The sequence below is a fragment of the Candoia aspera genome, chromosome 8 (genome assembly GCF_035149785.1).
Source record: "Candoia aspera isolate rCanAsp1 chromosome 8, rCanAsp1.hap2, whole genome shotgun sequence".
Classification (NCBI taxonomy): Eukaryota; Metazoa; Chordata; class Lepidosauria; order Squamata; family Boidae; genus Candoia; species Candoia aspera.
The window spans coordinates 56,493,749-56,637,927 of NC_086160.1; the positions used below are offsets into that span (position 1 = coordinate 56,493,749).

Here is a 144,179-nt window from a genome sequence, read left to right on the forward strand (position 1 = left end):
TCCTCTCCTCCTGAAGGCGGCTTTCCAGAGCCGCCGCTTCTCCTTCCGGGAGGCCCCTGCAAATAGTTGCGCGGGGACCGAGAGGGTGGGGAGGCTAGGAGCGAGGCGAAGAGGGCGCTCGCAGCAAGCATCCTTCACGGGGAGCTAGGACCTCCCCGCTCCCTGGGGTCGGCGGCTCCCGCCTCTCCCGCCCAAGTCTTCCCTCGGCAGCCACCCAGCTGCCGACGTGAACACACCCTTTCTCCTCCCCTCCCCGGCTTCCCTTGCGCTCTCCGCACGCACGCACGCACAGAGGCAAGTGAATGGGGAATCAAGGGGCTGGAGTGCACAGCAAGTGGCTGCTCCTTACAAATGAGCCTCCAGGCAGCTTTATCTCCCCACCCCACCCCGGCCGAAAGAGGAGGGGCAGCGCAATGTGGCCGCTCGCTGCGTCGGAGGAGGAAAGGCGCAAGCGGGGAGGGGAAGGGATTTGTGGGGAAAAGAGGAGCAGCGGCCCGTGCGCGCCTCTTGTTCCTGGTGTAATTTGCAGCCAATCAACAGTAGGTGTCCACATCCCCGCATCCTCCTCGGCGCTGCGCAGCCTTCTCACTCCTCGCCCCCCTTCACCTCCGCCTTCTCGCTTCCTTCCCCTCCTCCCGTAACCACACACACGCAGGCACGCACAAGCAGCGAGGGGGAGAGCGAGCGAGTCCCCCGGCTGCCTCCCTCCCTCTATCGCACACAGCGACAGGAGAGACGGACGGAGCGCAACGCGCAGGGAGAGACCACCGAGCACCGCCGCCGCCAAGCGCTCTCACACATTCATGCGCGCACACACACGCACACACACATTCAGCGCCTGCTCTTTCCTCTCCCCCCTCCCTTCCCTCCTCCTTTCTCTGCAACCAGAAAAAAAGAGGCACTTTCAGGTATTTGCTCAGTGGATCGGAGTCTTTATTTCTTTCCCACCAAGCCTCCCCACCCCCAACCCGCATCACCGCCCTGTACAGTTTGTTTACAAGTATCAAAGTTGTAATTGAGGAGCGGCCAAAGAAAGACACATCGGGATATTTTTCTTTTCTGGTTTTTTTTACCCTCTCCTTTGTGTTAGGGAGTGATGTGCAACTAAATAAAGACAAACAGGCGGGTTAAACGTCTGCAAATCCAAGCCCCCAGTCCCCCCCCCCAAATACAGAGACTGGTAAGTGATTGTTTTTGGATCTTTCTTTCTTCCTTCCTTTCTCTCTTCTCCCTTCCCCCCCCCCTCATGCGCGCTCTTTCGCTCCCTCTCTTTTCCGCCTCTTGGACCGCTGGGATTGTTAAAGTAGATAAATGTTAGGCTTCAGCAATAAAAGGCGCTGCTCTATTAATTTATTAATTAATCTGCACCAGCCCCTCCTCCTGAATGTTAAATATGACCTTTGATCTCTCTGTCTCTAGCAGAGCAGAAATGCAGTATTGAACATGAACAGTCACACTCACTTCAACAGTGAGAAAATCGTGGATCCTGAGCTGCTTTTAATTTTCTTTTTAATCGGGCTATAGTTTTAATATTGGGGAAAAAAATCAATAGCTGCGCTTTAGCCTTCTCTCGTGCTCCAGAGATAACATCGATTAAACAATAATGACATGGTTGGTGGCACCATTATTTTTTTCTCATTTCTGGTAGCCATAAACCTTGCAAGGGGATTTGGCGGTGACGGGGACCGGGGAGGGGGCGGCGGGGGGGAGGGAAGAGGTTGGAATGGTAGGGAAGAGGGTTTGTGCAGCAAAGCCACTTTAAGGCTGCGAAAAACAGGGCAGGAACGTGCACCCTCTACAGCTTGCCCCCCACTTTACACTCAACATTAGCACTATCTTTTCCCATATCAGTGCTTTACCTACCCAAAACCAGGAAAACGACTTATATTAAGTAGTTGCTATAGTTTCCTTTAAAACAGTTTTTTTTTTAAAGTATCCTTTTATGCATGGTGACCAGCAATCGGGTTTGTGTGTGGGAATAGCAGGATTTGCCACCAAATCCCTTCAGGGAGCAATGGTTTCTCTTCTTTTCCTGATGTGAAAATGCAAAGGTGGCTCTGTTCCAATTAAAGCCTTTCAGTGGTTGAAGGATGCTGGCTGATGCCTGCTCTAGCAAGACTGAGGTGTGTTTTCTTAAATTTGCTTTCCCTTCGTCTTGATTAGTTTCCCTCGCCATACTTTTTAGTATACCCCTTCAGTTAGGTTTTGTGTGTTTTTGTAGCTGGTAGGTTGGGCTAGAAATAGTTCATTGGTCTAATTATGATTGTAATTAGTATAATTGATAAGTAGTTTTCACCTGTAGGAATGGTGTGAAAACTGTTCCTAGGCCCTCCAGACTGTCTCTGGAGAAGACTGCATTTAATTTACAATAAAAACATGCTGCTAAATATATATATTTGTGTGTGTATACACAAACACCCACACACAAAACAACACTTAAAGCAACCATCATACTGTTTGATTATAGGCTGGATTTGTTACATGTATTCAACTGGGTTAATGCTTTGTTTTACTTTCCAAATATTGCAAGTCTCTCTGATTTGCAAACTAAAATCCCCCCCCAGCAATTATTGTAAGTATGACTTGGGAGCAATAAACTCCAACCATCAAAGGGAAAAGAAGCTTATAGACTGTTGTATTATACTGAACAGGTAATAATTTACCTTCAAAATCCTTAGAAACAGCACTTCCAATCTCTATGAGGTGGTATATGCATATTTTATATGTACATATGCCTGGGTTCAAATGATATGCTTAACTTGGTTGATAAATTAACCTATACATTATTCAAGTGGATTGGGTTCACACAACACACAGTGCCACAAAAAACTAAGGTTAAAACTAACAAAACTTAGCCTGCTTTGCTGACCCAGTTAAGTGTGCCATATACATACAAATTGATTTCTCACCCACAGGTATGGACCTGTGTAGTGAAGAGAAAGCCTGCCTGTCTGCAGCCTTCCTTGCTGGAGATTAAACCTGCTTAGAACCCCTAAGGGTTTAGTTGGAAAATGAGAGATTGGTCCCTGGGAAATTGCTTTCCTATCTATTTACCTGGCCCCATTTTCTAATTTCTGGCTCCGGAGGACACCACCTTCACCAAAAGCTCTGGCCTCGAGACCTGTTAACAGCACCAGTTCTGCTGCGATCCAGACCCAGAGACCCCAAAGGATAAAGTGTTAGCTAACAAATCTCTCCAGCTTCCAATAAATCAAGATTTGCAGTTATTTTGTGGAGCTGTACCCCACTGAGGAGGGTAGGCTCTGTGGGGCACCGTGCAGCCTTACGATTATACTTTCGTTATTTTTAGCACCTTGAGAATACTCTTTTCCCCTCCCGTACTCCATTTGATAGTTTTCTCCGCCTTTTCTCCCCGGCAATCCGGCTTGTTCCCACCTTCCCTAACGTTCAGATGCCCTCTGGTTAGAGGATTTGGAGCCTCTTGCTACCCATCATTTGCATGTGTTTAGCCCTCCAATTGCCCTTTCTCCCTTGGCATTTGTCGGCCCTTCCCCTCCCCTCCCCGCCCGCCATTCTCAGCTATTAAAGCGTTTACGGAGGGAGGGCAAGCGAGGGTAGCCCGCGGGGGGGGGGAGGGAGGAGAGGAGGCGGCTGCGGTGGCCGGATCATGTCTTTATTGATTGTTATGCAAATGAGTTGCCTTGACTGATGTACGCCTCTTCTCTGCGTGTCTTGTGGATCTTTTTTTAACCGAACCAAAACAAAAGCACACAAACGCAGCGGGTTCCCCGCCCCCTCCCCAGTCCGCCGCCGCCGCCTCCTCCTCCCCCCCCTTTGGCGTAGACTTTTTCCGAAATGACTCTCTTTATTTCAGTGGCGACGGTGCCCGGGCTTGAGAATGCCAAGGAAGAGCCGGCTGCCTGAGACTTCGCCGTCTGGAGAGATGCCCCCACAAGAGGATTAGAGGATATCGTTTTCCCCCCTTCCCTTCCCCTCCCCTCGACCCCTCCGGCCACCCAGCCCCCGTCTCCGCCCCCCCGACGGCTCCAGTGGCCCTCCTCCCGGCCCTGCCCTTCCCTCCCCTGGCCCTCCCCGGACCCCCCTTCCTCTCTTCCTCCTCCTCCTCCTTCCCCCCCGCCCTGTTGCCCCAAGCCCACCCGCACCCCTTGGGCACCATGAACACCAACGTGTGCGTGGAGACGGGGCCCAACCCCGAGGCGCCGGGGCTGCCCAAGGAGAACCATCTGCCCGACGGCGCCCTCAACAGCCTTGTGGATTACAACTCGGAGATGGAGCGCTACCGCTCCTTCGCCACCTTCTACAAGACCAACGGCGGGGCCTTCCCGCAGGCGGCCAAGATCGCGCGGATCACCACCCCTATCTTCCCTAGCGCCGCCGCCGCCGCCGCCGCCCGCATCGGCATGTCCCCGTGGAACTGCGACACGGCCACGGCGGCCGCCGCCACCGCCATGCTGTGGGGCAGCGGCGCAGGAGGCGGGGGCGCGGGCGTCGGTGGCCCCAACCCGGCGGCAGCCGCGGCTGGCGGCGTGGCCCGGAAAGCGGCCGCCGCCGCCGCCTCGTCCGTAGCAGCGCCTCCGCCGCCGTCTGCTTCTTCGCCCGCCTCCTCTCTGCACGCCGCCGGCAGGAGCGGCGGCGGTGGGAGTTTGCACCATCGGAACGAGTCCCAGCGGCTCGGCAAGCCTGGCTGCGCCCCAGCCGAGCAGCCCTCGTTGCAAATGGCCAATAATAATTTCCTCTCCACCTTAGCCCCGGAACACTGCAGACCTTTGGCTGGGGACTGCATGAACAAGCTCAAATGCGGCGCTGCTGAAGCAGAGATAATGAATCTCCCCGAGCGCGTGGGGACTTTTTCCGCTATCCCGGCTTTAGGGGGCATCTCATTACCTCCCGGGGTCATCGTCATGACAGCCCTGCACTCCCCCGCAGCAGCCTCAGCAGCCGTCACAGACAGCGCGTTTCAAATTGCCAATCTGGCAGACTGCCCGCAGAGCCATTCCTCCGCCTCCTCGTCGTCCTCCCTGGGAGCCGCCGGAGGAGGGGGAGGAGGAGCCGGAGGAGGAGGAGGAGGGGGCGGCGGCGGCGGCGCGGGAGGAGGAGGAGGAGGGGGCGGCGGCAACCCGGCCAAGAAGAAGAGGAAAAGGTGTGGGGTCTGCGTGCCCTGCAAGAGGCTCATCAACTGTGGAGTCTGCAGCAGTTGCAGGAACCGCAAAACGGGACACCAGATCTGCAAATTTAGGAAATGTGAAGAGCTAAAGAAAAAACCTGGCACTTCGCTAGAGGTCAGAGGAGATGATTTCTTTCTTCCCAGCCTCCCGCCGTCCCTCGTGAACCCCCTTCCCCCACCTCTCCAGTGCTTCTTGTCTAGTTTCAAGATGCAGCATCCCTTTTCCGAAGCCTCCTTCAGGTTGTGAGGGGGAAGCCCCCCTCCTTCCCCCCACACTTTTTGCCTCTCCGTAGTACTGTACACAAAACATAGCCACATGTCCGTAGCCTCGGGGGGTTCGGGCTCCCCTGGAGCCAATTTGGAGGAGGGGGAGCGGGGAGGTCGGCCCTCTGGAATAAAAACCTGGCTGGGGCCTTGGGCATTTTGTTTTTTGTTCGCTTGGGTCTTTTCGATAGGAAAGAAAACGTGAAAAGTTTGTGTTCGTGTGATTTGGAAAGGAAAAGTCCCACGAAATCACTCAACTCCCGAGGGGATTTTTTTTCCCACCCTTTAAAATCATTATACAAAGATTTCTTCTGCTTTTTTTTTTTTAATAACACATACCCAAGTTGAGTTTATTACACGTAAATTAATCGGAACCAATTCTCTGTTACTGCAAGGTGGTGTTTGGTGACATGTAAACTATTTTTTACTTATGTGAAACTAATGGTGAAGGGCATTTTTTAAAAAGAATCTGAACTCTTTAATACCCATGAAACTTTTAATTTCTAAAATAATTTTGGCCATTTTAAGGGATCCTTTCCTTCCTTATCTGCTGTGTAGATTTGCTTTGTTTGAAAATTAAATCAGGGAACTTTCTTCCTAAAGCTGATCCCAGATATTACAATTGTCCTATGTTCAACTAAAATGAACAGCTAGGTAATTTGGGGGTTATTTTGATAATTTATTGCAAGAAAACAATTGGTGGTGAAGAGGTTAGTGAAGCATACCAAAAGTAATACTTTGGATCATAATACTGTACATCCTTACCAAAAATAGCCCTTTGTAGTATATTTTACAATCGGATAAAGAATATCTATGATTATGTGTGATTGAAATGTATATGCATTTATTTTTTAAAAAAACTCAGAATTGACAATGTATTGAGTATCACAGAACTGAAAAGAGTGGTCTTCAAGTTTAGTAGACTTTAAAAACTCAAAGTAAAAGGGATACTGTGAATTTTCAGTTCATGTATTTAGTTTAGCAGACAAAAGAAAAAAATGTAAAATGACTAATAGCCTTATTTTTAGATGGAAGAAAAAAGAGGAAAGACTTGTAAACCCCTGTCATTATTAAAACTAGTATTACCAGGTAGATGAACCTATCAGATGAGTGTGTTTGGCTGGAGAGAGCATGTTCTTTATGGAACTTTAAGATGTAAAGTGGCTGAAATTAGCAACTCAGAATTGCAACTGTGATTAAAAGGAGTTAATTTATAAGTTGATATTTTTATTAGCATTAAAGTTACCACTAAGTTTAACATACCTTTTAAAAAAGGGGGGGGGAAGGAAAACAGCACTTGGGTGATACTAATTTTTCTTCTGCCCTTGCAAAAATTGAGCTATCCTTTTGGAAGTTTAATAACTTACTCTTTCTATATTTCCCATAGCTGTTTATTGTGCATATATGATAATCCATATCACTTCAATGCAACTGCCTCTATGGACTACATTTCAGCTGGTAAAAATCAGTTGTATATAAATGTACCTGTTATTTTTGGTTGCAAACACACTCCTGTTTATTTCATAGAACATTTCAGAGAATGTATATTGTGATTTTTACAATAAACAGTAAATGCTGAATTTGAACACTAAACCATAATTTAAAATGATACCTTTTTTCTGTTCCTGGATGCATTAAGTGTACTCTCCTGTACAGTTTTCCAGTATTCCTCCTTAAATACCATTATCTTAATTTTGCTAACTAGTTAGGAGCAAGGTAAGACTGCAATTCTCTGCATATTTACTAGGCATATGTCCCCTAAAAATGCTGAGATATATTTGAAAATTAATTGGAGAGGGTAAGGCTGAATGCCCTGTTCAGTCTGACAAAACAGTATCTTGTATTGCTTTAAATGGACATGCCACCTAATCCTATGCATGTTTGCACAGAAGTAAGCTACCTTAGGACTGTTTTCATAACTGCCAAGCATATTTTAGGTTAGCTGCATGTGTGAACCCAGGCTATGTGGTTAGTTTAGAGTTCAGTTTATTACATAAATGCAGACAATGAGATTAATGTCATTAAACCACAACTCAGTTTATTGCGGGTTAGAGTCTTATGCAGAGGTCCGTACTTTCTAGTGAGTTGGTGTCAGATTGCAACCGTACCAGTTAACTGGATAATTTCTTAGCAAATGGCACGTTTCTAAGCTTGTATTTGCTGAGAATCTGTAAATGCAGGACAGAAGAAAATATTTAATATACCAAAGAAAACTTCCTGCATCAACATCTTGCAAATGCCACCATCCTCTCCATTTAAGGGAAAACTAGCATTAGCAGGCAAAGCAAGGACAAAAAGTTAAACATTCCCATAGTTCTCTGCATGTGCTCCTTTGATTCCTGTTGCACGGCATCACAAAGGAAACACGTGGCTGAGATGCCATGTTACCCGAACAACATTTCTTTCCATCCTCCACTGCTGCCCATAGATTGATGGACTAGATAAGCTTTTGTCTGACCCAGAAGGGCTCATATGTCCTTAAGAACTTTGTCTGGATGGAGGTCAAAGCTCATTTTAATCAGCATGGCAATCTTTCGCAAAATGTCTTAACATTTACAGCCCCATCTTAAACAAATACTCTTAGAATCCTGCTGACTTCAACTCTGTCCCTAGAAAAGGAAGTTAGAATCATAGCTGCAAAGTATGGGAATCAAACAATTTTTGAGAATGAACATAGAGACACTGCCCTGTCAGTGAAATAATGTGGAGGAGTGGGAAGGAGATGGACTGAAAGAGGAAATACGATTCATGAATGAACAGTTGGTAGGTGTCCCTAAGCACTACTTTTCCTGACAAAGGAATCTTGTATCTTTAAAAGTTGCCTGGGCATGCTATGTGAGGTAATTGCATACTAACTTTGCATCACAGTTGTGGCTAGCAAAATGCATAGCCCTACATTTGGAAGCATCCCCACTTTTTAATTACTTGTTTCTTTGCTGTATACAAGCACATGTGCGGGTATACATAGGTTATTCGTGTGACATGTAGCACCACAAAATAGCAAATCCCATTTTAGCATACAGTACTATGTTGCATAAACACAATCTTTAGCTGCAATTTCCCAGTGTTAAAAAGAAGCAAATCTCTGTAGGTTGCAGCCCATCTCAGTAAATAATGGCAGGGGCTAATATCCTTGCCAACACATTGTTCAAGTTAGAAGTCCAAATTTAGCCATTGTCTGTTGAAACTAGAATTTTCTCTTTACTGCTTCATTTCTTTTTCTCCCACCATCCTTTTTCTTTTAGTTGGACAGTAAAGAGTGAGAGCACAGTTGCCCAAAGCACACAAAGAACTACACATCCAGCTTTAAGGCAATCAATTGAAAGCATGTCAAAGATTGACGGCATATATGACTGAACTGATGCTTCTCCTGTTATTGCAGGCAGGAGAAGAACGTTTTCCCCATTGAATGGCTTCTCAGGATGGGACTGGCTTGGTGTCTCTGTCCATGGGTAGCCTGGTGGCAAGTCGTCACAATCTAGAGGGGCTCCTGAATTGAACAAATTCAGGACCAGAACCAGCTCTCTTTACATTCACAAATATGAACATTTTCCTGACATGTGAAAGCAATTCTTAACCAGTCACAAGCAAACAGAAGTGTTGCTGCCTAAAAATCAGCTATTTCACGCCTAAACTACTTTTGAATGAAATGTTGCCTGCATCCTAGCTTTTTTTATAGAGTATGTTCCATTTTTCTTAGGCGAATCTCACCCAAATATCTATCTAATGATTTTTCCCCCTAAAAAACGGTATCCTATAACAATATAAAAAGTCTATGCATGCAAGCAATAGTAAATATACAAACTAAGATTGATGCCACACAGAGTTCTATGTATTCACACCCATCCACAGCATTCATTTAGATTTATGGTATGTTTGAAAAGGCATAATCATTATTTATCCAGGGAGAGTACTTATTTGCCTCCAGTTAGTGTACATTAATATAATTCCTTCTGTAAATTATAGACTGAGGGGCATGGCTGACCATTGCCCCTTTCTTGCAGTGAAAAACCAAAGGGAATTTTGCATGACATGAACTTAAGGGACATGACATCCTTCTTCATGCTTGTTGCTTCCCAAACCAGATCCTATGGAACAGAGTCAGCAGTCTAGGCCTGGTTTTTAACATTTCAAAACTGATCTCTGGAACTAAAACCTTAACACGGTCTTCATATTGAGCCTCTATATTAAACATAGCTTAACTGTCCTACATTCCAGTTTCCCTTTCATTGGACCTCATTACTGTTATTAATGTGTTTACTATGACCAGATAATTATATAAAACTATTATTCATTCTGATCATGCTGAGAAATAGTTTCATGTTATGCTCCATATATCTTCTAGTGAATTCAGTGTTCCTTAACTTTCAAGTCTGAATAGAAACTCATTTGGGTGTGTGTGTGTTGCAAGAGTGTTATAGTTGTAAATTATGCTTAAAACTTTCAGCTTACACTTGAATAACTGATAACTAAAATTCAGCTTATTAAGAGAGACGGAAACAGCAGCAGAATCTGATCCTTAAAATATAGCATCAGAAGAGGTAATGTAGTTGGCAGTGAACTGTTTGATCTTTTATTTTCCTGGGAAAAGGAATGTTGTTAATGTAAGGCTGCTGAGCTGTGTGGGTAGTGATCAGTTATAGATCAGTTATAGAGCCATTTTCCTCTTTCCTCTTTTCTGTAGTTGTGGATTACATTCTTCCATGATACTCAGCTATATAGGGAGATTGTTTTATAAATAATAAAATTGAATAGGCAGCTAATACAATTAAAATAACTACTGGAAAGTCAGCAGAAAAAAACTGGTCTGCTCTCTGGCTCCTACAGTGTTGCATGCTGAGAAAAATAATCACCCATCATACCCAAATTTGTTAGGTTTTTTTTTCTCATATTGCACTACATACAATATGTAATTGTTAAGTTACTAACCTATATCCATAACCTTATGATTAGAGTCATATTCCACTTTTTTAACCCATTCCAATTGATGAAAGCCTCATTAGGGGAAAGTACTTCTATTATTTCTTGGTTCTGATTTGTTTGGAAGGAGTTCAGGTTTTCATTATTGGAGATTAATGACTGTCATTAAAATTAGTTTTTATTGTTACTGTTGTTATTTGTTAGTCACAAAGCAAACCTATGTTTTCTGTTGTGCATTTGTAACTGCAAAGTTTACTATGAGTTGAGGTAAGAGGTTCTTTACCAATATGCACTGTATATTATAACAATATGTGACTTCTTAAGTAACAAGTAGATGGTATCATTTCAGATCTTACCAAAGCTATGCACATCTTCTACTTCAGTATATATTCTTCCAAAAAAAATGAACCAATGGATTCACCCTAAACTTTGACTTCTTTGGCAAATTCATCCAAATCATTATTCAGATGTTTCTCATGGAACCATGAGATTTTCATTTTATGAGTTTGAATGTTCTGGAGTGTGGGGATAATTGAAGATTGCTGAGTGAGTCACTAAGCAGCTGGTAATGTCAGACCAAATGGATTAAGTGACAGGAACAGATCTATAGGCTCTATGCTGATCAGCTGTTGCAATGGCTCCTTGATCTTATAACATATTTAGAGAACTTGATACCCATTTAAAGAGAGCTGAAATTTGATCTCCAGTCAGTTTTTAACTGCAGCAATGCAGTGTTTATTGTTTATTTATCTTCATAAATTATTGTAGGCCTCTTATGAAAGCCATGCATTACAAGTAATAATCAATTTAAAGTAATTAATGTAGTTTCAAAACCATTCTATAATCAGCCTATTCTAACACATCTACAGGACATCACATTCAGGAAGGCTGATAAAAGAGTGAAACAGTTAAAACCAAGCCCAAAATCTCCCTAGCTAAATCACCTCAAGGCATTTCGGATAAATGCCATAGTTTGAAAACAGGTACAAGTAGAGAAAGAAAAGGCAACCCAAAATTCTTGCAATGAAGAGTCATATATTCAAGTTTTTTAAAAAGGATTTTCCAAAATGGGAGTTACAGCCCTCATATCAGATTTCTGCAACTCAGAAATAGAGCAGTCCATTTGATAACCTGGCCCCCAATTTGGTTAAGTTAGCACTGCTACTTTGAATTGGGCATAGAAATGCAATAACAACTGATGCAGTGGTGAATAATGTCAGGGGATCTGACTGACTTCCCCAAACAACACCTGAGCAGCTGCATTTGGTGCTAGCCGAAGTTTCCAAATCATCTTCAGAACCAATCCGGTGGAGAGCGCATTATAATATCTTAGTTTATGCATGACACCATCAAACAAAAGCAATTAAACCATAGACTGCGTGTACAGTACTGATGCATGTGTTACATATATGTTAATAATGTAAGATTGCAGCTATACAAGAGACAATGTTCCAGAAAGTTATCCCAAATAAATGTCACTGGAATATAAAAACTTGCATAACATCATTGTTTTCTTCCATTGTTCAGTTTCTTTTAAAGGGGCACAGTGAGGATTGTGCTAAAAAAAATGCCAGGCTTTTTTTTTGTATCCCTAGGAATAAATGTGCAAATCACTCTTAAATCTAATGGGATTTAATAAGGGATGTTTTTCCTTTATAAGAAATAATCAAAATTAATAAATCAATTTAATAGATAAGTCCCAGAAAAGTTAATGGTGCATACAATATTTACTAGTTTGTCTACTGGCACATCTCTGATAGTCATTTGTAATGTATAAATATCCTGAAAAAAGAACTCCTAACTTAGATACTGAATATGTTGAAATGACATTTCTTTAGTATCCTATGAAGGGCCATGTCTCCTTGCAGTAAAATGTAGATAGCTGAACTGCTCCAAATTCTCATGATTTGCTTGAAAATGCATGATGTCCTGCCACAGATGAGATGGTTTAATTTCACAAAGGATGCTGGTGGACCTTGGAATTTAGATTTCTAAATTTAAAATGTCTCAAATAGTCTGCTTCTTTGTCAGTCATCTTTTGATACTTAGACAGTTAAACCAATGACTGCCCGAGTGGTCATGGCAACCTGTGAACAAAAGTGCACTTAGATATCTGAGCAGGTCAACAGTAGTTAAAAAGGAAAGCAAAAGGGAGAGAGGGAGAGGAGAAGAAAATCTTAAAGAGTACTTTGAAAGAGAACAGCATCAGCCTGTCCAAAACCATCAGGATGTCATGCTATATAAAATATTGTATAGCATACCAACAAAACTGGATGTTTAAAAAGGACATCTTAATGAGCCATGCAGATAAATATTATTATAAATCTGTTAGGCACAATCTGTTCTTGCAGTTTCCACATGATACAGTGATGTGTCTTGAAACCCTGTTAGTACCCACAGTTTAGATATCTCCCTATATAACCAATATTAAGATTAGCTTCAGATTAATCTGCTAGTTTTATAGCAACTTTGTGAATCATTTTCATTGACTATCTTAGTGGGTTTTTTCATTAAAATTTCATAGATTTAATGTTTCATTCCAGTTTATTATGAAATCAGCTCTGAAATGCATTGTACTTTTCAAAATTTAAGTTCAGTTTTCCATGCCAATGGTAGATACATTAGGAATGTCTTCTGAATTCCAGTAAAATTTACCAACACATTTTGCCAGGGGTGACAGTGACTGTTTGCATAATCCCAGGAAATTATGTGTAGCTATATGGAACTGAGTGTAGAATGTGTAGTTTTTAATCTAGCTGATTTTGTACACCCGTTGCTTATATGTTATGCGGCCTGTTTTTATGTAGGCTTATGTTAAAATAAATTTTACTGAATTCAGTGATGCTTGCTGTCAAGTAAATATAAATAAAATTACAGCCTTAGAGGGGGGAAGACGTGCTTGATTTGAATGTTAGCGGTAAATTTCTTAGCTTCATGTGATTTTTGTCATATTTATTTATTTATTCGATTTCTATAGCCACCCATCTCAGCAAGTGAATCTGGGCGGCTGCAGAAAGTGGGTTAATATTAGTAAACAGCCCTTTGCCTTTTTATGTGTAAAAAATAAATATGATATTGTGGATGTAAAGTTGGTATGCCACTGTGGATAAGTCCTTTCCATTCACAGAAGTGTTGTTTCTAGAGTGCTGAAAGAGCATGGTATCAGAAAATAACCTGAGATACAGATGCATAAGCTGTTGTTGAGATCATTTGAATCATTAGAATGTATTTTCTATAGCCTGTATCTTCCTTATACATCAAGTTTCATAGTTGTAATACAGCTCCATGATCTGCAGGTTGAGAAATTTCCTTCTAGAATGTATAAGAATTGTAAATACCATTAGCTCAGTTTTTTTCACTCATACTTCTATGAATCTGGCTAATGGTATCCTTAAGAGTACTTTGATTAGAAAAACCAAGGTGTACATGTTGAACTAAAACCTGTTTGTTACGCCCCCGTGAGCAACCTAAGCCAGTTAATTAATTTTTTTAAGTCAATCCTATTTTCTTCAGTTGGACATGACTGTTTCTTATGAGTCTTCTATTTTTTTTTAGATTTTTATCCTGCCTTTATTATTTTTATAAATAACTCAAGGTGAGGAACATACCTAATACTCCTTCCTCCTCCTATTTTCCCCACAACAACAATCCTGTGAGGTGAATTGGGCTGACAGTGACTGGCCCAAACTCACCTTCTATTACTTCAAAGTACAATTTCCAAGTTTCATTTAAGTATGGCAGAACTCCATGGCTCCGTTTTTATTTATTAAGAGCCTAAAGCTGCACACTGTTTTATAGGTACCATTCCTACTGATATTTTTATGGGATATTAGGCTAGGCTGAAGCTGATAGTTCAAGGGATACATGCACTGATCAAACTTGATTTCCCTTTCATTAAAATAGACTTCCGTAAGAGAAGAACTTGATGTAGGAGTATTCCGATTTATTGAGTTGCCCAAAAATCAACGGACAAAAAAAGAGAGCTATGTTCTACTTGTCATATAATGACATGAGAAGCTTTTCATAGTCCTAATTAATATATTTGGCTTATAACAGAGATCTAACTCAGAGCTGTGCATAGCACTAATATATCTGTGCTGCAAAAAATTCTGATGACCACTAAATACTGTAGTAAGTTGGAGTTTTCTCTCTTTGCTTCCATCTGGTGGTCGTCTACATGTTTGCAGCCCAGATTTGATATCAGTCATGTAACATATCAGAAATAAGGACCAAGGAAGAAAGTGGAACGTTCTTCCAATTAATCATTAAATGGCAATCTAAGTGTATATTCCATGCATCCTAAAGTTGGCCTTGAAATCCAAAGGGTAATTATAGGCTGAAGTTAATGTGTTATAAAAATCTAATATTATGCAAGTAGAATAGGCTTTTCAGAAAGACAAATCTTGTAGGGAGAGTGGCAGAGAGAGAAAAGGTTAATGTTCGTTTGCCAACATTCATTGGTCTTAGGTTTCCCCATGGTTGCTGTTTACCTAACAAAAATTATGCACGTTAATTGCATTCATGCAATTAATATCACATCCAATCTGATCCTGTGACATCTTGGGAGATCTAATAAGCAATAATTCATAGTAGTTGGTTGATGGTGAGGAAAGATAGTTGGTTATTTTTAAAAATTTAATATATTTCTATACTGGTTCCAATACAATTACAATGTAAAGTGATTTACAGTGCAAATTATTAGAATAAAATAATTAAAACAAAAATTAAACAATGTAAAACATTCATTTGAAAGGTGGTATAAAAACTATTCAGACTTCAGCAGATGCCTAACAGATGTAACCATAGATGCCTCACACATTTTACTGGAAAGAGCATTTTAAAGTACGAGGCCCTCAACATAGGGTTCACTCAACATCTGTTTCTTCCCCATTGTCTTCTTGGTGTAAGAACAGCCATAAGAAGTTCTCTGTCATACTTCTCTCCCTCCCTCCCCCCTCCCTCCCCCCCATAAGAATAAATACTCCCTCAAACTACAGAGTTGAGTAAGGCAGAGATGGTATCCCTCTATGAATGAAAGTTAGTGTAAAAGTAATTAATCCAGTCTTAAACAACCGACTGTCTTGCAAATGTATGTGGTTTTCAGCTCTTAAGAATTCAGACTGACTAATGGCAATGCCAGTAGGGAATTCTGGTAGTGAAATATGTATGGAGGCCACCAGGTTGGGGAAGAGTAGATTTTAAATAGTTATGAAACTATTAACAATATTGTGAATAGTTCCCCAGCTTTTATGTAGAATTGAGGCCTTTTATACTTGCTTGTGCTCAGTTGCTATTTGCACCAGTCCAGATATGAATCAAGATTTTACACAAGTAATTTGTCTTTTTTTCTTTTCTAAACTAAAGGAAAAGATAACAACAACAACAACATGAAAAAAAGTAAATAGTTTATCTTGACAGTGTGCTTATACACAGAAGATGCATCACTTGTACATTGTATAATGCATTACCAGGATAACTGCACAGTTTTTATATACACCTGGATGAATTTGGAAGTTACCATACCCCCAACAACTTTGCTTTTGGTGCAGATTACTAATTGGATAATTTTAAGATTCTGGAGGCCCCTAGTCTGTACACAGCTGCTTGAATCTGAGTTGAACTTGCAATAATGATATTCTGGTAGGCCTCAGCTTTTACCTTCCAATTTCGTTATGTCAGCAGAAACTTCTCCAGAAGGATTATAAGCACTGTTGTTTGAATGAGGATATGGTGTCTTCTGTAGTAGAGGACCGTGATAATGCAGGGTTCTGATTTTGGAGAGAAGCATGTTAGGTGAATATGCTTAGAATTGCCTGTAGATTCCAGCTCAGAATGAGGCTGGAGGTGGTGGTGAGTGGGTTCATATATCCTTTGCTTATACATTTGAAGGTAAATTAAAAGTCCTTTAATGATAGGTTTTGACATTATAATCATTGATTGGCTGCTAGCTCGAGTTTAATTATTTGCTAGGCCTATATTTCAGGAAATAGCAGACAAATTTCATACATTGTATTGCATTTATTCGTACAAAGTCTTCCTGCAGTTTCCACAGATAGCTCTTAATTTCTCATTGCTTTGAAACAATTTCCTCTTGTTCTAGAGTGAAATAGAGACAAATTGTCTCTGCATCATGTTGAGTTGGGTTATAGCTTTTCATTCATTTAATTGAACAGTTATTTTTCCAGAACAGTTTATCTTACATTAGGAATGTTGCATTTTGTTTCAGAGAATGAAAGTAACTAGTTTGTGTGAAGGATTAGCAAGGCAGCTGACTCAGGCTATAATCCCTTGCCCGCTTGCCATGGATCAGGATAATTAGAAAGCTAGGTGAACAGTTCTGCCTAGGTCTCCTGGCATGATGGTTTTCCACCTGCAGAATTTTCCCTGTGAGGAAGCAGTGACCAATGCATTGGTCATTTAAAGTGGTACAGACAACAAGCAATTTCAGCAATGATGAGGTCTTCAGTTAGAGAGGTGGACAGGGGAGAAAGAGAAAGAATGCTCCTGTGATAATACTTTAATCAGGTAGAAAATGTTCTCTAATAAACGGTTATTAAATGCAAAAACTACAATAACTGAAGAGAACTTCCAGCAGTTCCCTTCTTTATACTAGTAAATACAGTAATGTAAAGATAACAATTTTACACTATTATCTTTAATTGTTACTAAAGATAACAATTTCATTTAAGAGATCTTGCTTCCTTTATTCTTATGAAATGGACATGGTCAGAGTCAGGCAAATGCTTTACATTTATGGGAGTCTTTTTACATAGCAGGCAGGTACAGCAAATGTAGAGAGCCAGTTTGGTGTAGTGGTTAAGGCATCAGGCTAGAAACTGGGAGACTGTGAATTCTAGTCCTGCCTTAGACACAAAGGGTGACCTTGGGCCAGTCACTTTCTCTCAGCCCTAGGAAGGAGGCAGTGGCAAACCACTTCTGAAAACCTTGCCAAGAAAACTGTAGGGATTTGTTCAGACAGTCTCCAAGAACTGGACACGATTGAATGGGTTAAAAATAAAAGCAAATGTATCTTATCCCCATAAACTGTAGTCACAGCTATTGCCACAGTATATATGGCATATCATATTTTGTTTAGATAAGCAGTTTCACCTTATAAACATATATTTCATGAAAAGAGTAACCTCTTTTTTGAGGCAGTAGTACTGAAGTCAGTTTCCACCCAAGAAGGTTTCATTATTTTTTAAAGCTTTGCCATGCTAAGGACTTACTTTAGCTAGAATGTACATTCAGATGAAAAATATTTATTTTATAGTGTCAATTGTGCAACTATATACCCTTATTACATGGGGCTATAATACAAAATGTAGGATATTCTCTAACAAGTGCTTATAGAAGAATATTATGTAATAAATTAGGCAAAGGATGCAACTAGATTTAATGTATAAAATCTGTGATTACGATGTCTCTCAGTATAAAATAATTCTAAATTTTTTCTTGCACAATTTTTGTAGCTAAATCATTCTCAGAAATGATTTGCTCCATGGAGAGCATGTTACAGGAACATTGAATACTTTGCATTAGAACATTAGTTATCTAAGTCAATATTTTCTGCACCGTTTTTCCAAAGCAACATCCAGAATTCTAAGCTAGGCTGGTTAAGACTAGGTTGGGCAAGGTTGGCCTGTATGGACTGGGAGTGGTTCTCCAGGATTTCAGACAGAGGTTGTTTCCAAGTTTGTCTGCAATACTAAACCCTGAACTTGTTGCACCACCACCGAGCTATAAGAAGGTGGTTAAACATTTGCCAACAAGGCAAAAGCACCTTTAGGATGGCTGTTATTATAGAAGAAAACTTATTGGATAGGGATTCTTTCAAGACATTATTTTTTGATCTGATTCCCACTCAACTACATATTGTATATATTATGTACAGTATATGAGAAATTAATATGATTAGATCCATCTCTGTCTTCTTGGGCTTGAGTGTTGGAAATAACTTTGATTCAACAGGGAGATTTGAACCAAGGCCAATAGCCACAGTGACAGAAAAATGATAACAAGCACAGATAATGTCACGGTGCAGCCCTTGATCTTTCATATTTGCATCCTGACATGTCAGATGCAAGTATGTAAGTTGCAGGGTTTGTGTTGTGACATCATGACACTGGTTCATCACATGTCATCCTTGTTCCCCTCATGGATGCTTCTGATGCCCACATCCTTTGACACTCATTCACCTAAACAGCTCAGAGTGGCTAAAATACTCATATAGAATCATGTGTCTGGGAGCAGCATTACAAATGTAAGGTAGCTGTAAGTACCATAGTTTTCTCCTTGGAATTCTGGATACTCCAACTCCTTTATAAGCCAGAGGTATTATTGTTTCCAGGATTTATTTGGGAAACAATAAGAGTAGATACAGTAAAAATGTTGCAGTACAGATGCGGTCAACTTCCTCTTGCTCATGATTTGGACAGTGACTGCTGTCCTCCATTGGGTTCAAGCTGTGTTTTGGCTGTGCAATATAGCTCATGTGATAATGAAGCTATATAGAAGTATTTTGAAGTCTAGTTGTTGGGAAGATTTAATTTATTATTTGCCTCCTAGGGATTCTTAGAATATCCTATGAGGATGCTTTCATTTGTACCAATCAGCTGAATCAGATTTCATTTCAGTTGGACACAGCAGTGAGGGTTGTTTTTTGGTCTGTGACATCTTACTCATTACTTCTGCTTTATTCTTATATTAGTGCAAAGAAGCACATGCAAAAATATGTGTATTAGCATCTGGATGTAAGTTTGCAAGAGCATGTGACTTGAGTTTTTTCAGATGTGCATCCCCCAAACTTGCACCCTTGAGTTATGTTGGAGAGCTGGGAATGCTAGCTAGGAATTATGGGAGATGATGTCCTATATTAGAAGGTGTAAGCTCAGGATTGCTAACACAGAATATTGTGTTTAGCTACAGTGATTACTGGACCAATATCCCATTAAAGTTGTGTGCTGCTTAGAAGACATACTTATTTTTCATGTAGTTATGAAAATACATATACATTTTAAAATGCTGTATGTGTTGACAGCTGTATAAGTCTTCTACAACCTATTTTTCTATAGACAAATAGCACTGTACCTATTATTATCTCAAATCATTCTCAGCTGATTTGGAGAGCATCAAGTAGGGGAAGTCTGATTTATAGAATCAAACAATAATAATAAAGTTGAGCCCCTAGTCCTATAAACATAATTTGGATTTTTTAAGATATCTCAGCACTTCATATAATAAAATTTTCTTTTCCTGTCTCTTTTAAGTAATCAAGATTGCTTGTTCAGAGAATATCATCCAGAGAGGTTCTTCAGGATGTTAACTCATTTAAAAATATGCAATGAGAAGGAAATTTCAACAGAAATGTGGAAACAATTTTCGGCATTTATTAAAATGCAGGTCATTGATTTAGTCGTCATTTTTAAAGAATTTGAAAGAGTCTGTGTGTTCTCTATTTTCAGTAAAAGACTGTAAGATTATTCAGCTGATCTGTAGAAGTGAGGTGACACATGGATGTAAGTGTATAGAAGTCTTTGGAAGAAATAAATAACAGCATTTTAACTGATGCTAAATTTGACAGAGGATCATGTTCTAAATTTTCTGTGGTGTTTTTGAACTTACTTACCCTGCTCAAGAAACTGTCTCTCCATTCTGTGGCATTAGAGCAGTTGAGCCAATGATATTCAGAGGGACAATGATGTGTAAGGACTTTCATCAAGTCCTTGATGTCACAGACTTGCAAGCATAGGGCCAAGCAGCTGATTCACTTAGTAACAGGGCCAATCTTGGTCATATTTCCAGCCCATTACATTCTCTCTTCAACAGTGCAGCATATAGGACTTTCTGAAATACCCTCATTTTAGAGAAAACATTTGTCCCTTTAGCATTCTGGTTTATAATATTTGTAAGCATAGGTGTTACCTTTTCTAAAAAAAAAAAAAACCCTAATGGTCTCTATGCTGTTTTGAAGTATGCATGTTTATGTGGTAGCATTTTGTTGTTTTTATTTTATATTTTCCTCATATTGCTATTTTGTGTTCTGTTTCATGCAAACACCTGTCCTGAAAGTAAACTATTATGCAGGGTAATCTGATGCTCCCCCTTCTGTATCATATGTTTTCTCTTGTTTATTGAGTTATGTTCCACCATACTTCAGATATGACAGCCATTTAATAATCTTGAAGCTGTAGCTCTGCAGGGGCTAAACAGATCCCAGCAGGCTTGTTAACTTCTGCTCTGAAACATTATGGGAAATATTTTCTTGTCCTTGAAATCCATGGGCTTCTGATTAATTTATTTTAAGGCTGTAAAAATCCATAACCAGGTATGTGGGAAGCACATTGAATTGCTCTTCCCACCCAGTTTTTTTAAGTTCTCTTCCCCCACCCCCCAGCTTTTACCTAGCCAGTTAACTGCTTGCCATGTTATAAAAAAAACATTGATCGGTATGATTGCATCTCACAAATCTCTCATTGAAAAGTCCACAACAAATATTTAATTGTGTTTTACAAAAGTTTTAGATACCATTCTTGTCTCAGGAGAAAACTACAATTTAGACATTTTTATAAATATTTAACTTTGCTAAGGTTGTCTTTGTTCAGATAGAATAAAGAGGATTCAACTAAAAGAAGCTATACCAAATGGGATATGAATAAAATTCCAGATGCAATGGATAGAAAAATAAACCTAGTCAATTTTTAAGGGGAAAGAAAGTTCAAATAAAAAGAAACTGTTCAGTAGTAATCCTTTTTTTTTTTTTTTTTTGAGAAAAAGCTGAAGGAGAAGTGTGTGGATTCAGCATTTCTGATAATACCCACTGCTGTGGGTAAGAAGTAATGGGAAACAGGAGAAACTGTTAATATGTTATATCAAGCCATTACAGTATACTGTTTGTCTAAAAACTCATCTCAAATGAAAATTTACTTGAGAATAAATTCTAAGGGTTAATTAAATGGTCTAGTGGTTAAGGTACTGGGCTAGAAACCAGGAGACTATGAGTCTTAGTCTTTTCTTAGGCATGAAAGCCGGCTGGGTGACCTTGGGCCAGTCACACTCTCTCAGCCCAACTCACCTCACAGGGTTGTTGTTGTGGGGAAAAAAGGAGGAGGAAGGAGTATTAGGTATGTTCGCTGCCTTGAGTTATTAATAAAAATAATAAAGATGGGATGGATGGATGGATGGATGGATGGATGGATGGATAGATAAATGTCAAGCAGCTTGTTTTGCACATGCTGGTCAATTAGCCAACCTTATTATCAATTCAATATTTCACTTTTTAATAGATTTTGGGAGCCTGGTTCACACATGAATGTATCATTCTCAGTACTTGATGGGTACATGAATGTCAATCTACTTTACTGCAGTCAGTTAATGAATCCATCCATTATATATTTTTTTAAAAATCTCATTAGAAATGATGTGAACATTTATTCTGGGTATTATAATAGTGGTCATATTCATGATGCATCATTCTACACATGCAAGTCATTCGTAAACATGCTCAAATCATCAAGTGATGAACATGCATTTGTGAATTAGATCAAACTGTACAAGTAAGTGATAAAATAATTGAACAGGGTCACACTGTAAGGGCCACTGCTGTGCAGGATACAGCATTTGCCCCCTATATCAATTTTGCAAAACTTCCTTTTGCATCTTCAACCAAGATAACTAGCTACTTGCTTTAGAAAGAATGAAACTGAGGTAATGAAATGTTTTGTCAGATACTGGTATTCCACGAACTGAAGAACATTTGGCTCTGGTGAACCTGAAAGCTTGCTCACCATTTTGTGTTATTTGAATGATTCTACTCAAGGCTTTACTGTAACTTGGATTTTGGAATTTTTCTTAAGGCCCAACATTTCTGCCTTTCTTTTTACATATTTTGGGCATATTCATACTGCTGGAGGAAAAAATAGCACTAGATTTATATGGGATAAGCTGATGATGTTGCCACCACCATTTGAAGCAAAATTACTTCTATTCAAAACTGAAAGGACGTCTGAGGGAAGAAGGGGATATGGGATTTCATCCCATGTTACTTTTTGAAGGGCAGTGAAAATAACCTCTGGATTACGTTCTTATGCGTAGTCTATAATATGGTCTGACTAATGCTTGCTCTAAGATTTGTGTCTGTGTGTATATATAGATAATGTAATGGTTAGGGTGTTGAACTAGGAGTAGGGAAATACAGGTTCTAGTCCTTCCTTGGGCATAGATGACTTTGGGGTGGCTGACTTTGAGCCAGTTGGTTTGTCTTAGACTGGGAAGTCAAAAAACATCTAGTTATCAGTGCATGCTGGACAAGCATGGTAGCTTATGAAGAGAGCTTCATCCTGCAGTGGATTGATTTGGGGTAGTGGTGGTGGTGGTGGTGGTGGTAATGATGATGAATGTACACACATACATATATACCCCCCACACACAAACATATTATTGTAGGGACAACAGAAGGTAGGAAACAATACACTAAAGTGTTAAATAAATTAAAAGAGGGCTGGATTGCAGAGGGGAGCTGTGATAGCAGTTGTAAAGACTTCAGTAGATGCTGTCTCATGAATTTTGGAAAGCATGCAGGAGAACTGAAGGATAATCAAAAATCCACGGGCAAAATGCTTGGAGCACAACTTTATTGCCAAAGACTTTGATCTTTGCAGCAAAATTGAGGCTTGAGCTGCTGAGGATAACTGTGGAATCAAAACATGAGCCTGTGGGATTTAACCGGGAAATAGACTTCTGCCACACATAGATTTCCATAGAGGCAAGTTATGGTACACCAAAAGCTGAAATAGCATGGGGAGAATAAGAAACAGTCAGGAAAGGGGGCAGCCTGGTACAAGAATGCAATCTGTTTATCAGGAAAGGTAGGGAAAAAGATATTGAGAACAAACAGAAAAGAAGTAATTTGCTCATAAACCAGACATGCAGCCATTATTAACTGTTATATACTACCTGGAGAGGGTAGAGACATAGAAGATTAAAAAAAAAACCCTAAAATAAGTATTTGGCTTACGAGTGACCTTAAACAACAGGATCTGTTTTGTGTGGCTTTCAAATAAATTAAGGCACACTGTTTTATGATGGGGAATATTAAAGTTTAAGAAGTACTAGGTGGCATAGTAAAGGTAAAGGTTTCCCTTGACATTAAGTCCAGTCGTGTCTGACTCTAGGGGGCGGTGCTCATCTCCGTTTCAAAGCCGAAGAGCCGGCGTTTGTCCGTAGACACTTCCGTGGTCATGTGGCCGGCATGACTACACGGAACGCCATTACCTGCCCGCCGAAGCGGTACCTATTAATCTACTCACATTTGCATGTTTTCGAACTGCTAGGTTGTCAGGAGCTGGGACTAGCAACGGGAGCTCACCCCGTCACGCGGATTCGAACTGCCGACCTTCCCATCGGCAAGCTCAGCAGCTCAGCGGTTTAACCCGCATACATACATTTAAATAAATAAATAGGCAAGCAAGCAAATTTAGTACTGGTGTTACAAATATGAGCCAAGATCAAAAGCTTAGGCTTACACAAGGATTTGGAGTGTGCTTCTCCAAACAGTAAATCCCAGTAACTTTTCACAAATTACTTTTGAAACTCAGGTGTGGTTTCAAAAGAGTCAGGACTGTTCCTTGAGGGAAAAAAAAGATCAAGCTGCCCTGGGCTCTTAGTAGGCCATTTTTCCAGAAAAGCAGTCAGGCCCACACATTCAACAGTAGCATCCCTTGCCCTCTCTTTCCCCACCTCTGCTTTGCTTGTGATATTTTAAACTGCTGTATGATGTACGAGTGAGAAGCAAAGGTAGGAAACTATTCATAGCCATAGAATAAGGTGATACCTGTTTCAAAAGAAGTAAAAGGTGGTAGAAACTGCAGAGGTAAAAATACACCTCCTTTCAAGGACATGGAGTGGGAAATTAGAAGCCTTTCCTCAGGATTATCATCAGCTGTATTGGAGAAAAAGTCACAGAGATGGTAGACTTATTAAATACAGGTAGTCCTTGCTTAGTGACTGCCTCATTTAATGACCATTCAAAGTTAACGATGGTGATGAAAAGGTAACTTTACAACCAGTCCTCGCATTTATGACTTCGCAGGTCTGTAAAGCAAAGGAAAGCTGAGGTAAGATTGTAAGCACAGTCACAGTTTCACTGAGAAACCACTTCGCTTAATGACCAAGTTGCTGGTCCCAACTGTGGTCACTAAACAAGGACCACCTGTACTGTGATGTGGTTACATCACCGAACTGACTCATTGACAGCAGAACTAGTAAGTATTGAACTCTTTAGGAAGGTTGTTCAACTTTGGGTCAAACTAGATACGATATTGAAGTATTAGTAAAAAACAGAAGGGTGCTCCTTTAACATTAATCCAGATGCAGGGAGAAGATAGATTTTTAATAGAACCACTGCATGTAAGAAATGAAAGTTTAATTTTTCCTTACCCAGCCAGGAGCCTTAGGAAAATCCTATCCCAAGCCTTACTGTTAAACTGTTTACTATTTCCATCTAAAAATTGTCTTTTATCTCTGTTAACTTCAGAGATCCATTGTCACCTACTGAATCTAGTTATGTTGTTACCTAGTTTGCTTAGGATCATCTGAAACTGCTGATTCATATCTCTTCTGTTGAGATTAAAATATTTATTTGCTGCTAACTGGTACTCCTGGGGGCAATGTGAACAAAGATTATTTGTCTATGTGCACGTGGCCAGCTGCTGTATACCTGAATACAGAGTAAACAGGTGGCCTCTCAGGTATGAGCAGCACGTGTATCATGGCCCAGTTGCCACATCATGTCTTTTAAGGTGAAAGAGGATAAAATGCATGTAGGTGCGTTCACTTGTTTTTATTATTTCTGTATTCAGTACTCTTGGGTATTCATGCTGGAGATTCACATATTTCATAGGAACTCTCTCTAATAAGGAGATAATAGTTAAAGTATATCCAGGCCTCTTAGTTTAAGAGATTGGATGCTCTTGTGACCAATACATCTGATTTAGAGAATTTGGACAACTGTAAATTCCATGTACCTGGATTTTTGCAATGAATGAAAGATGGTTCAATGAAGAGAATGTTCTCCTGTGTGATTATAGTGCTTTAAAAATGTCACTGAGAGGCAGAATAATTACTGTTAAAAATCCCATCCTGGCCCTAACCCTTGCAAAGAAAAGCTTGGGGATAACCTGATGGTGCTGGAGGCGGCGGCGGCGGCACTCTGAGTGTGCGATAGGTTTGCTTTTAGTGGTGCAAGACATAAAAGCAGTTGGAATTAAAAAATGCAAATATTTATTATTGTGTTTCTACCCCCCCCCCTTCTATTTATATAAACACTTAAGACTCAATATATGATGGAGGAAAAAATAAAGCCAGCCTTTATGGAGCAATACCATTTTTAAAAAAAAATTCTGAGTTTTGGTTATACCTGAATCAAACAGAGGAAGTTGCTTCTAAATGACTAGTTGCTTTTAAAATCCTAGACATAACTTTTTCAGGAGCATTAACCTTCAGACAATAGTTACAGGGGGACCTACTGTATTGGGCTGGGCCTTTACTCAAGACAAAGCAGGCTTCACCAAATCAGTTTCCTAAGGGGGTGGGAATGGTTTCTGGGAGGGAAATTCAGAATGAGCAGTCAGTATCTTTGATGTCCTGGTCAGACATTTTCCAGCTGATTTATTACAATAACTGTTTAACATGAGGCTGCCCTCGAGGATCAGCCAGGACAGACAGATTCATGTAGATGTGGCACTGGTTGTGTCTGGCTAAGTCTTTTGTTTAAGAAAATGGTCTAGCAGAAGAGACAGGAGGCTAGCTTTGTTAGTTTTTAAGATGCCAACAACAGTGCTTCTTTCTGATAAAGAAATGGGGAAAAAAGATACAGGCCTGGTTCAGTGGTTTTCTTGGTACGTGAACCAGCCATGGACAACCTAAGGGTTCTATGTTCTCTCTCTCTTTTCCTCCTCCTCTGAGATACAACAGATTGGAAGATTCCGCTTTTATATATTATTATTTCTGGTTTATTGTACTTTATATACCAACAACTACCAAAATACAATAAACAAAAAATATTAAGATTTATTTATTTGGCTTAGAATCCACCTTTCTATTCTCATGAGTAAAAACGGATTTTTTAAATTAAATAAAAGCTTCTCTGAAGATGTATATTTAAAAGTCTTTTTTAAAGTGAATAAAGAGGTTAGGATTCTTTAAATTGGAGTTTTAACTCCCTAAGTTTTAACTCAACTTAAAGAACTGTGCTTTGTTTAGGCAATAGGATCAAGTCAGGTTCAAAGCTTGACTGCTGAACTTGAGAGGGTTTGGGAGACTGTTTTACAGTCCTTCCTGTTGGCCCATGTTCAGAAGGTCGTGCCTGATGGGACTAGTATTTAATACCTAAGCTGTTGACCAATGGTGTTTGACAGGGTTCCATCTTGTTCTCTAAGCTGTCCTACATCTATGTGAACTCACTGATGGAGGTCATCCTGAGTTTTGGAATGGGGTGTCATCAGTATGCAACATTACTGATGACAGTCAGTTCCATTGTTGTTCATTATCCAGCTCCAGAGAAGCATTGGTACCCTTGAATGTTGCCTGAATATCTGACGAGTGAGGACAGGCTGAAATTAAATCCAGACAAGATAGAGGTACTGTTAGTAATTAAGAAGTTTGACTCAGAGATTGAGGTCCAGTCTATTTTGGGTGGAATTATCATCCTCCTGGGAGAGCACAGTCACAGTCTAATAGTGTTCCTTGTGAATCAGTGGATTCAAGAGTGGTGGCTGTGGTGAGGAGCACCTATGCACATTGATATCTAATGTACCAACTATTTCTTTCCTCAGCAGGATTCATTTGGCAGTGGTTATCCATGTTTTGGCTGCATTTCATCCTGATTGCTGCAATGTCCTCTACTAGGGGCTACTCTTGAAAATGTCTGAAAGTTTCACTTGTTGCAAGCTAACAGTACAAGCTACAGGATTATACTGAACTATCCGTACTGGTTACTAGTTATTTGGGGCCAATTTAAGGAGCTGGTATTAACCTTGAAGCCTTAAGTAGTTTAGGGCCTGAGTTCTGAAGAACAGAATTGCAATTAGAAACAGTCCAGTTAAGATCTGTAGGAAAGGCTCTTTTGAAGATGCTCCTGCTGTCTGATTCATCTTTCTGGTATGCAGAAGAGTTGTATTTGAAATAGAAATCTGTAAGACTCATTTCTTTCACTGGATTTGAGGTTATATCTATTTTATTGTTAATTTTAATGTGCATTCCTAACTTTTTCTATTCTATTTTTTGTTTTCAGATTACGTTAGCCACTTTAAGTACTTGCTGGAGCAGAAATTTGGTGTAGAAGACAGCTAAGTAAATAAATCTGAATGTGAAATTCATGGGAAGTTCCTATAGTGAAAACTATCCCATTTTCAGGAACTGAGTGTGTGAACCACCAACCCATAATTTAATTTATTTCTGAAATATGCCAACTTTACAGGACAGAGTATACCTTGGAGAATAAGGATTCCTGGGCTGTTGAGGGATTCCGCGTACCCACCCACCTATGCTATTTATCTGCTTCTCTTGGCCAAGGAATAATATAAACGTCCCTTATTCAGGTTGGAAAATTGCCTGGGCAACACAGTAACATAATAGGGCTTTTGCCAACTATCTAGATCTGTTGCCCATTTCTCTTTTACACTTTTTCCCTTTGTTATTTTTGGAGCTGCTTGGGCCTGGTTCACGCATGCCAAGATGTTCCTTGATCTGTCACTGCTTACAGAAAAGTTGATGAGTTACAGCTGTTTATTGGAGTTGAAGTGAAATGATATCAACATAAGCCTCTTGCACTTGATCTCTAATGGCTCATCACACATGTACTCATCAAGAAGTGAACATTTGTGTGTGATTAGGGTCCAGGTGTGATTATGTGTCACGAACCATCCTTTAAATAATCCATTCACTCCCGATGATTTTAATGAGATTGTCTGAACTGAATGTTGGCTCTTCTTTGCTACTGGTATTTCCATAGAAATTTGAACGAAAGCCTATGGAACTCAGTGGATTAGGGATGGAGGACTGATAAAAAATTCTTTGATGTGTGATACTAATCTAATGTTACTCTGAAAATTTTATTCAGTTTTATGCAGCTTGTAAAACTCCTGTTTTCTTTTTGCTTTTTTCTTTCTCCCACCCCCACATATGTTTTAAATAGATAAATAGACAGAATTCGATGGGAACAATTGTTCTGGCTTCTCGTTTGACTATAAGAAGCAATCTTGGGGAAGAAATGCTGTAATTGGCTGGGTGTTTAGGTATGCTAGAACAGCTTCATCCTCCTATATATTGTCTGGCTTTTCCTTTTATCTGCAATACAGAATAGCAAAAGATTCATGTAAGTGTACAGATTTTCCAGTGTAAGTTTTCCTGAAAACCTGGTGTATGTCTGTGTCTGTACAGATGGGTATAAATATATACACATACAACAACATACACAATATGCTTTGGAATGTATACTCTGAATTATTGTCACATGTTCTTCCAACACTTAATTAGCTTGTTGATCAGAGTGTCATGGAGAACTTTCTCAAATACTTTGTGGAGAGCACAGTATGTTACGTCTAAAGCATTCCCCAAATCCACTAAAGATGTTACCTGTTCAAAAAAACAAGATTAGTATCAGACAAATGTGTGCTGATTTCTAGTAATTTCTAGTAATCACTGCATAGCTGTAATAAAAAACAATTTTGTGCTTACAGATCAGTCACTTTATGATAATCTATAGAATTTTCCAGTCCATCCCTTTTCTCACCCTTGAGGCCATTCTTTGTGTGTTTTGCCTGTCATTCTCACCAGATCAAATATTTATCAGGTATTTTTTTTCTTTGCAAATAGTTTTTACACTCTTTCTGTATATGCTGAAAACTGTTCTGGAGAGTTGCTTTGTGACTGATTACTATGTTGGGCCAGTCACAGCTGTACAAACCCAGTTTGTGTCAGGAAGCCAAGAACAGGCTCCTCCTGAGTACAGCATTGGTGCAAGAAGACTGTGTATATGTCAAACAACATCAAGTTTGTTTCCATAGCATGTTCTCTGATAGTATGGTTATTTATAGTAGTAGGAATGTTTCTAATCCACCCAATGTCACAGTTTTCTGCACAGATGACAAAATTATTTAAAACCTTGAATATTACAATCTGTAAAACAATAAAAAGAATTAGTGACACAGGGAAGATTTTATACATACATACATACATACATACATACATACATACATACATACAAATTTCCTTCTCAGCCCTATGGGTGGTATGTGTCTTCTTCAACCTTGGGTCCTCTGCCTGGGAGTTTGAGGGTTCTGCACAGTATCTTAGCTGTCCCTAGCATTGCACTCTTCTGGACAGAGAGCTCTGATGTTGCTCCTGGGATCTGTTGGAGCCACTCTCCCAGCTTAAGAGTCACAGCCCTGAGTGCTCCTACCACCACTGGGACCACTTCGGCCTCCACTTTCCACATCCTCTCTAGTTCCTCCTTCAGGTGCTGGTACTTCTTCAGCTTCTCATACTCCTTCTTCCTAATGTTGCTGTCACTTGGCACTGCTACATCTATCACCACCGCTGTCTTCTGGTCCTTGTCTACTACCGCAATATCTGGTTGATTGACCAGTACCTGCCTGTCTGTCTGGATATGGATCTTAGCCCCTGTCATTCTCCACGACCTTCTGTAGAATCTCCCATCTGGACTTGGGAGGTTCTATCACATACACTGTGCAGATGTTCCTATACCCAATGCCAGCTTCTTGGTTGTGCTGTTCAGTGTATGTTATTCCAGCCTACATCTTACACCCTGCCACTATGTGTTGGACATTACATCACCTTGGTATTTGATGGCCACTTATGCGAGCTGTCTTGAGTTGACTTCCAGTGTTATCTTCCACAGTCCCATTGAATTCTTGAGGAAGGTCCTTAATGTTCTGTTGACTTTGTATAGCACCAGGCATTCACAGATCCATGTGTGTGGCACTGAGCCATAGGCTTTCCTGTAGTCAATCCAGGCTGTGCTCAGATTGATCTGTTTAGACTTTGAGTCTTGGGCGACTGCTTTATCTCTAAGCAACTGGTGTTGTTCCCAATGCCCTTCTGAGCTGTGCTCATGTACTGGCCCATATGGTCCTGCAGCTTGGTGGCTATGATGCCTGATAGGACTTTCCATGTTGTGGGGAGGCAGGTTATTGGCTAGTAGTTGGCTGGTGCTGTTCTCTTGTTCATGATTAATGATCAGCACTGTCCTACCTTGTGTTAACCAGTCTGGGTAGGAGCCTGCTGCTAGCAGCTGGTTCATCTGTGCTGCTAGGTGTTCATGCACTGCTGTTAGTTTCTTTAGCCGGTAGGTGTGGATCATGTCCAGGCCAGGTGCTATCCAGCTGTTCATGTTCTTGACCCGCTGTTGGATGTCTGCTACTGTGGTGGTGACTGGTTCCTGTTCTGAGAGTTTGCTGTGGTCTGCTCTCAGGTCCTGCAACCACTTTGCACTGGTGTTATGTGTCTTCTCTTTCTCCCATATGTTCTTCCAGTACTGTTCAGTGTCTGCTGTTGGTGGCTCTACTGTTACTGGGTTGTTGCACTACAGTTGAGAGTATACCTTGAATGGTTTTTTAGCGAACAGGGCATTTATCTTCTTGGCTCTGCTTCTCTAGTGTATCTCCTTGGCCTGGTAGCTAGTTCTGCAATCCTTTGTTTAGCAGTCTCTAGGGCTTCAGATGGAGTCAGGCCCTTGTATTTTTTCAGTAGCTGAGTCTTATCCTTAATCTCCTCGCCCTTCTGTAGTTCCACCAGCTGACTAACTTCTCTCTAGGTTGCCTTGATCTTAGCCTCCAACCTCATTTTCCGGGGGAGGCATGTACTGCTGTTCTTGATTGTGTAGCCAAGCATCTCCAGGATTACAGCAGCTGTAGCATATACCAATTCATTGGTTTGAGTTATGGTGGTAGTAGAGATTGTTGTGAGGGCTCTGTTGGCATCTTCTAGCATACTGTCTGATGGTACTTCTCCACTGAGCCTTGGTAATCAGTCTCAAGAGTTGACTGTAGCTAATTTATCCATGATCTTTTATCTCATATCAGCTGCTATACTTTGTAATGGAGGGTGTGGCAGTAACGTTCCAGCTTCAGGTGTTGGCTGCACCTCCAGTTGTTCTTCTGGGTCTTCTTGAGTCTGGGATGTAATATGTAGTTGGTCTATCTCAAGTTGTGAGAGCAGCTTCCTCTTCACTGTGTTGAAGTATTGGGTAACTAGCTGTTCCTCAGTTAGTGTGGATGCAGGTCTTCTATCCATCCATAGTTCCCTCATGTGTTTCATATATCCCCTCTCATTAGGTCTGTTATAGTAGCAGAGTCACTTGTTGAGATGGGCGGCTATAGAAATCAATCAATCAATCAATCAATCAATCAAATAAATAAATAAATAAATAAATCTATCAATCTATCTATCTATTCCAGTTCTCTTGACTCGTCCATGTATGGTTTGTCCCAGTAGCCCAGTCATTGTCAGATTGTCCTGGTTCCCCAACATCTGACGCGGCTGTTGTTAATCTGGGCGAAGTCTGAGCCGGCATGACTCTCTTAGGTCATGTCACTTTCATATTTGAGGTAGGCAGGTGAAGCGTTAGGGGGTCTTTGCCCAAGGACCCTTACTGGTAAGGTAGGTACAGCCAGGATTTGAACCCCAGTCTCCTGCTCCAAAGGCGGTGCTCTAACCACTGTGCTATCCAGCTGCCCCATATATATAAAGTCTGGTGAGTGTCAAAGCCACTGTCCTAGATGAAACCTAGAGCATCCAGGAGTACATTAGTAAGATGGCACCCAAAGATGAGCTGCTGAGAGAATGCCTGTGGCAGCAGCGGACATGGGAAGAAGATAAAGCAGAGGAAGTGCCATGGCAAGGCAAGACCCTGCCTGAGATGTACCATCAACAGTTAGCTGAGGTGGCTGACCTTGGGAAATCCTACCAGTGGCTAGAAAGGGCTGGACCAAAAGGCAGCACTGAGGCACTGATCATAGCAGCACAATAATAGGCACTCAGCACCAGATCCATAGAAGCAGGGGTCTACAATACTAGACAGGACCCAAGGTGCAGACTATGCAGAGAGGCCTCAGAGACAGTCCAACACATAGTGGCAGGGTGTAAGATGCAGGCTGAAACAGCATATGCTGAACGGCACAACCAAGTAGCTGGCATTGTGTACAGGAACATCTGCACAATGTATGTGATAGACCCTCCCAAGTCCAGTTGGGAGATTCCACAGAAGGTTGTGGAGAATGACAGGGCTAAGATCCTGTGGGACTTCCATATCCAGACGGACAGGCAGGTACTGACCAATCAACCAGACATTGTGGTAGTAGACAAGGACCAGAAGACAGCGGTGGTGATAGATGTAGCGGTGCCAAGTGACAGCAACATTAGGAAGAAGGAGTATGAGAAGCTAGAGAAGTACCAGCACCTGAAGGAGGAACTAGAGAGGATGTGGAAAGTGGAGGCCGAAGTGGTCCCAGTGGTGGTAGGAGCACTCAGGGCTGTGACTCTTAAGCTGGGAGAGTGGCTCCAACAGATCCCAGGAGCAACCTCAGAGCTCTCTGTCCAGAAGAGTGCAATGCTAGGGACAGTTAAGATACTGTGCAGAACCCTCAAACTCCCAAATCTCTGGTAGAGGACCCAAGGTTGGGGAAGACATACCACCCATAGTGATAAGAAGGGAATTTATATCTATCTCTACATCATCTATACCTATACCTACCTATCTATATCTACATTTACATCTATTGTACATCTATCTATAGTGCAAGCATGCCAGTTTTATGCTATGGGTGTATATTATTTCTTTATACTTATGGTAATAAAACAGTAGAACCAACCGGCTTAGTACTTTGTTAATGGAAGCAGTTAGACCTTTAGACATCGATCTTGAGAAAAGTTAAACTTAAGTTCAAGTCTATGAGGCTTATGCTGGTTACTATTAATTTTGAGCATGAGTACCTTTGTTTTGAACTGAATATTTAATACAATTCTACATGGCACACTTTCACAGTAAATGAAATGTATTGAGGGAGTGGAGCCAACCCTGACCCCAAAATCTGATAGCTTTTGAAAAGGTAGATGCTGATAGTCTTTCACTTCAGTTAGCACTATACCCTATTACTAGGTGCTGCAGAAAACTAGTCACCTGACTTTCTCCATTTCTCCTTGAATTTGAGCTTCTTAAGATGGAAGCTATTTATATTGGTAATGAATATGCTGTGGATTAGTCCAGTTTTCTCCAGCTTGAGATCTATTCTGATGACAAACTATACGTCACAATGCAAATTTCACCCTATTGTGACATCTCATGCAAGTATGAAGGGGAGAGTTTGCATCACAATGCCACATTGTCCCCCCCACAACCCATGTAATAAATACCTCCCAAAATTCTCAGCGGTCCAGCAATTTAGCCATCTATTTAGAAAGTCTGGGAATTGCAGTCTCAACACATTTGGAGGCTCTGTTTGGGAAAGCTGTATTTTCCTCTACTAATGTGATTTGTTTTTAGAGTTACTTGTATTTGGGAAAAAAAGTGAAAGAAGCAGGAAGAGAAGAACAGACAGAAACTTAGCTGTGATTCATCTTTCTTGGGGACAGAGTAGGGAACTCTCTAAAGAAAACAGTGCCTAGTTTGGGACCACAGCACAAGAAAGAAAATACTGATTCTCTTATGCTGTTCATCCAATTGAAGTACCTCCTCCCAAAGCTGCTATTTGTCCTGCAACTTCCTAGGGATGTATGTTTCCTATAAGCTTTCCCCTGTATGGCAGATGTCAATTCCAGGGAATTTATTGTATTGCAAGGAGAAGAGTTGGAGTCTGTTCTAAATTGGGGTGGTTCCCAGTTTAATTACACCCACACCTCTGACACATACAAACAATAGCTGCTGTATAAAGGGAGAGAAGCAAGACAAATTACTTCTGTGCAGGGGCGAGCTACGCACACATTGTACTGATTTCCAAAATAAAACAGGCAGGTATGGAGAGGGTTTGTTTTTTACAGTTTCTATATACTTGCAGAAATAGAGAAAAGTGTGTCCCATTGTTGCATTGATAGACATTGGTTTGTTCATAAAGCAGGTGGAATTCTATTCAGCACTGTTGAATAGAAACTAAAATAAACTGATTTCACAAAATATAACAGGTACCCTGTATTTTGGAATGTCACAGCTCCATTGGGAATTATACAGGACATTAGTTGCAGTTTTGCAAGGGACTTCATTTTTAAAAAGTTGCTCTGATAACACGTGAAGTGTGTTCTGCCCTTCTATGGATGAGGTACTGTTGGTGATATCTTTTGCTCTGTACTGTATTGTCTATAGCGAAGGTACAAGTGGGTGTTTCAGGTGCTCTTTCCATGCAATGTTAAGATGGATTGTTAAAGTGGACTGAATGAAGGTGGTAAAAGATTAGAAAAAATCTAGTAGCAAAAGTAATCCTTTTACAAATTGCTAAAATTATAATTCTTCATAATTAACATTGTTATATCTGTGCTGCAAAAATCAATTCAACCACTCTGTAGCAGCAAAGAGATACCTGGTTCCCCCCAAGCATTGGGATAGGGTGAGGTTGATGAGATGAACTTGTGGGCTGCATGTGAAAGTTTAGCTATGGGGCCAGGTTTTTTGGTTTTAATATTTTTGTTTTTAATATTTTTTTTATTGTAAATAGATGCTGTTTTATCTTTTGCTTATGAGCCACCCAGAATTTGGTACAAGATGGGCAGCTATATAAATGTTGTAAATAGATAAATAAATAAAATACAGAAAACTCTCAACTCACTTCTATGATCTAGTATCTTCTGGAGTTTTACAACTCAGGTATGGCAGCTCAGTTCTGATTTAGTTTCAGTGAGAAGAAAATGTTCAAATAAGTTCATGTTTCTGATGCCAGATGACACTAGCTTACGTTTTAACTAAGAAGGGTACTTGGTGGTAGGCTTCATGCATCATGCTAAGTCAGAATGTTGCTTGTTTGGTGTTGACTTGTCATGTTGTATGAACCATGAACTGTGTTTTTTCTCAGTAAACTATGGTTGAAGGAATTCTGTCTTAGTACAGTGTGTGATCCAGGGTATTGACTTTTCTGTGTCTCCTCTCTTCAATTTCTGGATGATAGTTCTTTTTTGTTCTCTAAGACCAGCCATGGGCAGTCTGGGAAATTAAGGCAATGTGTGGTTCCCAGATCATTTTTTTCAGCTCTTGGAGCCTCCTTCTGTCATATCATTTGGGAATTTGGGAAGTATAGTTGCCAAAGATTGGCAGTGTCTGTTCATGCCCTATCCGAGGATAGATAATTCTAAAGCCAATTTAAGCAATCTGTTGTTACTCCTGTGTTCTGATGGGTTTGTATGATAGCCTGAAGTGTATCCTGCTTCTTTCAGATATCGTTCACAGCCTTCCCCAGTGTGAGGCCTTCCAAAATTCTTATCCAGCATGGCTTTTGGAAGTTGTAGTTGATCACATTTGGGGAGCAGCAGATTGGAGGAGGGCTAGCGTAGCAGGTTTGATAAGGTAGTTACTTTTCAGTACTGTTAGAACTGACTTGAAGAATGAAGTTGATCATACCCATTTTACATCATTAATATCATGGGAATCTCTGCAAACTCTTCCTTTTATGAAAGGAGAAAGTAGGTTATATGTATCGTAACAGCAACATCCATAGCATATGGCAGTGATTCCAAAATGACATTATGCATGACCACATCTTTTTGTGACTTTTCCCAATGTCTGACAGAAATATGCAACTTGCAGTGTTTGCACAATGACATGTCACTCATTTTTTTTTTCATTCTCTCCACGGATGCTCATGTATCTTAACCAAATAAATAAATAAATAATACTATTGTTTGGATTGGAAATCCCAAGATTCTGATATTAAAAATCATCATCATCATCACAGTGTCAATACCATATAGCAATTAAAAATCTGCCCTAGGATTGAGACACCCAAGTTCAATTCTCCCTGAAAATCTTAAAAATAAAAAGGGGTTAAGTAAACGAAGACAGGGAACTAGGTGTCCCTTGGGAGTGTTCATTGTTTTTTCCAGACATCTTTATTTCATGCAGATCTGCAAATAATCCACATTCTTATCTTACCAAGCATTGTACCAATACTGCACCAAATAGAAGAAACCATTTCCTAATAATGCAAATATGCACTGAAGACTATGACACGGAAGAGTAGAGCAGTATAAGCCCATGAGATATTACAGGCCAATTAAAGAAATCCTATTAGAAAATTAACAGCAAACAACTCTCATGAAAGCATTTATGAGAAGTGGACTGTGTGTCTTCTGTTACTTTTATAGCAAGAATTCAAATTTTATATCACAAAAAGCTGAACGTTGTGATTTACTAAAGAATGGAAGTATGCAGATCGAAATTAGTTTATACACATTTGCTTGTTTTCTACAGTGTATTCTGGATATTATGCAGGGCAAAGTGCTGTTGTAAAGTTCACTTTGCTTAGTATTTTCCAGACAGAATCCTGTTTTGGTAATTGCAAGGGTAGAAACTTGTTTCATGACGGAAGGCTTATTTCCTTTTAAAAGCTGGGAGGCCTGGCTAATAGTTTAGAGAAGAAAAAGAAGGCTCAAAAACATCAGTGAGCAATGGGCGAAATAAATAGGATGGAATTTAACAAATGTAAAGTTCTGTATCAAGAGGAAAAACGCACAAGAATACAATGGTGGAGACCTATCATTGGCATTAGCGCCTGCAAAAAAGGATCTGGGTATTCTTGTAGACCACAAGTTAAAAATGAGTCAACATTATGATGCAGCTGCTAAAACAGCAGGTGTTATCTTGAGGTGTTTTAACAGGAGCACAGATTCTGACTTGGTCAGATTCCCCTTGAAATATTGTCATTTCTAGGCACCTCAATTAAAAAAGGATAATGGTGAAATGGAGCAAGTTCAGAGGAGGAAGTTAAACTCCACTACAGTGGAGAGTCTGGAAATAAACTCTGAGGAGCAAGTAAAGGAATTCAGTAAGCTTAGTCTCCAGAAGAGACTACTGAGGGAGAATAAGGTAACAGTCTTCAAATATCTGAAGGGTTTTCAATAGAAGAGGGAGTGGACCTATTCTCTATTGATCTCAGGGCAGGACCAGAAACAGTGAATTAAAACTATAAGGAAGAAGCTTCACAACTCTACCAGCTGTCAGCTATTGGAATATGCTGCCATATGAAGTGTTGAGTTCTCCTTTGGTGGAGATAATCAGAGTCTGGACGGTCACCTGTCAGAAATGCTCAATGTAACCTGCACTGAGCAGGGGGTTGGAGTATATGATCTCTAATATGCATTCCACTCCTATAATTTATGAAGGCAGGCAGGCTAATAATCTTTGGATTCTGTATTAGACAAGTATATAATGCAGCTTCTTATGACTTACAGGCCTTCAGAAGTTAGTGTACAGTAGAAGATTAATTAACCACAAACAGGAATAGATCTGTAGAGGTTTATGTTCACAGTTATTAGTAGAGGTTAGAATAGACTGCTCATTATTAGTTAAAACTCTTCATTAGACTGCATTTTCACATAACATATTAAAGATTGATTGTCCATTAACACAGATTAACTATCCTTCTGTTCTTATCAACCAGGAATTCTAAATATTTTTAAAAATAGGTGGGACTAGTTTGTGCGGATCTCCAAATGACATAACGAAAACTGCTATGTATGGCTGGATGGAATTTCTTACATCCATCCAGATTTGGAATTGTGTGTGCATTGCTCCTCCATTACACATTCACTGCTACACAAATTAAGAACACTTTTAGCTCTGATGGTAGTAATCACTTCAAAGCTTCTCTTATTCCCAACTGAGAGTCCTATTTATGCTTCGTACCCACATGTGATCAACACACTGACCATCTGTCCATTGATGGTGCAGAGGCTACCACCATACAAGGCAGTATACTGTTTTCAGCTTGGATTCTGGTTATTTCTGTATATCTTCTGTACATTGAATGAATGAAAGGATGTTGCTGGCTGATTTGTGTTGTTGTAGCTGATTCCTGGTGACTGTACTATAAAAGCTCTCCAAGCCCTCTTGTCTCACATTCTTGCAGATGTCCCCAGGCTTAAGGTTCTGGGGGACTTCAACCTGCATATCTGGGCCCAGGGTCTGAGGTAGCATGGGAATTCATGGCCATCATGGCAGCTATGGACCTGGTCCAACGTATTCACAGCCCTATTCACACAGGGGGTCACACATTAGATCTGATGCTTGCCTCAAGGCAGTGGTGTCATGATCTGGATTTGGGGGATGTTAACATCATTCCCTTGCCATGGACAGATCACCCTCTCTTGGCCCTAGAGTTCTCCACAGCTGCCCTTTACCGCAGGGAAGTGGACCCTATTTGATCCGTCTACCCCAGGCACTTGATGAACCCAGTGTGGTTACAGAGGGAGCTTGGGGTTTTTCCTGAAGCTCTGGCACATGGTTCAGCTTGTGCCCTTGTCGCTGTTGGAATCAGCAAGTGACAGGGCCCTGGACTAAATTGCACCTGTGGGACATTCTATGTATATGGATCTCGTAGAGTGCCATGGTTTACCAAGCAGCTCCAAGAGGTGAAGCAACACAAGAGATGCCTAGAGCGCCGCTGGAGGAAGACAAAGAGCAAGGCTGACCAAGCACAGGTAAGAGCCTGTATTAGGACTTAGCTTGTGGCAATAAGGGCAGCGAAGCATACTTACTTCTCTCCTCTTATTGCGTCTGCAGATAGCCACACAGCAGCCCTGTTTTGGGTGACAAGTTCCCTCCTGGGTAAGGAGGAACCAGAGGACTTCTTGAAGGACTGCTGTGAGGAATATTCTCAGCATCTGTCAGATAAAGTCGCTCGACTTCGCTTGGAGTTGGACTTTGGCTGGACAGATCCTTTGGAAGTGACTGAGGGACATCTGGGCCCTGTTATCTGGGAGGAGTTTGAGCCTGTTAATCCTGAGGAAGTGGACACTGTCCTCATGGCTGTGAGCTTGGCCATCCGTGTTCTGGACCCATGCCCCTTCTGGTTTCTTAAGGCCTCCTGGGAGGTGACAAGCGGTGGTAGATGCCTCCTTGTGGGAGGAGGTGGTACCTCCTGCCTTGAAGGAGGCAGTAGTGCTCCCCTTCTCAAGAGACTATCCATGGACCCAACAGGATCAGACAACTTTGGTCCAGTCTCCAACCTTCCCTTTTTAGGGAAGGTTGATGAGAGGGTGTTTGGCACTCAGCTGTGAAGGGCTTGGGATGAAGCAGATTATCTGGACCCTTTTGAAGTCTGGGTTCAGGCCAAAGCATAGTACTGAAATGGCACTGATGGTGCTTGTAGATGACCTTTGGAGAGCTCAGGATGGGGGTGTGGCAACCATTCTGGCCCTCCTAGACCTCTCAGTGGCTTTCCATACCATCAGTCAAAGTATCCTTCTGGGGTTCAGGGATTGGGAGTAAGAGGCACTGTCTTACAGTGGTTTTCCTCCTTCCTCCATGGCCAGTTCCAGTCGGTGTTGATCAAGGAAGAGAAGTCGAGTCCTAAGCCCCTGCAATGTGGGGTACCTTAGGGCTTGGGCCTTTCACCACTCCTTTTAACATCTACATGAAACTGTTGGGGGAGGTCATCTACAGGCATGGGCTGTGGTATCATCAGTATGCTGATGATATCCAGCTATACATCTCCATCCCTAGCCGGGCAGGTGATCTGTTGCAGTGCTGGCTGAGTGCCTGGAGACTGTAAGGGTCTGGATGGAGAGAAACTGGCTTCGACTCAACTGTGGCAAGATGGAGTAGTTCTGGGTTTTTTGCCCACCAGGCCTGGGTGATATGTCATCTTTGACTCTGGACAGGGTGGTACTCTCCCAGATTGAGCTGGTGCGCAATTTGGGGGTCCTCCTGGACACACAGCTCCTGCTCAAGGAGCAGGTGGCAGCCATAGCTAGGGGGGACCTTTGCACAGATTTGTCTTGTACACCAGTTGTGCCCTTTTCTGGACCAGAAGGCCTTACTCATCGTCACTCATGCCTTGATCACTTCCCATCTGGATTATTGTAACACGCTCTACATGGGGCTGCTTGAAGACCACCTGGAAGTTACAACTGGCCCAGAATGCGGAGGCACAGTGATTAGTGCCTCTAGGTTCACCCTTGTTACACCCCTGCTGCACGAGCTGCACCTGCCCACCCGGTCCCACAGAAAGGGCATGTTATGGACCCCATTGGCTAAAGAATTTTGACTGACAAGGTCTAGGAGGAGAGCCTTTTTTGCCATTGCCCCCACCCTGTGGAACTTCTAGCCCCCTGAGGTGAGGTTGGCCCCCGCTCTTCTGGCCTTCCAGAAGAGCGTTAAGACCTGGCTCTGCCAACTAGCTTGGGGAGGCAGAGTGGTAGGCAGCCCTGGGGATGGTTGGTGGTTTGAAGACGCTCTCTCCCCCTCTTAGTTCTTCTCTTTTAACCTTCTTGTAATTCTTATACTTTTATAATGGTTTTTATGACCTTTTATTTGTAAGCTGCCCAGAGTCACTTCCATAGTGAGATGGGCAGTGTGTAAATTTAAATAATAACAGCAGCAGCAACAATAATAATAGTAGAAATTTCTCATCAGAAGAACCATTAGCTAGGGTATGCCCATTTATTTGAGAGACTTCCAGAGTCTTGAATGATCAACACTATCAAAAGTGTTGGAGTAGTCTATAAAACAGAAGTAGAGCTCTTTTCAATATTCTTTTGCTATTTCCACCATGCAGCTAATATTATCTATACGATCTCATGTTCCCTGCTGTTTCTGAAAAGTGCTTGTTCAATTGCTACTTCTCTAACTTCAACAGTATCTTGCCAGCATAAAATATTAGGGCTATTGACCTGTCATTAGAACATTCTTTTAAATCTCCCTTTTTAGGTTTGAAATATACATAGACCTTTTCCAGTCTTTGGGCTATATTTTTCATATTTGTTGGCGCATGGCTGTTGTGAACTTTATTGTTTTCATGTCATGCCAGGCTCCTTTAAGAGTTCTATGGGAATTTCATGTATCCCTGAAGCTTTCCTATTTGCCGGTTGTTTTATACAGTAGCTCATCAGGCTTCCTCCTCAAGCATTATTGGTTCCTCCTCATACTCCCTCTTGAATACCATGCCATCTGAGTTGGTATTCTTGTACACGTTTTCCATGTATTCTTTCCATATATTCTATTATTAACTCATTTCTATGCTTGCTTCTTATGGCATTGACATGAGGTTGGAATGTTCCTGTGATTTCTCTGATTTTCTTAAATAGATCCCTTGTTCTACCCATTCCCATTATTTTCTTCTATTTGTCTACACTCTGAGTTAGATATACAGTACCTCTTTATGTCTTCTTACCTCTCATTAGAAGTTTTCATTAAGTTCTGTACTAAATCTGCTCTGTCTTTATCGGTCTTCTTCCCATAGCTATTTCTGTGGCCTTGACAGCCAGTATATTCTTCATTTCATTCTGGCTTTTCTTATGTGTTTTCCAGCTTCCTCTTTTGTAATCATCTTTTCCCACAATTCCTCAGGCCCCCAGTCTGTTAGGACCAGGTCTTTGAATCTATTTGTAACCTCAATCATATTCTGGAATGGGTTCTAGGTTATAACTTTAGGATTGGGTATTTTCTAAGCTTTTCAGTCTGATATCTGTTTCAGTGATTAGTAGCCAGTGGTCTGATCCACAATCAGCACCTGGCAATGTTTTGCAATTCAGCATATAATTTTTCCATCCATCTATATAAAATGTAGTCTGTTTGATTATAGTGCTGTCCATTTGAAGACATCCAGGTGTAGAGCCATCTTTTGTATTGTTGAAATCATGTGTTCGCAACACATTTTGTCACAGAAGGCTACCAGTTGTTCTTTGGCATCATTGCATTTTCTAATGCATCAGTTGAAGTGTGTTAGAAAGATTAAATGTATTAATCTTTTAGTACGTCCTCACAGTTTACCCATTAGATGCGATTTATCCTGACCATCAAACTAATGTTAGTGATGGTCATATTAACAATAGTAAATAGATTGGTGACCTTCCCTTCAGTGGATGTGTTTTAGAGTCTGGATAACCATGTTATCATGGATGCTTCATTTTGGATTGCTTCACTGAAAGAGGATTAGACATCGTGCTAACTAGCCTTTTCCAACCTTGTGGCTGGATTCAGATCACACCGCTACTCAATTTATCACTATTCCCAAGCAGAACGTACTCAACAGAACAGTGGCAGATGATCAGCAAAACATAAAGCAATCACCTTTAACCCCTGTCTCACTCTCCACAAAGGATCATGTTTTCTTTTTGGCCCAATCAGTGTTCAGGTCTGCACAGCGGGTATAGAGGAAGATTTATTTGCCCACCCTTCTCCTTGTTTTACTTGGCAGTGTGTGTGTGCGTGTGCATGCATTGAAATAATGTTAAAAGCAACAAAAAGAGTGTTTAAGAAACTCCAGTTTTGCAGGGCTGCTGTGGGTTTTTGTCTCTGTACCTAGTTAACTGGGGGACAGCAGTTTTATCCAAAATAAATCTGCGACTGTTTTGAAGTAAAACTGATCTTTTCTTGCCTTTACTGGCTGGGATTTCCCATTTGCATGACACATAGCCTCTCCTTTGACCTAGTTAAGAAAGTCATGTGAACAGAACCTATCCTGTGAATCTTTTGCTAATCCAAAAGGCATTATTTAATCCAAATGGGAGAGATGCAAAATGGCATTCTCTCTTTTCAGTGTTAAAAGTAAATGAGTTTTGTCTCACAAGATAACACACTGTTAATCACAGCAACTTAGTAATGGGGATGGCCTGGTAGCTGTAATCTTCTATGTAGAGTGCCCTTTTCACAGTATTGTGAAGTACTTGGCCTCCACTATTCCCTCTGAGGTTCTCCGACAGTCTCATTTTGTTCATATTTATAATGCCATAAGGTTGAATGCAGGAAAATCACACCCCTCTGGAACGTGTTGCCCAAGGCAGTTTCTTTGTATCATGTTGTGGTGTGGCTGCCTATAGGCTGTGAAAATCTACCAGTGTAAAGGGCACTAGGTTCCAGATGTGTTGTCCCACCAGGCCTGTGTAGTCAGGCTCATCAAAATACAATAGAAGAGTTTTTATAAGCTTACCTTACTAAGATTTACTTAATACTGTGTTACAATCTGTCTTCCCATTTCCAGAAAGTTTTCTTCAGCTTCAAGTGAGGATTAGGTTTTCCTATCACGGCAACTAACAACAACAAATCCCGTACTGTTTTCATGTCTCTTTAGAAATAACATAGAACTTCTTTTGAGGAAGAAATCAAAATCTACCTTCTCTCTGTCGGATGAGGAAATTGATTTTTAAAATGCAGAGGATATTTTTTGTTGTGGTGCTAGTTTACTGAAATCTTTGGTTATTTTTCAGGGTGCACAGTCTTCAGTTGAAGGCTTAGATGTTATTGTTTTAAATGTATCAGATTTCCTGTACCTAATTGTTCCATACAAAAGAAAAAAAATGGAAACCATTTTCAGATGCTGCTTGCAACTCAATGAAAAAGATGTAGGTCTGTGTATGTGCGTCTATAATTATTACGTAGGATGACCTGCATACACTTCTATCCTTTTCATATAAGTGAGTGGAAATTACATTTTACAAGATCTGTGAAAAAGGATATATAAAACATATGGTCTAAAACAAGTAATGTGAGACTAAATATGGATTTTTAATGTTTTTAATGCAGGTTATTGAAATAAATTTGCAATCTGCAACTTAGATTTATGGGAAAACAATGATGATCATATAACAATGTAGTGAGTTTCCTCCACTTATTTTTGAGTCTGTAAATCTCATATATTATTATCATTGCATATCTGAAACACAAAACTCTTTTCATGGGTGCTATCATTATTTATTTCTAAAAATGCAATTAGTAGTTTCCACAAACTTAGACAAAACCCTGCCTTTCAGCTATGCTTATCTTTTGTTTGTTTGTTTAGTTATGTATTTGTTTGTTATTAGTTTTATCCTGACTTTATTGTTTTTATAAATAACTCAAGGTGGCAAACATACCTAATACTCCTTCCTCCTCCTATTTTCCCCACAACAACCACCCTGTGAGGTGAGTTGGGCTGAGAGAGAGAGTGACTGGCCCAAGGTCACCCAGCTAGCTTTCATGCCTAAGGCAGGACTACAACTCACAGCCTCCTGGTTTCTAACCCAGCACCTTAACCACTAGACCAATATACAATTCATAGGCAGCCCAATTCCCAGTGGTTCTTGGCAATATCAAATGAGCACTTTAAAAATTCTCCATACTTACAGCAAAATGACCATGCTTATTTTAGTAAAGCCTTTGTGAAAGAATAACAATTATAGCAGATGTTTGTGTTGGTGTGCATGTGTTAGTTGCAGGATAACTTCAGCCATTAGGCATTATTAAATACAACAAAAAGAAGGAAATACTGAAATTTGATTATAGAGTTCCACATCTGAGTTGGCATACTATGATTTCTCTTGGGTCAGTCCAGAAATCCCGTTTCAACTTACTCTATCATCTATACATTTTTCCCAAAAGAGTATCTGTGTATGTATTCTGCTTTGCAGAGATCAATCCTCTCCTTGAAGGATGTTAAAAGAGCAGCTCTCTATTTGAAGGGTGCCCCCACAGCTAAAGGATAAAAAAAGAGATATCAGATGCTTTGAAGTTGCCCATCAACTGTTGCCCGTAAAAAGCTATGATAACCTATGTTTGGCTTCTGAGATTAAAAACAAAAATCTCCAACATTCCTAGTAGGACAATCCTTAGGATTAACTAAAATGGCACATTTTTTTTTTAAATTGAGCTCTTCAGTATGTTCCCAAAAAGAAGGATGGAGAAGAAACAAGACAGTCCCAATATTTGATCAAGCTTTTCACTCATGAGGTCTGCTGTTTGAAGGCATGCTTGAGATGAAGACTGAATGCATTAATCAGTGATAGGTGTTACCAGTATCAGGTTGTTCTTAGAATTTAGAGACAAAGAATAATGGTTGAGCTCTTTCCCCAAGTCCCTAATGCTATACAGATGTGATGGGATCATAACTTAAAGAATTTCTAGCCAACTGCTGGCTGGGAATTCTGGGAGTTATGGCCCTAGCACATTTGGAGGGCAGCAGGTTGGGGAGTGCTGCCTACATACCTGAACAGCAGATTAAGAAGATGGTGCTATGATCTGGTTACAGTCTTCCTCAAGATGGTAGGATGTATATATTTCAATGTAAGTTATAGCAATTATTTCTAATGCAGTCTTTAGAGTTATAAATTAGAATGTGCATATTTTATTCAAAATTGGCTCCCCCTTCTTTTGGTAGTGCGATCTTTTTGGTGTATATGCAGGGCCTCATTATCCCACAAAAAACAAGTGTAGTCTAAAATTATTCCTGGGCACATCAAGTGGCTGCCTTCCTTTGAGGCTGTCCTTTTTAAAAACCAAAATATTACTATTAATAAAACTAATAATTGACTTAGTAAATTGTATTTTATCATGAAGTTTAGGACTTGAAAATGTTGACAGCAAATGTAATTCCCATAGTTCCTGAAAATTTTGAATTCTATGACATTGATGTAGAAACAAGAAAATATTATCTGGTTATTATATTTACTATGGCTGTTACTCTACTGATTCCTGCTTTCCAATGTTCCCCAAAATTTCTTCCCTTAAAAAAAGCTTTTTGTTTTCTACCTCTTTCTCATTTCTTTAGAATATCTTTGTGGGGATGGTACTGTGTTTTTCCTTCGTTTCCATCGGTTTAGCTTATATGGTTGCTCCTGGCTCCTCATCTGAAAAGCCAAATGAAAAGAATTAACTAAATGATGGAAAACCAGAAAGGCTGCAGATTGCTGGAGCGTTGACTCTACCAGGGGCAGAGTTTGTGTCAAAAAAGTCAAAAGGGGGGCTATGGTCAAAACCCTGCCCCTTTTTTTATATGTACCATCTGTCACTGTGGCTGCCATCTGGACTTATTTTTACGTCCCCTGCTGATGCCCCTGGATTGTACAGTGAAAGACAGGTCATTCACATAGACTCTTCAACCCTCTTGTAAGTCAGGTCCGTATAGAACTCATAGGCTCCACCCTTGAGGAGTTCAACATTTTCTTCTTCTTTGAAATAACTTGGGGAAGTATTTTTTTTTCTTTTCCTCATCAGCTTGAATGGAAATGACAAGATGGGGAGGAGAGGTACAGCAGTACTATATATACTTGTGGATAAGCTGAAAATTGTAGGTGCCAAAACGCACCCAAAAAAATCTGGTTTGGCTTATTCGTGGATGTGCTCATCTGTGAGTATATACAGTAATAGTTTTTAAAAGTACCCATATTTCCTGTATATACTCGCAGATAAGCCCGTCTGCAGATCAGCAGACTCTCGAATTTTTAACCAAAATACCGTGAAAAATGTTGGTTGGCTTATCTGCGCATCGCACATTTTTCATGATATTTTGGTTAAAAATACAAGGGTAAGTTTATCCACAGATGGGCTTATTCTCGAGTATTTATGGTAATTATGACATTGTATTGCTACTGCATTTTTTTCTGAGACTCTGACATGTGGAGTAGACTAAGAAAGAAATAAACCCCAAATCACTTTGCCAATACTAGAGCCTATGTTAGAATGTAGTTCTCCTTTGATTTTAAGCTTCAGGGAAGATGCCCTTTTCCATTAAAACTGAAGGAGAAAGAAAAATATAAGAGCAATCTTCCTCAACTTGGCACCCTCTGGATGCCATGGGACTGCAAATTACAGTCCAAGCACATCTGGAGGATTGCAGGCTGGGGAAGACTGACAGAATCAAAGGCTTAAAGGTTATCAAGCTTATGTTGTGCTAAATTTTCTAGGATGCCCAATCTTTGCTGCCTAACCTGTAGCAGAAGCCTGAATGGCAGGATTTTTGAGTTTCCTTTGGGGAACAAGACTCCTGCTTGTCAGTCTTTGCACCTGCAGAACACTGAAGGCTTCCTTAAACGATGCTGATCAATTCCAATTTTATTCCTGGCTTTCCTCCCCCTCACTTCCAGAGGAATCCATCTTTCCTGTCAGGATAATGATCCCGCTGCAAGCATAGCCAAGAATCCAGAAATTAACTGTAATCTCATCAAGAGTTTGATTCCCCAGCAGGAACTGTTGAATTTATACACTCAGGAGTCTGGGACAGCTTCACTTGCCATGTTGGTTTGCTCAGCCACCAATGTGGGTAGATTGCCTTCTCTTTTAAACTTTTAGAGACTGGCCATTTCACTGGGAAAATCAAAGAATTTGATGGCATGAATTGAGTTTAAATGATCTTACTGCTTTCCCCCCCCCCCCCTCTCCTTTGATTCTGGACTTTTACTGTTGCTACTTTTAAACTGAGAACCAGAAAAGAAAGCTATGTCCAATTTTAAGACCAAGGATTTGTTGTTATTAATAATAATTTTTGTAGAATTTTGGAGATGGTACAAGTTTGTTCTACAGTGTGTGTGTGTGTGTGTGTGTGTATGCACATGTTGCTAAAATAAAAGCCTTTGTGCACTTAATTGGGTGCAGGACTTCAGTCTGCAAAATAAACACTCTGATACTAACCTTTTTTCCCGTAGAAGCAAGTCCCCTTTATTCCAGTGAATCTCACAACCTTGTAAAGACCCTTGGGGAATTCAACTTGTTAACTTACTTGTTCTAGTTTCTAGGTGAAAATAAGGAATGGTAACCAAGAAATAATAAACTAGGACAGTCACAGTATGCACCACAGCAACCATTTTAAGCTGTGCTCTGTTGCAGTTATGTGGAAAAGCTGTGTCTGTGCTATATGAAGTTTCAGCCACAATTCCCTAACTTTAGACTAGTTTGAAGTCCCATCCTCTGCGTGTCCCATGTGTCTAGACTGCTCCTGTTTACCAAACATAGTCAAGGAGTTAATGGGTGCCTCCAGAAATCCAAGCACTTTGCATTTCTCAGCTATTTTGACCATCTTTCCCTACACATTGTTCTTCTGGTAAGAAAAATGATGGAAAAAGCAGTGGGAAGGCACAGATGGAACATTTTATCATCTAGATGCTCTGTAAAATTGTACTGTGATTGCACAATAAAAATCTCTGAAGCTTTGTAACTGAATGGGAGGATCTTTGCCTATATCTTTTGGATCATAGTCTAGCTTTCTTTAGTCTGATGCATGGATATTAGATTTGTTAGACTACATCTCTTTTGGCTGGGGTGGCCAAAGTTGATGAAAATACAGACAAACACAGCCTTCCCTAACTTAGTGTTCTGTGTATGTACCAGATTTTTAATCCTATAGTGCCCCAGCAAAATAGAAGGCAATTCTAGGTACTGTACCACAATGTATCTTTCTTTGGGTAGGTGTTATAATGCAGGCTTTTGTAATTTCTCTTGTTGATAATAAGCCTTGACTTCATAAAGCTCTTTCCATAGAGCAGAACACATCAGAGCTTAAGCAGACAACATAGCTGTGAAGTTTCAAGCTGTCACTTGTGATCTCCAAGCCCCTGCTAGGCATGATTGAAGCTGGGAATGAATTACCAAGAGGTAGAATATAAGGTCCTGCTGTGTTCCCACCACTCACTGGATCTATTCTTGTTGGAGAAGAAAGGAAAAAGAGGTGGGAAACTAAGAACTTACCATACAAAGGACTTGGCATAGTGGTCTTTTGGCTTTGCTGTTCCGGGGAGAATCCAATGGAGGAAGCTTGTCTTTTTTTTTTTTTTTTTTAAGAAAGCAAAATGTGAGCAACATTGTTGTTCAGTGGGGTATTTTCATTTTTCATGTTTGGAGCCAGTCTGTTTGACTTTTACTTATGAATTGGTACATATATTTTAGCTAGACAAATTGTAAAAAGGGAGGGAAAAGCGTGTCCTAAATCCTGTTGTTTCAGTGGAAAAATGGATTTTTGTAGCCATTTTCAGTAACTTACTCCAACAGGGGAAACTTCAGTAACGTACACCAACAGTGTCCGTGAGCCCTTCCTTTTAGGCTCCTCTTTAGACACATTAGAGCTGCTTTGCATTGTTTGGAATGCAATCTCCTTTTATACTCTGCTTCCTGATAAATTGTACACCCGTATATCTTGTTTGTTATCAGCAGTCATCTTACAGTTTGTGCAGTGCTGCATGAATGGTCTGGCAGCAAGATATACCATGTTCCAGGTAGCTTTGAAAGGCATCTTTATTTTGCTACCTTGTAATACCAATTTTCATCAGCAAAGAACAGAAGTAGAGAAAATGCATCAGGAGCTTGCCTGGATTGCTCTAGTAACCCCCCCCCCAAAAAAACCCCCCAAACCCCTGAGGTTCGGAATATAATTAAAGAAGGGGAGGGGAAGCAGTGTCTTTGGATAGTCAGTCATTAAGATATTTCCCCCTTCATATTTAACCAGAACAATAAATCTACATTTAACTGCACTAGTTATGAACGGCATCACAGAGGAGTCTGTAAGATCAGTTTGAGTGGCTGAAGAACAAGTAATACTATAACAGTCCTGCCTATCTCTGTGAATGGCTGCTGAAGAAGGGCATTGCTAAGTTCTTATGCAACATTCATTCATTGTAGTGGAGCTTGTGTAATAGAGCTTCTTAATAGATTGTGCCCCATGTTATTACCCTATAATTATTGCTGTCCCCATGAATGAGGAGAGTGAAAAACAAGCCATTCTGCTGACTTGTTGGTATCAGAAATTAAATAGCATGTTCCCAATTAGTCTTCCACATCAAGATCCAGAGAATGGGTGGAAGATTCCCATGGTGGCCCACAGTCTGTAGAGTGGATTCTAATATTGTACTTTCAGCAACTGCATATTCTCTTGAGCTGAGTTTTTTGTTTTTTCTTCCAATTTGCACAGACAGAGAATGTGGACAGGATCCTTTGAAGTCTGACTTCTGTGTAGAGTGCTGGATGGGGGAAGAGAGCATGTGAGTTTTAGTCTTTGGAGCTCAGATATGGAGTTGACCAGTTTCAGTATGCACATGCTATATATCATCTTTCCATCTTGCTCTGTAAAAACTGTCAATGTTTTATATCATTATCAGCTCTTGGGAAATTAATCTAAGTAAGATAGAATTCGTTTGGAAGGTGACAAGCCCAGTGGTAGAATGCAGGCCTATTTTGTGGGAATTAGACTACCCTTGAAAGATCAAATTCTCAGCTTGGGAGTATGTCTGGCAGAATGTTGTATGTTGATTCCAGAAGTTATTTGATTCAACTGCCCAGAGTCCCCCGACGGGAGGAGATGGGCGGGGACAAATTGGATAAATTAATTAATTAAATAAATAAATTTAGACTAACTAGGTCCATTTCTGAGAAGGCTAGAACAATCATAGTCATATATGCTTCAGGTCTTTTAAAACTAAAGTAAAAAATGGCAATGGAAAACCTCTTCTGTACTGCCAAGAAAACTATATGGACATATTTATAAAGTCATCAAGAGTTCGTTTGACCTTTACTATAGCATGCTCTGCAAGAGCTGTCTAAAAGAGACTAGAAACGTAAGTTAGCATAAAATGTACAGTATATTTGAGAGTCTTCACTGATTCCAGAGTTTTGTAACATATTGTCCCATTGTTGGACCAACTACCTTGCCTTTAAGTTCACATTGAGTAAAGGAATTGTCCCCCATTTTCTCTAAGTTACTCTTGTGATATGCAAGGTAATAATAGGAGAAAATGGAACTTCTATTATGGTAGAATATGGAACTTCTTACCATAAGAGATATTTATATTCTTCTGCCAGTGTTCTGTTGTTGGCAGAAGATCATTCTGCATTCAGTAAGTTTTAATTTATCTGTTGTTTCTTTGGCAGTTTTCTTACACATAAATTTATGAATGAATTGCTACATTTCTTAATTTTTTACTAAGCAGGCTAACAACTTAATATTTTTTCTAATTTGGAAGTAGCAAAACAAGAATAAATCCTTTAAGAAACTTAAAAAAACTGTAATTGGTATACTACACATTCAGAAGGGAGTAGACGCTCACGTTTCTCTTAACTTCATGGCTTTATTCAGAAATATATAGACTACTGCAATGCGCTCTACATGGGGCTATGCTTGAAGAGTATCCGGAAGCTTCAGTTGGTCCAAAATGCAGCTGCGCGAACAGTGATGAGTGCTCCAAGATCAGCACATGTAACACCTCTACTGCGTGAGCTGCACTGGGTTCCAGTTTGCTTCCGGGTCCAATTCAAGGTGTTGGTTATCACCTTTAAAGCCCTACATGGCATGGGGCCAAGCTACCTGAGGGACCGTCTCATCCCTATAACATCAACCCATTCCACCCGATCATGCAGAGAGGGCATGTTGCTGACCCTGTCTGTAAGAGAATTTCATCTGGCGGGGTCCAGGAGGCGGGCCTTCTCTGCAGTGGCGCCCGCCCTGTGGAACATTCTACCCCCCAAGGTGAGGCAGGCCCCTTCGCTCCTGACCTTCCGGAGGGGCTTGAAGACCCGGTTTTGCCACCTCACCTGGGATGGGTAGGGCAATAGCTCTTCCTGGGGGTGGCTGGTGAGGTAGAGTTCTCCCGACGGAATGGAAATCTCCCACTTGGATTTTATATTTATATTTTTATTATTTTAATATTGGTGATTTTATGATGTTAGGTTTTAAGGTGAATTTTACTGTAAACAGCCCAGGAGATGGGCGGTGATAGAAATGTGAAAAATAAATAAATAAATAAATAAATAAATAATACATACATACATACATACATACATACATATACTTTTGTGATACAATGTTCCTGAACCTACAGCAAACTTCCCCAACCAGCATACCTTCCAGAAATGTGGACTTTAACTCCCAGGTTTAGTTAGATATGCTAACTGGGGAATCCTTGGAATGGAGATTTGCATATTTGGTGGGTATCTATGTTGCAGAAAGCCGGCTTAAAGAACTTTTGGCTCAAGCACTTCTCCATCCTCTTGTTCTTCATGCTTCTTCATGATTTCCTGCTGCCTAATCCTGGTTTGTCAGTTGAAACTTGTACTTTGAAGAAAGCAGCAGGGAACTGATGCATGGGAAGGAGAAGAAAGTGAAGAAGGGGCACAGAAATCCAAAATTCCTTCACAGTTTTCTAATACATTTGAGTACAGTTGATTTTAAGGAGGAAAATATTACACAAAATGTCAACTTATGAAGTAGAGATTGAGCATGGGAATCTGCTTTATTAAGGCAACTTCCTCTGAAGTCATCTAGTTCCCTGGTGAATCAATGAAACCACAAGGCTTTTGATTTTTGAAACCGCTGTTAAAACTTTGTTAGAGGTACTGTAGATATTAGGAAGACACCCATTGAAGTATTTTCTTGTGGGATGTTTGTGGTCTACTTTTGCAGGCAGGCCTGTCATCCAGATGAACTTTAATAAGCAGTTTAACTAACAGTGCAACCCTGTATGTATTTATTCTGAGATGAGTCCTATTTAATTCAATAGGAATTATTTTGCTAAGGGATGCATCCTAATTGTCTTTATTTGTAAGTTGATACAAAACACCATCAAAGGTTTTTGGTATATGATTGTTACTTTGTTTGCTTGTTTAAGTAATCTGTTGCAAATTATTGTTATGTTCATCACAAAAAGTTCTTCCCCTGGTACTCATCATAGGTACTTTTTTGGCAAGATGACTTAATGTTGCAGTTATGAGAGAGACAAGAAGCTAAGGTTGGAATTTTTCTTCCCATCCCAACCATAAAAGAGATCTAGCAAAGGATTTTAAGGCTGTCCAATGAGAATTTATATAGAACAAAAAACGTACGATCTTCCAAATGTTGCTGACCATGTTGGCATGACCAACTGGGAAGTGTATTTTACCAATATTTGGAAGGCTTCAGGTTCCCCATCCAATTTAGCAATATTATTGGAATTATATTATTGGAATTACCAATTCTGTACTTTGAGAGATCAGAATCTGGCTTACATCTACTGTTTAGTCTCTGGTTCAGATAGAACAAATGCTAGCATACACATTTGGATGCAGAATTCCCAACACAGTCTGCAACTTTTTTTGTGGTCTTTGATTGTGATTGTAATAAGCTTCCTAGTACTGTGGTGGTTGTTCCATTCCATCAGAATTGTCCATCTGGGATCTTGTCCCACTTAATTCAGTACTGATTTGACATTCTATTGCGCCCCCCCCCCCTTCTGGGGCAGTTTCTGGAGGCTGTACTCCAACATATCTGAAACATACTGGGGGAAGTTGGTCTGTACTCAGGTTTTCAGACAGAAATCTATTCTAAGTCTTGCAGACATGAGAGAGAACATGTCTCTCTGAAGGCATGAAAGAGAATATGTCTTCTGTGTATAAAGTGTGTGTTCTATTTATTATCCTTATAATATCACAGTTTGTAGTAAACAAAATAGCTATATTCTTAGGGCTGGAACATGGCCAAGATGGGCCCTGGGGCTAACAGGCTATATAGTAGGATCCTACAGTAGCATCCACAGGGGTGGTCAACAGTGTCAAAATAGGAGCAGGATGATGAAAGCTGTGCCCCGTTTATATCATGCAGTGCATGCGATGCATGTTAAAAATGGTCAGGGCTTCTATCGCCCACACCCACCTGCCATTTTGATGCTGTTGATTGCCCTACTGTGTCCAGCACACTCACAATTTGTGCACTGTATTGTGCATGCACCCAGCAAATACATGTCTAACAACAAGGCAGAAATAATTTTGCTAGAAATTTTAGCTAGAAATTGTCCTCTGTACATTCTTTCCTGGTAACTATTAAAAAAGTAGTTTAGATTAACAGGGAGACTCTTCTGTCTCTACATATAGCAGTTATCTGGTTGTACAGGCAATATTGGCAGTTAAGCCAATCAGGAGGAAACAGAGCTGTACATACTGTAGATATCAGCAAGTGATGGCCTCTCACACTTGGTAACCAGTAGGAGAAAAAGAAGGAATTTGGAAAGCGTTTACTTGATAGACAAAGGGATTTGGAGGGAGTTAGGATAAGGCAAAAGTCATTCTGCCAGCTGAACTCTCTTTCTGGCAGCTAAAGCCACATTTTGCTTGCTGATTCCAAGTGCTGCCAGCAGAGAGATCTGTCAAGAGGACAGAGAGATATGTCCCTCCTTTCCTGATAGAGAAGATAAAGGACAAAGGTGAAACCAAGTTACACCCTATCATTCGCATCAGGAAGACGCCTACAATTCCATACAAAATTACTCCAGGCTATGTATAGTCCTATCAGTTTTCAACAAACTGGATTTAATGGAATCCCAAAAACAACCACCACCATCTTTCTTTGGATTCAGTACAAGTTCAGGCAGCCAAATGACAGCTTTGTTCAAATTAGACTGAGAGAAAGAATGGTATAGTGGTTAAGGTGTTGGACTAGGAGCAGGAGGATCCAGGAGCACCCTCAGCCACGGACTCTCCGTGACTTTGGGCCAGGTGCTCTTTCTCAGCACAATCTATATCTCTGGGTTGTTGTGGGGAAGGATTGGAAGAAAGTTAGAAAAGTTACAAACCCAGCAAATAGACAAGTGCTGTAAAATAGCTGTCCCCCACCTGGCACCTTCAAGATGTGTTGGGACTGTAATATAATCCCCAAATGCTAGTAGTATGGCCCTCAACTGATTGGGAATTATGACATCAATGTACCTGTTTGGGGAAGGCTGCTATAGATCAATGGGGGAAAGTTAGTTTTGTGTACCTCAGAGATGAACTTTTGGGAGGGGGGATCATGGCTTCAGCTTTGCCTCCTTTTTCTTGCAAAGTATTCTACAAGCCAGAAGGAAAATGGACTGGAGATGATTGGTAGATATTTGGGTGATTTTCTGTGGACTGATAAAAAGTAAATTTTCAGTGGTTTAATAATAATAATTCAAACTGCAAGTTTGGGGAAAAAACATCTTTCAAGGGTGGTCTTGTATTGATTGCTTATATGTCATAGCTTTTTATGTTCCTCAGCTATAAATTATTATTCATTATTTACTGTTGGCAAGGTATTTGTGCCATTTTCTTTTTGTGTTCAAAACTCTTACCTCATTCTGATGTAGATTTGTGCCTGAATATTCAGGTCAACCTAGCCTGTCTCTCATGGACTGCTGTAAATAACTGGTGCACCACTTGAGCCATCACACCATTGGCGGCCTCCAATTGGTAAACTTTGGATTTATAGCTAAAACATACAACTCTGCTCCATGCACATTTACCACTTAGGTGGTAGGTTGGTTCCATAAGTGGACCTTGCTGTAATTGCCAATATTTCACCCAGTTGCTGTTTTAAAATACAAGAAAGTCATATATTGCTAAAATGGCTGTTTCTTTAAATTATTAATCACCATGAAGTGCTGCATACAAGTGAGATAATTAAAAGCACAATTGACATGTAAAGGAGGACCAAAAACAAAACAGATTAATAAAAATAGAAGAGCACATTTTGCAATGCAATGGAAAGAAAGCTTAACTTGTTTTCTTGCTTTTTTTTGTAGAGAACACCTGTTCCCAGCGCTGAAGCATTCCGATGGTTCTTTTAAGCAGTAGCATATCTTATTTTCAAGGCAGCCTGAAGTGAAAGGCAAGCTAAAGTCTTGTTTTAAGAAATCGCTTAGTCTACCACTGAAGAATATTATTTTCATTTATGTATAGGGGTTTCCTCAAAAAAAAAAAAAAAGAAAATCCAAAAAATCATGACATAGAGTGGTCTCCAGGTAAGAGGGAAGAAGGTACATTTGGAGAGGCGGTCTCTGATAAAGCAGAATGTCCCCCACTGAAATGCCTGAACATAAGATAGTACTGTTTTAATTTCTGTCCCATCATGTTCACCGTCTGACAGCATGCCCTCTCTGTGCATCACAGCTCACCGTCTTGTGTTTTCATCTTGTTTAGATGACGCTTCTGCCATTTCTTAGCAGCTGCATTCTGTGCGATAGTTCCTCCAGTCTTAAGTGTCACTCAGTTTCCTCTTGAAAGGCCATCTGAGTAAGACAACACTCCATATAAGAGAGCATTAACCAGCTTTTGAGGGCTACTCTCTTATCCGGAGACCACCATACCTGGGACCCTGGAGAATTGGCCAGTTTGCTCACATTCAGTACACCAATTCTTTTGTTGATGTAATTTAGCTATAACTAGTGAACTTGTTGTCTATTTTTAAAGTGGCTGTTAAATATATATATATATAAAAGTTTGGGTAAACCCCTGCTATAAAATAATGTATCTTGACAAAGTACCATATCTCTACTTCATTTTTCCAATATGTGTTTTGGTACTGTAAACTGTACAGATAGCCGCTTGTATTTTGTGTGTTTAGACACAAGGAGACAATCACATCTGACCAACTATGGAGATTAACCATTTGTTCACAACAGTGTGGTTCTGCAAATTAAATCTGGAGCAATAAATTCAAGCATTCAGTATCTTCCTCTTCTATTCCCCCCCCTTTTGTTTTGCCAGCTGTCCAATATCATCAGCAACAGTAGTGTTCTTACCATGCATCCTGCTATTAGTACCTGCAGCAAAGTTGTTAAAAAGAAAATACAACAGTGTCTCTTTCAGATACTTTCAGGATATAGTATTGTATGACAGGAAAGATATAGACTGTAAAAGTTAATCTTTAGAAGCGCTATCTTACAGGAGCAATTACGCTCTTCCATAGATTCAAAAAAGTTTAACAAAAGCTTGTAGTCAATGAGCTGCACTGCCCATAAAATAGGTTTTAAATATAGGCAGACATGCAGTATCAGTGTTGCAGAGCTATAGCAAAATGGTTTATTACACAAAATGAAATGTATCATATGTTGAGAGGGACAGGGAATCTCTCCGTTAATGTATTTACTTTCCTCTAGAGATTGCTTTATAGATCTTTTAATGGGGGAAAAAGATATCTGAAATTATTTTTTTCTCAGTTTACAGTATTTAGCTCTTAGACTAGTTTGTAAATGTAGATGGGGTTACATCTTTTCTTAAATCTGCAGGACATGAAACCCAGAATCTTTTAAGGTGTTCTCAAATGTTAGCACTTTTAATAGAACTGAAAATTGAAAATTGATTGTGATTTTTTTCCTTTTACCCTAATCAGACATTTAATTTATCATTACACTATTTAGAAATAACCCAAGAATGTGGGACAGTTAAAAAAAAATCCTCTATCCAGATCACTTCATGGCTATAGCCATCTTGTCAAAATTTAGGCGTGCAAAGCTATATAGAGTAGTTGATTGGCAGAAAAAAAATGATAGGAGGTGAGCAGTGTTTAGGGAAATGCATGGCTTCAATTGATCTAAAATGGATTTTGTGAAGATAGCTTTTTCAGGATTCTGCAATTTGCAGGCAAATATTTGTGTTTAGATTTTATTTTATTTTTTAAAAAGGCTGTATAGCCTTCCTGATTACCAGTAAGGTGGGGTTGAAAACAGACTGGCAGTTTACCAGAGCTTTAGAACAGAGAACTTGCTGAGAATACACATTTATAATTTTTATATTCTTTACCACTAACATTAACTTTCAAGGATGCATCTAAGAAATAGAAGGGCGACTCCCTACCATACTTTTGACTATTCCATTTGTTCATAATTGCCCTGTCATACTTAAAAATTGTAGATTTTTCTCCCTTGCAACACATAATTGGTGGGTGAAGATTTCTTTTTAATCCTTTAGTTGTAAGTACAGAAACAGAGAATGGTCAATCTTCTCTTGGCCAATAATTTTACATTCATTAGGCAGCAGTGTGATTTTGGACATCTGTTCTCTCTATGTGCAGTTTTCATTATTTGACTTTTCCTCCTCAAAAACAGAAACTATATTCCAACATTTTCCATTAGAAAACTACATGATTCAACTATATGCAAAGCTTAGTATTATTCCAGTTGTGGAATATCTTGTCACAGAATATGAAATTTTCAGTGCATAATTGTAATGTACACAGGCATAATAATAAGACGAAATATCTGCATAGCATTTTTCTTTCAGCAATTTGTTACTTTTCATTTTATTTTGTCATAGAGCAAATGCACAAGCTTGAATATTAGGTGCTTCAGATAGTAGCAAAGAGTTAACAATTTAAAAGGAGCAGAAAAGGCCATTACTATGAATCATTTCCCCCTCTCTGACTTGTTTTCAACAATAAGCTTTTGTATCATTTTTATGACTGTTTAACAGACAGAAATATCTCTGATGTAACACCAAGAGAATAACTGATTCTTTCCCACCATACAGAAAGCACATGATTATAATCCGGAGAAAGTGACACCTATTGAAATCCCATTGAAATTGCAGAATTTAGATGTTCAAAAGGTGCTCTTCAAATGCACAGATTTTTATGAGATACACAGGCTTAACTTCATGTAGATGAAGACTGCAGTTCCATATTCTTTTCATTTCTCTAATTTTTACATTTTTTTGGAACAACAGCTGTGTTTTCTATTGTTTGAATGAAGGAATACAGCATTTCTGTGAAGAGCTATAACTATATGAAAGAAAGGGTTATTTATAATACAAGGAAATTGGTTGAGAGAATGCTTTCAGTGGAGGTATTTAACTTTCAGAAGGGCTTTACCTTGGGTTTTTTTGGTTTTTTTACAAGCACACACATGCACATACATATGTACACACTGATTTGTGAAGGATTGGTGGAATGACCAAGAAGTGTTAAACAAGCAGGCAGGGATTATTAGCAGAATAAAAAACTGAACCAAGCTTGAGTGATATAGAAGGGATGATACTTTGCAAATCCGTTTAGGTGATAGATAGTTCTAACCATATGTACATCTATAACTGCAGAAAATAATCCATTTTTACTATGAGATAATTAATTATACAACTATTTTACTCCTGATGTTATTTTCTTTGATATGTTCTGGTCACCGCTCTTCAGAAAGCTTTTAAGATACAGCCTAGAAGCTCTTGACCCCTAGAATTTGCATCTGAGGGCTATTTTGACCCATGCCTAGATTTCAGGAGACAAGATTTGGCTCTTCAGATTGGCTGCAGCACATGAACCAAGAGGTGTGCTCCAGCATCTTTTACTTTTGCACAGCAGTGGCTCTTGGGCTACATGTAGCATCTGCTTGCTCTTGTATTTGTAGTTAGCATGAGGTTGATACAGAATATCCTGTACAGTAGATAGCCTTTCCAAAATACTCATGGGGATGTCCCTATGGGAAAAATAGTCCCCTTCCTCGGGGACCTTCCATTCTCTTACTTGTAAATCATCCTGGATGAATTTTTTTCCATTCCAGAACATTAGGATAATACCTTCTCTATGCAACCTCATGACCTCAAATAGTATATAGAGGGGTTGAATCAACATGATGGTTGTCCTTCCCTTTTTGTAAGTCATTTGAGGATTCTCTGTGCAATTGAGTTATATGAGGCCATTTTTCCCCACTCCCCCCCAAAATAAAAACGAAAGTAAATATGATACAGTAAATGCTGGAAGCCTTATTTGCCCACCTCAGTGTTAAGCTTGCTTTCTTTGGAATGACTTTTATGACTGCTGTTAAGAAAGAGAGGGACAAAAATATTCAGTTTAGGCTCCTTTTGGTGTACAATGATTCATAGCAATGTACTTACTGTCTAATACCGAGATGTTGCATGTATCAGGGTGTTTTTTTTCTGGATTTTTTCAGTTTGTTTTTTTTTAAAGCTGATGAATTTGTGTATTGTAATTGTGATGTTTTACATGTCAAATCTGAATTGTTAAAAATATCAAGCCTGCTAACGGCATAAAATTATGAATATATTTACTTTGATTCCCACAAATTTCATTTAATTGTAGTAGAATTCTACAGCGTTATTAATATTTTTTTCATTTGACTCTAACAGCATTTGTATGATATTGTGCATTAAAGTATTTTGGTTGCAAGTGTTCTGAAGAAGGAAATATGTTTTCAGGTTTTTCCTCTTCTCTGTGTAATAACAAATTATTTGCAATGTTGATTATGGTTAAAGTTCTGAGACTTATTTGTGTTTACCACACAACGTCCTTAAGGCTGCAATCCTGAACACAATTACTTGATGGTAAAATGTATTGAAATCAATGGAACTTCTATGTAGATCTTGATAGGATTATGCTGTAAATAATTTTAAAAAATATATGATATGAACTGCAGTACCTTGTGGTAGAAAAGCAGGGTAAAATATTTTAAATAATAAATAAATTTCGTATTTTTTGCAAGAGTACTCCTTTACTTTTGAAAAAGGGACAACTCTGCATGAACCAGTGATGAAAATGCCAAGATCTTTGTTCTACTGAAGTGAGAAGGGAAGCATAACATACCTTGTGCAGGATTCTGTGTCTGCCTCAATATTGACATGCTCAGGATGAAGTCAACAGAATATACCTGAGTATCAGTTATGCTAAACTGAACACAGTAATTTTACCATAGCCCAGAGAAACCAGTACAATTATACATGGACATTACAAGAATGAATTATAGTCAGTTCTATAACAGAAATAAAATGTTTCTTTTTGTGTTCCCTCCATTCCCTCCATTCCACTCCTTTAGGTACATCATAGAATTAACTGTAAAAAAAGGTATCTTTAAATTGGCTATATCTATAATGAAACAATAAGAAGAAAAATAATTAAATGAACATACATCCAGCAAGGCCAACAGTGGGCCTTTGGCCATAGCTAGATACATAGTGATAATCAAATGGTTGGTTATATGTAAACAGCTAAATGTTTCAGATATTGTTTTTATTAAATTTGGCAGTTTCACACTGAGATCTGCTGATTCCTGGTGAATAAGAGACACCTCAAATGTGAGAAAGTATTCCATATTCACAGTTACAGGGAAATAGGTTTACTTTTTTTCTCTTTCTCGCAGAAACAGACCACAAAAATGTTCACCTTTCACACTGTTCTCCTATTTCTGAACTGTGCAGTAATCTATTAAATTTTCTAATAGATCTTGTGTAAAGTGTATGTATGCTTGTGCAATTATGAAAAAGCAGTTTTGGAAAATGGTGTATTTATTTCAAATCACTTATGGGGCATGTACAAAACTGTATAAAAACATTCAATTTGCCCAGTAAAATTGTTTTTGTGATATTTCTGTGTTGTTAAATAAAGGAATTTAGTACTCTAAAAATCTCTCTTTTTCACTGGACAGATTTTGTTTTAAGGATCTTAAATAATCAAGTTTATATTTTTTGAGGACGACCACAATAAGATAACCAAAAAGTTCGTATTTAATTCAATAAATGCAGGAAAGCTGTGGTACAATATTTGTATAATGTTTTTGCTCTTTATTGGCCGTGGGTGCATGTGTAACGATTGCCTAAACCCAAATACTCAGTCTCACAAGCTCGGGCTTAAAGATAACTGATTTATTAAAGGAATAGTATGCAAATACAGAGAAAGCTGAGAATGAGCAAAAGCGCGCCAAATACAAACTTAAAAGCCTTGCTTGTGGGCAGGTCCCGCCCCGTCACCCGTCAGGACGCTCCCCCTCCCAGGTGCTGAATGCCGTTAGACGCGCCTGGGAAAGTAACCTTGAACAGGAGCGCAAACCCAAACATGCATTCCAAGCCCTCAAAACAAGGGAGGGCAACAGAATGGAAAAACCCCGGGTGAAGGGATACGGAACAGAGAATGACATGTGAAACGTTACAATGTTAACCAGACATTAGAATGAGAACATGACATATTGCCCCCCCAAAAGAAATCAGGGAGCCGGTTTGTCAGGATAGGCAGAGTGAAATTGGGCTACGAGACGAGGAGAATGGACGTCTGGAGCAGCAACCCATTCAGGATGAGGGAAATGTTTCCAGCGGACGAGGTATTGTAGAGTAGAGCGCTGGCGTCTGGAATCGAGAATAGATGCCACCTCGAAGTGCTGCTGGTTGTCAATCATGAGGGGAGGTGGAGGAGTGGGTTGCGGATGCCAACGGTCCGATGACAGGCAGGGTTTGAGTAAGCTACAATGGAAAACAGGATGTAAACGTTTAAGGTTGTGAGGTAAATCAAGTTTAAACGTAACAGGGTTGAGCTGAGCAACAATTGGAAAAGGACCGACAAATTTAGGACCAAGTTTTTTAGAGGGTTGTGGGGACTTGATAAACTTAGTTGATAAGTAGACTTTATCCCCGACTGCAAAGGATGGTTCTGGGGAACGCTTTGCATCAGCATGGCGTTTATAGGTGGCTTGGGCATGGTGGAGAGCGAGTAGAATATTAGACCATGAATCTTTGAGAGAGTCTGCCCAGCCAGCGAGGGTGGCTGGGAGTGGTTGAGGATGAGGAAGTTCAGGAATAGGAACAAATTGACGTCCAAAAACTGTTTTAAAGGGAACTTGACCAGTGGTTTGATGAATGGAATTGTTGTAAGCGACCTCAGCAAATGGGAGTAGATCGACCCAGTTGTCTTGCTGGTAGTTGACAAAAGCTCTGAGGTATTGTTCTAATGTAGAATTAACCGCCTCTGTAGATCCGTCCGTTTCCGGATGCCAAGCAGTAGAAAGTGATTGTTTCGTACCCAAAAGTTTCAAAAATGCCCGCCAAAATTGTGACGTAAATTGTGTGCCTCTGTCACTCACCAAACGGGCGGGGATACCGTGGAGGCGGTACACGTGGATGAGGAAGAGGCGTGCCAGCTGTTGTGCGGTGGGGATAGAAGCGCATGGGATAAAGTGGGCTTGTTTGGAGAAAAAGTCTTTGACGACCCAAATGACAGTTTTTCGTTGACTAGGGGGTAGATCAACGATAAAATCCATGGAGATATCTTGCCAAGGGACAGACGGAGTGGCCACGGGTTGAAGGAGACCCTGGGGCTTACCCGGTTTGCGCTTTATCGCCGCACATACAGGGCACGCAGTGACATATTCCTTTAAGTCTTTGAGTAAAGTGGGCCACCAAAATTGGCGGCGAACGAGGTGCAAAGTTTTCACGTAGCCGAAATGCCCCGCTAGCTTGTCATCGTGGCAGCGCTGGAGTATGGTTTTTCGCATTGCGTCGGGTACATAGAGACGATCGTTGCGCCAGGCAAGATCATCGGTGAAAGTTAACATGTGTCTGTTGGCTTGTAACCAAGTATCTGTTTTAAGGTGGGAGTGCAACTGTTGTTGCAAATCGGAGGGAATTGACAAGGGAGGCGGGCCGCTGGAAGGCTGAGCGGCTGGAGGCGGAGTCGATTGTGCTCGGGTCTGGCTGCGAGTCACCGCTGCCAGACTTAATTGTTTGTCGGTCCAGACGGTGCCTTGGACCGTTGGCCCTGGGCCAGCATCTTGGGGTCTGCGCGAGAGTGCATCAGCCAAAAAGTTTTTCTTGCCTGGTATAAATTTAAGAGTGAAGTCAAAGCGGCTGAAGAACTCAGCCCAGCGCAGCTGTTTGGGACTGAGTTTTCGGCTGGTGCTTAGAGCTTCTAGGTTTTTATGGTCAGTCCAGACCTCAAAAGGGTTGGAAGTACCTTCCAATAGGTGTCGCCACGTTTCTAAAGCCGTTTTTACAGCAAAAGCCTCCTTTTCCCAAACGTGCCATCGTCTCTCTGTTTCAGTGAATTTGCGAGAGAGGTAGGCACAGGGTTTTAAAGCGCCAGATTGGTCAGATTGTAACAAAATTGCGCCTATGGAAAAATCAGAAGCATCGACTTGTACCACGAAGGGTTTAGAGGGGTTTGGATGCTGTAAAATTGGTTCTGTGATAAAAAGTTGTTTGAGCGTTTCGAACGCTTGCTGACAGGCTGGAGTCCATTTAAGGAGCGCGCCTGGGTTCTTCGAACGTCGCGTATCCCCCTGTCCTTTGGTTTTTAACAGTTCAGTAAGGGGGAGGGCGATTTCTGCAAAGTTTTGGGCGAATGCCCGATAGAAATTAGAGAATCCAAGGAAACTTTGTAATTGTCTCCTGGTACGGGGAGGCTCCCATGCCACAATAGCTTCTACTTTTGCAGGGTCCATTTCAATGCCCTGAGCTGAAATTCGGTAACCTAGGTAATCAATTCGCGACTGATGAAACGCACATTTTGACAGTTTTGCGTACAACTCTGCTTTTTCCAATTTAGCCAATACCTGACGCACCAAGTGGATATGTTCTGACATGGTTTCAGTATAAATCAATACATCATCCAAATATACCAGTACCCCCTTAAATAGGTGGTCATGCAAGACCTCATTGATTAACTGCATAAAAACCCCGGGTGCCCCAGATAAACCGAAAGGTAAGACTTTATATTGGAAAGCCCCAAGAGGACAGTTAAATGCTGTTTTCCACTCATCCCCTTTCCTTATGCGAATGCGAAAATAAGCTTCTCTCAAATCCAGTTTTGAGAAGATTTTGCCGCTGGCCAGATGTGATAACATATCTTTGATCAGGGGCAAAGGATATTTATTTAATATTGAGACCGCATTGAGCCCGCGGAAATCGGTACAAAGTCTTAATGACCCATCCTTTTTTGGCCGAAATAGGACAGGAGCTCCTACCGGGGAATTTGCCGGCTCAATGAAACCCCTAGCCAGGTTTTTGTCAATGAACTCCCTTAGCGTGGTAAGCTCTTTGGGAGACATGGGATATATTTTCGGGTGAGGCAATTTTACATTTGGTAAAAACTCAATGGCACAGTCCGTTTTTCGGTGGGGTGGCAAGCGATCCGCTTCTTTTTCCCCAAATACTTCAGCAAAATCCTGATACTGCTTGGGTAGTCCTTCAAGAGGTTGAAGCGTTTGCACAGTAGTATACGCTACCCCTCCACCCTCCATGTCCTCCAGTAGGTCCTTTTCGGGTACTTTGTAAAATCCATCTGCAAACGTTACAGTTCTATGGAGCCAGTTGATAAAAGGGTTTTGTTGCACAAACCAAGGCATTCCCAGGATTACCAGAGGACCCCCTACTGGAGCTACCACAAATGGCAGCTTTTCTTGATGGGAGCCCATCTGCAAAGCAACCAGTCCCGTGGAAAGATTGACTGCTTTCCCTCCCGCCATAGTTCCATCCAATTGGGTGAAAATCATGGGTCTTGCCAAAGGGAACGTGGGCAGTTCGAGAGCTGCTACCACGTCAGGGTGCATTAGGGAACGGGAGCAACCCGAGTCTAGCATGGCCCACACTTCCACAGTTTTGGTTTTTGAGCTCAGTTTAACTTTAACAGTCAGTGTGGGGAAGTTTCCACTCACCGAATCATGGTTACGCCCGGTTTCTTCCACCTGCCCTAGGGCGCCCTTCAGGGCAGGTGGTAGGCTTTTCCCGCCGGCTGCTGGAATTGCAACTCTTCCTCCTCTTCTCCGAAGGGTAGGTCGGGGGGGTCCAGTTCTGCGAGGGCCGCCTTCAGTTTTCGCGGTGGAGCAGGAGCAGGCGTCTTTACCGTGGGTTTCGTCTGTCGTTCCTCAGGACGGCGTCTCGGGCACGACGTGGCTCGATGCCCTTCTTTCCCACATCTGAGGCACTGACCCTTGGAGAACCGTTGCTCCCTCTCCTCTTCCCAGGTTTTCGGTTTGGGGCGGCCGGCAAGTCCAGATGTGCGCGCTCCTCTAGCAAGACGTGTTTGTCTAAGCTCTTTGGTATGGGCGTAGGTTCGTAGGGCATTTTCTGCGCTTCCCGCCAACTGAATCCACCCATATAGCGTTTTGGGATCGTCTCTACCTAGCGCCCATCGAAGGATTTCGGGTTCTAGCCCCTGCTTGAACAATTCGATGATTGTTGGCTCAGACCAGTCTTCCACTTTTCCTGCTAAAGCTTTAAACTCCAACGCATATTTAGCAACTGAGAGGGACCCTTGGTAGAGTTTGCGCAGGTCATTTTTGGCCGTTTCTTGAGCTAGGGGGTCTTCGAAATGCTCCTTGAGTGCCCACAAAAATTCATCAAAGTCCTCTAACTCAGTTGCCTCAGCTTGGCATAGTTGCACATACCAATCTGCTGCCCTTCCTCTCAGCTTGTTGGCAATGAAATTGACCTTGCCGTGTTCAGACCGAAAGTTCCGACCCCAATCTTCTATATAATGCTTGGCATTCGTAATAAAGAAGGAGAGCGTTGCGGGATCCCCATCAAACTTCACTCCAAATGGTGGGAAGGTTCTTGCCGGCTCAGCTGGCTGTGGCGGTGCCGCGAATGACAGCGTACGCCGAGCCCCCACAGGTGGTCGATCCCTAGGAGGTCTTGCCTCTCGCTCTCCCCTTTGATGGGCTGATCGAGTCTTACTTCTCCCCCGGGTCGACAGGGTGCTGTGCCTGGGGTACTGTGACGGCTCTTCCTCCCAATCCTCCGGGGTGGGCTCTGCCTCTCTGGGCTGATCCTCTCTGGGTAGATCCTTGAGGATCGTCACTATTAAATCCATTTTATCTTCCAATGCCCTCATACGGGCCGGAGTGACCGGCTCCTCCGGGGGTTGGTTGGTTATCACCACCTTCGGTGACAAGGGGACTTCGTGCTCCCAGGACAATTGGGGAGACCCCCTCCCCGTGGTTCTTTCCATAACAGATCTCTGTTCACTCCTAAGACTCTCCTGTATGGATGTCAGCAGCTCGTCCAATTGGGTATCTCGCAACTCCCGACGTGCTGCTCTTTGCGCTCTCGAGGTTAGCGCTGGCCGGCTTTTGGCCACCTCCCGCTCTTCTTCGCCTCCCTCACTTACGCGAAGTTGAGGTTCTGTCATCGCTAGCGTTCCCTCTTATCCAAGGATTGGATGGGGCCAGCGGAAAATGGAAAAAAAATGATTCTCAGCTTTATGTAACGATTGCCTAAACCCAAATACTCAGTCTCACAAGCTCGGGCTTAAAGATAACTGATTTATTAAAGGAATAGTATGCAAATACAGAGAAAGCTGAGAATGAGCAAAAGCGCGCCAAATACAAACTTAAAAGCCTTGCTTGTGGGCAGGTCCCGCCCCGTCACCCGTCAGGACGCTCCCCCTCCCAGGTGCTGAATGCCGTTAGACGCGCCTGGGAAAGTAACCTTGAACAGGAGCGCAAACCCAAACATGCATTCCAAGCCCTCAAAACAAGGGAGGGCAACAGAATGGAAAAACCCCGGGTGAAGGGATACGGAACAGAGAATGACATGTGAAACGTTACAATGTTAACCAGACATTAGAATGAGAACATGACAGCATGTTTACATCATCAAAAGTTTTTTTCTTTTTAAAGACTGCATAAAGTTTAATAAATCTTTGGATTATAATGAATTTATTGAACTGGAATCATGAGGACAGAAAGAACTGACATATAATTTATATGTCATATAATTTATATAACTGACATATAAAAAAACCAAAAGTTGGTTTTCTTTCTTTTTGTTAATGCTATTTAGACACAAAGGGAGAAACATATTTATTCTCTTAAATACTTTTGGTTAATGGTGACACCATTTCAATAACAGTGGTAGCACTTTGCATCTGTTTTCCTGCTTTCTAGTACAAAGTCCTATTCACTTGCTGGTTTGTAAACTTCAAGAAGTAGAAAAAACAGGTTCTTCCCCTCATAAATCCATATTGTGGTTATTACCAACACATGGAACAACTTAAGGTTTTCAGCCACACAGTCCTTGATGTCAATGAAGGGTCAGTTTTGGGTATATCCTTGAGGCTGCTGACATCCCATGACAGCTTGCTTGCTTGCTTATGCATGCATGCATGCCTTCAGACAGTTTTTGACTCCTGGCAACTCCCTGGACAAGTCCCCACTGTTTTCTTGGCAAGGTTTTTCAGAAATGGTTTGCCATTGCCTCCTTCCTAGGGCAGAAGGCAGGACTAGAACTCACGGTCTCCCAGTTTCTAGCCTAGTGCCTTAACCACTACACCAAACTGTTACTATTGTTTTAATTGGAGTTAGGATCCCATCAAACAATAACTGAATAAAAGCAGAAACTGCTTGTTGTTAAAGGTCTAAAAGAAGATAAGTGATTGCAGTTTTTTTTCTTTGATTCTCAGTAACTTTGAACTTATCGTTCAGTAAAGATTAAGGCATATTTATTTATTTATTTGAAAATGTTATATGGCCACCCATTGTACAAAATAACCATAATCAGATAACAATCAGGGACACAAATAAAATACACAAAGTTAAAAACCCTTACGCACCACCAAATGCCATAACAGTATCCTCTCAAAAACACAAATGCTGGACTCACCTCCCAGGATCTTCCAATTTTAATTCTTTAGTCTTTGAGATCAATGATATGGTGGATTTTATGATTAAGCAGAGGTCTGGCACTAATTTTAAAAACCCTAATACAGCCTTCCAGAATCTAGTGCTTTCTAGATGTATTCAGTTTCAGCTCTTGTAATCTTCCCAACCCTGTGGTCCAATCCCAACATGTCTAGAAGACACCAAATTGGATGAGACTACAATAAGAAAACTGTAGGATGCTTGAAATATGGATGGTTTTAAGAGTCTTGTTTTTATTGCAGAGGTTAGTGCAAGGCAGGAACATTTCTTTACACCTAAGCCTAACTTTCTTCCTGTTTCAACTAGACAAAATATCAATGCTAATAAAGAGTCTCCATTTCATGTTATGGGGGAAGGGCACAATGCCAAATGCAATGATATACTTAAAACTTACCCCAAAGTCACCCTGGAACAGCTACCACAAGCAATACCCCTTAAAATGAGTCTGGGTTCCCAAATATGCTAAACATCTGCTCTGCCATACCCTACAGGAGGATGGACAACTTCCTTGTGGCCAGGGGTCACACTTTTTTTTTTGCCTTGTAGCAACTGCTCATGATGTCACAACAGCCAAAATTGAACTTACTGTTCAGTAAAGATTAAGGCATATTTATTTATTTATTTGAAAATGTTATATGGCCGCCCATTGTACAAAATAACCATAGTCAGATAACAATCAGGGACACAAATAAATGGATTTGGGGATTTGGGTTAAAACAGCCATTTTGCATCTTAAATTCCCTCAAAATAGGAAAAATCACCCCAAATCTGCAGTGTGAAGGGGTGAAATATAAACTGAAATTACCTACCAGGTTATATGTTGAGTGTTGCAAACCTATGTGGCAACTGAGATACGCAATGCCTTGTAGACTTTTGGCCATCTGCATTTTTAAACTATATTTTCCAAGCACAACTACAATGAGAACGCCTGCAGCAGACAGGGCTGTTATCACTGGCAAATGTTGCAGACTTGCCAGAGGTTTTGCAGGTATGTCTTCTGGCATTGCTAGTTGCATTGGATATTGTTTCCACTGCTGTGCTGCTGACTGAGCAAAAAATCTAACCTACTTTACACTGGCTGGGTAGGCAACCAGCAGGCCTCTGGCAGTCTGCATGCACATATCCATATCCATATCCATAGAAAGAAGGGAGGACTGTGACCGTAACAAATCAGTTTCCCAGACCAAAGAGACTAAGAATACATTAAGCACACACAGGAAGTTCAAGACATACCAGGGAAGCAAAGCTACCATGCAGACCTTTACCAGGAGACTCCCAATGACTGATGTTAATGGATAACAAGAGAAGAAAATAAGCCCAGAAATCTATTGGGACTGGCTGTAGGAGTTCCCTGAAACTCAGTGGGAAAAAAAAATGCTGCAATGAGAAATAGAAGATGGCTCTTAATACTGAGGTTACCATAGGAAGGGGAAATCTTATCTACTAAAATGGTAGGTGTGTGTGTGTTTGGACAACGGGGAGGACAGAGCAACAAAACTAAACTCCTGCTTTGCATTGCGTGTTAATATGCTTTTACAGGAGCAAACTGCTAGATCATTGTAAACGCCCTGGAATTCAACCCATGAAACATTTCTTCAGCTTTGCTTCCCTTTCCTGTCCGCAGGACACCAAAGAAACACGCTTTACAAAAGTGCCACTGCATGTACATGGCCCAGGGAAATAGCTCAGGCTTGGTCATTAAGAAAAGCTTCCTATTTTTAATCCTTGGCCATCTTTCCAGCTCTTACACAGGATATAACCACTTAGTAGTAGTTCATGGGCTAATGACTTCATCTAGATCATGTTCTGACCTGTCTTCAGATAATCCCTTGACTTCGATACCTTTCCTTTATATTGGCCATTTCTCTTCCTCCTATCCAGCTGTGTCTCCCCCAATTATTTTTCTTTGATTTACCAATGCCAACTTCTCCGTTCGTCATCATGGCAGCAGTGCTGTTTGGTTTACATCAGCTGTTTGGTTACCAAGGAGGAGTCATTCTCAGGGGCACTGGGATGCCAGGACCTCCCACTTCCTTTCAAGCTCTAAATGTCAAAGCGCTTCCTGTGATGCTTACATTTAGTCCTGCTGAGGTTTTGTGCTGGAGAACTGTGTGTGGCTGGGTTACTACGCCAGAATAATCAGAAGGACTCTGGCAGCACCTTTTTCAACTAACAAATTGTGTTAATAGGCAGAAGCTTTCATGAGCTGCAGCTCACTTCATCAGATGCATAAAATGGCTACACTGATTAGATTTTAAATTGGGGTGAGGTGGGAAGGAAGGGGAGGAAAGATAGGTTGGTTATGCAGGTGCAGGTTACATGTGAAACAGTGTACAAATACCTGAACAATTAACAAGTGTAATGTGTTAAGTGTTTGAGACCTTCTGGGATTACCTGAAATCTTTTGATGTATGTGAGTTAGTTAGTCCCATTTTTTTCCCAAAGCAGTCACTTTGAAATCCGCCCTAGAGTGTCTTGGGAGGATGAAATGCCCTGATACTACTTTGTCCTTGTTTTGGGTCCTTTTGTCAAACTTGTGTTCATTAATTCTTTTGCACAAAGTTTGTCCCCCTTGTCCCACATAGAATTCAGAGGGACATTGCTGGCAGATGATGCCACATGTCACATTAGGGGAAGAGCATATGAATGTCCCTCTATTCTTGCACGTGTACTTGATGGGCCCTGTGATGGTGCTGTTGGTGTAGATGGGAGCGAAGGAGATATCTGGGTTTGTTGTAGGGACTGGTTCCCATATAAACATAATCGTCCTGATGTTTCTTCTTGTTTGTGAGAATCTGCTTCTGACTGGGTGAGAATCCCCTGCCCACGGGCTCACCCAATTTAAATCCTACTTTAATCTAGCCACTCTATGCATCTGATGAAGAATTACAGTTCACAAAAGCATATGCATTTTAATAAAATTTGTTAGACGGAAGAGGTGCTACCATAGTCCTGATTTATTGCCACCATAGACTAACAGTGTTCTCCTCCTACAATCTCTACAACAAAAAGCATAATCTCTCCCGATGTTTGTGACCATCTATAGTGTTAGTAAGTAACAAGGTGGGCACTCTTCATATATCATGTAAAGCAGCACTATGTGTTCAATATGACTGAAACTGTTGGCCAAGCATCCTACAAGGCAGCAAAATCCGAGGCTGAACTCCGCAGAGGTTCATAGTTTGTCACTCCTTGCACCTGCTCTTTAGGCACTGCCTAGAAGGCCAGTGGGAAACTTCATTGCCTCTGTTAGCACTGGAAGGGTGACTGAATACCAACAGAAACAAGAAAGACATGTGGAGCATAACCAGGCATCTGGACCAAAATAGCTGCCTTCAATTCACTATCTCAATGATAAATAAATTCACCAGTGTGAATATATGGTTCAACTTCTACAATAGTTTTAAGAAGACGGGGGTTACCAGAACAGAGTAGAAGGAGGGATGGTTGTTCAATTTTTTAGATAACCAGTTTTCGCATGTGCTAAACAACTGGGCACTGTTGGCAAAATTCAAACAGGTGTTACACATAATATGCTTCCTAAACCCACCCACCCCACTCCAATGTGTGTAGATTGCTACTCCTAGTCAATATTACTGTTGGTCATGCTGTCTGCAAATTCTGGGACCTGTAACCCCAACACATCTGAAAGGAAGGCTGCTGTAAGTTACACATGGGAAAATGATGCCATTGACAGTAGGATTTTTGTGCACCAAAGATTCTTTGGAAATATACCATTATTGAACATCAGAAAATATTTTCACCCTAAAGATACAATCACATTTGTATTTCCTCCTGAGACATCCTAATATTCATATGAGGTATGGCTTTGAAAAATCATTTGCTGTTTGGACCTGTAGAGCTCTGTTTCAAGAACCAAAGGCTCCAATGTTCTCTAGGGCAGCACTTTTCAACCTTGGCAACTTTAACATGTGTGGGCTTCAGCTCTCAGAATTCCGCAGCCAGCCTGGGTGGGGAATTCTGGGAGCTGAAGTCCAGACATCTTAAAGTTGCCAAGCTTGAGAAACACTGCTCTAGGGGCACAATTTTAACTGTATAGCGCTTTCTCTCTTATCTATAATTTAGAAGGCTTTCTCGGCTCTGGTGTGCTGAGTCCTTTGTAACCTTTGGTGAGGCGCTCTCTATAACTGTATGGGTAGATCTGCTTCATTCCCATTCAGCAGAAGGGAAATTGGGATAGCCAGATGGTGAATTGCTCAAGGCCACCCAAGTAGCTTCACTGTGATTTGAACTAATGTTCCTGGAGTGCTACATGCTGTTCATCAGATCAGATTGGCTATCAGTGTAATCTCATGTTTTCTCGGAAAGGGAATATCATTCTTGAGCTGCACATCAGGAAAAACTCTGTGGATTCACACAGACTCAGTGTGGCTGCCCAGACAGATTTACTGTAAGAAAAACTGAGCTGCTGCAATGTTATTTAACTAGTAGCCAGTTTCTTCTAAAAAGCATTTCTCCAAGGAACTTCACAGCAATTATTAATGGTGTGATCCTGCACAGTTCCACATGCTTGCTCAGAGATAGTGATCATCATTAAATTCTCACTTGGAAACTAATCAAGTTTTAATTAGATGCATAACTCTTCCTTAAAAGACAATTATTACTATAATTATTTGGGTAAGGAGGAAGAAAGGACTGGAATGAACTGTAGGAAAATTGGGCCCTATGGAGGTCATCCATGTGATAAAAACCCTGTTGTTAAAAAGAGAAAGGAAAGGAAAGGAAAGGAAAGGAAAGGAAAGGAAGGATAAACAGCATTTGGAGGGAGGGATAGGCCACCAGGTGATAACTTTCCATTGATAGTCTTTTAATCCTATCAATTAAAAGATGTTGCACGAGCATTCCATGGTTTGAACTTAAAACAGGTGTGTGTATGTGAATGTTTGTACGTTCAGTAAAAAGAGACAATGACAGAACAATTGCATAATAAGCGTTTTATCTGGAAACATCCAGAAAAGCAGTCCAGGTCTTCCAACTCTTTCAATGATACTTGTCAATGATCGAACTGACTTGCTTCATAATGACTTCACTTGCAGGTACAATAACTCCTGCAAAGCAAAATACAAAACTCCTGAAAATACGTTATATATAAAGATGGTTGTGTTTTTGTAAGATGTCCTTAGCCACACAGATAGCAGATTTATAGGTCTTTTTGCTACATGGACTCCATAACACACTCTATATAGGATAAACCAATATTGATATCCTAGTATTGCAGACTGATGTTGAAAAATCATGGCTCTCCATAGCAGTTACTAAAAACATGGTTACTGAATCTGGTTTATATTATAGTAGATCTTATTGGCAGATTTCAATCCATAAGAAAATATTCAGAGCTCATGTGGAACTTATTAGCAACTGCTAGTATAATTCTGCAAAATGATGAGCTCCTGAATCATCAACAATTAATTAAAATTTACAAAAACTTAGGATCTTGCTTTAAATGCTAATTCCACTGAATCTGTCCATCTGCAAGAAAGAAAAATAAGAAGATGAGTGTCCAGGTTTCATTTCTTAGCTATACAGCTAGTGCTATAAGATGGTTATAGTGCTATAGGACATTGTCCCTGCCATTTTGGGGTTAATCTTTCATAGTATTAATCCAAGCTTTAGTTTATGCTTCTAGTGCTGCTGCTTTATTCTAAACACAGGGCTATTCCAATTCAAGTCACAGAATCAAAACAGGGGAAGACTGCACAAACTCCCATGTCACAAGAAATAAGCAGTGCTTCTTGCCTTTCCCAAGGAATGCTAACGCAATCAAAGCAGCGGTGCATGAAGATTTTGGGATATTTTGCAAAAGTTACAAACACATCCTAGGTCCCCATGGCTATAATAATAAAACATATTTCTTACTGGAATCAAATCAGTAAGATTTTGCTGTGCATCATTATGATGCCTGACATCTATACATAGCTAGCTGAGGAGGTGAATGGGAAGGAACATAATTATACACATTTTCATGAGTTACTTTCGGTATCAGGTTCTGTTCCTGCATATCACACATTATGTGCTTGCTGTCAGTGAATATGGCTTTCCATTGTGTTTACAAAAGATAAAATAAAAATGAATGTGCTCTTAGAGAACTAGTGGGGCATACCCAACTTGAATGTACATGCATGGAACACAGCATGATATAAACTGAAGGATGCTGAAGGAAGTGGTAGAATTGGAGTGGCTGAAGTGCTACATAGATTTAGATAAGAGAAATCGAATTTCCATGTATTATGGAATCAGTGGGCAGTTTGGGATTAGTCATTATCATTCCGCCTAATATACATTACAAAGATGTGGCACTAGAATGAAGCAATCCTCAGAGAAAGGATGATGTACATATTTGCAATGTCAATAGTCTTTACACATGCCATTGTAGGCATGCTTTTCCTAGTTGAACTATATCTCTATTACAATGTTTGGTATGTACAAAACAATGCATTTTGGTTCTTCAGAAGTCCTAATGTGAATGCAGTTATACTCACAACTCTGTACAATAGGATAACATGACAGAATAGGGGTAAAGTGAGAAGCTTTGGCCTTAGTAACAGAGGATGTGAGAACTCAGTCCTTTGTGTGCTTACTTGAAAGTTAGTCCCATGGTGCCTTCCCCTTGCTGTCGTGGCTACTGTTCTGTACCAAATCTTCAGCTAAAATGTGATGTCTGTGTGTCATGCGCTGCCTACCTCTGAATAACGTTCAGACACTGGGTTGCAAAGCAGGCTCTGGTTTATTTCAGGATAGGTACAACGTTGTTAGAAAAAGCTGAGAGTGACAGGAGCGCGCCGGTGCGGGGTTTAAATACCCCGCGCCGGTCAGCGCCCCCTCGCTCTCGGTCACGTCACCCCCCTTTGTCCCATGCGTTGCCCTGCCATTGGTTGAGGGTTTCTAGGATCGCCCATCCTCAGATTTTCATTCTTCTGCTGATTGCTTTCAGCTGGGCGATCCCCGTGGTATTGCTGCTGATGGCTTGGGTGGCTCCGTGATCCGTTTATCTATTGTTTGTTAGCCGTTAGTCGTTGTGGGTTGATGGCTACTTAACTTGTACCCCTTCACCTATTTCCTTGTCATTGTCATGAGTGCCATTGCGCTGATTACTTTAGCTCAACGGCACTCATGACATACTGCCCCCTTTCCGAATAGTGTTCTCCCCCGGGTTTCTGGGTTTTCCCCCATGGAGCTGTCAAAACGCCATTTTTTTTTTTTTTTTTTTTTTTTTTTTCAAAGTTCCCGCCGGAGTAGTTGTCGCCCCTCCCTTTGCTCCTCCCTCTACCACGTGCCTTCCCAGGGTGTGTCCATGGTGCGCATGCTCGGGTTCTGACCTGGCGTGCGCATGCTCCAACCACACCCTGTTTGTTTGGCTCAGTTCGGCGAGGCGAGAGGCGTGGCTGGTCGGGTGCTGCTCCGCTCCAGGTAGGGCCCTTTTTTGCTTATTTGGAGTGCGTCGCCTTTGTTGTGTCTCCTGGGCGTTGCCCCCAGGTTGCCCTGTTGACTTGCTTGCCACTCCCCCGCGGCCAAGGGGCGGGGGGAGGGTGCTGGCGATCGTTTGTCACCACCCCGTGGGCCCGGGGCGGGGGGAGTGAGTCCCGGGGGGGGGAAGGTCCACCCAAGTCGCGGGCTTGGGGGGGGCCCTTTCCCTTGGGGCACGGGAGGCGGGGGGAGGCCTGCGGGGGGGGGGGTTGGTTTTGCTGACCTTGATTGCGGTTTGTCGGGGTATGCCCGGTGGAATGCTCTGGTCAGGTCAGGCGCTTTAACGTTGTGCGCCGCCACCCATTCCGGGTGGGGGAAGTGTTTCCACCTGACCAGATAGTGTAGGGTTCCTCGTTGCTTGCGTGAGTCGAGGATGTCCCTTATCTCGAAGTGGTGTTGCCCGTCGATCATAAGCGGTGCGGGCTGAGGCGTGCTTGGGTGCCATCGGGAGGTGGTTGCCGGTTTTAGGAGGCTGGTGTGGAACACCGGGTGGAGCCTCCGGAGGTTGTGTGGCAGGTCCAGGCGTATTGCTACCGGGTTCACTATTTGCGTGACTCGGAACGGCCCGATGTACTTAGGCCCCAGTTTTTTCGAGGGTTGGGTTGACTTTAGGAACTTGGTGGAGAGATAGGCCATGTCCCCCGCCTGGAACGTCGGTTGTTGGCGCCGGTGCTTGTCGGCCTGCTCTTTGTAAGCAGCCTGTGCCTCCTTCAGTGCCGCCGTGATTACTGGCCATGCTTCCGCGATCTTCCGTCCCCAGTCGCTGGCGTCCACCTGGGGTTCCGGGGGTTGAGGTAGCTCCGGTATGGGGACGAAGTCGCGCCCCGAGACTACTTCGAACGGGGTTTTTCCCGTGCTCGTGTGGACGGCGTTGTTGTATGCGACTTCGGCGAACGGGAGCAGTTCAGCCCAGTCGTCCTGGTGGTAGTTCGTATAGGATCGTATAAATTGCTCTAAGGTGGCATTAAGAACCTCAGTGGCTCCGTCCGTCTGCGGATGCCAAGCCGTAGACAGGGCCTGTTGGGTCCCCGTCAGCTTCAAGAAGGCCCGCCAGAATTTGGAGGTGAACTGTGTGCCCCTGTCGGTCACCACACGTGCGGGACATCCGTGTAGCCTGTACACGTGGATGAGGAAGAGTTTGGCTAGTTGTTGTGAGGATGGGACTGACGTGCAGGGGATGAAGTGGGCCTGCTTTGAGAAGTAGTCCTTCACCACCCAAATGGCCGTTTTCTTCTGGCTGGGTGGGAGGTCCACTATAAAATCCATAGAGATTTCCTCCCATGGGCGGGAGGGTTCTGCCACCCGTTGCAATAGCCCCGCGGGTTTGCCTGGTGCCCGTTTGGCCCGAGCGCACGTTGGGCAGGACGCCACGTAGGTTTTTACGTCTCGCCTGAGCGCGGGCCACCAGAATTGCCGCCGTGTTAGGTGTAGGGTCTTGAGGAACCCAAAGTGTCCCGCTTGCTTGGCGTCGTGTGACCTATGCAAGATCGCCTGGCGTTGCGAGTCCGGGACGTAGATTCTGCCTTCCCCCCATGCTAGGTCTTGCGCCATCGTTACCTTGTCGGGGTTTGCCAGGAACCAGGGGTCGGTTTTGAGGGCGGCGGCGAGGTCCGTGCGCATTCCCCCTGGTAGTTGCGGTTGCCTTCTTTCCGTCGCCGGTTGTCCCGCCGTCGGCTGCGCCGTAGCGTCGAGCTGCCTCCGTGCGCCGCTTCGGGTGGTCACGGCCATCCCCAGTTGCGAGGCGGATAGGACCGTCCCAATGGTGTCTGGGGCGGGCTCTTCGTCTTGGGGCAGCCGGGAGAGGGCGTCGGCCAGGAAGTTCTTCTTGCCCGGCATGAACTTCAACTGGAAATCAAAGCGGCTGAAGAATTGTGCCCATCGGACCTGTTTTGGGCTAAGGCGTCTAGGCGTTCGTAGGGCCTCGAGGTTCCGGTGGTCCGTCCAGACCTCGAATGGTTGGGTGGCTCCCTCGAGTAGGTGACGCCATGTTTCTAGTGCCGATTTCACCGCAAAGGCTTCTTTCTCCCAGACGTGCCATCGCCTCTCTGTCTCGGAGAACTTCCTTGACAGGTAGGCGCATGGTTTCAGGAGCCCCGTGGAGTCTTTTTGTAGGAGGATGGCTCCCAGGGAGAAGTCTGAGGCGTCGGCTTGGACCACGAACGGCCGTTCTGGGTCCGGGTGCGCGAGGATTGGCTCCGTCGTGAACAGCGCTTTCAGCTTGTCGAATGCGGTCTGGCACGCGGGAGTCCAATTCAGCACTGTGCCTGGGTTCTTGGCGCGTCTGGTGTCCCCCACCCCTTTGGTTTTGAGGAGGTCCGTTAAGGGTAGGGCTATCTCAGCGAACCCCCGGGCGAAGGACCTGTAGAAATTCGCGAATCCCAGGAAGCTCTGTAGTTGCCGTCTGTTGCGGGGCCGCTCCCAGTTTAGTACCGCTTCGACTTTTGCGGGGTCCATCTCGATGCCGTCCCCGGAGATTCGATACCCCAAATAGTCTAGGCGGTCTTTGTGAAACTCGCACTTTGTGGGCTTTGCATAGAGCTGCGCCCTTCTGAGCTTGTCGAGGACTTGCCTGACTAAGGTTACGTGTTCCTCGTATGTTTTTGTGTAAATAAGGACGTCGTCGATGTAGACCAGGACCCCTTTAAACAGATGTTCATGCAGTACCTCATTGATGAGCTGCATGAACACCCCAGGGGCCCCCGCGAGTCCGAAGGGCAGTACCTTGTACTGGAAAGCGCCTAGGGGGCAGTTGAACGCCGTCTTCCATTCGTCCCCCTCCCTGATTCGGATGCGATAGTACGCCTCGCGCAGGTCCAATTTGGAAAAGACTTTGCCCGTGGACAGGTGGGCGAGCATGTCCTTCACCAGGGGTAAGGGGTATTTGTTGGACAGGGAAGCCGCGTTTAGGCCCCGGTAGTCGGTACAGAGCCGTAGGGTCCCGTCTTTCTTCTCCCGGAATAGGACGGGGGCTCCGACCGGTGAGCATGCTGGCTCTATAAATCCCCTGTCTAGGTTTTTATCGATGAACTCCCGGAGGGTTGCCATCTCCTTCGGGGTCATCGAATAGATCTTTGGTCTAGGTAGGGGGACGTCGGGCAGTAGGTCGATTCGGCAATCCGTCTTGCGGTGGGGGGGTAGTTGGTCTGCCTCTGCTTCTCCGAAGACCTCGGAGAAGTCGGCATATTGTTCCGGTAGGTCTGCAGTGGTAGCGGCGTTGTCTTGTGTGGTCGCCTCCGCTCGTCCTACCGTGGGGTTGCTTTTGCCAGCTGGTACTGGTGCTCGATACTCGCCGTCGCCGAATGTGAAGGTGCGGGTCGCCCAGTTGATCCGCGGGTTGTTTTTCGCGAGCCATGGCATCCCCAGGACTGCAATGGGCCGTCCGATGGGCGTGACTACGAACGATGTGCGCTCGGTGTGAGTGCCCATTTGCAGGGTGACCGGCTCGGTTTGTAGCGTGGCTGGTTTCCCCCCCGCTGTGGAGCCGTCCAGCTGGTGGAATGCCAGCGGCGTGGGGAGGGGGAAGCAGCGGAGTTCGAGTTTGGCGACTAGGTCGGGGTGGATAAGGTTTTTTGAGCACCCCGAGTCCACTAGTGCCGCGGCCGTGGTGGCTCCGTTGCCGGCAGAGAGTTGAATTGCTGCCAATATTACGGAGCTTTTGTCGTTTCGTTGAGGTGGTTCGCGTTGCTGTCCCGCCGCCTGCCTCGCCACGCGTTTCAGGGCAAGCGGGGAGCATTTCCCGCCGGCTGGTCGGGGTCGGTATTGTCCTCTTCTCCCCAGTAAGCGTCCCAGCCCTCTTCCGGTGTCGCTGTGGCCACGGTCATTCGGCGGTGAGGGGGCGGCCCCGGGTTGGGTGGTTTGGGGCTAATTTTCGGGGCGGGCTTGGGCGCGCTGGTCGGCGGTCGGTTGGCGAAGCAGTCCGCCGTCTTGTGCCCTAATTTGCCACACCTCCCGCAGGGCTCCCGGTTGAACTTCTTTTTAGGGTATATGGGGCCGGCCATCCCCCCGTGTGGTGCGGGTACCTTTTTCCCGACGTAGTTTGTGTCTTCCGTGGTTGTCATAAGGAAGGTGCGGTGCGCGTGTTCGGCTTTCCCCGCGAGGTGGATCCACCCGTGTAACGTTTCTGGGTCGTCGCGGTAGAGGGCCCATTGGAGAACGTCGCGGTTGAGCCCCTTTTTGAAGATTTCCAGCAGGGTGGTCTCAGACCAGTCGCAGACCTTTCCCGCGAGGGCTTTGAACTCCAGGGCGTAGTCAGGGACCGTGCGTGCGCCCTGTTTAAGTCTCTGGAGTGCGCTTTTCGCCCGTACTTTGGCTAGGGGGTCTTCGAAATAGTTTTTCATCTCGTTGATGAAAGCAGGGAAGGTGGCGAGGGCGGGGGAGCTGGACTCGTACAGTTGGACGTACCAGTCCGCCGCCCTGTCTTGGAGTTTGATTGCCACGGCGCCGATCTTGTCGGCCTCGGAGTCATAGGAGTGTCCGTGCCTCCCCATGAACTCCCTAGCGTTGGTGACGAAAAACGAGAGTTTTGAGGGGGTCCCATCGAAGAAGATGGGAAAGTCCTTTGGGGCCCGGGCGTTTTGCGCGGCCCCGCCTCTCGCTTCCCGGGATGTGGTGTCGGCCGCCTGTGCCGTCTGCTGGCTTTCCGCTGGCTCGTGTGGGTTCGGTGCTTCGCTCGGGGTGTGGGCTTGTGCGGGGACGTCATTGGGTGGCGCGGGGGGCATAAGCGCCTGGAGCATGGTCCGGAGTTCCGTCAGCTGAGCCCGCATGGCCGCGAGTTCAGCTCGTGCCTCCTCGTCCACAGCCCGCACCGCCGCTGGGGCCGGTTCCGTTGGCGCGTCCTCGGGGGGGGGGGGTTCATCGTCCCTCCGCCGCGGGTCCGCTTCCTCCTCCGTCTGATGGGTGTCTCCGTCGTCCTCCTCCGTGTCGAGCACCGTGGGGCTGTCGCTCCACGCCCGTTGCTGGGGTGCGATGTGGGGCGCGGGGTCCTCCGCTGGTTTCGGAAGTCGTGCTGCTCCCTCCCGCGGTCGGGTTGCCTCCGTCGCCATCTCCCCTTGGGGTTGGAGCTGAGGCTCGGGTCGGGTGGGGCGGGCGTCCATGGCTCCGGGAGTCCGCGGTGCCTCTGGCCTCGGTCGGTCCTCCTCTGTCTCTTGCCGCGCGGCTCGCCCTCCTTGCCCGCGCCGTTCCGGCCTCATCTTGCTGGTCTTCTCGCCGTCTACTCCTCCCGCGGCTCGTTGTCGTCCGGTGGGGCTCGGCGAGGCTGAGTTTATGACTCTCAGCTTTATGTCATGCGCTGCCTACCTCTGAATAACGTTCAGACACTGGGTTGCAAAGCAGGCTCTGGTTTATTTCAGGATAGGTACAACGTTGTTAGAAAAAGCTGAGAGTGACAGGAGCGCGCCGGTGCGGGGTTTAAATACCCCGCGCCGGTCAGCGCCCCCTCGCTCTCGGTCACGTCACCCCCCTTTGTCCCATGCGTTGCCCTGCCATTGGTTGAGGGTTTCTAGGATCGCCCATCCTCAGATTTTCATTCTTCTGCTGATTGCTTTCAGCTGGGCGATCCCCGTGGTATTGCTGCTGATGGCTTGGGTGGCTCCGTGATCCGTTTATCTATTGTTTGTTAGCCGTTAGTCGTTGTGGGTTGATGGCTACTTAACTTGTACCCCTTCACCTATTTCCTTGTCATTGTCATGAGTGCCATTGCGCTGATTACTTTAGCTCAACGGCACTCATGACACTGTGGCAGTTTTGATAGCATGCACTAGTCTCCTTTTCATGGGGATATGTTCTCCAAGCCAGCTAGATTTCTATAGCAGGCATCATGAGCCTCATTACAATCCTATTATATACACTGGACTGTCAAGGTAATCTGTAAATCTTCATACCAAAATCATACAACTTTCCTAGTCTTTCGATTTCCCTGTTCTCCAGTTGGCACACATGTGGTAAATATATTAGATACTGGACCATCAAGCAAGTACTTTGAGCAGATACTATGTTTCTGTTTAACCTCTCTGTGAAGATATTAATGCTGCTTAATGTATGATATTGGGGACATGAAGAAACCTGTGGAAAGCTTCCAGAACTAAGTTAACATTTCTGAAATAGTTTCATAGTTTTAGAACTATGGTATTCTTTGTCCTGATAATGTCAAACAACAATCAAGACAAAAGCAACTTTCTTTTCCATTTCTGCTTAAAAGAGTGACTGTATTACTAGCCATCTTCTTCAATCTGCCTCCAGTTCCTCAAAATGCAGGCCATAAGCCTACTAAACAGTGAGTCCCACATTATTTTATTTTATTTTTTATTTTATTATAATTTTTATTTGCAGATTTGCTCAGCCTGTCAAAAATCAAGGATCTTTCAGCAGAATGGAATTTCAAACAATTTCACTGTAAAATTGTGCAGATGTGTGAGGTTAAACAAAGCTATGATTAATTATTCAGTCTGGGCCTGCCTGGTTTAGTTTGTGAAATATAAACATTCAAAGGAGAAGAGAATTTTGGCTTCTATGCTCTTCTCCCCCACTCCTTTTTCCACCCCTTTTCCTTGAAAGCCACTTTTAGTCATCTTATTAAACACTCCTCTCCCAGAAATGGCAACAGGAAGAAACACAACTGCTCTGCTATTAGAAACATTTTACAATGAATGAAGACAAAAATAATTTCTTTACAAGCCTGGGAGCTCTGCTCTTCATCCAAACCAGCTAACATTAATCCTTATGAATGTTCTAGGTTGTTCATCCTTTACTACCAGGTGCACCTAACAGACCTGAAAAATGAGAAATTAGAAAGCAAGCCAGAATAACCTACTTTGAAAGAGAAAATCCATATTGAAAAAAATATAAAAACCACACATAGGTTGCTATGAGGGATGATCTGTCACTTTTTCTATGCATACACAGTGATGCCATCAGGTTACAACTTTAGGGAAGATACCAAGGACCTGCTCAATTGAAATGAACAGTAGAACCTTAAACAAAACAGGGTGGCTTACCTCATTTTGAACTCAAGGGAACTTGAATCTCAAGGATGAGAAGCAAAGATCATTTGCAAAGATACAAAAGCTATGGAGATAGCAAATGGTACTTGTGTAAACTAGATTTAGTTTTTTTAAAAATCTCTTACTGGCCTTTAATTTATTTTGCCCCCTAATTCTCACTTTTCCTACAATTTGCATAATGTTATTTGCCTTGAAAGGGAATAGTGTGATGGATATGTAAAAGTAAAGGCTCAAGTGAAGGTGAAGTGACTACATGGAAACTTCCATAAAGTTTTCATAGCATAATATAAAAGTGCTTTGCCATTGCCTTCTGGAATGTTTTCAGACTTCCTAATCTAGCCACAGTCTGGAATGTCTTGCAGGTCTCCCATCCCAGCACGAAGCAGGTCAAGCTCTGCTTGGTTTTTTCAATCAACCAAGGCTAGCTATGTGTTGCAACTGCTGTGGTGTTCTAGCTGCTAGGACTGTGCAAAGCTTCAATTTGAAGCTGTGTCAAACAAATCATTCCTTCAGGATGAATTTTCTAATTATATCACTGAATCAATTTGCAGCTTCACAATGGATTAGGAGCTTTCAAATATTTTCAAAGATCAGATGGATTTTTGCACATACAAGCACACACTTATTGAATCAGATAAATACTTTGAATTGAATCATATCATTGAATTGAACCCTTGAATCATTTTGAATTGATTTAGCTCTTTTAAAATGAATTGCAAACTTGAGTTTAATCACAAATTTGAATCAGATCTTGCCCTTGAATTTGAATTTGACCTTGCCCAATGAATTTGAATCAGATCTTTGCACATTCCGACTAACTATATATACAATGGGAAGCTAATCCAATAAACATAGAAGTTGCTTGATGATGGATCACAGTTCTCTATCTAATCCAGCCTTGTCTACTCCAATCACATACAACCTCTGGGCTGCACATGGTCTTCCAATCACTTTTGAAAGACCTACCATGCCCTTTCCAATCACAACTGATCCCCCCGCCCCCAAAAAAGCATTTTTAGGTAACATACCTCAAAAACTGAAAACTGATCAGGATGCCCTAAAATAGTCTATTCATTTAAACAAAGAAATCCATGCAAATTCCTGCACACTAACTAGGGAACAAAACCGACCACATTTACATAATGCCCCCAACTACCAAGATCCTTGGTCTCCCCAAAACATGTTGTGGTTCCAAGCCATCAAAACATTGCTCAAGCCTGTTTTGTTCTTCCTGGCAATTAGGTTGTCAAGTTGGTGTCTATGCTATAATTTGCTAATTTGACCATCTACTGGAGATGCCAGGGATTTAATTGAGAAGACCTATTAAATGGTAGGGAATGTACTCTACCATTTAGCAAGATCATTTCTCTCTAAAGAGCTTAAATATGGGAACATTGAAGAAAAAAATAGGATTGTATTGAAATATAGGACCTTGGGTTCATTGAATGAAAGTTGGAACAAAATATAAAAAAGAGCATTTTAAAAATGCTGTATGCAGAAAGGAAGGTAGACATCTGTTTAATTCCTTCCTCCCCACCCCAAAGCATGGCATTCAGGGGATTTGGGTGTCAAAAAAATGTCAAGTCATACATGGGGGATAGTTCTTTGTCACCCAGTGATCAGGCAATGGACGTTGAACTGAGAATGCTCATAGCCACTGAACAAAGTATACAGTATATCTGAAAATGATAAATGCATAGAGCAGGTTAGATCTACAGGATTTGTCCTTTGGCTTTATTCTTTTTACTTTCCATTGTTTGATTATACAACACTTAAGATTTCTGCTTAATCCAAAAAGGTATTCATATGGAATCATTGATCCATATCAATATCATTAGGGGACTTTTTGTAAAAATTCAATTGAGAGATCTGTGATTAGGGTCTGGATGGGGAGGAACTGACTCCAACTCAGTCCTACCAAGCCCAAGTCAATGTTGTTGGGACAGCCTAGTTTCAGGGATCTTCCATCTTCACTCTTGGATGGAGTTACTCTTCCCCCATTCAGGTAGTCTTGCCAGGAGGCAAAATGCTATGGAGTCGCAATAGCAATGCGCTGGCCATTCTTCATAAGGGCCCAGTTCTTTCCCTTTGTGGCAGAACAGAGTTATGAAGCCCATATAGCCTGCCCTGAATCCAGACTAGCTTCTGGCTCTCAGGGATTATGAAGCATGCCATTTCATCACCACTATTAAAATAAGAATCTGTTGATGCTTGAAAATTCTGCTGTCTGAATGATGACACATGAGGGAATTTTTGTTAGTATGTTCATGTTATTGATTTTCTGTGTTTTAATGTTATATTGTTATTTATAAACCACTTAACATCTATGGAAAAGAAGCAGCATATAAGGGGAAGGAAAGAAGGGGATTCAGTTGAGAGTCTAGCTAGTTTCTACATGAGCAATGAGGGAAATACATCTTCCTGTTCATTTCAGACAGCAAAATGACTCAAGAAAGCCCCTGGATTAATTGCTATTAGGTTACTTCTTCCCTGTTTTTTATAGATTCATATGGTTTATTAATTTTGGTTGAGAATTGTTAAGGTCAAACAATAATAAACATACATTAAATAAACCAATAGTTGGTGAGAACATCCAGGAAATCAAGACTTAGATACAGGAAACTGGTCAGAGGTGCTGAACTACAACTTCCTACATTCTATGAAATATGACCAGTAGTGAGGGATACTGGGGGTTGTCATACAGCAACCTATGACATACTGATGGTTGTTTCCCTCATCAAACTCCATAATGTAGATGCTCACCATTACTTAGGTATGGAAGTGAAACTCTGACCTTTTATTTACAGAACCTTAGAGGGAATAGTGGAGGCCAATACCTCACAATATTGTGTGAAAAGTGCACTCTACATAGAAGATTACAGCTACCAGGCCATTCCCATTACTAAGTTGCTGTGATTATAGTGTGTTATCTTGTGAGACAGAACTTATTTACTTTTAACTCTGGAGAGAGATAATGCCATTTTGCACCTCTCCCATTTGGATTAAATAATGCCTTTTGGATTAACAAAAGATTCACAGGATAGGTTCTGTTCACATGACTTTCTTAACTAGGTCAAAGGAGAAGCTATGTGTCATGCAAATGGGAAATCCCAGCCAGTAAAGGCAAGAAAAGATCAGTTTTACTTCAAAACAGTCGCAGATTTATTTTGGATAAAACTGCTGTCCCCCAGTTAACTAGGTACAGAGACAAAAACCCACAGCAGCCCTGCAAAACTGGAGTTTCTTAAACACTCTTTTTGTTGCTTTTAACATTATTTTCAGTTCCTAGAAAACAATTTCTTAGATCATGTGAAGTTCATATGGTTTGCATGCTACTGAATAATCATCCACAGATTCACTTAGAACTGAAATTGAAGGATAGAAGTCCCAATTGAAGGCCAAAGGCAAAGGATATTAGGCCATCTGAACATTCATTCCCAAGATTCTTTTCACTAAGAGATTGGTGACTTGAACATCACAAATCTTATGCTTAGGATATAACACGCCAACCATGCAAAAACTCACAGTCATTTAAAATGGCCAAACACTTGTACAGAAGTTTAGGATTCAAAAGCCAGTCTCCTGTCATCTCAACATCTTTTGATGATGAAATGAATTGCTCTCACATTATTGCCCTTGAGCATGGCAATAAAGTAGCACTGTTTTTCCTTAGTCATCTGGAAGCAGAATCCAAGATGGTTCCACACAGTCAAGAGTATGACAGTTTCTAAATGAATAAACTAGTGACTTGTGCCCAAATTTGGTACTGGAATTTGCTGTAAGAATATCTACAGACACTGAGTGCATTTCTGCTTAGTTCCAACCATAGATATGGAGAAAAGAACTATGAAAAATATCTGTTTTATAGAAACACAAGAACATAAGATGAGCAAAGTCCTCTTGGTCTGTGCTGGATGTGAGGAAGGTTTATGTCCAGTTGGAGCATTACCTCAACAGGCTCCACTGTCTTTCATCTTCTCCTATTTCTCTGCTTATTTGTTACCACGCTAAGAGATTATTGTCTATCTGTCTTGGCTTTCACCAGGATCAGATTTCTCTTTCAGGAACTTAGCAAGTAAGCGTCTGCTTCCAAATACTCCTCAGGAAAAATCCAGCTTTTTCACCAATGAAGAACTGGGTCGAAACATGAGGGAGAGAAGAAAAATTGACAGATCTAGACTTTCATAGAAAAATACTTCTAGTGGCTGAAAAGGAAACCACATTTTTAATCCTGGGGAGAGGGAGAGGGGAATCTTTTAGAAGCAGATGTGAAGTTAGAGACAAAGTTGTTTGCTTCTATACAGGATGTTGAGATCCTTTTTTTGTTGTTTATTCATTCAGTCGCTTCCGACTCTTCATGACTTCATGGACCAGCCCACGCCAGAGCTTCCTGTCGGTCGTCCACACCCCCAGCTCCCCCAATTGAGATCCTAGAAAACCTAATTTCTCATTACTCCATAGGTTGGTTGTGGATGGCGTTGTTCCCTCCCCCACCCCCACCCCAAAGGAAGAAATTCAACACCCAGGAAGAGGACAAAGGACACAGATTGGCATATATTTTGTGTATGCTAATTTATTTAAGTAAATAATTTGATATAACTCTTATAATTTCAACAGACACACTTTTTATAGTAAGGATGCTCTGATCAAATGAGCCTATTCCTGCTGTTTGTTGCCTAGATATTAGATCTTGAAGGCCAGTTTCCAAAGCCTGGTACTTAAAAGGACTTTATCTTTAAACCAAACTTGGACCATCTGACTCCCTATAAATGCTGGATTTATTATATTTTTTATTTGTGAGTTCACTGAGAATAAGGGGCTATACTAAATAACGTTCATGGATATATTTACAACAATCTGGATAGGCAGAAATCTATTTTACATTCTGAACCAGAAAAGAACCATTACAAAGCAATTACAAAGCAAGAAACTACATATTTTCCAGACACAGTGGGTAGTAAGTGGATGGATTTTAGTTTGTCTTAATTTCTCATTTTTCCAATCTTAAACTCAGTTTTTCCCATTTCTGCATCACTTTGAAATCCCTCTTCCAGCCTTGCTAATTTCAAGTGAAAACAAAAAGTATACTGGTGAAACAAGAAAAGGTTTTTATCTGACTTGGTCAGTTTATCCAGAATTCTTGAAAGCTAGATGGTGATGAAAAGTCTATCTGCAGATACCAAGGTTTTAGAAGATAAAATAGGAATCAGAACAAGGTTCACAGTTTATCTATCAATAGGAGCCAAAATAGAAAACTTACATACAAATATGTGCAGTTCCCTGGAGGGTGGGAAGGAAGATATACAGACTATAACACAGATTTCAGAGCAGTACCTGGCTGACGAAAAATAATCTAAAATGCAAGTTTAAGTCTACATCCCTTCATGAACAATGGCTGCCTAACTCTACCTCTTCTCACAGATGTTTGGTTAACATGTATTGCTGTTTTCCATATATCTACCCACACAAGCCGCTGAGCTGTCGATCGGAAGGTCGGCGGTTCGAAACCGTGCGGCGGGGTGAGCTCCCGTTGTTAATCCCAGCTCCTGCTCACCTAGCAGTTCGAAAACATGCAAATGTGAGTAGATCAATAGGTACCGCTTTGGCGGGAAGGTAACGGCGTTCCGTGTCGTCATGCTGGCCACATGACCCGGAAGTGTCCTATGGACAACGCCGGCTCCAAGGCTTAGAAACGGAGATGAGCACCGCCCCCTAGAGTCGGACTCGACTGGACTTTACGTCAAGGGAAACCTTTACCTTTTTACCCACACAAGAGAGGAATTCAGATGGAATTTAAATATCATATATATGAAATCATTTCTTTTTAAAAAAATAAATAAATATAATTTTATTATTTAAAATACTAATTACAAAACACACAACCAATAACAACAAAAAACATAAAATAATTCAAACAACCAAAACATAACACATATAACTTTATAACTTAACCTCTACATGTACCCATCACCCATGGGACCTATAACTCTCATCTCTTTACTTTTTATTATCACACATTTTTATTATTAATAATTCTTAATAAGCCCTCTTCTCCAAAAAGATAATATATATTGATCTGGTTTTACTCCCTTCCCTTTAACAAAAACATATTCCAGAAATTCACCCCGTACAACATCAAAATCGTTCCTTTTCACCAAACGCTTCTTATATTTTAGTTCACATGTCAATTTATCATTAATAGCAATATTCAATACTTCTTCTAAAATCATTTCTAATGCTGACAGCATTCTAAATGGAGAGCATACATGAAACTGAAACTTGGCCTTCAAAAAAAGGGAAACACGAAGAAGAGCATAAACTTGGACATCCCAGGTCTTAATCAGGTAGTGGGTTGATTCCTAGCCAAGCAGTAACATCCTACCAAGCAGTAACACCCAACTCCAGAATCATGAGAAAAGCCAACATGTGAGTCTATGCACACTTATTCTGGCATAGTGAGTTCAGGGAAGTAGATGGATCTTATCCCCCAAGGGAAGATATTTGGGATTGAGAAGTGAAATAGGAAAGCTGCCTGGAAGCTAACAAACATCACTCTGATGAGACTGGATTTTGAAGGGCAAGGCATTCTGTTTCTAAAACTTTCCAGTTTGTTTCATTCTATGTATGTTCAGCTCTTCCTCACCTCAAGCCCTTTTGTCCTGAGCTTGCCACATCCTAACTAATAGTGTGCGCACACCGAGACTAAATAAGGCCAGACAAGCAGGCAAGGGATTTTCTGAGAGTTGTCAGGTGGATTGTGATGTGCTAAGTGGAGTGTGTAGAGAGAAGAGATGGGGAGGGAGGGGAAAGGAGGAGGGAAGAGGAAATCTGTAGGGCGGGGTGCCAAATCAACCTTTGGTCGGGTGACAGCCTCACAAGGACATGCAAGCCAAACGTGACTGAGTGAAAAGTCATTCCGAAGCGGGGCGCCATCTCTCTCTCTCTCCCCCGTGTCATCTCTAGCAAGGATTTTCAACTCAGCTGCTGAGTTGCTGCTTATCAAAAGCCAGATAAAAATATGCGCGGATTAGTGATTGCCTCCCTCCCTTCCTCCCAATAACGGGGGTGTAGGGAGAGAGATTCTCTCTCTGCCTCCAACTTATTGCTTTTATACGCTGCACCTCTGTGCATTCAACTGGAACAGCTTCCTCTACGCATTGAACTGAAAAGAAAGAGGGAGGAGGAGGAGGGAGCGAGCGAGGGAGGAAGAGAAGAGAAGAAAAGAGCACCAAGCGCCGCTCCCCTTTCCCCCTCCAGCCTTTCAGGCCTCAAATAGTTCCGGGCTTAAAGGTGGGGAGGGGGAGCAAGGATCGGATTCTTGTGTGTGTGTGTGTGTGTGTGTGGACTGCGGGAGGGGGTAGTTGGAGTATTATTGATGATTCTGGCTTCCTTCCAGGAAGCCCAGGCAGATAGGAGGTTATAAGGGATGAGGTGAAATAACTGTATCATAATGACAAAAAATAAATTAATTTGGATGGCTCTCCAGCCCTCCTCCGCTCCGTATTCCAGACAGAATGGGGCAGGCAGGTGTCATCCCTGCCATTATTTTAACGGGCACAAACAGGACATTTAAACAATAGTAATAAAGGAACCGCCTCTCCGAACAGCAGGCGACCCTCCCACAGGCCGGATGGATGGATTCTCCAGTTTCACCGGGCAGTTTTCTTGACACCCAGGGACTGGGACGCCTTCCCCCATCGTTTTCCCACCCCAGAGTTTGACATTCCCTTTTATGAAGTTTCCTCCTTCATTAAAACACGAATTTCTCCTCCCCAACAACCCCACAACACAGCTCCCTCGGGTGGGGGACAGCGAGAGAGAGAGGAACTTTTCAGGGAGCCAAATCATACAATGCTGCTGCCCTTAATATCTTTTAACCCTAATTGCTTTTAACACCATCAATCGATCGATTACTTTATTGATCGATCGGGGATTAATAACCCGGGCTGCACCCAAGGTGACCCATCCCAGGCGAGCCGTCTTTATAACTGCTGAGGGGCTGCTCTGCCTGTCCATGGGCGCGTGAGAGAGAGGGAGAGATAATTGAAACAGGTACATTTAGGTTCCACCTTAACAGCGCACCTTAAAAGATTATCTCGGTTATTTCACAGGCACCGAGCCGGCACTAATAGTGCAAGGCAGATATTGAAAAGCAGCGCAGGGCCAGGCAGATCTATTAGAAATTCCCATCCACGCGCCTCATACATATTGATTTCTGACACCAAGCAGCAGTGAAAGCCCCCATGGGAATAATATATTTAGCAGGGTTCGCTGCGAGAAGGTCACAGGGTGCATACAGATTAGCTACAGAGGACCAAGGCACTAGTGTTGGAGCCAAATGGTAGATTTTATATCATTTTAATCTAAACTTTTATAATCCTTTTAGCTCTTCCTTCTCCGGGTGGCAGAAGGAAGAGTCCTCTCTCAGCTACCATGCATCTTCCCTCCTCTTTGCTTTTAACTCCACAGCTCAATGTGTAAATACTGATGGGGAAGGAAAGGGCCCTTGTTCTAAAGCAGGAAAGTCACCTCAAGAGGGGGTCCTTTTTCTTCTTTTTAAGTGGGAGGGGAGTGGGGGTGTCACCATCTGAAATGAAGATATTCCAGCTGAAAGATTTCCTGGCATTGGGGGAGATTAAGATGATGGGGCTGGGTGGAGAGAAAATGTACCAATCTATTTAATGCTTAGAAATTCAAATCCCATTTACTTTGTTTGGCCCTGTTCCCACCTCAAACCACAAGGCTTTCAGATTGCTTAAAGCTTTAATGTAGCCAGAATTGCATGGTGAATATGGGGTAGAGAAAAACAAGAGAAACACCAAACAAATGATCTCTCAGGCTTGCTTTTTCTTGAAAACTATTTTATCATACAAAAAGGAGTTGTGACTCTATCCGCTGAAAGAGCTAGATATATCTATCTATCTATCTATCTTATTTGTGTGTGTGTGTGTGTGTGTGTGTATTATATCCACACAAACCCTCAGTATTTAAGTTGGATACACACACACATTCTAAGAATCTTGACCTTGGAGAGGTTAAATTTAACAGGCTAAACAAATGAGCAAAATAAAAAAGTAAGAACTGTATGATTTTCAAGAAGAGAAATCCCATTTAAGCCTTATAAACAACTCCCTCCTTCCACCTCCCTCCAGTTCTTATTTATTTATGTCAATTAAAATACTCAGTTTGAGTCTGGAGGTCTTTACTTTCCCTGCATTAGGAATGTCAGACACTGTGTTTTCAGAGATATCTCTTCCTGGGGAAAGTGCAAGAAGGAGCTCTACATTTCAAAGTTAGAGAGGAGAAAAATCTGCTTTCAGTAATTCCAAACATCTGGCATTTAATTCATTGATTAAGTGGCTACATGGAGACAAGAAGTAGACAGGTATGGATTTTGATATATTGATTTTTAAAATTATTTCTCATGGTGTATTCATCTGCAAAAAGATAGGATAACATGTCCTAAATGATAGAATATCTGAGAAGATCACTTCTTAGGAGGAAGTAATTAGGAAGTATTGACCAAAAAAAAAAAAAGGGAATCTATCTATCTATCTATCTATCTATCTATCTATCTATCTATCTATCTATCTATCTATCTATCTATCTATCTATCTATCTCTATCATCAACTCATAAATTCATCGATCTATCATCCATCCATCCATCTATCTATCATCTATTTCTATCACCAACTCATAAATTCATCAATCTATCTATCTATATCTTCATCTATCTCAAAATACATGAAGGAGGGAAACTGCAGGCTATCTCCTCTTGTCACCAGTCATAAACTTCAATAAGAAATAACAGAATATCAGGAATAATTTCTGTTCCTGCCTATTAGAAAGAAATATTAATATATGAGAAGTTGGGAGGAAAGCAAAAGAGAAGACAGACAATGCCATTGCTCTGTTAAAAAGGGGGGGGAGGGGAAAATTAAATTCTTAATGAGAACTATCAATAACAGTAAAATCTACAGCAAATCTTTATAGTAACAACTGAGCTGCTACCTAATTCCACAGAATATTCCAGCTGCAAAAGTGTACTTTGATTTATAAAAAACTGAGATGCTTTTAGAGGTTAGGGATGGAGAAATAAGATCGTTTTGTATTGCATTGTTTTGATGTAGATGCTCATTTTGATATAACTACAGCCTTTTTAAATTGTTCCCATCTTCTGTTTCCTGTTCCCATTATCACATGAAATCTCAAAATAATTCTATCATTTGCTTTGTATTTAGTTAATTCCATGATAATAAGATGATGATAAGATAAGATGATGATGATGATGATGATGATGATGATGATAATGATGATGATAATTCCATGATAATTTCTATATTCTGAAAAAGAATGGAAAAAAATTCTAAAGTTTAGGAGAATAAATAGTGTTTTTGGAGTAGAAAATACAGTTTACTTCTACAATGGGGAGGAACTTCAATAAACAGGGTCACCATAACTAACAAGGCCATCTTTCGAGCTGCCACCTGATTAAGAAGATTCATTTATGGAAGCTTCTATAAAAAGTTTCCATAAATGAATGAGGGACATGGTGGCGCTGCGGGTTAAACTGCTGAGCTGCTGAGCTTGCCGATCGGAAGGTCGGAGGTTCAAATCTGCGTGACGGGGTGAGCTCCGGTTGCTAGTCCCAGCTCCTGCCAACCTAGCAGTTCGAAAACATGCAAATGTGAGTAGATTAATAGGTACTGCTTTGGCAGGCATGTAATGGCCGTTCCGTTTAGTCATGCTGGCCACATGACCACGGAAGTGTCTACGGACAAACGCCGGCTCTTTGGCTTTGAAACGGAGATGAGCACCGCTCCCTAGAGTTGGACATGACTGGACTTAATGTCAAGGGAAACCTTTACCTTTACCTTTTATTCCTCTTCATAACTTTTAATTCCATTATTCTTGGTCTTTGTCTTGTTCTCTCTACCATTTAGATGCATACTCAACATTATTGTCACACTCTGATCCTGCTTTTGGCTGATTATCACATTATTTGAAAAGTACACATAAATCAGTGTGGACGTGAAATATGTCTTTGCCAATCATACAGTGAAGAATTGCAATTTGACAGCATCTTCCTATTGACAAGGCCACCCCTATGATGAGTTTGTGTCTTAGGTAGTTCATCTCACCAATATCATACTGCCGTGACTGCGTCTAAATTCCCACAGCTGCTGTTTTTGTTGGTGCAGCCATAAATCTTTAATGTTAAAGTGATGGAGGTGAAGTTGGCCCCATCGCTCCTGGCCTTCCAGAGGAGTCTGAAGACCTGGCTCTGCCGCCTCGCTTGGGGTGGAGAGGGGAATAGATCTACGTGGGGATGGCTCCCACATATGGACCTTTTTAGATTCTCCTGCCACTTGGACTTTTTTACTTTTTACTCCTATTTATATTTATTTATTAGAATAATTTTATATTTGTATATTTTATTTTATTATATGGTTGTTGTTTTAATTGATTATTGTAAACTTCCCAGAGTCCCCCGATAGGAGGAGATGGGCGGGGACAAATTGAATAAATAAATAAATTTGCTGTTGTAAGAAGGTGTCCTCAGTTGTTACTAGTTGGATCTCCAAAATGCTTACCTCCATTGCCTTCTCTCTATCTGTGCAAGGAACATGGCATAGTGGGTATCATAGACTCCAAGGGTGCTTGTGCCTGGCTTTGCTGCAATGCAGCAAATAAATATTTGAAGTATGACTTAAAGTAACTTAAAATGTAGCTTATGTTTTAATCACTCTTTGCCCTTGTTGTAGCAAAATAGTTACAGTACTGGACACAGCACTCACTTTGAGGGGGAAAATAGCCATGGAAATCTAGAGACTGTCTCGCTGCTGATACTAAGGCTAGTTGAAAAATCAAGAAATGTGCCAACAAACAAATCAGAGACAAGCCAAGTGGAGGAGGAGGCCACAGAACAAAAATATAATTGAAATGGAGGAGAGGAAGACAAGGAGGTGATGTATGTATGTATGTCAGAAATGGGCAACATTTTTCAGACTGAGACATTTTTCCTCCAAGGTAGGGGGGATGTTCAATGTGACATCAGTAGAGTGGAAGTGGCTCAACTTGGGAGAAAGTTTCCTTTTAATGTTTTATTGGGATTAAGAGCCAAAATGCCACCTTTGGCACCTCAAGTTCATGAAGGGGTCCAAAGAAAATCTATCCATCCTTTTCCTGAACAGTTGCCAACTCTATTCTAGAAATTAAAATGGGGTCTCAAAATACTTCCTCTGTTTAGATCAAAAGTCAGCAGGAGAAAAATCTAGAAACAATACTGTAGTAGGTTTGCAGTAGATAACAAGGATTTGCATCTAGCAGAAGTTTAACAAAAGCAACAAATATTTTCTGAGGGATGGAAAAATTGAGGTAAACTATGTTAGATTATTGTGTTGGAAAAGTTTGGAAACATCATTTAGTTCCAGTACTCAAAATTATTTAGTCAGCTCACAAGCCTTCACTTCATTGTCTTTTCCATTGAGCTACTGTATAGTTGTTGTTTAAAAGCCTGAAAATTGCCTGTCCCTGGTCCAGAACAGCTTTAGCAGCACACAAACATTAAAGAATAAGGAGACCTTGCCTGGAATAGGATTTGAACTTGTAGTCCTCTGGACAACACAAGACTTGGGCCTTTATAATGACCTCCATTTGTTTACTGACCGGTAAGGTCAGGTTAACCGTTGGTAAACAAAACAAAACTTTTGGTGATACCAACCAGCTTTAACAAATCTCCAGTTCAGGATAGTAGAGAAATAAAACTAAAGAGCATTATGCATTGATGGTGTAACAAAGATCCACATTTTTTCCTGAACTTGGCCACCAAGGAGGACTCCTGTGTTCACAGCAGTCTTGAATGACTTTTTATGGATAAAATGAAAGCTATTGAGCTGACCATTTAATAAGAAGTCACATGAAACCTCCATATCCTGATGTGGGTGGGGAGAGGCAATCCATTATGCCCATTTAATACTCCATCTTTAGATAGCTGCCTTAAAAAAGAATTTAATTTTCACAGCATATTATGATTTCTAATACTATCGTTGCTACTATTACTTCTCTTCTTATGATACTGTAGAGTTCAGTGTTTCAGGGAATAAAATGCAAGAGCAGAAATAACTGGGTGGGCATTTATATTTGCATGTTATGTGTGTGGTCTGCAGATCCAGAGGCTGCCAGTGTCTACCACTAAAAGACTACAGAGGTGCTTTTGTAAAGAAAAGCAAGGAAGGGGAAATTGTGCTGGTGGGGAAGGCTGGGGGTGGGGGACATTGCCCAACACACATGCATTTGCTTTCAGCAGAAGTAGACCCACTTCACTTCCAGCTGAGCAGGAGGGAGAGCCTGTCTGCACTGTCTAAAAAGACATCTCTCCCTCCTATTATACATAAATATATCTCACACTCCAAATCACCACTCTGCATCGCAAGTTGCAGCTCAATAGCTTTTTCGCAGGGAGAAGAAAAGCATCAGGGCTGTTAAGAAAAGGCTTAATGCAGTCTCATTAAAGCAGGTGGGGGAGTACAACTCAACCTTTCTGGGAAGCACAACAATCTTGTGCCTTCCTGGAGTCCAACTCCCTCAATCCCTCGGCTTTACATGGCCCTTTTTGCAGGCAGTTCAGAAAAATACCTCCCAAGCTTCATGTAAAGAGAGAAGGGCTGAGCTGAGAGATGCTTATGGCATTAACAGTTTGTTTGCTTGGACCTTTTGGAGAATGGCCCCCTCCCTTTCCCCTCTTGGTATTTCCTTGACAAGGCTCTATATTCATTCATTCATTCATTCATTCATTCAAGTTTACCAGGCAGACGGAAGAGAAAGGAGAGGGTTAGTAGGAGAGGGAGGGGGATGGAAAGCACTGGGGACAAAATAAATGGCACTAAATCCTTTTGATATGTGGAAGTGAAGAGAGCTTCAAATCCATCTGCAAGTGAAAAAGGAGGCTGATCTCAGGGCTGGCAAGATTTGGGGTTCCCTGTGGCAGTATTGCCTTTGCTCAAACATCCAGGCGACCCCAAATATTTCATATTGTCATGGAGAGAAGGAATGTGAGAAGGAGTTGGACTGTACCGTGGCTGTGATGTGGGTGATCATATAGGCAACAGGATGTGAAAATCATTTTCTGGAGACACAAAGGACAATTAGGATATGGTGGTGAGAGGAGGAGGGACGGGGGATGGCAAACAGATCCTCCATTGAGTCTTTAGCTAGTTCCTCAGAAAGAGCTATCTTGAGGATTGCTGCCAACTAGATCTCAGACTTCGGTTGCTTCTGTCTGGATTCATTATTTATATCATGCTTCAGGGTGCACAGTGCTTTGCAAAGTGCAAGAAGACAGACTCCAACCCAAGGATTGGAAATTCAGCACAAAGGAAGGGAAGCAAAAAGTGTAATGGTGTGTGGGAATGACCTTGGGAGACAGGAGGGAGAGCTGCAGACTGGACAACCATCATGTAAAAAATCACTCAGCAGAGAAATTCCACAGAAGGAGAGGGGACGTGGAAACCATTTCAGAAGGGACCCTCCCTAGTTTTCCAGAGAGTAAAAGGAAAGGAAGGGAGAAATACTTTTGGTCTTGCAAGATTCTGTTAAGCTAGTACTCCTGGTTGTGCTTCTTGTCTGGACTACCTCGAAGGACTAGCAAAAAGAGACAGAGGTACAAGAAAGCAATATGAGGTCATTTCAGGGCAAAATTAAACAATACACAAATTGCATGTCATACTGCTCCATTTTGTTATTTTCTGTACTTAATTGTAAGTACATGGTAGCCCAGTCCAGTTCTGGACTACTGTGGCATTTAGTTTCTATGGCATTTAGTCCATACCTCTACTTTTGTGCATGTGTGTGTTTTAAATCATGATTCCATGCGGGTAAAGGATTTTAATGCCTCCCCTCTACCTTCATTTGTGCCAGTGGAATTCTTAGTTTAGTTTAACTTTCAAATGTATTTAGATGAAGTTCTAGTTTAATTACAGTAGGGCATTGGAAACCTTGAGAAACTGAAGGAGAGTGGAAAAGCTGGGTTTGAGGAAGGATTTGAAGAACAATGGTCTTATCATACAAATATTTTAGGAAAGAGTTCAAAGTTTAAGGGGCAGCCATATAATATTGTGTGGTTGATTAAGGAAATTAAAATTACAGGTGTGGATGGACCAGATTATATGATGAATTTGTAGATAAGATTAGGAGTTTGTGTTTGTGCCCTCATATATCTAGAGGGCAACGGATTGGGGAAAACTAATCTAACACAAACTGTAAGGATTACAGTACTGAGAATTCCTAGTGATGAGATAGGAGAACTACTTTATTTCTTACCTCTGTCCAGTGGAGTTCCCTTTTCTTTCTTTTTTTAGAATTTGGCCTCTGGACAATATTCCAAGAATTGTTTCATGAACCTGAGAAAAGCATGCTAGTTATTACAGACTTTGTAGAGGAGAGTCATGTAAAGAGATTGGACACACATACTCAAAGGAAGAAACCAAGAAAAAAAGGAGGATTTATTTTCTATAGTCTGGAGAACACAAAAGGATTTCTGACCCATATACCTTTCTGCTGAAGTCTACAGCTAGTTTATTTAGTACTGAATTTTATATAATTAATATTATTTCTTTTGGCAGGATGGCCATCACTAAGGCTTCATGTAAAGTTATTCACTATTATTGCAACTCAGCTTGTTGGCACAATCAGATACTCTGGGATGGGTAAACCTCTGGAGGGGCTTGCTTCACCAGGGAGGGTCTGAGCATACATGATTGGTTGAAACTAAGGAGGTCTGAGCTTCTCAGAAGCTGAATGGGAAACCACCTGCACATTCCTACCTTGTTGCATTCTGTGATAAAAGGCACTGCACCTAACAACACAGAAACTTGCTATATGTTTTTACAATCTCAGAGGACCTCAGTGCTTGGAACAAGCTGGAAAAGAATCAATAATCTAAGGTAATCTTATGACCTCCATTATTCCAGTAAAGTTGATTATGCAGACAACTTCCAATCACCTTTAATGGATGTTGTTCAGTTGTTGAGAAGAAAGACAACCAGTTAAAAGCACAAAATGTCTAACAAAAGTCAGTGACTGAGATACCCTGGGATTGCCCTCTGTGTGTATCCTGGTGTTGACAAGTAAAAACAGCAAACTAGTAAAACAGCTTTTGAATTTTTATTGTATGAAGGAACCTACTGATAGGGGGCATGTATTTCCCTTGTTTTTAATAGAGCTTTAAAAAAGAATCCAGAGAAGCTTCTTATCTTTGACCTTGTGGATTCATGTATCATCAGTAAATATCTCCCATACACTAGAGTTCAATCTTCTGCCTCTTCTCCTCAGATTCAAATGGCATGTTATTCTAGGTTATTTCTGATTATTCTCCAGAGTCTAAATGCCCTGCAGCCATTGATAAAAGCTGCTGATTTGCATGGGGAAAGGTTCAGGAGTGGAAGTATCTTTAACTCTTTCCCCCAAACCATTGCTCCCTATTTAAAACAAACTTTTCCTAGTCTCCCTGATACCCACTTCATCTGCTCTTTGTTTCTTGGGATGCAAAATATAGGTGCCCAAGTCATGCAGTGTTGGGTGAAATCTAGACTAACAAGCAATGTGAATAAAGATCTGTACCTTGTGCACTCTTGAATGAATGAAGCAACTATGTCTAGTTCCATAATTGCTTTTAGTTCAAACAAAGAAACAAATAACCTTTGGAAGACAGTCACAGATTTCCCAGCATAGCATAAAGTTTGGTCCTCGTTTAATTATCTGTGTAGAGTTATGGGGTAGGGGGGGAATGAATAGGATAGAATTGAAAGTGAAAATAAGAACAGGAAAAAAGAAGGTGGCATTCAGATGGTTCAATTATTACTGAGAAATGTTGTTCTGATATTTTTTATTTCTAAAGGAGAGGGGGGTACCATGGGATCTACGTGATACCTTTTAACATACTTATGTGACTGATCATACAGCTGCAGCTCCTAAGGCAAACACATTGGTCCGATGTTGAAAAAGAATTTTAAGAAGTTTGAAGGTGGAGCCTTGATGACCTAGGACTAGGCCCATATATTGAAGCAGGGTTGTAAACCTGAGGCTCAGGTATCATAGGTCACCCGAGAATGCCTTGGATTTGGCCCTTGGAGCCCCTACAAAAGCTATCACTATATTCTGATTTTTTATTTAAAAGGAAAACGTATGTGAAACAATGATACATTAAATGAATTTAATTTTAATTTCTTTTCATTGCAAACAAATTAAAGAAAATGTATTTTTGTGCCATTTTCCCTCCTTTTATTTTGCCTCACCTTACCTATTTCTGGCATGCAATCTCTAATATGTCACTCAAAATTCAAGAGTGGCCTCCACCTCAGAAAAGCTGGGTACATTGAAGGGAATGACAAATGAGTGTCAGGAGGATTTTGCAAAATTAAAGAAAAACAATATATGAACTTAATATTGCTTCTATGGCCATTATTTGGTGAGCACAATAGCATTATTAGGCACTTTGATTTCAACTGAATACAGCAAGAGCTGCCATAGTTTAGCTGGACTTGCATGATTTTCCATATCAGTACAATCCAATGAACTCAATGAACTTGATCCCAGTTTACCAACTTTCTGTACTGAATTGGTTTATTTCTGCCATATATTGTAGCACATGAGTTGAGTAGATTATCTGTTCCCTCTCCGCCAATTCCCCCCCCCCCCCCATACACACATTGCTGAATTACAAATCCCAGCTTCTCTCAGCATGGCTTTTCCATTTGAGGCTGCTTAGAGTTGTTGGTCAACAGCATCTGGAGGGCTACAGGTTCTCTACCTCTTATGTGCTGAAGGATTGAGTTTTGTCAAATGCTAAGACATTCATCACATGAACTTCTTATTGCACAATTTAGGATCAGACTAAAGAGATTAGGGAACACCCACAGATCAGCTAGATATGAGCTCACTAATATTCCTAAGGAATATGCAGTGGAGGTGAAGAATAGATTTAAGGGACTGGACTTAGTAGATAGGGTCCCGGAAGAACTCTGGACAGAAGTTGGCAGCATTGTTCAGGAGGCGGCAACAAAATACATCCCAAAGAAAGAGAAAACCAAGAAGGCAAAATGGCTGTCTGCTGAGACACTAGAAGTAGCCCAAGAAAGAAGGAAAGCAAAAGGCAACAGTGATAGGGGGAGATATGCCCTATTAAATGCAAAATTCCAGAGGTTAGCCAGAAGAGATAAGGAATTATTTTTAAACAAGCAATGCGCAGAAGTGGAAGAAGACAATAGAATAGGAAGGACAAGAGACCTCTTCCAGAAAATTAGAAACACTGGAGGTAAATTCCAGGCAAAAATGGGTATGATCAAAAACAAAGCTGGCAAGGACCTAACAGAGGAAGAAGAGATCAAGAAAAGGTGGCAAGAATATACGGAAGACCTGTATAGGAAGGATAACAATATCAGGGATAGCTTTGACGGTGTGGTCAGTGAGCTAGAGCCAGACATCCTGAAGAGTGAGGTTGAATGGGCCTTAAGAAGCATTGCTAATAACAAGGCAGCAGGAGATGACGGCATCCCAGCTGAACTGTTCAAAATCTTGCAAGATGATACTGTCAGGGTAATGCATGCTATATGCCAGCAAATTTGGAAAACACAAGAATGGCCATCAGACTGGAAAAAATCAACTTATATCCCCATACCAAAAAAGGGGAACACTAAAGAATGTTCAAACTATCGAACAGTGGTGCTCATTTCACATGCCAGTAAGGTAATGCTCAAGATCCTGCAAGGTAGACTTCAGCAGTTCATGGAGCGAGAATTGCCAGATGTACAAGCTGGGTTTAGAAAAGGCAGAGGAACTAGAGACCAAATTGCCAATATCCGCTGGATAATGGAAAAAGCCAGGGAGTTTCAGAAAAACATCTATTTCTGTTTTATTGACTATTCTAAAGCCTTTGATGGTGTGGACCATAACAAATTGTGGCAAGTTCTTAGCAGTATGGGGATACCAAGTCAACTTGTATGCCTCCTGAAGAATCTGTATAACGACCAAGTAGCAACAGTAAGAACAGACCACGGAACAACAGACTGGTTTAAGATTGGGAAAGGAGTACGGCAGGGCTGTATACTCTCACCCTACCTATTCAACTTGTATGCAGAACACATCATGCGACAAGCTGGGCTTGAGGAATTCAAGGCTGGAGTTAAAATCTCTGGAAGAAACATTAACAATCTCAGATATGCAGATGATACCACTTTGATGGCTGAAAGTGAAGAGGAACTGAGGAGCCTTATGATGAAGGTGAAAGAAGAAAGTGCAAAAGCTGGCTTGCAGCTAAACCTCAAAAAAACCAAGATTATGGCAACCAGCTTGATTGATAACTGGCAAATAGAGGGAGAAAATGTAGAAGCAGTGAAAGACTTTGTATTCCTAGGTGCAAAGATGACTGCAGATGCTGACTGCAGTCAGGAAATCAGAAGACGCTTAATCCTTGGGAGAAGAGCAATGACAAATCTCGATAAAATAGTTAAGAGCAGAGACATCACACTGACAACAAAGGCCCGCATAGTTAAAGCAATGGTGTTCCCTGTAGTAACATATGGCTGCGAGAGTTGGACCATAAGGAAGGCTGAGAGAAGGAAGATAGATGCTTTTGAACTGTGGTGTTGGAGGAAAATTCTGAGAGTGCCTTGTACTGCAAGAAGATCAAACCAGTCCATCCTCCAGGAAATCAAGCCAGACTGCTCACTTGAGGGAATGATATTAAAGGCAAAACTGAAATACTTTGGCCACATAATGAGAAGACAGGACACCCTGGAGAAGATGCTGATGCTAGGGAGAGTGGAAGGCAAAAGGAAGAGGGGCCGACCAAGGGCAAGATGGATGGATGATATTCTAGAGGTGACGGACTTGTCCCTGGGGGAGCTGGGGGTGTTGACGACTGACAGGAAGCTCTGGCGTGGGCTGGTCCATGAAGTCATGAAGAGTCAGAAGCGACTAAATGAATAAACAACAACAAAAAGACATTAGTCAACATGGGATTTTAGCAAATGGCTTCAGTGGACTGAACCATGCAATGTTTTCCTGATGCAAATGATTAGTTCTTAACTAATTGAGATGCGGGAATTAATTGTACATTAACCATTAATCAACAAATCATAGGCAAGCTACTTTTTTTGCCCAGGTAAATGAGTGACTAAGACTCCCACATAGATACAGAGAGTATTTATAGTTTTAATAAATATATTTATTGATCTATTCTGGCATGTTTCAAAATATATGTTAAAAATAATTCTTATTCAGAAATATCACTGAAAAAACTTTCTCATGAAAGTTTCCAGTAGACCAAAAAGGATGTTTAAATATTTCTGTCCACTCAATAAAGCTACAGTGCATCAGTAAGGTTGCAATGATAGTTGCAAGAAACAAAAATTGGGCAATCATTCATTTTAGGGATATTCTTCCTCCTCCTCTTCCTCCTTAAGAATGTTTACGTGGGATTTTTAATTCAGAAACAGAGCAGGTTTTTGTTTTTTTGTTTTTTGCAAAAATGTGATATTCATTCATAATCATTTCATAATTCTACAGCGTCCATTTCATCCAGTGCTTGACAGATGTTACACTAATCATATTTGAGCTAATAGTAAGAAGTCCAACCCCCAAGCAACTCTGTGGTGAAATGTGGTGAAATTCTTTGTCCACAAGCTTAATAGATAATTTTGGTGGGCTGTTTGCTCACTGCACTAAATCTGATTCCTTGCCCAGGTTTGGGGAAAAATAAGGAGTTGCTCAACCAGCAATTTCAAATTTCTACTTCCAGCTGCACAAAAAACACAAGATCCATAGAACCTGAAACATTTTCTTAATAGGGATGCTACTTGCTATAAGCAGGAAGGAAAAGATGAGTGGGAAGAATCACAACAGATCAGTGGTGTGAGGAAATGGATGCGGAAGCATTTTTCCTCCAGTTCTCCCATTAAAATAACTAGCAGATCTTTCCCATGTCTGCTATTTCACTACAAGCTGTTCATTTTAGTCAAATGGCTATGTTGCCTCTCCTTTTGTATTTATTTACCAGTTATTTTAGATATTGTTCCAAAATTGTGCAGTAATCAGCCTGGCGCTAAATGGCCTGATGGGGATGTAATTAATTATTCTCAGTGCCTTTTCAATGAATGTGTTAAAAAGGAGGGAGTCAAAGCTCCCTCTCCCTCCCCATGTAATCGTATACCTCAGCTGGCTTTATTGGCTCAAAGGGAGGGGGGAAGAAAGAGGCACATTTGCTTCCCTGCTGATAGCATGTTAAGCATGCTCACTTCACAGGCAGTGCAGATGAAAGTGTAATTGCATGGAAGGTGAATTGATTGCAATTAACCTCAGAACTTGGCCCCAGGCTGGGTTCTCTCACCTTCTTCCCAGGAAAGGTGTCATCAGAGGTGTAATACAAATGCACATATTGCAGCAGAGAAGATACATTTTGGGTGAAAGTACATAAATCACATGGGGGGGGGGGATGCATTTATAACCAAATGCTCAAATTTAGAAATGAAGCACATAAATCAGAAACTGATGTTGTTGAATTATATCAGGAAACATAAATTATAGAGTGGGATCCAAGGGTCAACAAAAGGTTCACTGAATAATGAAATGAGCTTCCGTGAAAGGAAAGGGCTACATTTCTCTGAAACCCAAAGGTATTGCAACACAACCTTCAGAAAGAAAGGATGAGGCTGGAGGTATTTACATGCATTCTCTCCAAATTTACTAAGGATCCAATCACTGTATGTGGACTGAGATAAAAAGCTATTCCCTTTACTAACTAAAAAGTCCTTTGCAGGTAAGGAAGAGGATGTGGACAAGACTTGCACATCTTCCCAAGCTGTAGAGCAACCTTCCCCAATCCGAGTGCTTTCCAGATGCTTGGTCTTCAATTCTGAGAATGGGCATGGTTTGAGAAATTCTGCAGAGGGAGTTGAAGTTTCCTCAACTGTGCTGATGAGGAACTGTTTTGGGGAGAAACTGCTATAGGAAAGTACGTGATATTCTCAAAAGTCCTTATGTTTTCAGCTTCCAGACCCAGATGTTTGCTCTCTGCATCATTGGGGCAGCTTATTAGAAAAAGTAATTGCTGGCCTGTTTTCAGGGGTACTCAAGCATCACTAATACTGCACACAAGAGATGGTACAATGGCTTCTAGCTCAGCAGCTGAGATTAGGGATAGGAGAGACATTTGTTAGGTTCATATCACCAAATGCTCACTTTTCAAACCAGCAGGCAAACTGAAATGTAATTCAGGATTCATACTGCTAGAGGTTTGTTATGCAGTTCTCTCAATTAAAAAGAAGAACAGATGCAGCAGCTAGGTGTATGTTAGAAGAAAGGGTAGTTGTGAAAATAGTATACAAAAAATGTGCTATATCAGGAAAAATATTTGCACTAAATGTGGGGATTAGGAAACAGGGTTACAATAATGCACATTAAAAGAGGTGCAGAAAACTGTATGTACATTTTCAATTGGCTTCTTTAAAAAAAACTAGTACACTGATGCAGAAATGGGATGAAATTAATTTCAGGCTGGAAGAATTGAAAACTGAGTAAAGATAAAGTGGTAATACATGTACTTGGTCCTTAAGTTTTCAGTTGCTCTGAAGCCTGAACTTAGGTCTATGTCTGGAAAGCTCTCCATCTGAGCTACAAAAACTTCTGTTTCATAACACAATGATTAATTTCTTTTTAAGAAATTTATTTATTAATCTTTTAAAAAAAAAATAGAGTGAACAAGCAAGAAAAAGGAGAAAAGAAGAAAAAGAAAAAATTAATTGGTACAGAAATATAATATCTGTAAGTGGACAAAGGAATTATGAAGATTGTACAGTTAGTGCTCAGTATAACATTGATTAGAAATTAATCATTAATCATAAAAACATTAAACTATATTGAAGTACATTAATTTTTTTTAACAATGTAAGAATTTAAATTGAGGAGGAAGAGGAGGAATTACTAAAAACATTAGAGATAAATATTAGTTACAGTGGTTAGTTTCTAATTGTAGTTACTTTTTCCATCAGAACTTTCTTTGTGTATACAGCAGCCTTTCTCAACCTTTTGGCCCTGGAGGAACCCTTGAAATATTTTTTCAGGCCTCGGGGAACCCCTGCACATTCAGGCTCGAATATAGGCCAGAAGTTACAAAATTATTGTATTTCTTTCATGTGTAGGCCTATATTACAGGCATTAACAGCATTCTTAAACTAAAAATAAAGAATGAAACTTACCTCTTTAATGTGAAGATGCCCGAATTTGAAATAATTTTTTAAATAAATCATGATCTCCTAGGGAACCCCTAGTGACCTCTTGCGGAACCCTGGTTGAGAAACCCTGCTATAGAGTAACAGCTCTGATTTTACTTTCCAATTTTACTTTCCCATTAAGATTAGGCTGAGAAAGTGTGCATTTTTCTTTTCTTTTTTCCCTATCACCAGCTAAGAAGATGCCCAGAATTCTCTTCAAGTTTTTCCTCCTTTTACAATTTACCATCATCTGTTAACATATAATTGGGATCCCCTGTGTGGTATATGAGACTATGTATGAGTCATTCAACACCCACTTCAGTGAGCACCAAGTTTCCTGCCCATTCTATCTTTTTACTTTTAAAAAAGATGGTTTTAATTTGAAAATAAAAACAAAACCAACCTCCAGTGTCATTTTTATTTCCATGAATTCCTATGGGCACCAAATATACAATATACAAATGACAAGTACTGCAGTGCAGTGTTGAGTCTGGAAAGGTGTGGACCTACCCAAATAAAATAATTGATCAAGGTAATATGGAGAATTTTGTGGAAGAACAGGAGGCTAGAAGAGATCACAGATAGCATTCTCATAAATCAGTACTTTATCACAGTTAATTCTCCACAATGGAGCCATTTTGTGAATGGCCAATTTCTCCCCAGCATCCATTTTGTGAGAGGGTCTGCTATTTGATCTCCACATTCCAAATGGGCCCACCAGCTGAAAAAAGTTAAGGACCCCATATCTATACAGTGGTGGTACCAATGTAGGACTTTGAATCCATGCAGATTTTCTTCTATGATATCTGGGTGCTGCTGAATATCTAGGAAGGCATATTGATGCAGCGATATGGTTCATACAAACTCCTTTTTCATTCCCCATTATTCATTGCAATTATTTCTTAGGATCTGACTCTGTATCTGGACAGGCAAAGAGGTACTGGAGGTTATAAGATTCTGAAGAAAAATGACATATAATTCAGGGATTCAGAGTAAGGTTGAATTGACAAAGAGAGATTAGAGACTAGAGCCAGAAGGTAGAAGTCATGAGTCTGGGACGATTTGGCAGAATAGAAATTTAAAAAGGAACAGGATGAGGAAAAAGAGATATGCCAAATCAGAGATGAGGCTTAGTGGATCATAGGCAAGCTAGATAGAATGGAGAAAGCATGGAAATGTGTTTATGTCATGTTGTACTGAAAACTGTATTAATGACTGCTGCATAATTCTTAAGACTAGATCCCTCCCCCTAGTATTAAAGAATTATAAATCAAAACGTTATAAATCAAAATGTTGAACCAAGAATTTCAGAAGCATTCCTTGTCATTTCATAAACTGCACTCAATTTCCTTTTCCCTGATCAGTGCAGTTAGATTGGATTACACTAAGCACAGTGAAAGATGGTGTTGATGCTTGCTGATCTCAGCAGTCTGTTGTGCATGGGGAGCACATTGTTGGATGTGCATCTTTTAAAAAAAAATAATTAATTTTATGCATACACAATTAACAAAACATCTTTAATCTTAATTTTTTTTAAAAATTTAAAAACAAACTAAAAATGCAAACTAAGAAATAAAGGAAAGTACAGAAAAAAAAACCTACCCTATATTTTATACTTATCAATAGTGACTGGTTTACTAATGAATTCACTAATATGAATAATACAAAATATTATTGTAAATAATAAATCTTGCAAATCTTTGGTTTGGGGCCATTGTGAAAATCTATATACAGCAATCCCCAAAGCTTTCAGCAATCTAAAGCTGACCTGAGTTCTCAGTATAATGGGTCAAAGTCAAATGACGTACACTATAAATTTATTCCTGCCTGGATGCCTGGATGCATGAATTATGTTGATGTTAAAATTCACATTTTAAATGCACATACATGCTTGGTAATATCATGGGTTTTGCTTAGTGAATCAGGAGGTCTTTAGTTATAAACAGAATATATGATTCCTTTTTTTCCTTTATCCAAGAAGACATACTGTATACCAACCTCAGTCTGTACACTGTGCAAATTAGAGGAATGTCTACTCTGCCCTCTGCCTGACCCTGGCACATAAGTTTATCATCACTGAGGAGCAGTGGTTAAATCTTATTGTTAAAGAGTATCCCTAAAACAAAAAGTTAAAAGCAAAAGGAAAAAGTCCTCAAGGTAAGAGGTGGGTTTTGTTTTTGTTTTTTTGGTGCCTTTGAATCAGTGTTGACTGCCTGGACTAGCCCCTGCAGTTTTCTGGGCAAGGTTTTTTGGAAGTGGTTTGCCATTGCTTCCTTCTTAGGGCTGTGAGAAAGTGACTGGCCCAAGGTCATGCAGCTGGCTTTGTGCCTAAGGCGGGACTAGAACTCATGGTCCCCCAGTTTCTAGCCTGGTACCTTAACCACTACACCCAAGTGGTGCCTATGTTGCAGTTACACACTGCAAACAAACCTATATCTATAAACTGCATACTTAGGGCATAGCTGCACTTGCTGTTTAAGCGGCTCCTATCCTGTGCTCATATTAGCTTGACACATAGCCGATTTAAAATAATCCTGCCCAGACTAAAAAATTAGCAACATCTTGCAAGATATTCAGGCCAGACTGCAAGCTATCATATTTGCCCACTGGACAATTCCCCTGCTGCTGTCTATTCCAGGAAAGAAATTGCCAGTCGATTTCCTTCCTGTAGGTGTGTCTTTCTGGACGTGTTTAGGTATATGCGTATTACATTTGTAGATAGATAACTAGATAGACAGACAGCTTTCCACAGAGAATACTGTGGAAAGCCAAGAAAACAAACAAACAGATCATTGAACAAATCAACCCAGAGTTCTCACTCAAGGCACAAATGATCTGGCTCAAATTATCCTATTTCGGACACATTAGGTGAAGACCAACCCTCTGGAAAAGGCTGTAATGCTATGAAAGGCAGAAGGAAAGAGGAGACAAGGATAACCAGCAGTAAGGTGGATGGACTCAATGACAGTGGCAATGGGTACACTGTTGAAAGACCTGAAAGACCAGGTTAGGGATAATTGTCTTAGAGAAAATCTATCTATGTGGTCACTAGAAGTCAAAAATGACTTGATGGCACTTAATCATTCAATTAGATAGGTAAACCACATGCATACACATAAACACACAATGTCAAATTGTATTTATATATGCAATGTTAAAGCATCCAAATGTACATATATGCAGGCACAACACACAGGCTTTTCTTTTAAAATCCTTTCTTACTGCTCTGCATGTTTCTAATGCCTTTTAGAGCTACCCTTAACAATGAGTACTATAATAATACACTGGCTGTAACTTTTGCCTTGTAAATAGAAGGTTGCTAGTCCAAAAGCAAGCAGAAACATTTTAATTTTACATTACTATTTCTCTTTTCCTTAGCTTCTTACTTTATCCTGTGCTTTTTTAAAAAGTCCCTTGGTTTGCTGTTTCATTGTTCTTTCAGTCACCTGTGTCAGAAAGGTTTCAACCTTAGCTCGGGTAACCTTGACAGTGAATAGGGGATTAATAGAGGGCAATGTCATCTGTTTATGCCCTCCAGTTGCAGCCAAAAGATGTTGCCTCATCTTTAGCAAAAAAGAGTGCCTGGCTTTGTCTGCTTTCTCCATATATTGCAGTATCTAGCGTAGCTGGGTTTGCTGCTTACCTTATTTTAAAAAACCCAAGAACTGCCTATTGGAGTGTATCTATAGTATATGCATAATTATTTTACAAGATGATGTATCGGTTTCATTAGATGAGGTACACATTTTGCCATAATGAATGTGCTCCAGCAAATGATCTATGCATCATTCTGGAATGCATGCATTTTCCTAAAAAAGGTAGGCATTTATCAATGGTGAATAATGTTCCTATAACAGCAGCATGTTATAACACTTGACTGAGACCAGCATAGCAGTGGAAGCCCTTATATTAGGAAAACTGGGAAAAAAAGATACAAATCTGAATTTGTCATGATAGTTAACACTGAGGACTGCATCTCCCAGGAAACACCTGACAATAGAAGGATGGATTAGGTCAATTTAATTGATCAGCGTAAATGATTTTTTGATTTGTACTTAATGAGACGGCTGCAGAAGAATCTTCCTTCTATTTGTACATAGAATATGTTTGTGTACAATGCCACCATAAAATTGTATTAAGGTAGAGGTTGTATCTCTTTGGAAACTTATTTCATGTTTTTGTAGCCTTGCTTTTCCCAGAGGTTGAGAAAACAACTCAGTGTAAGATGTGACTGTATTAGCCTTGCTGGCTGAACCAGAACCAAGTTCTGCCCAATTATCATGTAAGATTAAACTGTACATATTTTTCTGGGAGTGTGAAAGAAATCTGAACCTGCAAACCTATGAGGTAGAACTACCCCACTTTCAATGTATATTTCAAAGCTGAATATGCTTCCACCACTCATGTGATTTATAACAGTTAATAAACTCCAACCTAAACACATGAGAATCAAGGCCCAGGTTGCATGTTTACAGAAAGACAGACCACTTTACCAGAGATGTTCTTTAATCTTCCTAAGTTTCCCCAGATGGGGATTTATGGGGGAGGATAGTATAGCTTCCAAGGAGGGAAATACAAACAGGCTAATTAAACTGACTTTGAATGAACTGATCAGGTGCCTTCAAGGCGATTCTTTCTGTGTTTATTCAACGAGTCATCAAGGAATTAAGCACAGGATGCGGATTCACATAGATTTTGACCCGTCTGTGGCTATGTTCCTTTCTTCAAAAAAAAAAAAAGCCTACAAAATGCAGCAGACCCCGTCAGTAAGAGAATTCCATCTGGTGGGGTCCAGGAGGTGGGCCTTCTCTGCAGTAGCTCCCACCCTCTGGAACATCCTGCCCCCAGAGGTGAGGTTAGCCCCATCGCTCCTAGCCTTCCGGAGGAATCTGAAGACCTGGCTCTGCCACCTGGCTTGGGGCGGGGAGGGGAATGGCCATGCCTGGGGATGGCTAGTGCCCTACAGTTCTTGTCCCATGCAAGGACTGAATTACATGACTGCCGTCTGGACTTCATTTTTATCTATATTTATTAATTATTTGTAATTGTATTTTATATAGTGTATTTTTGATAATGGTAATTATATATTTATTGTTTGATTATTTTGTTGTAAACCACCCAGAGTCTCCCTGGTGGGAGAAGATGGACAGTGATGAATTTGATAGATAGATAGATAGATAGATAGATAGATAGATAGATAGATAGATAGATAGATAGATAGACAGACTCAGCATTTTGTATACCTGAATTATGAACTGTTTATGTTGTGGAAAGAACAAAACTAAGGGTGACTTTTCAATGAATTCTAGTGGTGTGGGAAAAGTAGACTTATCTCAAGTTTATAGAATTTTGTTTGGTCACACTGGGTGTGGGTGACAGGAGTTGAACATTACGGAGTAAGTCTGGGATCACAGATTTCAAATTTTTTGGTGGTATAGATCACTTAGGTCCTTTCTCCCTAACTGGGACCATTTTGAGTATTGAGAGTTTGGACAAACTGGAATATATTGGCATACAACCAATTATTTGTACCTAAGTCTGAAATAGATGTGTATTCCACATTAGCAATATGAATCCAGGAAAAGGAACATACTGTACACACACATGCACACACATACATTCTTTTAGATGAGTGGGTATGTTGTGCATATTTAGATTTATCTTTTCTGTCCGTTAATATGTTCAGAAGCTAGAAATTTAGGGAGATGACATAATTGCCGAATAATGTACTGGTAGACATCGTCAGTTTGTGAATTAGGGAAATTGCTGCTCTATTTCTGTTTAATACCATAAAATAACTCTTTCCCTTTTGTTTAAATATAAATTTGAGTCTGAAATTGAAGTGCAAACAGTAAATGGTACTGAATTCATTAAGAACTTATATAAGAGCTCATATATACTTTCTGTATTGACTGATCAGCTCTCTCATTTTCCCCAGATGTTAATTCCAGAAGAAAAACCATCTGAAACATCACATTAGGACAATGGGATGAAACCCATCATGCCGTGCTTCTCATAGTGCCAGTGTGCTGTTCAAAAGGCATCTTTCTTTAGAAAAATAAAGCATCAGTTTCACGTACTTTATAGCAGTACTGTATAATTATCATGATTTTAATGTGCCTCTTTAGGTTAGCTTGATCTGCTGGGAAGAAGCTTTTAAAAATGCTAGGACTCTGCTAAGTGATAGAAACAGCAAGGCAGGCAATTTTGAAAGTTGCACAATGATTTACAGTGCAATTCCACCTACCTGATGCTGCTTGGTGAAATGGTTAGCTAGGATATCTGCAGAATCCTTCACTTTGCCTGCTTAGTTATTGCTGGACAGAAAACTATTCCTGGGAGTGTTCCCACCCAGTGGTGTTTCATGTTAGGTCCTGAAACACATTTCACGGGAAGGACAGGAATGAGAACAAGTTTTCCTGGGAACCTCTGGATGCAGAGTTGTTTCACTTCCTTAAGGCCCAACCAATCTTGGCCATCGGCTTTTCCACTCTGTTTGCTGTAGGTCTTGAATCCCAACATGATTATGGTAATTAATTAATTGTGTTAATTAACATAATGAATCAGAAACTAGTATGTTATAAAGCAAAATGCTAATTCTCATGTGAAATTTTTATTTCCAGTGGTATCTCTGAACTCTGCAAAAATTCCAGAGGAATTCTTAGTAAATAAAATGGGCCAGGGCTGCATTCTGAGAGGCTATGGGGTAGCAAGGGGGGCATCTTTTCAATTTGCCTTTTGGAATATTTGTTAGAGTGCTCAAGATCTTCTCAAAATTCCAAGTAGCACCACTAATCAGCTGGGGACTCTGATGTAGATAATTCTTTTAATATTTTCTATTGGTAGAAGTGGATAAAGTAGGCAATGGGTTAGGTAAAGGTAAAGGTTTCCCTTGACATTAAGTCCAGTTGTGTCCAACTCTAGGGGGTGGTGCTCATCTCCGTTTCAAAGCCGAAGAGCTGGTGTTTGTCCGTAGACACTTCCGTGGTCATGTGGCCGGCATGACTAAACGGAACGCCATTACCTGCCCGCCAAAGCGGTACCTATTAATCTACTCACATTTGCATGTTATCGCTGAGCTGAAAAACCCAATGAAATAACATAGCATACACTTTCTGCCCTTACTAGCATGAGCTGGTAAATATTGGGGTGAAGTAGAAAATCTTCTGTGCACGCACACACACACAAGCACGAACACTAGAAAGGGTTGTGCAAGATCATATTTCACTTCAGTTTCAGAGTGTATGTAAATGCAAACATAGCACCTCTCTGTAACTCTTTAAAGTGACTGCATGTTTCTGTGTGTCTATATATACAAGATACTAATTTTTAATTTTTATTCAGTTATAAAATTGAACTGATATTACTGGCCCCTGATCTTTTATTCTTTCTTTGATGGTTGTAATATATCTTCAGTAATTGTTTTTTACTGTGCAAATATTTTTTTAACTTTTGCTACTTTACCTGTTCATAAATTTATTTCCATGTAACAATAGATTTCAGCTTTTATACTGAAGTGGACATTACAGACATTATAGAAAAACAAACCACTTTTTTCTGATTATTCAGCAAGCATGGTTTCATTTTTTAAGAAGGATGTCAAAAAACATTTTTGGGGAGAGAGATTTTGTCTCAATTCTACAGAATTCTGAAGTTCTGGGGAAATGGACAGAAATAATACCAGGGTCCATGTAAGGCCTGTAGATCATATTGGTGATCATAATATTCTCTTTCATTTATATTTCCTCTGGATGTTAGGGCTCTGAATCACTAGATTGTGATTTTGGAGTATCATCAACATGCTAGCCTTTTTCTTCCATGAATTGATTTCAGGGTTTTGTTCAAGTCACTGAGCACACAGAATTAGCCTCACTTGTAGTTTAAATCTTATTTTTCTTTCTTGCAGGCAATTGATGTGCACTGTGCATGTACATAGAGATAAAAAATTGCATACAAAGAAATCATGCAATCAAGTCAAGATTCCTTGCATGCTGCGGTTGAATCAATATCTATGTGTACCAGTGTGCACCAATGCTATCAGTAAGACACAAAATGATGCAAAGCAAAAAATATAGCAGTCCATGGAAATACTGATTGTAATTAAATTTAGAAATTGATGAATGAGAAAACCCCAAAAATAATAACCCTACACAAATAATGTCATTTTCATTAATTCTGATATGAATTAAACCTGTATCTTGTGGATTAAGGATGACCCACTTGGATTTTTGTTCTTTCTTCTCCAAAAGTTGCAGCACAATTTTATGATGATGATGATGATGATGATGATGATGATGATCATCATCATCATCATCATCATCATCATCAAAATTAGTTCAGAGTTTTAATTTATTTTGAAATAAATATATTTAAAATGTACACTTTGACAGAAAATATACTACTTTTAACTGTAAACTCATGTGAAAGTGAGGCAGATGGGAGAGAGACTATTTTACCCCATTTATGAAAAGTGAAACCACAGAGCAGTCAGATAAAATGAGAGCATTTGCTCATACTTGCTTGGCATTCTCCTTTCTTCTTTCACCTCCATTTTCCCCATTCCACAACCTTCCCTGACATTCTGTTGTTGTGCGACAGAGAGAGTGAGTTAGCTATGTGCGTGGCCTAATACATGTGAGAGGGGATGGCAGCTTTGGGAGCACGCTGAGAGAAAGGCCATAGAAGTCCCACTATCCTACTAGATGCCACAGCAAAAAGACTGAAGCATGTGGCACAATAACAGAGACAACATGACGATGAGGAGGAGGAGGAGGAGGAGGATGATAAATACAATATTTTTGTATACTATTCTCCCTTTTAAAGAAGCTCAGAGAGCTTCATAGTTTTAAAAAATCTACAATAAAACAGTAGAACATGGTAAAAGACCAACATTTATCTGGATTATCCCTTAAAAACATTTGTCAAAATTAAACTGTACTAATTAACATTATTCTTAAAGACAGTTCGGTCCTAGGATTGTGGTTATCCTGCAAAAGTGCAGGGGAAAGTGCCAGGTCTTAAGTTGCCATCAAAAAGTAGACAGCATGGGACCCAGTCATTCCACTGTTGTGGCTTTCTTAAGAAGAATGCATCATTATTTGCCATGGACAAGAAGATCATTTGTTGAGCAATACTTGAAATGATATCTTCACTGCTCTGCTCCGCTCTGGGAAGGACATCTGGAGCCACAGGTAAGGTGGACAAATCTACTTCTACCAATCCATTTGTATGCACCCAAATTTGAATCCAGCCCATCCTAGTTTACTCTTCTGTAACTTTTCACTTATATTGATTTTGAAGAAGAGAAGTTCTGATCAAAGGACTCTGTCCTTGAGATTTTAAGGCTGATTTCAGAACAATTTGCTATTGTTTGCAGCACTGCAACTACATTATAAGCTTTTAAAAAAAATGGATAAGGGGAAAGAAAATAAGCAAAAGCAAGGACAGGGGAAATAATCTTTCTTGTTTTTTTCCATTAAAAGGGTTATGTAGGTGGGAAGGTTACAAATCAGGCATAGATTCACCCTAAAGACATTTTGAATGACTACAGGCATTTCTCAGTGACATTTTGTCATTGTAGCTGACTGTTAGGGGCTTAATGCATTCTTGACGGCTGCAGTCATCTATCAGTTATTGGCATCTCTTGCCAGTAAAGCTTAACCTTAATGACAGAGGTTGTGTGAAAACTCCAAAAGGCTAAATCTCTACCCTGGACACAGAGGACATATATATTTGAGGAGGAGAAAAAAAACCATTGTATATATTTCAGGGCTCAGAAAGCATCTTTTCAAACAAAAAGTACATCCAATTCATAACATTTGCAAATGTGGTATGTCTCTTGGCCTTAACTATGTACTAGATAAATAACAACCTAATGAAGTTGGTAGCACTTGCCAAAATCAGCCTTTATTGATCTGATGCTCTAGAAGTGAGAGACTTCAGAATTTTCAGCCACTATGGGGATACTGAACTCCAATATATATGAAAGGCGCTAGATTTGAACCCTTAAGTAGTTAAGGAGCATCTTTAAGGTCTGCCCTATTCCTCATATGTCTACATGTAAACTCAATCACTGAAGTCTTGTTTCACATCCCCCATGCTCAAATACAGGACAGGTAGGCACAACAAATACTGTCGAGTATGCTTTATTGTGGCCAAACAACAATTGGGAATGCACATTCAAAGAAGGTTCATTTGATCTGATTTCAGGCCATCACCTTTGAATGGACAGTGAAAGCTGGAAACTTTGAAGTCTGCTTTGATGTCAGTTTCTGCTGCAAAGAGAAGTTTGATGTTTTTATCAGTTCATTTGCTCTTTAAAACTGTATTATCTTGTGTGGTTTAAACTTTATAAACTGTCATGATAGTCTCCAGAAAGTAAAAAAAAAGGATAAACAGATGAATAATAAATAGAAACATAGTCCATATCTTCAAGAGTCAATAGGTTCTGGAGAGCTCAAATCAATAAATTGCATTTGGACTGAATTTTCTTCAGGTGGCATTATGAAAGTGAAAGTAAGCACACTTCCTCACCACCATTTTCACTCTCAGTGGCCATAAATTTTTGAAACTGACCTGCAGTTGTCTTCCCTGCAGTTGGCCTTGAAATGCAGAAACATGTTGACTTCACCAAGAACCAATCAGTACTCCCTCTGGCTACTCCAATAAGAGAGAGCAAAACACAACATTAATCAGTGCCCCTCCCACTGAGCTCTTACAGGTCCTGGTGAAACAAAAGTCTTTTCTCCCCCACTCCCTGCAAAAGGGAAAGACAATTAATTCCTACCTCCCCTTCCTCCGTATATGCAGCCAATGTTGCTATAATGGTTTCCACTATCAGTACATTTCATGTAAAGGCATCTGAAGGTGTATTAATACCATATTGGCAGTTTTGCAACCAGCCAAGTGCAATTTCCAGTATACCTAACCATGGTTGCATGCTTCCATAGTGGCTTGAGTGTTTGAGAGAGAAGATGTCTTAAACAGTGCAAACAAGCTCCAGGAGTTCTATTTTAAAATGCTGCTTCAGATTGAGAGCACTTCTTGCAAGTCTTTCAGTGTACACAGCAGCACATGTGAAATGAGCAGGGTGGAATGGACCAGAGTTCTTTTTGTGCCTCTTTTCTTTGGCAAGGAACCCCACCTGCCTTCAGTGAATCAGGCTGTTGCTTGGGGATTGAGGAACTGCCTTGGAATGGCTCACCTGAGCTCAGGATGTGGGAAGAGGCAAACATGTTTATCAGTTAGAAAATGGACTGCCCACAAATTCCTGTGTTGCAAAAGAAAAGTTTCCTCTGATTTCAGATAAATCATTGCAGAATCAGAAAAGAAAAAAAAAAAAAACTCTCAGATGGATGAACATCTTCTGATCAGACAGTTCTGGAGCTGATTCTGAGCTGATGCAAAGCCCACATGTGGAGGTGCCACAACTGAGCTGAGGGGAAAATCACTGTTTAAGATTTCTCTTCTGTAAGTTTATTAACACCCCCCCCCCATTCTCAAACTTTCCTATATAAAACATCTGGAAAGGAGAAATTGCCTTTGATCTCCCATGAAGAAAAATGTGATGATGACACCACAGACTTGTTCATCACACATTACATCACACTCTCAGGCTAAGATCCATCTGCCTCAGCATGAGAAGGCCTAGAGGAATGTGCACTAAACATTGTGTGCTGATGTTCTTCTCTGCTAATTTAGTTATAAGGCAATAATTAACTCCAATTAAATCAAAATGATCAACCTGAAACATACAGTCAAAATAGGCTAGGGTACTGTATGCAGAAGTATATCAAACCAGCAAGCTCAACGACAGAAGAATGCCCTTGATTAATGAAGAGGGTAGCATAATGTTACCTTAGCAGCATGATACAGTTGCTACCTGGCTGGCTGAGAGAGATGTCCCCTGTAATTAATGCAACTTTCACCCTTTGCTTTTAACATGCCTCCTAATTAAGCTGTTCAGACTCTTAACTTCAGCATCTGACTAGAATAGCTCCAAAATGATTTATTTCATAGTGATACCAGTGGTGTCTCCCTCATCCATTCTGTTACCTGGCATATAAAGTCATGTATCTTACTCAGAGGAAGAAAGAAACATGCTTCTTGCACTTGGAAGAATTGCATCTCTTCTTTTACCTATTAGATAATTACCAAATTCACAAGAATTTGCAGGAGTCTCTTGTTGCTCAACATTTCTCTAGATCTTAAATTTTAGAATAATATCCAACATCAGTTCAAAATGTGAAAAGGCCGAAGGGGATCTGAAATTAGGGACTTAATTAGCTCTGTGTGCGCCATGCCTCATCATAATTTTTTAAACCATAAATTGGTGAGGTTGTAGCTTTAGAGGGGAAGTCAGACTCAGACTATGACATGGATTGGTGTGGGGGAGACTTTACCCTTCATGCATGATGTTCACAACAGGAGGCAGGGTCTTACTGGTACATTGGGATACCTCTACTACATGGTAATATTGTACCAATTTACTTCCATGTTATAAATATGAAGAAAGATATCATAATGGTAGGACAACAGATTAAAGCTTGGAGCAGTCTATATTTCCTATTTATGTTTTTTTTTAAATCACACCAAGGCTAACAATGTGCTGAGCCAGAATACTAACTCTGCCAACAGAAATCAATAGAACCCAATTTAGTTGAGTTATACCCAAAACCTGCATATGGTATTCTGAAGATGTATATCAACCATATGATTCAGATTTGGTGATTCAGAAAATAGCCTTAATTGCTTGAGGCCAATTCAGAAGTTCTCAAATCCAAATATTTGTGCCTTTCATCACTGGAAACAACATATATCCTTTTTTTTTTTGTCAGAATGGATGAAATTTACAGAAATACTAGCTTCCTGTTCAAGGATGAAACCTGACTCAAACAAAAGCAGACCTTAGCATGTTCTCTGGATCCAGGCATTGTTATGGCAGGATGTAAAACTTCCATCAGCTCAAAGGCTGCACCAGACTTTCCATGGCATGTTAGCTGCCATACTCCAAGCTATCTGCAAGGCTTAAAGGTCCCCATTTTGTTCACTGGACCTCCCTAAAGCAGCCTAGCATACAAATGTTTGCCTATAGTTCTGTTTCTTCCCACTCTGAGGAGCATAACATGTATGCCACATGGCCTCTAGGCCATACTTTTTTCACCCTCCATTTATGACCAAGCTTGTTGTATGAACCCAACCAATTGTGGTTATTCCATGGAGCATTGTTAAGCAAACCATAATTTAGCAAGTAAGAAAGAGTAATAGGAGGCAAGCAGAGATTATGGCTTTAGTGCAAATGATGAAACAGACATTTGAGCATCCAGCATTTCCCAAGCAACCAACAATTTCCCCAATCAGACTCCATAAAACCACACAGAATCCATAAAGCCAAGTCTCTAGAAACAGAGCTGGTTGCCTTTTTCCTTGCCAAGATAGCTGTAGGCAACATGTGCTCAGGAGTTAATGAAGCATCTCCTGCTGCTGCCCAACTTGTAAAGATAAATTTGCTTGGAAAAGGGCATGAACTGGGCAAGACTTTCAGGGGGGATTTGGGCCTTACATTACATCTATGCAATGAAAGTCATTTTTCATCATTACCCTCATTCACTGTAGCTCTGATACACCTACTAAAATATTAGATGCAGCCCCTGCCTTAGTAGGAAACAGATTCTCACCGTGTGAAGTATCCTAAAGAGATTTCCTCCAAACAAGCAGGAACCTTACCCTGAAGGTGACCTATGGCTGTAACTAGTCTAGAACCTGATAACTGAACCACAACTGAGGCGTCCAAGTGGCCCCCAAAACTGTAGCCTGTTAACAATACAGGCTTTTGGAATAGCAAGCTAGGATTCGCTGGTGTCATTCAACAAGTTGCTGTAATTACCCCCCCACACGCACTTTTTGTTTTTCAAATGGTAGTTAAGAGGCTTCCAGCTGGCTGCCATGGAACCCCACCTACCTATGTTTCTACCTAAATGAAAAAGACGTGATTATGATTATGAGGTGGTGTCTGAATCCCGCAAGCAATGGAGGAGCGATTTCCTAATTGTCAGCTGGACTGCACTATGCCTGCTGAAAATAATTAGAGTGCAGCAGCTTCAGCAGGCCCTTAAAAAATACAGTAAAATAACCTCTACAGTAGAGATTTTTTATCAGGCACCATTGGCTTCCTGTTCGTTTCTGACACCGTCATTCTGCCAGGCTAGGGGACAGGGAGTAAGAAGACAGGGAAGAGGAAAGGAAGGTATTATCTCCAATGCACACAAATAATGCAGCCCTCAAGGAACGAGGTGGATGAACTGGACGTGACATGTGAGACAGACAGAAACAATTCACCAAATAAATTCAAAGCCAAACTCTCCTGGGGAAAGAATAACTGAATGAGTAAGTTGGGGTGGGGGTGGGGATGGAGGGAGAGAAGAAAAAACACCCTTGCTTTCTTTTTACCACCTTTCCTGCAAAAAAGGAGAAAAAGATAGTGAGAATCTTTCTTAATTACTTCTTCTTTCAATGACAGAATTGTAATTTATCATTTAGTTGTAATTTGACATATGTTCACACCTTTGCCATTTCCAATTTCCTCCTTCGTTCTAATTGTCTGCTTCACTCGCCTGTCATGCGCTCCTCTTGGGATTAATTCGAGCTGTCTGTCTGCGCCACGCTACTGGCACACTTGGGGCTGCCGAGAGCATGACAGCACTGGCGTGCCCACAGTTTATCGAAGGCATTACTCAGCCATCATGCTTCTGCGTCCTCTTCCGTCGCTACCCTTCCCTGGTACCACATTGTTTATTGTTTACTTCGTTCCCCCTTTTTCACACTGCTGGCTTCTCAATGTTTTATTAAGCTCTAATTATGCTCTTAGCTGTCAGTGGGGGAAAAAAGAGAGAAAATGTTGGCGTTAATTACTGGGAAGAGGCTACTAGAAGAAGCAATAAATAGACCAGTAGATGTCTCTGTCTCTTGCTTTTGGACTAGATTTAAATATACTTCTTTCATCTTTCCCCACAGCTGCATGTACCTTCTTTTCCCCCTGGCTTTCACACCTGTTTTGTTACTCCCCTGGTTTTCACATTAGCAGCCTTTCACAAACCACCTTTGCTCTTGGTACACAGCGACAGGGTATTCAATTTCTTCCACATGAATGCAGCCTTTTATTAAGGCCACAGCTCTCTATTATCTTCTGTTCAATTTCATACTAACGTTGCTGGCTCCAGCCTCATTGAATGGGGAATACTGGATTGACAAGAGATGGGAACATTGTTGGGAAAGATACCTGTGCAACTCCTGAGATAAATGGGTGATCAGAGCTAAACATTAACTTGCTGTTGGTTATGATGATGTGATAAACAGCATCTGTATTTTGCAGATCACTCCTGCTAAGCCTGCCTCTGGTCTGCCCTTCTTTCCCTTCCTTAAGAATTTGGCTTTTTCAGCCCGTAAGATGGTTTGTTTTCTGGATTTCCTATATCATTCAACTGCATAGATGTAAGTGGTGAGGGTTTTCACGCAGGCTTGCAAATCATGGAATTGCCTCTTCTGTCAAGATAAGAGTGGCATGGAAGTAGAACCAATTTAGCAACTTTTTGTTTCTCCCAGACAAGAGGTCCACAGATGTACTTTTCTTATTTTCACCTTGTAGCAACCCTATACCTAGGTTAGATAATGAGCGTTTGTTCAAAGGTTATGCAATAAGAAAAATGGTTAAATGAAGATGTGAATATGGGGCTCCCTATTCTAAATGGGGAGTCTCTGTTTCATCATGTTATTTCACATCATTATGCTTAAGGTACATACTTTTGTGTTCAGCCATTAATGGGTTTTATGAAAGTTCTGTGCCATTCTGATTAAAAAGAAGAAAGAAAAGAAAAAAGGCAATCTGGTGTTGTTTTTATATATAATATTCCTTAAATACATGCATTTTATATCTTGTGTACATTTTTCCTTAATATAGGCATTTTAATGTTAATCGTTTAAAAAAATATATGCATTTGTGTATGCATTTTCTCCAAATATACATATTTTTCAATGTGTTATTTGAGCTGAAAATATTTTGAGATGAACATTACAGAACTCTTACAACTGACATGCCTATTCGTGCCATCGCAGATGCTGTTTTGGCAGATCACACCATTTCATTTGAAAGGAAATCCATGACAAATTTCTCTGACATTCCTAGTGGCCACTTTTACATCATCAAAAAAAAAAAAAGAGGAAATGTAGCACCTAAAGGAGAAAAGATAACACTGGAAATAATCATTACGGGTTAACATAAACACAATTTGTCTCCTCATAATGGGAAGGACTAACACTAAAATTAATAGGCCTTCAGTCTGAGCAGATATTTATAAAACTGCACTAGTAATGGCATTCCTAATCTCTTCTTGCTTTGAAGATACTTTATACTAATGCAACATAGAGGCAGATCCATGGATGTCCAATACAACATAGAATACACTATGCAAATGAGACAGATTAGGCAATTTTTAAAAAAATATATAATTTTATTTTAATTTTTTAACATGTTTTGTTTTTAACTCTGGCCTGTGACTGTAATAAACTCTATGCTATGCTATATAATTTTACATAATTTTACAAAAATTACAACAGTAATTTATATATATATTCATATTTCACATCAGTTGTGCAATGATATCATGATGCATGTGACATCACTTGCCCATCTATACAGGTACCTGTGGGCATATCTAGCCTAGTGCTGTTACTGCTATCAAAGCTCTTCTTTAATTAAAGCTCTTCTGAAATAGATTCCCATAGAATACCCCACTCAAAACTGATAAAGGTAATTATTAGGGCTGAGGACATTTAAGAATGATTCAGAAGGTTTTGGACCTCAGTCAAGCACTCATCTTTCTGCTACTCATTAAAGGGGTTTCCCTTGACATTAAGTCCAGTCGTGTCTGACTCTAGGGGGCGGTGCTCATCTCCGTTTCAAAGCCGAAGAGCCGGCGTTTGTCCGTAGACACTTCTGTGGTCATGTGGCCGGCATGACTACACGGAACGCCATTACTCATTAAAGCAGCCACATATTTTTCCAGCTTCCTCACCAGCTTGAAGAAACATGCCTCTGCTTTAAAGAATCATTAAAGCAATTCTTAAGCAGCACCAATTTTTTTCCAGGCTCATTAATTCCTTTTTGTAAAATTACAATTTAAAGAAAACAAACAGAAAAAAATAATAATCAGAACAAGACAATATGACCCGAACTATATTCCATATGATTATGCAGTGATAGTAAATAATAGACTTAATGGATTAGATTAATAATTGCTAAAGAACTCTGGATATTGAAATTTGTTGTATCATTAAAGATGAAACAACCCAAAGGCAAAAAACAAATAAGGTAAAATGGCTGTTGTTTACATGTTGAAAATAACAGAAGAAATAAGAGAAATAAAAGGCAACAGATAAGAAAAATAAGCCCAACTGGCAACTAAAGAAGAAATGGTACAAATGTATGGATTAACTGATCAAAAATATTCCAAAGTAGATGGTATGTATGAAGTACAGCCAGACATTCTGGAAAAATAAATGGACTCTAAAAAATATTTGAACGCTAAAGGTTCAGGAGTTGATGAAATACCAGCAAGACTTTAAATTCTTATAAACTGGTGAGATTAAAGTGCTACTTGGTATTTGTAAATGGTTATGAAATACACCGCATGGGCCAAAGGACTGAAAAACTGAGATCATATTCCAACACTAAAACAAGGGCAGTACTAAAAAATGATCAGAAAACCAAACAATAGCACTTATTTCACAAGCTAGTAAGGTAATATTCAAGATTTTGCAATCCAGATCTCAATAATACATGGAACAAGGACTGCCAGACATATAAGCCATATCTATCTATCTATCTATCTATCTATCTATCTATCTATCTATCTATCTATCATCTATCAATCTTAAAATTTTAAGAAGAAAGATAAAAACTAACAAGAACTAATAACTGGAATGAAGGGAGAAGAAAAGGGAAAGAAATAAGGAAAGAACAAGCTAAAAATGCGGAAAAGAAAGAAAAAAATATAAAGAAATTACTTCTGATGTTTTTTTTACAACAGTTATAAGTATAAATCTAAATTAACCTCTTACTCTATGGTAGAGTTGTCATATATAAAAACATATGGCTGAGTTTCTCAGTTATAGTTAATATTATAGTTAATAAACTTTTGACTCAGCTGCAATTTCTAGTGGGAAAGAAGAAACACTACACTTTAAAAAAGAATTAAATAATGGCTGTAGGCATTATGTTTGAGTTTGGGTCCTTTTACCTCTGTCTTCTCTCTCCTGTAGCTGCTGGGAATCCACTCAGAAGTTTCCATGTGCTTTCAAGTATGTTCTGGTACAGTAGTTCCTATTTTAAATAATCCTCCTTGGAGCACATTAATTGCCACTATGGACAGAGTAATGTATTCCCCTTTCTCTTTAAATTCCTTAAATGAATCATTAAGGCCCAGACTTTAAATTCTCTTCAATTATAGGAGCTTTGGGAACATTTTAGTTAGAGGCCTACAGTGTATTTAGAACCACATTATTTAAAAGTGTTTAATGTTCTTTGGGAGAGAAGAATCTAAATCTATTGATTAGACGCAAGAGTTGAACACAAGTATCTCATACAAGATTTTGCTCAAGAGGTTGCCTTCTCTTCTACTTAAGCATATTCTTGCATCAGCTTTAGCTTTTCAAAAAGGATGCCTTTCATTGAAGCAATTTTATCCTAAAAATAATGTTGTGGGAGGAAAAAACTTTGAGGTGTTCTGCCTTATATGTACCACTATCCTCTCTAGATGTCAGGCCCAGCCCATGAACAATGAAAAGTCAGTCCATTCCAACTCCAGTTCTTTATTTGCTCACACTGTACAGACAGAATCCTGCCAGACTAAAGCTACTCTACCTAACCTAAGGGGAAATAACTTGAGAGACTCTAGGGAGGGGCTATCCTGAACATCTTCATTTTCCCATCATTGCCTCCCAGACTGTGCCTCCTTTTATCTCTTCCACCTCCTTGGAATGTGCTCCCTCTTTCCTGAGAACCAGTGGCACCGCCGAAATCCACCACACTAGGAAAGGGCAGCAGATGTGGAATTCAGATTTCTGGATGACCATTAGATGGCAGCAAAGAGTTAGGGACTTCAGTATCAGTTTGCTGACATCTTATGATTGGCTGGGTTTTTGCAGCCAAGATCTGCCTATGTTAGCAGGGCAGTCTTCATGATATACTTATTTATACAATTTATATACTACCCTCTACCAAGACTGAAAGAGGTTTTACAGCTTTTTAAAAGCAAAGATCCATACAAAAAAATCTGCATCTGTTTTCATTCTCAGCTTTTCCTGACATATGGAGTTTTCAAAGAGAATATACAGGTGTGTGTGGAGGAGGAGAATACTAAACAGGGAAGAAATTAAAATGAGTATTTATAGAACAGGGAGAGGATGAAAGAGAGGTGTCATAGAGCCAGTTTGGTCTAGTGGTTAAGGCTGCAGGCTAGAAACCAGGAGACTGTGAGTTCTAGTCCAGCCTTAGGCATGAAAGCTGGCTGGGTGAGCTTGAGCCAGTCACTCTCTCTCAGCCCAACCCACCTCACAGGGCTGTTGTTGTGGGGAAAACAGGAGGAGGAAGGAGTATTAGGTATGTTTGCTGCCTTAAGTTATTTATAAAAATAATAAAGGCAGGTTATAAAATAAAATAAAATGTTAAATATATGAGGAGGAGAAGGAGAAGGAAGAGATAGATTGAGTATGGTTGCTTTGGATTAGACATATCTGAGCAGAAAAAATCCAGATGACCATCAGATGGCAGTAGGTGGTTAATTTTTTTCTGTATCCCTTTGGTGCCATCTAGTGGTCTTTCATATTTTTGCAGCCCAGATCAGTTGCTCATGATGCTTTAAATGCATAAAAACAATTTGTTAAATGCATAAAGGCTTTTAAAAAGCAAATGCAACTTTGTTTGCACATCTTCCTTGCTTTGACTTTTCAAAAGCAATATTGGCATTGTAAACTCATTAGATTAAAACTAGGTTAGATCTCACATGAATTTCTCCTTTCAATCCTCAGTCCTTGGCAGCTTTTCCAGATAAAAATCCAGGTTCAAAACAGTTTTCATCAATGTTTTGTCATAAAATTAAAATTAAGTGTCATGTAGCTGGAATTCTGTGTTGATTTCTGAGCACTCTATTTTCAGACAAAATTAAGTGGATTCAAAGGAGGACAAAAAAGATAAGAATACAGAAAATAAATACTATGAAAAAAATTGAGGAAACTGCATGTTTCAGCTAGAAAATAGAAGTTAAATTTGGAATATGATCATTTTTGAATACCTGAAGCTGCATAAGAGAAAACAACAACTGCTCCCAAAAGGCTGGACAAAATGTAATGGATTTAAGATAAAAGATGATCAATTTTGACTGAATCTTAGAAAAAGAGCCTTCATGATAAAAATAATTGAACAATGAAACTGTCCAACTGATGCCAAGGATCTGCAGGGCTCTCCCACTGAAGACTGATGCTCTCGTTCTAGATTTCCTTCACTGAAGTTGGGATTCGTCTGGGGGCAAGACCAGCCCTACCATGAGGCAATTGTTTCAAGCAACAGATACTTGGTTGAGGGCAGCAATTGGAAACTCTTGGAGCAATACCATGAACTTTCTGTCTGTCTTGGGTCTCTTAAAATACAGTAGGTTGTTGCCTGGAGTGTGATGGAAAACACACCATCCCTGATAGTAAGTTTCAACTCTTAGTAAAATAAGTTCGGCAGGTCATTATGGAGGGAGTGCCATCTTCTTCTTTGCCTTAGGCAGAAATGCATCCTGGCCAGCACCTTGGCTTAAGGGATTTATAACTAAGATCCTTTCTCATTCTTTTCAGCTGAGATTTAGTATGACCCAGGTCAGGTTATGAATACAAAAGATACCAAGTCTTTGTTTATACTAAATGTATAAAACAAAAGCAGGTAGAATTCATATGGAAGACACAAAGCCACATTCCAGATGATTATGGGATGCTGAGCCTGGAGAAATTTAGGAAGTCATTATCATGATCAGGGAATAATATTTCAGTGGAGGAATGAAGGAGAAAATAACTAATAAAACTGCTTGGCCTAACAAAATGGCTTCAGAGATGCTTAAATGCTTAGCCAAATGCTTAACAATATACAAATAGCTTAGTAAGGGACTGAAACTGCAAACTTAGGGGCTAGTTACTGAAAAAGAGGAAGTTGACCCTTGACAGTTACTCAAGGCTTGCTGACTAAACAAACCAAAGGCTAAAAATACAAGGTTGCTGTGAGTGTGGGCTTGGGTGGGCTGCATTGCCAAGGGGTGCTATTATCCTTTTCATGTAAACAAGATCACTATATAAGCTTTTGCCTTGCCCCTCTGGCAGAACCTTGTATTCTGTCCCCTGAGCAGCTCAATAAACTTGGCTCAGGCAGATTGTGTGGTCTCCACTTGTCAACTGGGTCGGGGGTTTTCCCCTTCAATGGGAAGGTCACATTTCACATTTTGTTAATTTTTCACATTGCTGACAGAATAGATTTTACCAACAGTATGATGAGATGATAGCTACTGGGCATTAATCCCTGGACTCTTCCAATTTCCTCCTCTTGCCTGATCTTCTTTTTTTCCTTCATCCAAGAACAATGTGAATGACAAAGTCTGGCATTTACTCAGGGACTGGCATGCACATTCTGAGTCTACATTCAAATTGGTCACCTTTATAATGAGATGTGTGGTGAAGAATGGAAGGTAGGCCTTTGAGATTTAGATTATGGAGGGGGGAACATCTTTCAATGTCACATTCAATGCCACAAACATAAAGACATTGGTTGCCCTGAACACACCTATTCATGTATAAATTGCTATCTTCACTTGCTACTGCTACTGCTACTTCTAGATAGTTTATACAATTCTTACTCCTTCACATAGGCCATCAAAATTAATGTCTGTGCAGACCACTTCCATCAGACCTGTATATTATATGACTCTACAGCAAGAAAAACTGGTACATATATACATACACACACACTTTCTCCACAGCACATCTCCCCTTTTCTTAGCCTTACCACCTAGGAATCAACCCTAATTTTGCAGTCCTAATATGGTATGACTACCTTGTTTGAATTCATACCCAGCTCACAGTTTTCTCAGCTAGCGATATCAAATATCCTAATTGAGCACAAATGCTTTCTGAGCTGTTTCTCTTGTCGAAATGAAAATTGGTTGTGTCTGGATTTTGAAAGACAGTCTGAAGCACAGACATTTTTGGAAGTGTGCTAATCAAATATGCTGGAGAGGGGGAGCAGCCTGTGTTGATGACTTGGTTGGAAAGTCTATATTGTATCTAAAGAATAATTTTTGCTCTTGATCAAAATCTTTTTTTGTTATGCATGTATGTAGCATATCTGATTATAGTCAAATACTGGGATTCTCCTGTGACCCTTTTATGCTGCTTTCAGTATGTCCAATTATGTCCATATGATGACTTCATCTCAAGGAACCAGCAGTACTGACATCGAGAGAGAAGAAGCCAGCACCAAAGTGGCTAGTCCCAATTCTTAAGCCTGATAGCCTAAGTACCTGAAGCTTGAAATCCTAGAAGGGAGATCCTAAGCCAAATTCTGCTAAAAGTTCTTTTACAGCAGGGTTTCAAACAGCTCCGTCCCTTTCACAGCCTTAGGCAATGTACCATATAAGAATCGGCAGGGATGACAATGTATGCAACTTTATGTCCAACAGCTGTGTTTTCATTCATCAGCAGAGGATGGAACTCTAGAGGGATTTAAGGGCAAGCTGTCAGCTGTCCAGGGTCCTGAAATGCTGGTTCTAGACTGCCCTTCAGAATTTTTAGAGATGCACATTCTGTCCCTGAGCAACCTAAGGCTCTCAAAGCCTTCTGTATGGCCCCCAGAGCCCCCCAAAAGTGGCCACTAATTTTCAGTGTGATAGAATGAGAAATCTTTAATATATCTGCATATTTAATAACTACAAAAATTGTATTTAGTTAATGCAATTTAAATTAAAATAAATCAAACTGAGTTTTTCTGCTGGCCCCATCTACTTGCTGTAGTGAGACCTCCAGAATATCAATGAGCCAATTCTTCTCTTGGATTGAAAAGAGTGTGCACCCTGCCTTAGATTGTATTCCTTTTGCTTAAGTGCTCCCTGCAATATCTACTTGTTTGCCTATTGTGATCTCCTTTGCAGAATGAACGCTGTATAGTTAATATATTTTGTATCAGGTCAGAACTGTTTTTCAGACAGATATGCTCCTTCTGCAGGGGGCTATTTATCTATCTAATTTCCCCCCTTGAATAAGGCTCCCAGGGCATTTATATAGGTCAGTAATATGTTACTCCCTCCTTCCTAATTCATAATATCAAAGTCATGACATAAAAGGAAAAGGGAGCGGGAGGATAAGAATAAGTGTGTGTATGAAATTTTCTTATTTGTACTTTTTCTTTTAAAAATACCAATTTGAGAAAGGGAGAAATTTTCTTTGGCAACTAGAAATGTACACAAGGTAGTAAATTATAAAGTGAAGTTGCTAATCCCTACTACAGCACTTGTATGTCTTGCCATTGTGTTATTCTAAGACATTTTTCCTTGTGCTTTCCCCAGAAATTGGCACTGACTTTAAATTCTTTTTTAGAACTTGAGTCAAATGCTCTTATTTTTCCAAGCACTGATAAATAATTAGTATTTCCCTTTGATTTTCCATAATAATTTAAGCTATTTTGTGTAGATTTTACTTTTATACTATTCATCTGCATTTTATTTTTCATAATTATGTCCCACATAATGCCTAATGGAGCCAACCTTGGGCAATGTATTTGTGTGTACACGCATGCACACATGCACATGCACACACGAGATACAAACACATACTTCTGTTCATGCATATAAAAATGTAAATGCTGTTTGGTCTTTCTGAGTAGGTGCTTTCCTGACAACAAAGCCATTCAGAAGAGAGAGTGGAGAGAACAAATAAATTGGAAGAAACAGCTGTCCCAATGAACAGGAAGAGAAAGAGCAAGCTATTGTAGCAGACTTGTTTGGCTTCTGATAAATGCAGCAGGGCTGTAGCTGAAAATAAGCAAGGTATAGCTCCCAGAAATGACTTAGGCAAAGGAATAGAATTTGGATTGGCTGGCTGTTCCCCCCCCCCCCCCCCAATGAACTGCACCTTTGTGCACTCATACAAGTCAGGACTTGTCAATCAGATAGAGGCTTATGAGAGCAAAACATGGGAGAGAGTGAAAAGTCACGCAAGTGATCTGTAAACCATTTTTAATCTCAGACAGGACACTGCAGAGAGGATCCTTAAATGTATATTATTTGCTTTCTGTTTTGCCTAGTAAGAAAAGGTAAGATTCTGCCATATAAAATTTTTGTTCCAGCATTTTGCTTTCTCATAAATGTGAGTAATGTTCCAGGAGAGTCCCTGGTGAGGGGACGCATATGCTATTTTCCCCATGTGTTGTTTTATGGCTTCATTTAATCACTTAGCCTAATTGCACTGTTTGCCAGAAAGCTCAAAGAGCAATAGGAATAAGCAGGGCTTGCTGCAAGACATAATTTATTGCAGACAAACCAGACACTTATCAGTGTAAAAATACATGAAACAGAAATACTATCTAGGATCATAGAAAACTGTTTTAAAATGTGGTTACAATTCAGAGCCTTTCCTATGTCAGGCAATCACTCTGTGGTCTTATTCAGACATAACGGTATGAACAAGCTTTAATTCTGGGTTCCCCTTTCCTCCTTTATACTGTACTTACAGGAAAATTGAAAACATTTGCCTCTCCTTTAGAATGAATTGAAAGCCTAGGGTTTATTCCAATCGTTGATAACTAAAAGTCAAGAAATACCAATCAGTTTTGCATGTATCAGTCATAACCCATACTTTCAAAGCATCCATACTTTCATTAAGCAGCTTAAACATGAAATTACATGAAACAGTTTGCATTCATTCTCATATACAGTTTTCCTTAAACACATTTTGTTTCTGAAGTATATACAAAGGAAAAAAAATCTCTCTGTAAAAGTTAGAGAAATTGAAAGCCCTAAGGACACTGTTTCTATCCGTATACAGTATTAGTCTTGGATGTATAGATTAGCTCACCTTGCTAAAAATGTACTGTATGTCAGAAAATTAACTAGCATCCATGGAAACAAATCAGAACCACATTATGGTTTGATATGCTGGCTTTTTATCTAAAAACAAATCACATTTCCCTGACTTGGAACATAAGAAAAATTTGTTCTTAGAGAAGCAGAGGAAATGGAAGTTTCCTGGACTCATAAAAGGGAAGACATTGTGAATATTATACAAGCAAAACACTTGCAAAGGCTTATTCCTGAAATAGTAAACCATGGTTTTATGTTACATATGAAATGAGCCTATGAGCGCTTGCCCAATTGCATTCAGAAAAAGAGTCCATTTTTACAGCATGATAGGTTTGCCCACGTTTGAGCTCAAATATGCCATTGCCACAGTGATCACATATAACTCTGTCTGTTGTAACACCTTTACAGGAAGACAAACTGCGATATAGGAAAAGTGTACAATGCAGATGTTATTTACTGACCTTGCTTTTCCATGGCAGCTTGTAGCAAGACAGACAGGTGTAACAACCATTTTATTTATTTACTTATTTATCATTAGAGTTACACATCACCCATCTCACTATAAAAGTAACTTCCAAGAGTTACCTATGTTTTACAGATTGCCTCATCCCATAAAAGATGCATTTGTATTTGCACAAGCACAGTAGGTGGTTTCTTCTATAGGCACTGTCCAGCCACCACAAATTTTATAAGGAAATAACCAGGTACTAGCCTTGCTTCACACCACACATGGAGTGATCCTTCCTCAACAATAGATCATTCAAATCCCAGTATAGGATTCCTGATTATTTGAAATAAATTGTTTTCTCCAATATAAATAATGGGAAAAGTGAAAATTAAGACTACAGTTCTAGTCAGAACTTATTGAAAGACTATTCTATCAAAACCTAGGACATGGGACCGAAATATTTTAAGGACTGCAAAATTTATGGAAAATAGATTAATGTGATTTTGTTTCTCTTTCAGAAATCCTACATGTAAGAAAAGCACATGACCACATCTAAGTACACTTGTCCTTTTAGCACTGTCCCAAAATAAATACGAACACCTCTTTCTTTCTCTCACTGTGTGCTTTCTTATACACTCACCATGCGTCATTCTTGGAATTTTAATGTCCATGTATCCAAATGATATTGTAACCATCCTCTATTTTCCTATCACTTCTGTTGTGTTGCTTTTTTTTTCCACCCAAGGAAAAAATACTTAGAGATCAAACAGAATAAATACCCAGTGTCTTTTCATTGTTATTGCTAAAAGCACTTGGCATGACCAAAACTTTGACTTTGCTGCTAGAGATCAATGTAAGTTTCTGCAAACGAGCAATTTTGCCAGACATCTGGATGATATAAAGGCAAAAAGAGAAAAGATAGGGCATTAAAAAGGTAATTTTTTCTCCTGCAAATTTTCTTTTTAATTAAGAACAATGCAAGGTAATTACCAAAGGACCTAATACCATTATATTAGAAATATTTTTCAGTAAAATCTTTCCATACATTTCCAATTAAATATTCCTTGGTTCTAGAAAGAATCGCTTTGCTTCCAGCTATTACTCTGATTTAGGAAAGGGTATGGTGATGAAAGATTATAGCTTGAAACTTTTTTCTTTTTTAAATCTTAATATAAAGCCATAGTCTATTCTTTCCAACTTTATGTGGGAGTATAGACATCAAAATAATTTATATAACTTATGTAAATCTATAAAGAATCATTACTGGAAAACATTGTTTTTATTATTCTAGCCGAACATTTTAAGAATCACTACTTTTAGATTTACATACTGCTCTTTTTGAAACAATATTGAAAATTATAAAGATTGTTCTGCTTTGTCATTTTAAAGGCTAGTTTACAAAGCCATTTTCTTAATAATAATTTAGCACCCCCCCCACACACACACACCAGCTTGGTTTATCATACCACATGTGCAACCATGCTGCTATGTCCGTTCAGGCAGGTACTCATCTGCCATAATCTGTGGTTCATGATTGCCACAAACATGTGCACTCCATGATATATTAAACCATAGACCAGTTGCAGCCTGCTTTACAGTGGGACCAAGTTGAGGGCCCATGTAGGGGCATTCAAGAGATGCGGGGCTTCAATGTTAAGGTTATGATTGCCATCTTGATTTTTTTTAATTCCATCCTCCTCCCCAGACACCCCTGAGCCCATGTAAAATCATATTTGATGCCAGCCTACAAGTTCGGCCTCAAAGTTGGATGCACATAAAAGTTATTTGGGAAGCTTTGATTGGTTTAGACCATAAATATTCATCTTCTGTTGGCTTGGGGAATATGTCAGGCTTTGCATTAGACATTGAGGGCCACATTCCAATATTGGGTAGGATAAAGACCTCTTTGGGGAAAGGAGAGAAGGGAGAGTTCAAGGGTGTTAAGGGGCAAAATGGTGCCTCTTAAAATTTCACTTCATTTACAAACTATTTGGATACATATTCTACCTTGATCAGTTTGTACAGAAAAGGCTATAATTTAACTGCCAGCACTTCGTGAATCAGGAAACTTTGGTTACTTAAACTTCTTAACGGCTTCTTCCAGCTTCCATTCATTTGTTCCAAATTCGTGACTTTGTGGTTGATGGGTTTACCCTTAGTTGCCATTCTTTGCCTTTTCTTTTGAATGTTTTTACGTGTTTTTTGTTTTGTTTTGCTATTATGCTTTTAGTGTGTTAGCTGCCTGGAGTCACCTGATGAGATGGGTGGCTGTATAAATCTAAATGAATAATCTTCACACTTTTGAAAAAAACAGGTATTTTTCGGTCTCATGAACTCTGGTAGGGCTCTGGGTCACAAAAGGCATGCTGGCATCTATTATCTTCCCAGTTTAGATTTAAAAAAAAATAGTAAAAGGCACTAAACAACGATTACTAAATTTTAATGTCTTTTTTGACCTGGAGTTGCTGAGTCACTTTATTCTCTGAAAAATGCAGAGTGTTATCGAAGGAAGGGAAAAAAGAATGGTAAATGCATTTTGCAACAAGGTAATAAAGCACACGTGTTTGGGAAAACAATACATAGAGTTATAAGGAAAAGGAACATGGGAAGCATTTCAGAAGGAACCCTCCCTAGTTTTCTGGAAAGTAAAAGTAAAACTAAAGAAGGAGAGAAGAACTTTGAGACTTGCAAGATTCTGTTACTGTAATCTTACAACAAAGGTAGTGTTAGTACTCATGGTTGGTGCTTCTTGTCTGGACTACTCCAAAGGGCTGGCAGAGCCAGGGTAATGTAATGACTAAGATGTTGGACTATAGTAGAAGCAGGAGATCCAGCCCATTCCTGGACTGGGAGGCACTACTCACTGTCACTCATGCCCTCATGACCTCCTGTTTGGACTATTGCAATGTGCTCTACATGGGGCTGCCCTGGAAGAGCATTCAGAAGCTTCAGCTGGTGCAGAAAGCAGCCGCCCAGGTTGTAAATACTGTTGGCTACTTGGCACATGTAACACCTCTGCTTCAGGAGCTGCACTGGTTGCTGGTGTGTTTCCGGGTGCAATTCAAGGTGCTGGTTGTCCTCTTTAAAGCCCTTCATGGCTTGGGACCAGGTTACCTGAGGGACCGTCTGTTCCCAGTTGTTTCTACCCATCCAGTCCAGTCTGGCAGGATGGGCATGATCTGGGTCCCATCAGCCAAGGAATGTTGGCTGGCAGGGACCAGGAGACGTGCCTTTTCTGATGTGGTGCCTGCCTTCTGGAACATCCTTCCTCCTGAGATTAGGATGGCCCCGACCCTTTTGGCTTTTCGGAAGGCCTTGAAGACCTGGCTTTGTGCCCTGGCCTGGGCCCCTGAGTGTGCGAAGGGCCCTGTTTCATGGTTGTGCTAACACCAATGGATTTTAAGATCTCTTGGCTGTATTTACAGTATATTTATATTCAATGTTTTGTATTGTTTTTATTCTCTGATTGATTTTATTATTGTTAGCCACCCAGAGTCACTGGTCTGAGATGGGCAGCTATATAAATTGAATGAATGAAAGAATGAATGAATGAATGAATGAATGAATGAATGAATGGATGGATGGATGGATGGATGGATGGAATGAAATGACTGTATAATATTAAAACAGATAAAAACAACAATTAACAAAAAAGATGATAAGTGAAGAGTCAGACTTGCCCCCACATTGGCAAAGGGCATTCATAAGAGCTCCACCATCCATATGAGCTCAAAGCCTGGGAGAAGGGCCAGATTTTCAGGACTTTTTAAGTTCCAGTCAGGCTGGGGTGGCATGCTGTTTCAGAAGGCAGGAGCAGCAACAGAGAAGGATGCTCCCTGGGTCCCATCAGATGACATTGTTTTATTAATGGAAAGTAGAGCATGGCAACTCTGTCAGATGAATTATGGTCCATGGTATTGAAGGCTGCTGAGAAATCAAGAAGAACCAGGACAGGTATAGCACTCTGTCTTGGCTCCACCTAAGATTAGTAAAAAGCATAACCAATGCTCAGTGCTATGTCCTGGTCTGAAACCTGGCTGAAAAGGATCTAGATAATCTCTTTCCTTGAGGACCTTCTGAAGCTGTAGCCCTTCAGAGTACTATTCTCAACAATCTTCCCTAAGAAGGGAAGGTTGGAGACTGCATGGAAATTGTCCAGAACTGTTGGGTTCAACAGTGGGCTTTTGAGGAGGGAAAGCCTTATTAAGCCAGGATGGGCATGGAGCTAATAGGCAAATAATCAAGGTAACAGTCCTGAGGATCCTGCCCACTACTTCAGGAACCATATGTGCAACAGTTCTGAGGATCCTGCCAACTTCCTCAGGAATCAATGCTGGCAACCCTCAGCCATTGCTGAGGGGAAAATGCCCACTTAAATAAGAAATCAAAGTGTTTGGAGATTCAGTTGCAAATTCCTCACACCAATCATGTTTATAAGGATCAATATATTGTTTGCCCCCACACCAGTTAACTATGTCTGACTGCTCTTCTGTCAACTTGAAAGGATCGACCCAATCAGATTCCAACTCTGAGCAAATCTGAGCTATTTTATCCACCAGATGCCTAGAATATTCTTCACCACATCCTTGCAGATGGCCTTTGACTCATTCCTCCTCAGAAGGAACAAGTCACCATAAAGAGGGCTGCTGGGTGGTTATCAGCAGAGGCAACAAGAGTGGAAAAAAACTATATATGCTCTTATAGCAACAGTGTAAACCCTAATGAGGGCTGTTACTTGTGCTTGGTCAGATACACTCTTTGTCTTCCTCCAGCAGCACTCTAGGCATCTCTTCTGGCATTTCATCTCCTGGAGTTCCTCAAGAAAACCAAACAAAACCCTGGGACTGAAGCACAGTGAGAGGTTGCATAAGAACAATCAGGTTTAGGGCCCATGTCACCCACCCATTTCAGATAGTGATTGAGGGCTACCCACCAGATCCTCAGGAAAACTCCCAAGTTTCCTCTGAAAACTTCCAGGTCCATCTACATTTATTAGTGACTGGAAACCCCTGATGGACTTTTTGATGGAAAAAGCAAAAAATGAACTTGTGATTTATGAGTTTAATGATTAGAAAGGGTAGACTATGGAAAGAAGGAAATTATATTGTAACCTTAGAGAGAAAGGGTAGAGTATACATGTACTTGTAACTGCTGTTAAGACCAGAAGCCACTTCTTTGTAACTTTCCTTTCCTTTCTCTTTCTCTCTTCCTTTGTATTTTTTTTACTTACTTATTCCTTAGTTTTCTCTTTCAAAATTTGTATTGTTTTTATTCTTTAAAAAAATTAAATAACAATTATATGAATGAATGAATGAATGAATGGAATCTTTCAGGTCCATCAGTCACCTGGGGTGAACTGATCTAATAGTTCTCAGCACCAGTAAGCCAGACTGGGAAAGGAAGCTAATATTAAAAAAAAGAACACTGTTTTCTTATAACAAGGATGCATAGCTTTCTTGCAGCCAAGGACCATTTTTGAAGAATTATTATTTGGGTCTCTGAGAGCTTCAGTGAGTCTGGCTGGTAGCATCATAACACCACTGGTTTTCAGCAGACCTTTCTAAGGTAGTTTAAAAATATATTAAATGGACTCTTGGCCCCTTAACTGCCTGAAACAAATAAGGCTAACATTTTAGCAGCTCAGCTTTAGGGTGCTCTTCAGGCTCTGCAAGATGGGTGTTTAAGAACCCTATGCAGCTCACAGATTTGTATACCAATGATTTGTGAGGTGGTGCTAGGTGAATCTCTTTATTCCTTTTCCAAAAGGGGTCTCCAGGGCTGTGCAGTGGGGAAAGGAAGAAGCAGTGGTGATATGGGGTCCACTTAAGAACATATTGCCCCTGACCTCCTCCCCTTGTGAGTGATGAGGGGAAAAACCTAATTGTATTATCTTGTCCCACTGCAGCATTGGCTAGGCTCACATTTTCATTTATTTATTCATCAAATTTATCTGGCTGCCTCTCTCACAAAACAAGTGACTCTGGGCAGCATACAACGAGGCTAAAAAACAATTAATACTTACAAAACAATTGTTGTTGTTGTTATTATTGTTATTAAAAACCTTTAAACACTTTAAAAAACACAAGGCTAAAAGAGAACAAGTATTAGACTAAGAGCAGATGTCAATAGCAATGGAGCCACCTCAGTATCTCACTAGTCTCCTGGTGTCCCCAGGCCTGATGACACAATCAGGTTTTGAGGGACTTCTGGAAAATCAACAGGGATGGAGCCAGCCTCACTTGGGAGGATGTTCCATAAAGTGGGCGCCACAACAGAAAAGGCCTGCTGCCCACCAAATATAGCTCCCTAGCTGATGAGACCTGTAACATGCCCTTTCTGCTGGATCTGGTGAGATGGGCAGATGTAATCAGGGAGAGGCGGTCCCTCAGATAACCCAGCCCCATGCCATGTAGGGCTTTAAAGGTCATAACCAGCACTTTGAACTGGACAGGAACAAATTGGTAACCAATGTAGCTCGCAGAGTAGAGGTGTAGTGTGTTCTTTCTAGAAACACACATAACTGCGTGTGCTGCTGCATTTTGCACCAGCTGAAGTTTCCAGGTACTCTTCAAGGAGCTAGCCCATGTAGAGTGCATTACAGTAGTCCATGGAGATGACTAAGGCATGAGTGACCGTGAGCGGAGCCCCTTGATCTAAGAACGGGCACAACTGGTGCACAATACGGAGCTGTGCAAAGGCCCTCCTAGCCATGACTGCCACCTGCTCTTTGAGCAGGAGTCATGAGTCTAGAAGGACCCCCAGATTATGCACAGGTTCTATTTGGGGCAGTGCCACCCCATCCAGCACCAAAGATGGCATAGTCCTAGTACTAGTAGGCCCCAAAACCCAAAGCCACTCAGTCTTGCCAGGGTTCAGTTGAAGCCTCTTGTTCCCCATCCAGACCCTCACAGCCTCCAGGCATTGAGATAAAATGTCCACATCATCGCTTAATTCACTGGGGCAGAGATATATAATTGGGTATTATCAGTGTACTGATGATACCTCACCCCACGGTGATGAATGAGCTCACCCAGTGGCCCCGCATAGATGTTGAATAGGAAAAGAGAGTGTACTGACCCCCGCGGCATCCCACACAGTAGGGGCCAAGGGCGGGATCTCTCCCACTCAATCACCACCAACTAGAATCAACCCTGGAGAAAGGAAGTGAACCAGCACAACATCGTGCCGCCCACCCCCAATCCTCTGAGTTGATCCAGAAGGGTACCATGATTGATGGTATCAAAAGCTGCCAAGAGGGCAAGGATGGATGCACAACCCCCATCCCACCCTCACCAGAGATCATCCAAAAGTACAACCAATGCTGTTTCTGTCCCATACCCAGGTCTGAATCCTGACCGAATGGATCCAGATAATCCATTCTGCAGTGTATTAGGTTATATTATTGATTAAGCATGCCTGTAATCTTGAATTGCTACTCAATACCTTGGGCTACCTGTATGTGTTGCAATTCTTACAGACTCACTGAAATTAGTTCTTCTGGAGGGTTCAATAAGCAAGCAGTAGAAAAACATATTCCTGTCTCAAGTGCTTTTTGTTTGATCAATAGAGCACATGCCATAGTAAGCTATGATTTGCTTAACCATGGCTTGCTGAATAAACCATAATTAGAATGTTCCCTGAACCCAGCCAAGCACATTTGTTAAGCCTCAGATTTTGGTTTATCATAATGGGCAAAATCATGTGGGAGAGGAATGACTTCTATTCGGCTTGTCCTGCTGTGTATCCCACTCCCCACCATCTTAGTCAGGTTATCCATATAATGAGGGGGTTAAGGATCAATATAGCTATGCCCTTCCAAAGTGCTGCCAATGCCTGGCCACACCTTATTTTTGGACATCCCACAGCTGTACTTGGCAAGCAAGCTGTTGACTTTTCTTCCACCGTTCCCCTGCCACCAGAAGCAGCATTTCCGAGGGCTCTTCAAGCAACAGAGATAGGACCTCCAAAGAGGATGAAACACCATTACTGAAAGCAATGTATATCACTAATTTTCTCTGTCCAAAAACTGTTCCAAGAGGGACTGCTTTTTCATCACTATTGAACATGTGCAAGAGAAGTTTTGTTTTGGACTAGCTCTAAAGTCATTTTTTTTCTTTTCTTTTTAGCTGCTACAGTAGTTGTTCATCTAAACAGAATTCCTTCAAATACATTTGGTGGGTAGTATTATTTCATGCAAACCTGGAATTGTAACATACATAACTGGATGCATACGTTTGTGAATTTTAATGAGCTGTTCTCATTCTAGGCATCTTACCATATACATGCAAATTATAGCCGGGTGCTGCCAGGAACCTAGAGGCAAACTATACTTTGGGTCAAACAGCAAATTGCATTCTGCAAGCCCGGCAGAACCGTTAAATTTAAAGCCCCCAAACTTTAAAGGAGAAAACAAATCCAGACCCACCTCTTAGAAATCTCCCTGGGTTTCATATTTGGAGGTGAGTAAGTCTTTTATAAGACTGTGTGCATTATCTAAAAAGTCAGAGAACATATTTGACATTTGCTGCACATCCCTTGAGTCATTATCCATTTCCTTGGTCCTTGAGGAATTCAGGGAACAGCATCTTCTTCCTTCCCTCAGTGGAGGTAAGGCAGTCACAGAGAATTACAAAGTAAATTCCTGCCGGTGGAAGAAGGAATGTGATTTTTCTGCAGCACAAAATCCTCGGTGTAGTGAGAACTCTGAAGAAAAGAAGAAATTCTAGATATATTCTTGGATCATCAAAGTGAAGTAATTTTAAAAAAAAAAAAACACTGAATGCCTGATTTAAGGGAAAAAGTGGTTGATGTCAAAAGACCTGAAGAGACAGGCAAAGCTTTTTTTAGCACGACAGAGTCAGTGCCCATGAATTACATTGCCATGAAATGTTGGAAGCAATTATGAGCAATTTCCTTAAATATACTGTAGAGCTGAACAGCAAGAAAGACTTCAGATATCTTTGGCATTTTGCTTCTGGGGTACCTCCATAATAAAAGTATAGAATGCCATTTGGCTCCTGATGGAAATATTGAGGTTTAAAATGAGAATTCACACCCAGGAATTGTAAACCAAACAAACTTCCCCTCTATTACTTGTAAATATTTGACTATGAAACTGCAGACAAATACACATTTTAATATAAGGATGCTGTTTAAGAAATAACACCAACAGAAACAACTAGTTAAAGAATGGGTGGGAATGGTTAGGGGTCAGGCCGGGCTGTGGGCTGGAGCCTGAGCTAAGCTAATAGCCACCAGACCAGCGTTTCTCAGCTTTGGCAGCTTCAAGATGTGTGGACTTCAAGTCCCAGAATTCCCCAGCCACCTCTGAAGAGGAACTAGGAGGGAAGAGTAACCAGATAAAGGAGTAAGATGAGCCACAATTATCTTGTACTGTAACCAAAATTTTAGCCCATTTTATCATATATTCTTTCACTACTTCTTTTTCAAATTTCAGTAAAAGTTTATGCATTTTGGTGATAACATGTTCATCATTTGTACATAGTTTGGTCTGTCAGTTCAAGGCTGGCTGGGGAATTCTGGGAGTTGAAGTCCACACATCTTGAAGTTGCCAAGGTTGAGAAACACTGCACCAGACAATCAGGAGCCAGCTCTGAAGAGTAACTAGGAGGAAAGAGTAACCAGATAAAGGAGTAACAAGAGCCACGATCAAAAAGTTTTTGTGTTGTGCTGGGTTTGCTTGACATCTTTAAACATGAACTGGCAAAATGAAGTGTCCGTCAAGTCAAGCTTGTCTTCTGATGACTTCACCAATATGGCCATGTAGCTTTCTTGGCAACAATCTAAGGGGTTTGTTTTCCATGAGGATATATTTTTTTTTCAATTTCCCAGTTGAAGCCTAATATTCTTTGGTGGACTTTCATACAAGTACTCATCAGTTTGCAGGGATAATCAAAAGCTCAGATGGTGGCCGTGATTATAAAATCAAAAACCCACCTCTTTTTTATGTTCTGTTTTCAGAATAATAGAAGCTTTGCCATCATGTGATGAGAAGAATTTTAGTTGATTTGCTAGTTTTAATATATCATTTGACCAATTAGTTGATATTTGCACATATCTGCATGTTTTATTAAGGATCCCAATGATATACATCTATGACACAACAGGTACCATTTTGGCAGAGGCATTTACTCCAGTGTCAAGGTGAAAGGAGAATATTCTTTTCCCCCTCCCATCTGCAGCTGTTTTAAATACTTACATTAAAAAATATTGTTACCTTTCTTAAAAAGTTGCCTTGGGCTATATTCAGTTGATTAAAAAATTAATCGAGTTGCTTAGACTGATGGATGATTGATTCATTAAAGAAAAGAAGTGGATGAATAACTTTGAATCAATTCTAGTCAGTCTAAGGATCTTTCTTCACTTGCAGTTTAGAGCACAACAATCCTGACAGTCTCAAAGACTCTCCTCATCTGAGGAAGGTGTTAATAATAAATGTCCTTCTAAAACCAAAGAAGCCAAATCTCTAGATAAAAAAAGGAGTACATTGAAATAGAAGGAAAACAAGAGAAGAGAACTCCAAATAGAATTAACTTAGCTAAACTGCTTGCTCATTACCTCCTTAAATAAACTCTTGGATTTCAGCCCATCTTCACTGCAGAGAAGATAGTGGAGAGAGATGACCTGGCTCTCCTGCTTAGATCTTTACAGACAGCTCCCCTTTGGATAATGCTTCCTCCTGAGCACGTGTCCTCAGTTTGTGGTGAATGTGGGTGATAAGTAAAAACCAGTCTCTTTAGGGAAACTGGCCATTGGCTTTGCCCAACCAAGACATTGCTCCATCTATGAAGTACTTGGTTTAGCCAGCAAATCAAAATTATTTAGGGACTAAACTCACCTTCCTAATTACACTTGGTGGAATTCCAAAGGCACAGTCTGGTTTAATTTGCTGTGCCTTTGTATAAATAGAATTACATGGGAGAAGGGTTTGGGAGGAGTGGGGTAGAGCAGCTTAATCCCATTGATTCAGGCCTCTCAGTATGCAGTCAATTTATCAGAAGTTTGTGGCATATCAAAATTACAAGTTTGTCACACTGTGCAGTATTTTCTCATTGATGCTTTCCCTTCAGTGCTAAAAACAAGCAAACACCAGGGGAAAAAGAACTTAAAAAGGAAATTGCTTGGGGAGATGGGGTGACATGAGGGGAAAGATTGAAGCATTGTCTTTCTGCTGCTATTCCACTTAGATTTTCATATTATGACCTCTCCAATGTGCATGCATACACAAACTCACACATACACATCATTATAGTTTTTTTTGGAGGCATTTCATTTTCTTAGACCACAACATTTGTTAAATGTCCAATCTTACCTTGAAAAAAGCTGATAAAAAATGGATGGGTTCACATAAGACACCATTGATACTTTTGAGATTGCTTTCCAGCAACTGTTATATAGGTGTTTGGAAGACATTCTTGTTTATTTCACTAACAAACTGGCCAACTTAAATAGCTCCAAAATTATCACTGTCACCTTGAATAAGTCCTAATCAGATCAGGACAGCAATACTGTGTGAGCTCCCAGTATTTTACCGTCAGCAGTCAACACTATAGATCTCTTGATCAGAGGGATGTTGATACAGGCAGGAACAGCTTTTGAAGATTCTGTTGCAGAACCTCTGTCATGGGACCTGCCCTCTAAAATGAGATCCACCCTGAAATCCAGGTGGCTTCACTCTGAGGGTGGTCTGGAGGGCCTTAAAGACATGGCTGTTCTTCCAGACATTGGGTTAGTGTGGCTGGAGCCCTTCTGGGGTGTATGATATGCTCATCTTGTTGACCAGTTCTGCCATTTGGTTATTGCTATTTTTATATGTGTTTTGTATATTTCTTGTTTGTTTTCCTGCTGAGAACCACCCAGAGTTGTTTGGAGTAAGGCAGTGTCCAAGTTGAGGAAGCTGAGCAAGTTGAATTCTGAGAGGTCCAACAGAATTATCTCACCCCTTCTAAATGTTCTTCTCCCTGCATCCTCTATCAGTGTAATTCTTTTTTTTTTTCCCCATTACAATTTGCTCTTCCAAGTCCATACCTTAATAAACACAATGGTATGGAGACCCTCCCATTCTGGAAAAACAAATCCTGGGATTATATCTCATTTGACTGATTTTATTTCCTTGAATTAAAATGTTGATTCATCTGATCATTTCAAATGCTGAACTATACTTGGGATTTTTGCCTCCCTTCCTCCCCACCCCACAGGGAATCCAAATGACCATAGCAGCAATGAGTTAGAGTTCTCATAGAATTATTGCATTGAAAGGAACCTTGGTAGTCTACTAGTCCCTATGTCTGCTGCAACTAATGGTCTTTCAGATTTTCTGCAACCCCAATATGGTCATCTTAGCCTGGAGCAACTGTACCTATTCCTCCCCTATCACATACCTTGAGCATGAATAGCCCTCCTAGCAAAGAGAAGTT

The 144,179-nt window shown here is 40.8% G+C and overlaps 1 protein-coding gene across 2 annotated transcripts; it reads left to right on the forward strand.

Annotated features, from left to right (window-relative positions):
* The first annotated feature begins 611 nt into the window (after positions 1–611).
* On the forward strand, positions 612–58,044 carry CXXC4 (CXXC finger protein 4). Of its 2 annotated transcripts, none has more exons than XM_063310194.1 (3): positions 612–1,180; positions 3,836–5,261; positions 55,787–58,044. In XM_063310194.1, exons 2-3 carry the CDS (start codon positions 4,137–4,139, stop codon positions 55,829–55,831), a joined length of 1,170 nt encoding a protein of 389 aa, XP_063166264.1. In that variant the 5' UTR covers positions 612–1,180; positions 3,836–4,136; the 3' UTR covers positions 55,832–58,044. The 2 variants fall into 2 exon arrangements, with proteins under 2 accessions (XP_063166264.1, XP_063166263.1); XM_063310193.1 differs by lacking the exon at positions 55,787–58,044 and having other exon boundaries at positions 615–908; positions 1,091–1,180; positions 3,836–5,753.
* Positions 58,045–144,179: the final 86,135 nt, after the last annotated feature.

Coding starts and splice junctions, on each gene's coding strand:
- CXXC4 (XM_063310193.1), top strand. CDS start 4,137: ATGAACACCAACGTGTGCGTGGAGACGGGGCCCAACCCCGAGGCGCCG.